The sequence below is a fragment of the Cinclus cinclus genome, chromosome Z, assembly GCF_963662255.1.
Source record: "Cinclus cinclus chromosome Z, bCinCin1.1, whole genome shotgun sequence".
Lineage (NCBI taxonomy): Eukaryota > Metazoa > Chordata > Aves > Passeriformes > Cinclidae > Cinclus > Cinclus cinclus.
In genome coordinates, this window is record NC_085084.1 from 69,126,616 (window position 1) to 69,270,794 (window position 144,179).

Consider the following 144,179-nt stretch of genomic DNA (forward strand, 5'->3'; position numbering starts at 1 on the left):
TCCACTGGATTCCAGAGGAAGAACTAGGTTTTTATCCACATCATCGCTGGACCCTTTGGAGGAAAACTGCACCAGCACCCTGACTGACAGGGTATCAGGTTGTATTCTGACTCTGTCAGTGGTTTTATTTTTATTATTGCATGTATTTTGTTTTTTTCTCTTTTATTTTTCCTCTTCCCTATTAAAAATTGTATTACTGACTTGAAGTCTCACTGGTTTTGCTGTTCAAACCAGTACATTTATTGGCGCCCAACGTGAGGCAAGAAGGTACTGAGAAAAAAGTCAGCATTACAATTTTGAATTGTGCCAGCCACCTATTCACCATGATTCTCAACATGCTTACATGGGTTTTATATCTTACTCTCTATATTTTTCCGCACATGGGGAACTATCTGCCAGTTGTAATGCTCCTGTGTAGACCAGGGTATGGTATAAAAATTGCTTTATTGGTCTATTATGTCTATTGCATGATAACCTCTGAGGCAATGAACATCATTCAGAATATATACTCAACTTTGTTTGTTTGTCCTAGTCTAGGCTGCTACATCTGGGGTCTCAACAATCGCACCCAGCCCCTGGGGGGAGGGGAAAAGGATGATTTTTTCCAATCTTTCAGGCATGGCACAGCAGTTTTTTGGAAATGTTGAGTTCTCTCTGGATGCCAAGGACAGCATAATATTGTTGTTAGTTCTGCTTTGTCTTCTCTGCACAGCCTTCACAGCCTGCAACATGCTTAGAAACAAAACACTACATGGTATAGTGCAGCGTATTCTTGAGGAAGAGGAAAAAAGAAACAAATCTACTGCGTCCATGCCTGCACAGACTGTCACAAAGAAGAAAAGAGCCAAAAGAAAAGCAACAGCATCCGTCTCTACACAGACTTTTATCCAGGAAGAAGGAACCAAAAGTTCCATCAGCATCTCCACACAAACTGTCACCGAACCAGAACAGCCCAGGCCAGTAGCAGTTGCCCCTGTTCAGAAGAAGAAATCAAAGAGCAAATCAGTTCGCATAGTTACTTATGAGGACGTGGCAGGACCTTCGCACCCAGCAGAAGAGACAGAGCCAGAAATCATCACTCGCTCTCTATCCCTGGGTGAGCTGCGTGACCTGCGGAGGGAATTCACCCACCAGGCAAACGAGTCCATCCTGACCTGGCTGCTCCGCATCTGGGACGCTGCAGCCAATGACACAGTTCTGGATGGAAGTGAGGCCAGGCAACTGGGATCTCTGTCCCGGGATGTGGTCATTGACCAGGGGATCGGGAAAACCCAAGAAACCCTCAGCCTCTGGCACCGACTGCTGACAAGTGTGAAGAACAGATACCTTTGTAAAGAAGATCTCCAGGTGCACCAAGGAAAATGGAGCACAATGGAACAAGGTATCCGATGCCTGAGGGAATTGGCTGTGCTGGAGATCATTTTCTCAGAAGATGAGAGATTTCCTAAGAGCCCAGACTGTGTCCGGTGCACGTTACAGATGTGGTTGAGATTTGCACGGCTTGGACCAGAGATATACTCCCGTTACCTGGCAACGCTGCAATGGAGGGAAGGTGAGGACATGGTAGGCGTCTTGGCCAATAAACTAAGAATTTATGAGGACACTGTCACTGCCCCATTTCGTACCCATGTCTCAACCGTGGAAACAAGGCTGGTTGAGCAAGTCCGGAGCTTGATTGAAGAGGGCCATCAGAAGCTTAAAAAAGAACTTAAGGCAGAAAACTACCAGATCTCACCAGAACCAACAAGAGTCTCTGCCATTAGGAGCCAGCGTTTCCCAGCCAGGGAGAAAGGACACACTCCACGAGGTAACCTCTGGTTTTTCCTTCAGGAGCATGGAGAAGACATGAGGAAGTGGGATAGAAAACCCCCCTCCTCCTTAGCAGCCCGGGTACGTGAACTGAAAAGAGGGACACTGAACACAAGAAGCTCATCTAGAGTCAACGCTGCTCAAGTCTCTCATGCACAGAACTCCAAACAGTATCAGAATGATGATATGACTGATCCTCTTGAAGGGACCTCAAGAACCTATTTACAGGAAGAGAGCAACATGTACCAAGACCAGGAATAGAGGAGCCCTGCCTCTAGGCAGGTAGAGGAGATGGACAATCGGATTTGCTGGACTGTGTGGATCCGATGGCCTGGCACATCCGACCCACAAAAACATAAGGCTTTGGTTGACACCGGCGCCCAATGTACCCTGATGCCATCAAGGTATGTAGGAGAAGAGTCAATCTCTATTTCTGGGGTAACAGGAGGATGCCAGCAGCTGACTGTAGTGGAGGCCGAAGTGAGTTTAACTGGGAAAGGGTGGCAGAAACACCCCATCGTGACTGGCCCAGAGGCCCCATGCATCCTCGGCATAGACTATCTTCGAAATGGGTATTTCAAAGACCCAAAGGGATATCGCTGGGCTTTTGGGATAGCTTCTGTAGAGACAGAAGACATCAGAAAACTGAATACCTTACCTAGTCTCTCAGATGACCCCTCTGCTGTGGGACTACTGAGAGTTGAAGAGCAACAGGTACCAGTCGCCACAACAACAGTACACCGTCGGCAATACCGTACCGACAGAGACTCTGTGACTCCATCCATGAGATGATTCGTAAACTGGAAAGCCAAGGGGTGGTCAGCAAAACCCACTCACCCTTCAACAGCCCCATCTGGCCCGTGCGCAAGTCTGATGGAGATTGGAGATTGACTGTGGACTATCGTGCATTGAATGAAGTGACTCCACCGCTGAGCGCTGCCGTGCCGGACATGCTGGAACTCCAGTACGAGCTGGAGTCCAAGGCAGCAAAGTGGTACACCACCATTGACATTGCCAATGCATTTTTCTCCATTCCTCTGGCAGCAGAGTGCAGGCCTCAGTTTGCTTTCACCTGGAGGGGCGTGCAGTATACCTGGAACCGACTGCCCCAGGGGTGGAAACACAGTCCCACCATCTGCCATGGACTGATCCAGGCTGCACTGGAAAAGGGTGAGGCTCCCGAACATCTACAGTATATCGATGACATCATTGTATGGGGGAGCACAGCAGGGGAAGTCTTCGAGAAAGGAGAGAAGATTATTGAGATTCTGCTGAAGGCTGGTTTTGCCATTAAGCGAAGTAAGGTCAAGGGACCAGCTCAGGAAATTCAGTTTCTAGGAGTCAAATGGCAAGATGGACGTCGTCAGATCCCAACAGAGGTAATTAACAAGATCACTGCTATGTCTCCACCAACCAACAAGAAGGAAACACAAGCTTTCATAGGTGCCACAGGCTTTTGGAGAATGCACATCCCTGAGTACAGCCAGATTGTGAGCCCTCTCTACCTGGTTACCTGCAAGAAGAATGATTTCCACTGGGGCCCTGAACAACAGCAAGCCTTCACCCAGATCAAGCAAGAGATCGCTCATGCGGTAGCCCTTAGTCCAGTCAGGACAGGACCAGAGGTAAAGAACGTGCTCTACTCTGCAGCTGGAAATCATGGTCTATCCTGGAGCCTTTGGCAGAAGGTACCTGGTGAGACTCGGGGTCGACCACTGGGATTCTGGAGCAGAAGCTACAAAGGGTCTGAAAACAACTACACTCCCACAGAGAAAGAAATTTTGGCTGCCTAAGAAGGAGTTCAAGCAGCCTCTGAAGTAATTGGCACTGAAACACAGCTGCTTCTGGCACCTCGATTACCGGTACTGGGCTGGATGTTCAAGGGAAAGGTTCCTTCCACACATCATGCCACTGACACTACATGGAGCAAATGGATTGCCCTCCTCACTCAGCGCGCCCGTATTGGAAATCCGAATCGCCCTGGGATTCTGGAAATAATTACAAACTGGCCTGAAGGTGAGACTTTTGGGTTATCTTCTGAAGAAGAGGAGCAAGTGGCACGTGCCGAGGAAGCCCCACCATACAATGAGCTACCGGAGACTGAAAGATGATATGCCCTCTTCACTGATGGTTCCTGCCGAGTTGTAGGCACTAACCGAAAATGGAAAGCTGCAGTATGGAGCCCCACACGACAAGTTGCGCAAGCTACCGAGAGACAAGGTGGATCGAGTCAGGTTGCAGAGTTAAAAGCCGTCCAGCTGGCTTTAGATATTGCCGAACGGGAGAAGTGGTCAAAGCTCTATCTCTACACTGACTCACGGATGGTAGCTAATTCTCTGTGGGGATGGTTGGATCGCTGGAAAAAGGCCAACTGGCAGCGCAGAGGGAAACCCATCTGGGCTGCTGAGATTTGGCAGGACATGCCACCCGAGTAAAGAAGCTAACCGTGAAGGTTCGACACGTGGATGTGCACGTACCTAAGAGTCGAGCTAATGAAGAGCATCACAACAACGAGCAGGTGGACCGAGCCGCCAAGGTAAAAATATCACAGGTGGATCTAGACTGGCAGCACAAGGGAGAATTATTCCTAGCTCGTTGGGCCCATGATGCCTCTGGTCATCAGGGGAGAGATGCAACATACCGATGGGCCCGTGACCGAGGGGTGGACCTTACTATGGACAGCATCTCACAGGTCATCCAGAACTGTGAGACCTGTGCCACAATCAAACAGGCCAAGCGGGTGAAGCATCTGTGGTACGGTGGACGATGGTCAAAGCACAGGTATGGGGAATCTGGCAAATTGACTACATCACCCTTCCCCAAACCCGCCAAGGCAAGCGCTACGTACTGACCATGGTGGAAGCAACCACAGGATGGTTGGAAACCTACCCTGTGCCTCATGCTACTGCCCGGAACACCATCTTGGGCCTAGAAAAACAAGTCCTTTGGAGGCATGGTACCCCTGAAAGAATTGAGTCAGACAACAGAACCCATTTCAAGAACAGCCTTATCAACACCTGGGCCAGAGAACATGGTATTGAATGGATATATCATATCCCTTACCACGCACCAGTTGCCGGGAAAGTTGAACGGTGCAATGGACTCCTTAAAACTACCCTGAAGGCACTCGGTGGGGGAACCTTCAGAAATTGGGAAATGAACTTGGCAAAAGCCACCTGGATGGTCAACACCCGAGGGTCCATCAATCGAGCCGGTCCTGCCCAATCTGAACCCCTGCACACAGTGGATGGAGACAAAATCCCTGTGGTACACATGGAAGGTATTTTAGGAAAGACTGTTTGGATCAATCCCACCACAGGCAAAGGCAAACCAATCAGTGGGATTATTTTTGCTCAAGGACCTGGTTACACTTGGTGGGTAATGCAGAAAGATGGGGAAACCTGCTGTGTACTGCAAGGAGACCTTATTTTAAGAGAGAACTGTGTGTAGCGTTTCATTCTGTATTATAGGTAAATATATATATATAGGGTATTGGTTTGGGTATAATGTAGATGGTAATAGAATAAGGGGTGGATTATGTCCTGGTTTACAATACAACATACATATTCTATTACCATCTGAGAAGGGTGATCATCCTTATCTCTGTGGGAAATGTCTTCTGTTGATGGGCCATAACTGATAAGGGTGATCATTCTTATCTCTGTGGGAAGTATCTTCTGTTAATGGGCCATTGAGTCCTACTGTATAACTGATAAGATTACATCATCCCATTGGGAGATGCTCCAGCCAGGAGGACGAGCCAAGCCTTTCCTACCTAGATAAAAACTGAGGTTTAGAACGCCAAAGGCAGCCTTTTTCCACTGGATTCCAGAGGAAGAACCAGGTTTTTATCCACATCATCACTGGACCCTTTGGAGGAAAACTGCACCAGCACCCTGACTGACAGGGTATCAGGTTGTATTCTGACTCTGTCAGTGGTTTTATTTTTATTATTGCATGTATTTTGTTTTTTTCTCTTTTTTTTCCTCTTCCCTATTAAAAATTGTATTACTGACTTGAAGTCTCACTGGTTTTGCTGTTCAAACCAGCACATAAGACTTCCAGAATAAAAAGGTATTTAGTGAGAATTTTGTTTTAGCCACTGATACTATAACTCATTTTAATTCCTGCTTTTGATTAAGACCTTTTAGCTATTTCTTAGCTGTTCTAGAACATAGTTAATAGAGCATAAGTCACAGATCACACTCTATTCCTCTGCTTTCTAGGCATATAATCTGCCTTTAACTAAATCATACAATGCAGAGCTGAAGACTGATCCATCCTTTGAAAAATATTCAAGAACTGATTTAGGTGACTTATTACTTGGAGTCAAAAATGAAAATCCAGAAATTCACTGCCAGTAACCCTACTCTACTTATTCCATAGTTGCCTTAACTCTAAATGTACAGACAAATCCTTCAAAGCTCACTGTTTTCTGGGCTGAGAGGCTAATTTTCTCTAGCTGAGGTCAGTACCCTCCTACTTCACTCTAACACCTATGGTACACCTTTTGCATGGGAAAAATGTGCCAGACACTTGCTAGCTACTCCCTGGGTCATAGCAGCATGTCAAAGTGATTTATTACATTTAAGATGCATAGATACAAAATTACTCAGCCCAGAGGGAAAATAAAGCAATTATTTTATTCACTTGACACATGCTGTGTTTAGGAGAGTTCAATTTGTAACACTAGTTAATAATTCACAAAAAAAAGAACACAGTTTTAAAAAGTAACTTATTTATTCCTCACAGCAGAAGATTAAGACACAATGTACTGGATAACTGGCGCAATACAATTGCTCTGCAGAAATGATTGTGTTTCTATCACACACTTTTTGGAGAACGTAATTACTTTAACTTTCATTGTGTTTGTAATGGTGAGGCAAGAATTATTACACAGAAAGGTCTGCTTCCTTTCTCAGTCATTTTTTTAGTTCTTCATTTGAGGGTTTTAATTTTGTTTGGGTTTTTTTGTTTGTTTGTTTGTTTTGTTTTTTGTTTGGTTGGGGTTTTTTTTGTTTGTTTGCTTTTAATTAACAGTATTGCATCCAGCAAGGATTGATGTTCTTGTCCAGAGAAGTGCAACAGAGCTGGTGATGTGCGTGGAGCACAAGCCCTGTGAGCAGCAGCTGAGGGAGTTGGGGATGCTAATCCTGGAGAAAAGGAGGCTCAGGAGTGACCTTATCACTCTCTACAACTGCCTGACAAGAGGCTGTAGCCAGGTGAGGGTCAGCGTCTTCCCCCAAGTAACAAACAACAGTGCAAGAGCAAATGGCCTTAAGTTGCACCAGGGGAGGTTCAGTTCGTATATAAGGAACAACTACTTCACTGAAAGGGTGATCAGGCATTGTAACAGGCTGCTTAGGAGAGTGGTGGAATCACTGGCCGTGGAAGGGTTCAAAAAATCTGCGGAGGTGGCACCCAGGGATATGATCTACTGGTTAACACAGTGAGGCTGGGGTAAGAACTGGACTCATTGATCTCAGAGGTCTTTTCCAACCTAAACAATTCAATGACCACCTGCCCAGACCACAATCCCTAACCATAAACTCTATGACACTGATGATAGGAGAAATGACTGTGCATGTCTTTGCAAACTACTAGATAACCTGAAAGAAACAATCAGGTTCTGGAAGAGTGGGTGTGGGGGTACATGTCAGAGGGGAGATATGTAGTATGTGGATCTGAAAATTGTATCTTCCAAGTAGCTCACCCAATGGGAAAAGTAGGAGGGTGTTTAGAATAAATGGAGGCTGTGCCTGTGAAAAACTGGAGAGACCAGTTATACCTACACTAGATAGGAGTGCCCCTGTGAGATCTCCCTGGTTTTGTGTAAAGGTGATTTTTGCAGGACTCCTCTGTCTGTCTGTGGTTTGTGGACAGTGGCCTTTGGCAGTGTGTTTTTTCTGCACACTGCTAACGACTGTGGACTTGCCCCTCGTTTGTTTGGAGGAGCTCCTCCATTACTATTGTGAGGTTACAAGTGCCACCAAGGCAACACTACAGAACTAAACCTGGCCACCCACAAGGAATAGTTTTGGCGCACAGTTATGCCATGTGGAACAACTGCTGTGGGTCTCTCGGCAGCAGTTTCCACATACCCCGTGTCACTCTGCCCTCCTCGGTGAGAGCCAGAGCTCTCCCACTCCGCGGTCCTTCCATGCTTAGTTGCTGTAGGCAGAGGTGAAACAGACCCTCATCCTGAAATCCTGTCTCAGCATTGAAATGGATCCGTGGCTTTTTCACGTCAACTTTACCAGTCCTGCGCATGTAGTAGATGTTTAACACGGGCAGGGCTGTAGACGCGTAACGTTTGCGAACATCTTGCAACCCCGATGTGCGCGGGGCTGCGAGTTCCTCTATCCGGCCCTGTTCACAAATCCGACTTGTAAAGCGCCGTCCCCAACACTGCACCCAGAGTTCTGGGGAAAAGCCGCGGCCTCCTCCACCTTCGCCACCACCCGTGCAGGGAAGGAACCGGCTCCGCCCGGCGCGGCAGCGGGATCGGAGCCGCGGTGTTCCCGGCCAGGCCGCAGGGGGCGGTCCGGGCCCGGCGCCTCTCGCCCGGGCGCAGGCGCCGCCGTGGGCCCGCGGTGGAGGGCGGCTCGCCCCGGGACGGCGGCTCCATGCTCTGCCCGGTAGGTGCGATCTGCCGGCAACTCTTGGGGCCGGTCCGGCCGGAGGCTCGGCCGGTGCCGGGCAGGGCGGCGGGGTTCCAGCCGCCCCTGGCCCCGGTGGGCGGCGGGAGCGGCCTGGGCGGCGGGCGTGGGTCCGCGGTCACTCACCGCTTCCCCCTTTCTCCGCTTTTCCCCCGCTGTCCCGACTACGGAGAAAGGAGACACGCGGCAGAGCCGATCGCCATCGAGAAAAGCTTGGGAAAGCTTTTCTTGTCGCTCTGGTTCCGGTTCCAATGGGCTGGTATTTTGGGAGCGGTTTTCTGGGCAGGCCGCGCACCCCTGAGCGCTGTTGGTTCCCCGGGCAGGTCTCGGTGCTGTATTTCGCCAGGAGCGCGGAGCTGGCGGGGCTGCGCTGTGAGACCCTCTCGGTGCCACGGGAGATCACCTCTCTGCAGCTCTGGGAGGAGATCGTCAAGGTCCACCCCAGGTATGCAGCAAGTTATGCTTGAGGTGCACAAACAAACTTTTTTTTTTTTTTCTTTTAAATACAAATTGCGTGGGTGTTTTGCATTAAATTGGAACACATGGCAGTACTCCCACGGCACAAAACCAATGGTATTACCTTCTTTTGGTTACCTGAACCAAGTGTTTTGCACAGCTAGAAGTGTTATAGCTTTATGTATACACAAGGAAAGCCCAGGTACAAGAGATATGCCCAAAACTGGGCCTGAGAGGTACATGTTGAGACCCATTGTCCAGGAGGGCTAACCTGTTCAGTGTGGTAACCTGAAAACTACCATGTTATTAGTCTGTGGAGAAGGTGAGATGTCGCAAGGATGGATCAAGCACAGCCAGGACAAAAAATAAGAAATAAATTATAATATGCAGGTGTTTCCAGTTGCTTAGGTTAGACATTAGGAAGAAATTCTTCATTGAAAGGATGCTTAGACATTGGAATGGGCTGTCCAGGGAGGTGGTAGAGTCACTGTCCAGGAAGTTTTTTAAGGAAACTCTGAACTTTGTGCCATGGTCAAGTTGACATGGTGATGTTCAGTCATAGTTTGAACTTGATGATCTCAGAGTACTTTTCAAACTTAATTGCTTCTGTAATTAATTGTACTGTAAGCCATCGGTCTGAGCCTATGGCACAGTATACAAGGCAGGTCAGGAAGGGAACTGAAGTCCTCACAGGTTTCCAGGCACTCAGCCCTGACACAGCAAATATGTTCAGCCACTTCAGGGCTCTGAAGAAGACCCAGACCACTGCTGGTTGCATTTCATAAAGAAACTGGTCCTGAGAAAGCACTGTGTGTGCTGTAAGGGTGCTGCAATTGGTGCTCTAGAGGGTGTCAACAGAAATGTCCCCTCTGTTTAAAGCTGAGGGAAGATGCTCAGTCCTGTCAAAAATGAGACTTATGGGCAAAGGTGCAACACCATTTTGGAGGGATAGAGGGGGGTAGATAAAAAATGAAGGTATAAGAGAGGTTGTGGTCCTCAGTGCTCTGAGCACTGAATTACCATAACTTTGGACTTAGGTGTCTAAGTCTTCCTCTAGGTACAATCTTTCTTTAGTAAAATACATTCAAACACTATGAAAAAAAATGAACTATTTAATATTGGTATCTGTTACCATGTGAGAAACTCTTTACAAAATGCTGGATCAGGGACCTTTTCCTCACAGAGTACTGAAATAGTGTGTTAGGGTGTGAGAGGCAGTAAGGAATGTATGTATTTTACTTTGCAGCCTTTTTGTCTATGTCAGAAGCAGCAGCAGCACCATTGGTCATTCTGCTGTAATTTGTCAATTTTGTCCTTTTATGAATGATGACTTGGGGCAGTACAATTTGCATTTGCAGTTACTTCACAGCAGCCTTCTTGAAAAATGCTTCTGTTCCTAGCTTTTCTGGAAAAACTCAATATAATTGTAGGGCATTGACCACAGACTTCTATTCACATTGCTAATGGATATTCAAATTGCAGCTTGAGCGTACTTGACAGTGCTTTTTTGTTCCACCCATTTTCCCCAACTAATTAGCTTGCAAGGGACTTTAATTAGAGCCCATCCTTCTAATGGGCACTTCAGTTTCGTGGTTGTGCACAGTTCTTTAGTGGCTTGCTTTGCTTTTATACAATTCCTCCCTTCAGTCTGTTCTCTGAATCAGTGCTACTGTGTTTTGCTCAGCCTGTGCTTTGACTACTTTTGTCTATGTGGCTGGTAGGAAACAAGGTGATTTTTACTCGTACTCTTTTGGTCTGCTTACTTGCTTCTAGGCAGTACAGCTGAGCTGGCTGTGCAAGATTTTGTCATCTCAAACAAGAACTGCTATCACACCTGCAACCATCTGAAGTAAAATGCAATTATTTTTTTCTGCTGTCTTAGTGCTATGGACGCTATGCTTGCTCTGTAATTGCACTTAGTCATGGAAATTATTCCCTGCCTCATGATATCCAATGCTGTGGACTCCCACAGCAATAAATAAATATGTATCACATAAAAAAATGTAGAAGATCTGCCAGAAGACACATCACATCTACTCTCTTAGTTCTGTTGTCACTCCTTATCAATAGCAGATTTTAGACCTGTAAGGACAAAAGACCCAAACCCTCATAAAGTCTGAGCACACACAGTAAGAGCAACTCTCTGACCGCTGAATCTTCATGAGATCTCATGAGCAGCATACCATAATGCTTCTTGGTGTGTAAGAAGATTGCTCCAGTCCAGTTAGACTGCATCAAGACAGTATTTCCTTCTAATCCCAAATTGGATGGTTGCTGCCTCTTGATTTACCCACTTTTTTGTTGTTTGCTTCTGAAGTGGGTCTGGTATGCATTGGCTTGTTCTGACATAGGTCTATGATAAATCAAATTCCTGATTTCTGAAAATTATACTGATCTTGTATCTTCTTAGCCTTTACAAGAAAATCCAAGATTAGGAGGTGGGTGTTTGTTGCATTTTTGACAGTGTCTTGGAAGCAAAGTTCTGCAAGTCTCAGTGGTTTTTACCTCAGCTGCCCTAGAATGTGCACCAGTTTGCTGTTTAATGAAATCTCATGGTTAAATACAAACATTGTTTGGAAACCTATTTGTGCTCTTGCCATTCCCCCTCAGGCTTGCTGTCATCCGGGATCAAGTGGTATTTGCTGTTCGGCAGGAATACGTGCTTCTTGGAGATCAGGTCTTAGTCCTGCAGCCTGGAGACGAGGTTGCCATCATCCCACCAATTAGTGGAGGTTGAACCTGCTCAGGTTCTGTTTGGTAGGTGTTGTTTATTGTCTAGTTTCCTGTGGAGTGTAATTCTGTGCTAAAATACCTCATGAATTCTGTGTCATGTTACAAGAACCTTTTCTTGTTTAGGTCTGAAGATGTGATTGCAATTCTCTCCTTCCACCCCAGTACTCTTTTGAGAGAACTCAACTTGTGTTTCCATCTGGAGAGTGCAGTTGTGCTGAGCAGAAAGCCAGTGCACCAGTAAATGATTAACACATATGCAGTAAATGGAAGACATTTGCCAGAGAGGTCAGGCATTGCTTTGAATCTGGGTTTTAGGTCTTGTAACTGTTTCCTGGTTGTTTCTTCCTACCAGTGGAAACTTGGCTTGCCCAAGTAAGTTAATAATGAAAAATTTCCTGCCACTTATTAACAGAAAAGATAATATAGTTAAAAATAATTGACTGCTGCTTAGAAATTTTGTTAGTTTGTTGCTGTTAAAAAGGTGTCCTTAGAATAGCTTCATTTCTTTGCCTGCTTTTTGGTGCTAGTCCATCTATTCACTGCAGCTTATTCCATTACTGCTGATCAAAATACTTCTCATTCTTAGGTGATATGATGATTGGTTTCTTCTCAGAAAAGTTAGAAGTGTCTCCTGTGTGTCTGTAGCTGATAGCATGTGGTCCTGAATGTCCTGGAGAGCATTCTCAACTCAACTTTAGGACTAAAACTCTAATCCATGTTTATCAGGAATCTCTATTTTAAACTGTTTGATTTGATAAGTAGGAAAGACTGACAATATCACCACAGATTTACCAGCACTACACAGTGCTGGTTGAGCGTACTGTTAAACTAGGGCCTTGGGCTAATTATAGCTTCATTCCACTGCACCAGACTTTCCTATCAGAAAGAAATATGTATGCAATAAAACCAAGTCATTACTTGTTACTTGCAGTTAATATTCTTTCAGTGAGGTTGCTGAGAAGTGAATTTCACATGTAGACTAATCTCTTCAGTAGATAGATAGTACCTTGTGTTATGCATAAATTGGGGCATCAGCACTGGATAAAAAGCAGTTGGCTTTTTTGTATCTCCTGGAACAGCAACAGAGTCTGTTTGGTTTCAGTTTTTCTAGTGCGATATGGAGGAAAGTGAAGATGTGCCAAAAGATTTTATCAAGCTCAAGTCTGAAAAGCTCTCCGTAGATGAAGTGTCAGAGCTGGTTGTTTCACCATCCTGTGGGGCAGTGTCTCTGTTCATTGGTGAGTTTAAAATTTGTGAACTAAGACTCTGGATATGTTAGTGGTCTAATAAATGGAACCTAGGTTGTCCGCATCCCAGACTTGTAGTTCTCAAATAAATAATTTCCTGGTCTGAGCACAGGGTGTTTAGGAAACAGGTTAGAGCAAGACCACAGCGTCTCTTAAATAGCTGCAGTGGGCTAAAGTGGCATGAAGCTTTCTTACTGTTAGGGCTCCTAGGACTGAGCAGAAGAGCACCTCTAGAGCACAGAACTGTCCGGGAGTTGTTCTCCTGTCCCCTGGGATACAAATTGTTCAGGGTGGGAAATGGAATATTGTGGCTGTGCCGACCACATGTCCACACCTGTATGTGCGATCCTGTAACTATGGTCTTAGTTGAAAGTGAAGTAGTATTCTACCAATGGGCTGGTGAAGGTCAGGCTGGTAGCTCTGTCCTGTGCTTAATGTACATGGTACACATATGAAACTGCTTTGTGCTTAAACCTTAGTGGTACTAGGCTCCTAAATACTGGACATTTAAAAATTACATGGGCAAATGTCATTATAGCACCCTAGCAGTTACCACAGGAGATGTTCCAGCCTTGGGCATTATGGGTTGCAGATGTGTGTAATGTGTAAACTGAATTATTCCTTTTGTAGTAAAGATTTGTCTTGTGCAAATAATCTCATTATGCAACCATGATTAGGGGAAGTTGTTTGCACAGTGCTGACCTTGACCATAACAAAAGATCCTGGGTTTTTACTCCATATTAATATAACATAAAGATATAATATGTATTCATTTATTCAGTGCTTTTAGTTGATAAATCATTTTTGTTTAGGTATTACAAGAAATAATTTTAAAGGAAGAAAAGTGATTCACTTAGAATATGAAGCATATTCTTCAATGGCAGAGACTGAAATAAAGAAAATCTGTAGAGATGTTAGACAGAAATGGCCTTCAGTCAAACATATTGCAGTGCACCATAGACTTGGGTATGTATGTCAAGACCCCATTCTTCTGCAACTGGAGTATGAATCCTTTTCTGGTGCAAAGCTGTGCTTATGTAGTTGCAGAACCTGCAGGAGTATTTAGAAACCGTAGTGCAGCAAAGCTGGCTATAGGATTAAGCTCTTGCTCTGGAGTTAAGTTTCAAAAACTTTGTTTTCAAAAATTTGATTATTGGTGGGGCTTGCTGGAGTCCACACTTAGCCTGGCGGGATCTTTGATGCTGATGTTTTGAAAGTGGGGAATTATTTCACTCCAGGGAAGGGGAGGCTGCTGGTTTATTTTGTTCTTTATTTTTAAAAGGTGTGAAGTTGGCAGCACTTCGTTTTTTCTTCTCTCTCCTGTTGAGGGGCTGCAGAATGTTCTTATTGTCAGACTTAAGTCTATTTATGCTACAAAAATCTGAAAGTTTAGGCTGTGGGGCATAGTAGTTGCCAGCCATGCTTGTGGAAGAACTTCCTCTTGTTCCTTGACTCTTGGATAAGCATTTTCCTTTTGATTCAAAACATGGAATACTAGTATCTGACATACTTTTGGGCCTTCCCAGTTCAGGGAAGATTTCTTGCTGAAACTAGCAGGATTTGCAGAAATCCTGAAGGAACTTGGGATATGATTGCAAGGGGTAAGTAAGATACAAGGCCTGAGGGGTAGTTTCCCTTGATTTCCTCTAGAGTCAACAGGGAGGGTGGCTGTCATGAGGTCAGTATTTAGGCTGAGATTTCTTCCTATGAACTGTGTGAAGGAGTCTTACTGTAGAGAGAGCATTGGAAGCAGGTTTTGGGAATGCTACAATTGCAAGGAGAAACACAGAACCTTGTGCTTTTGTTAAGTTTAACACAACACACCAAGTAGGAAACTTGAGAATCTAAAATGAGATTTCATAAAAAATTTGATTTCATTGTAGAATTTTAGTGTGAGGCACTTAATTTCTTCTTTCACAAATTCTTGTGCAAACTGAGATGATTTCTTAGGTTCTTAGATAAGAATTGGCTGTTCTAACTTGTTGTTGTTCATTATTAAGCCAGCTTCCAGTGAATTTCCTATGTATTGTTACAAGTTAACAATTTTCCCCTCTTAATTCCATAGGCTTATTTAAAATAAAGAAAGAAAGTAATAAAAAAGCCTATGTCTGGTGGGCTTATTTATCCTAAAGTGTGGAGCATCTGGTACTGATTTTGGTTGTGGTTTTCTTTCTTTAAAAAAGTATATAATCTTTTGGATGTGGTTTGACACTTGCTCAGTATGAATGAGTCAGGATAACATGTGGCCAGAATACTGACGTGACATGGCTACAGCTTTTGGGTGCTCTTGATGTCAAGTGTTAGCTAAAGCTGCTGTGGTTCCTCTTCTCTCCCTAGTGTGGTTCCAGTAACTGAAGCAAGTGTAATTGTTGCAGTCTCCTCTCCACACAGAGCGGAATCCCTTGAAGCTGTAACGTACTGCATCAATACCTTAAAAGCATCTGTCCCCATATGGAAAAAGGTATGTTTGGGGACAAAATCAAATTTATGCCTCTGCTAGTCTTAGATGTCTGGCCTGCCTTAGCAGCATTACAGGCAGCAGCTGCTCCTGATGGGTTGTCAGTGTCCAGCACCAGTGAGCTTCCTCTAGCCAGGCCCATATGTGGCAGGTAGAGCTTCTGGAAGGTTCTCCTGTACCTGTACCATCTAGCTCCTCTTTATTTTGAAGCCATCCTAGGGTGAAAGCAAAGGAGGCCTGAACTCTCTTGAGTAGCAAAACTCAGTTCTGCACAAGCTTGTGGAAGAATTTGAGTCAGCTTTGCTTTGGACAGCATTGCAGTTTGCAAGTAAAACAAGCATTTCTTGCTTTTCTCTTTTCCCCTCATTGCTGTGGCCATGAGAAAGCACGAAGCACTAAGCAAAAGCACACAGTGAAGGGATAGGCAGAAGTCCCAAAGCTAGTATAGGCACCCAACAGTGTGTGGAGAAGCCAGCCCAAGTCTAGAAGGAACCTCTTTGTTTAAACTCAGTGTTGCATGCAACTAATGAACATTACCTCTGCCTGGCAGAACTTGGCATGTGGTTAACAGTGATACTCTCTCCATTGCTCCACTTCTCCTCACCTCCTTAAGGAGACGGAAGTTCTCTCAGAATGAATAATCAGGGACTCAGAATTTGCTGCTTAGGACTGGACTGCAGCTGGGTAATCCAGTCTGTCCTTAAGATCTATTAGTAGTGTTTTTAGTGTATAAAGGTAATTTATACGTTAATATTGACATTTTGTTATGTCTAAATTCTCATCTCAAAATGGTAGTTAATGTAGCAGTATGAAAGCTGTGTACTCTACAGCTATTACATAATTTGTTCTAGATCTCTTTGTTGAATTGACTTCAGTACAGGTCGGCCCTTTTAAATTCAGTGGGGATCAGCCTGAGGTTCATCCAATTTGTATGTTCTAAGGGTGCTGCCCTCTTTTTTGCTTGCCAGCCAAGTGCTGTGCAGTCCTGTTGTGATCAGTAAATAATAGTGGGATGGCTATTGAGTTATTTGGCTGGTTCTTAGCTGTATGTAGCAGACTCACAATATTTCCCATTCTTTGTTTACATTACAGGAGATTTATAAGGATGAATATTCTTGGAAAGAAAACAAGGAATGCTTTTGGGCAAATTCAGAAAAATAATTGTACTCTTTTGAAAATAAAGTGTTACCCTTCCTAATGAGTGTTACTCTTCCTCTGAGTTTTTACAGAGAATCTCTGTTTATAATTAGTTCTAATAGATATTTCAATCTCAATTGGACTGAGTGAAATGAATGAAGATTAATTAGGGGTTTTAGGTGTTCTTGACTCTCCTTTGCAATTGGCTTTTCGTGCATTTTTACATGGAGTCAGTTTTTAAAAGAATCTTCCATAAAAATCTTTGTTGCAAGGTGGTTAGACTACTCTGTGATAAATACGGTTTTAATGCTTTTACCTTGGTAGTCTGTGTTCTCTGTCTGTATGAAAGATCACCACAGAACAGTTGCAGTTTTTTTTAATCTTAAAGTTCAGAGAGGTTTAATTTTATATGACTGCAGACTTAGTTTGCAAGCTTTATGCTATATTGACATTCTTGTAATATGAAAGTTATTTGAAGTAGATTAACTATTTTAGTACAGGCAGAGAAGAAAATACAAACTATACAAACTATATTATTAACTTTTTAGTAGTGCTTATGTTCCACTAACTCTGTCTCACAGAAAGATTTTTACTGTGCAGCTGATAGTACAAGTCCATTGCTTTAAAAAAATATGGATAGATATTGATTAGAAGTTAAAGCTAATACGCTCCCAACAAAAAAAAAAAAAAAAATTGCCTTAGCAATAACACACCAACCAGTAACTACTTAATGATGCCTAGACAAAATTTCAAAGGTGACTTTTTGGTTGTGTAGTTGTATGGTGCTGCAGGAAAGAGAACACAAACCAGCTATTATTACAAATACACAACTATAGTTTAATTAGTTTCAGTAATTGGATTTTATATGTGTAGGGATTAAAAGTCATCAAATGGAATAGTTTTTCAAAGAAAAGGGAGTTTATTGAATTTACTGCAATTCATACATGCATTTATATTCACATTTGAGATTTAATCTTAATACAGTTTTTCTCTTGTTACTGTTTTGAAAACTAGTTAAATGAATTGACAAAATATGCCTGGGATTCACTGGAAATAGTGGGTTATCTGCCCGAGTAAGGTCATTTTATTTGTTATTCTTCTGTGTCATGGTAGTATTGAGCTGCTAAGAGCTTGAAGTTCCATTGTGTACAGCATTTCTGCTAATGCTGAGAGGTAGTTTTATCTAGTCATCATTATCAGTGTAGACAAGGTAGATACAAGCAAAAGGAAATAAGGTAACGCAAAATTATTTGCTCAGTTGCTCATATGTATGTTCCTATATAATGTATAGTTACTTATAATCCAGGTGCAAAGTCATACTCCTGTGTCAGGACAATCCCAAACACAAGTACAAGCTGGAGGGCAAATGGATGAAGACTAGCCCTAGGGAAAAACACTTGAGGGTGTTTGTAAACAAAAAGATCAATATGAGCTGGCAATGTGCACTTGCAACCCAGAAAGCTGGCTCTGTCCTGGGCTGAATCAAAAGCAGTGGGGCCAGCAGGTCAAAGGATTTGATTCTGCTCCTCTGCTGTGTGCTCAGGAGACCCCCACTGCACTGCATCTGGTTCTGGAGCCCCCAAAGCAAGAAGGAGGTAGTTTTGTTGGAGTGAGTCCAAAGGAGGGCCACTAAGTTTATCAGAGGACTAGAACACCTCTCCTATGAAGACAGGTTGGGGGTTGTTCAGCTTGCAGAAGGCTCCAGGGAAACATTACATCACCTTTCGGTACCTAAAGGGGGCTTACAGGAAGTTTGGAGGTGGAATTTTCACAACATGTAGTGAGAGGACAAGGGGGAATGGCTTTAAGCTGAATGAGAGTAGGTTTAGATCTGATATTAGAAAGAAATTCTTTAGTGTGAGGGTGGTGAGGCACTGGCATCGCTGGCCAGAGAATTTGTGGATGCCCCATTCCTGGAAGTGTTCAAGGCCAGGCTGGATGGGGCTCTGAGCAACCTGGTCTAGTGGAAGGTGTCCCAGCCTTTAGCAGGATGGTTGCAACTAGATGATCTGTAAGGTCCCTTCCAACCCAAACCAGCCTTTGATTCTAGAATCATTATATCACACACTAGAGAAACCTGAGCTGTATATTCCATTTTGTTGTGTCTGCAGCAAAAATCTACTAGCAACTCTAGCTGCACATAGTAAAATGAGGAATGATGATCTTTTTTTCCCACAGGGATTTTAGTCACTTTAATACTTAGTTACTATATCTGAATTAAGCAATTTGTAAGGAAATATACAGCTTCAGGCAGAAATTTAGTTAAACTGTGCTTATTAACTTACTGATGCACTTTCCTCAGTAGAAGTCAGTCCTTCCTCTGCAGGACAGCAGCTCCTCCTTGCATGCTTGCAGATACACACTCTACAAACCATGTGAGTCCTATTATCTAGACAGAGCTGGTCAAGTACAAGACTGAGTTTTCCTTTGTTTTGGAGGTTGGAGAGAAGCCTTCTGCTGTTTGAATGTCATTTTTACTGGGAGTTGTACAGAATACTGAGCACAGTCACTCTGTGAAAGTATAATTTTTCACTTTAAAATAAAAAGAAATGCATGAACTTTTAAATATTTGGTGTTCATTTTTCTGTGTCCACGTTTGCTATTATCATGCAACTAATTAGTGCATTAATTTCAGAAAAGTGAATGTTTAGCTTGTTTTTCAGTGGATAGTTTATGAATGAAGTAAAGCTGATGGAGTGCTTCCATATTAGTACGGTGCTCTGATACAAAAAAACAGTGGCATTTAAGTCAGTTAAATTCTACTTTGGACCCCATGATCAAGGGCAATTCCTGAGTTGCAGTAGTGTCTCTAGTGCCTTTCTAGTGTTGCAGTCTCCTGGAAGATTTCTCCAGGGTGACCTTAAGTGCACCTTCCCCATCAGCAATGCAGCTGGGAAGGAGGGTGCAGAATAGAAGAGAGAATAATTGTGTACTTCCCCACAGTGACCAGGAACAATGAATGGAAGAGATGTTGTACTGAGTCACAGCTGAGTGTTACAATGTGTGTATGCTGCCATGGTAAAGACAATGAAATGTCATTTTTTTGTCCCTAGCTGTGCATGAGGCAAGTACTGCTTTGTTCTGGAACAATGATATATCAGTCTTGTGTAACTTTGGGTTCTTCAGCTGGCATGTAAAAGCGAAATGGAAATGTCTCTGGGAGGGATGGTGTGCTAATTAGAGGTAAAATGTATCTCACTGAAATTTAAGCCCATGCCCTGAACTCAGTGTTCTCTCTCCCTCTGTAGGGCTACCATCTCTGCTAGGGCAGTATTATGATAAAGGGGCAGATTACTGTGTTCTAAGAGAAATGCTTAAGCTGCGTCTGAAGTAACCCAGAATTGTTTCCAAATTGCCAGGCATTGCCAGGCCAGGGCAATCCCAGCTGTGTTTTACAATGTGTTAGGAAAAGATGTGCGATGTCCTGCTGTCCATGGTGAGGTCCATTGAGTGGGATGATAGACAGCTGCAGATCTGTCTATCTACAAGGAAGATGCAGCTTTCTGGAATGAGTCCAGCTGTTTCTCTTCCTTGTCCATAGGGAAGGGTAATCCCACCTCTCTATGAGACCAACTGTGTTGAGTTGGTGGCTTTGGTACAGAGAGATGTTCCGAGAAACAAATGCTGCAGACTCAGAGGGTCACCATGTGATTCCTGTAGAGATCTGCCAGATGAGGGCTGTCTGTGGAAGGGAAGTGCATGTCTTCAGAGTGATAATTTGTCCTTCTGAAAAGATGCCTTAGTCTTGGCTGGCAAAATTTGAATACGCTGATCCACCCCTTTGTCTGGCCGAACATCCATACACCAAGCACTAATTGATTTTAAGTTTCCTTTCCTGATTTTGAGCATTGTGCTCTCTTCTCAAGAGAAGCTCAGCCTGATGTGTACGATGAAAACAGTAACTGATGGATTGTCATGGAGTAACAGGGCAGGGGAGGAAGGGGTTTGTTTCATAAGGCGCCTATCCAGGAGATGGCAGCCGAGAGATGGCTGAGCAGGAGGAGCGGCTCCTGGCCCACTCAGGTGCTGGCCGTGCTGGGAAGTACAGGTCCTCACTTCGGCTGTTGCTCGTGAAAGTGCCGCTGCTGCACCCAGGAATGAAGCCTTTAGATTGTTCAACTTTCAACTAGGTTTTTGGCCTTTCTCTCTGCTCAGTTTATGCACAGCTATTCCAAGTAAGTTGTAGTTTTATAGAGTAGCAGATTCATGTGTTGCTTCAGAAGGATTAGAAGGAACTGCTAAATCTAATTATTAACAAATTGTATGTTAAAGCAGACAGTGCTGCCCTCTGCCTCTTAAAATGATGTGAGAAATAATCTTGAGCATTAAGTACCATTAGGTACAATTAAGTGTCCTGTGGTGGAGGTGATTGGAAAGAGTTCAGATTAGGCTGATGGCTATAAATTACCAGTTTCTTTGAGTAACTTACGCCTATTTTTTGAAAAACACCATAAAATTTGATCATATCAAGTGTTACAAAAATTAGCATCCTGATGTATCTTTATAGCAGTTCTTTTAATAAAAGTTCCATTTTGACTATTTTAAGAGGCAAGTACTTTAAAAATTGCTAGTATACTAAAGCCTGTGATTGCATACAAATAATTGACCAATCAACTGAGAACAGAAGGGTTCACTTAAAATATAGGATTCTTCTAAAGCTGTGAAAATGTACACTTAATTTACTTTCACAGGTAATAAAAAAATTGACAAGTTAGCTATAGATTTTGAGATGCATTTTCATGCCTTCACTTTTTTTAGTCTTTAATTTGCAAGCTTTTGCTGTAGATCAGTTTTGGATGTGCTTTAACCTCAGTCAGCAGGTCACTCTGCCACTCGTGGAAGGGGAGACAATAGGAGAAGTGAGAAGTCTTGTGGGTTGAGATGGAAGACAGTTTAATAGGGAAAGTAAAAACTGCTCATGCAAGCAAAGCAAAACATGGAATGCATTCACCAATTCCCATTGGCAGGCAGGTTGAGTCAACCCCAGGAAAGTAAAGCTCCACTGCATAGTGACAGTGACTTGGGAAGACAAACACCAAACACTCCGAATGCCTGTGGTCAGTATTGGGAAGTTGTCACAGCTCCATCCCCTCCCAGCTTCCTATGCACCCCCAGCCTCCTCGCTGATGAGGTGGGGTGAAGAGCAGAAAAGGCCTTGAACCTGTGAGCATTGCTTAGTGACAGATAAAACATCCCTGTCTTATCAACAGTTTCCAGCACAAATCCAAAACACAGCCATGTACTAGCTACTGTCAAGAAAGGTACCTCTGCCCCAGTCAAAACCAGCACATATATAAGTCAGTATGCAAGGCATCTGGCTTATAATTCTGTAAAACACAGACTTGGTGAAAGACAGAATTTTGTGCCTTAAGATTAGGCTCATCTGATATTGTATGATGGAAGTGTTAAAATTGGTAGCCTACCTGAATGTTTATGTACAACTGTTAAAAGTATGAACAAGTTGAAAACAGAAATAAAAAGGTCTATGGAAGTGTGTAGTTTTCAGGTGTTAGTTTCTGACAATACTGTCTTCCTGTCATCTTTCTATTCATAGCTAAGTTGCTCCCTCTCTTCTTTTAACACATTGTTCCTCCTGCAATGTTGAATTCAGCTACACCTGGTGGGGTGTAGCTAGAGCCAGTCATGACATTTTACTGCTGACCGGTTCTGTAAATAAAGTGCAGAGACTGGCGAAATGAGGTGTAATTTTAGATACCAGCAATGATAAACCCATGTTTATAGGAAGGCCTGGCCATGGAAATGTTTTAACACCATCTACTCAGCTAGAGCTTTCCAAATAGTTTGCATTAATGTGAACTGGGTTACAGTGCAGTACAGCTTAATGGTAATGTTACACTCCTGACTGCGATCCACAAGACTTCAAGTGCAGTGTCCTTGTCTACCTAGCAGAGTCATTCCCTCACTGTGTGCTACTAGGACAAACCCATATTTGGCCCCATTTTATGCAGTGCTTTTCAGTAGCATTGCTTCTTTTTAGGGTGCTGCTTAAAAATGAATGAGTCTGCATTCAGCAGTTGTCTTGGGTTTTATTGCAGTAATGCTGTTAGGCCCTCAGACAGGCCACCACAGTGATACAGTCCCTGCTCCCATAGAGCTTACATGCTAGATTTTAGAAGTCAACTTTATTATAAACTCTCTTGTATATCCTGAATTTATACATAGGCTCATATGAAACCAACTCAGATTTTGGACTTGATTCTAGTATTCAGGAAATCAGCAGCTAGATTTCAATACCAGAATCAGATATAACTTGAGTTTACTGAAGGTATTGCTCACTTTTCTTGATGCAAGCACAAACAGAAGTACATGCTGAAGCTCAAAATTTCAAAGTATTTAAAACATGCTGCTTTAAAAAAGTAAATTAAAAAAACAAAAAAAAAAAACAAACAACAACAAAAAAAAAACCACACACAAAAAAAAAAACCAAAAAAAAACCAAAAAACCCCAAACCCTTGCACACAATACAAAATATACATAATATTTCCAGTATTACTTATGGCTGTGCCAACTTAAAAGTGCAATAGACTCACCCATTACAAAAACTGAATTTAAGTATTAATTGTAAAGGAAAAATATACTAGTAACTTGGAGTAGTTAGGATACAAAAACCTTACCCATTGCTATGTCTCCCCTTTATTTTGGAAAAGCAGTATTGTGTCCAGGCTGGTAAGGAGAATCATGTTGTCCATGTCAAAATATAACCCAATGAAGACTAGTGAATTGAATCATTGCTGACTGATAACCTATTAAATCCCCAAAGAAGTTGCATATTGGATAATGACCTGTACCTCCCACTGAAAGTGGAAGAGGGAAATCTGGGTCAGTGCCTGAATTGCCCTTGTAGGCAGCACCAGAAACTGAAGATGCTACCATCCGATGTATTGTGAAATTCCCTCTCTTCTCTAGAGTGCATGACACTGATTATGTAGGAGCTTCCCACATACATGGCTGTAGGGGTTATTTTTTCTATACAAGTTTATATAAGAATTAAGGCAGACAAATTTTTTAGTTTTACTCTTAGAGCATTTGCCATCAAAGTTTATAATTACAAGTCAGGAGCTTATTCTTTAGATTTATGCAATTGCTATTTTTTCCCCCACTTTTAAAATATTTTTTTTTTGTCACAGACTCAGCTGATGGCAGAAATCTTGTTTGATAATTGATATAAGAATTGGAATTGTTTTTCAGAATGTTAAAAAAAACCCAACCAAATGTCCCAAAACATAACATTTCATAGATACAAAATAAATTCAAAACCCATATAAAACTACACTGAACATAATTCAGCTGTTGCTGAAAATGAAGCTGTTATTTGCCAAAGAGATGGTTGGCTTTTGACTGATTAGCTATTAAAAAAGACTGAGTAAAACTTTCAAACGTGCTTAAGTCTAGTCCTTCAGAAAATAATGGAAAAGTGCCTAAGCATAATTACAATACAGCTTTCGGGGGAAGAAACCATGACTTCGTGTTCTTAGTCAAGCACATTTGCATGTTTTACTCTTCAAGTAAATCACCTCAAGTTGGAAACAATCTCACTTGCATGGCAGCATACAGACAAAAAGCACACACATCTCTCACACTCAATTGTAACTGCTAGGCCTGAGAGAGAAAGGAAGCCAAAAGGCCAATTCCCCTGACTGTTACCAGTCTTACAGCGTGGGCCTTCATAAGACTGAGCTTTCATTATAGCCAGGCAGTGTAACAGCATGTGATGAACTTGAGGTGTGTAACTAACACAAAGTCACCCAAGTGTTGTGCTTAGAGCTCATTCTGGAGCACTATAGTACTTCACTGTATAAAACATAAGTTAACTTCATCAAGACATGAACAGGTGGGACCAAATAAAAAAAATGTGATGGGTAAGGAGGTTGTACTGAACTTTGGTCTCCTGGAGGGCACTGAGATGCTGAAGAAGTACAGTAAACATTTTACAGAGCTTAGATCTTTACTATCCCCTTTTGTAACGTGCATAATTCCTCAGCTATCCCCTTTAGTTCACTCTATGCTCTTAGTCTTGCAAAATCTTTCAGTACAGAATTAAGGCAAGACCTTGAATGTCTTTTCTATTTATGTCAAAAGCAAATCTGATATCAGAGGGACCGCGAGTGTAAAGGCCAGCATAACAGTAGTGGTAGTGCTTCTCAAGATGAAAATAAGTAATAACATTGCAGAGAACATGCTGTAACTGATTATGAAATTCATATTTTCTTCTCTGGGAGAAAGTATGCAGAAGACAGTTATACATACCATTTGGCAGTATTTCCCCAAAACAATATCCTTCAGTAATTTAGTTGTGACCTGAGTGCAAGAAATATGGTGAACTTTTAGAAGACTATGCCCAACCAGTTGTCCTGTAGCACCCAGATAGACATCTTCATACACAGTTCCCAGTTTATAGCAAAGGTTTGCTGGTGGAAATTATTTTTCTAAAACAATAAGGATGGAGCTAGTCAATGAAAAAAATTACTTTTCTTCTCCCAGTCTGGAAGCAGTATTCACCACACATTCATCATCAACTTAATAGAAAATGTCCTTTAACACATGTGGTACTTGTCAACTGAATTACCAACTGATGCTGTTCCATAATAATCTGGAATAAATTCTTCTGTTTCACTCTGCAGTAGATCAAGAGAAGGGCTGCTGGAACAGTATGTTAATGTATACTCCGGACCTGCCAGTTCTAGGGGTTAAGTTTGTTTGAAAGGCAAAACTTTACAGGAAAAGGCACTATAAATCACTTTTGAGAAAAACCAAACTGTCCTGCAGTTACTCTTAGAATAGAGTAGTATCTGTAAAATATTTTCTTCTATAAAGACACTTTCATTAAAAATGTTTAAATGTTACTAAGCTTTAAGGCACTCCAGCTGAAGAACTGACTGATCATAACTACTATTGGCGGCTCAGATCTCCTCTTTATCCACATAACTTCAGTCTTTGTCCTTTGTGAGTTCTGCAATTTCATCGACATCTTCTATATCCTGTGTCATTTTCTCATACTGTCTCTTGAAGAAGCCAAGCTGTGAGAAGTATTAAAATAACACCACATTGCAGACAGTCATTGATAATTCATTTCTAAGCAAAACTAAATTCTGAGATGGTAGAAATGCTCATGTGCATGTAGAGAATATAGAGTTTGATTTGTAGACAATTCTTGCCTCTACAATGAAAGGAGGTAGGTCCTAAATTCTAGAGCAGCAGTGCTGATGAGCCAGTTTTCTCCCTGCTGAGATATAGACATTTCCATGGTGCCTTGGTGTGCCAAGGAGCACTTCAAACACCAGTGCCCTGGCACATAGAAAAATCTTCCCCTTTTTCTAAGTAACCTTTGTAATTTACTTTTTGCACTTGCCCTTTCTTGTGTCTGCTCTTTTGTTTTTTCGATATATATATATCCTCTCCCATCTTGTTTGTAATCCCCAACCTTGTCCATTGGGAATATCATGAGTGCTCACAGCCCAGCTGGGATACTATGGAAGGAGGCAGACAATGTCAAAAGGAAAAAAGTAAATGCCACAGCCCTGTTTTGAATATTTGGTAGGTCATTTATCATCTTCATGTTATCAGTTTCTATGAGGACCCATTTGATAAACCCTTCTAAAATATGTCAAGGTTGTAATGCCAATGCAGTATTATTTATACCACCAAACTGCAGATGGGATTTTGTTTCACACTAAAGAAGAGAGATTCCAAATGAAATAGTGCAAATATATTTATCCCTTTCTGGTTTTAAAAGTATAAGCACCTACTTACTTTCCACAAAACAGCAACCAGTACCAACAGCAAAAGGAGTCCAGCCAATATGCTGCCAATTACAACACCTACTGGTACCTCAGCTTTCTCATCCGGTTTCATTATTGTAACTGGGATCTGAAAGCAGAAAGATGGTGTCTTAGGGGTTAATGTTAACTGCAAACAAAGTAGGATATGTAAAACAAGGATCAAGAATTCCTGGACTGTACATATTCCAGGATCAATGAATGGAACACACCAAGCAATTACAGCCCTTTCACTGGAGTCCATGGGAGCCTGGCTGCACTGTGGCACACAGCAATGCTGACTAAGGACTAGAGACCCTCACCACTCTTGGCCATGCATAACAGGCAGAGAGCCAATCCTCCTGCCAGCTGCCTCTCCATTAACAGGAGGCCTTTCAGAAGCTCCACACATCATCACTCTGTAAACCAGCCATATTTACATGAAGGTGGTGAATAGCCTGGTGTACAGCCCTGAAATCAGACTGCTGGAGAAGTACTACTTTTCACCAAGCATTGTCAGAGCCCATTACCTGTGCTGGGCAGCTGTAGGAGACAGTACTAATCACTGAGGTCAGACACCATCACATCTGCTGAAATTCCAATCCTACCCCTGGGCAGGTACTTCAGTCTCCTTTGCCTGCTGTTCCTACCTTCTATGAAACCACTAATGACTTGACAGATCTCATGGTGATCTATATTCTCCTGGGTCAACTGCATGAATTTGCTGCAAGATGTATGGGTGAAATAAGAGCACCTCTAGCACACCTACATTTCCTGAACCAAAAGCAATACCAGAGAGCTCCCAGAAAAGCATACAGTGTATGGAAGTTAGTTTTCAGGTGATATCCTATCTATCTCAATTAGGTATAACCAAATATATAATTACATATAACAGAGTTTCTCAGGGAGACATTGCTGTAATATTTATGAACTGTCAAATTTTTGGATTTAATCTTGGAATGACATACAGTTAGCTGAAAGTTTTTTCCTTCCTGAATCATGATAAAACAAGTCACACTGGTTTATTTTCTCAGAGTGGTGGTTCGGTGCATTTGTCTGGAGTAATTTAATCTTAAGATTTCTGGGAAACTTGCACTGGACTGACATTTCAGTGATTTAAGCAATTTCTGTTGGAGGGCTCCAGTGTTGTGCTAGGTGTGGTTATGTGTATTAATTTCACCAAGGCAGGATGGCTTTGTGTATTTTTTAACTGAATGGCCATAATGATGATTCTAGCAGGCTAACATTCTGGCCTCCAGCTGGCAGTCCTTTCCAATTTGGAAAAAATGTGAAATCTTTTACGTAAAAATACCTAAGCAGCTTCCCCACATAGCATCACAAGGCAATATTCATTTATTTGGCTAAAGAACAATGTTCATCCAATGTAAAAAGCCAATTTCATATATGCAGTTTGCCTAGTAATGCTTTCTGCATTAGATTAACAGTGAAGTGGCACTATTGGAAAGAAAAACTGATGCCTAAGAATCAATTATCTTTCCTGAAGTTAAACTGTGGTCAATAAGACACTGAGACTGGAATTTAACTAATCTGGTGTTATGTCTACAACATAGTTCCTAAAGGTCCCAAAGGAAGATAGGCTTTTTTAAGAGCCTAATTCACCTTAGTTATTTTCAGGATCATCTTTAGCATGAGATGAACTTCATTTCAGAAATACCTGTTCTTTCCAGGGACAAGGGTCTATAGGATGTGGATGACTAATGCAGATACTAAATTAGATGAATCCTACCACATCCATCTAAATTAACAGGGCTGGTAGGGAAATAAACTCTGTTTGCTTCTGCACTGTCCTGGTCCCAGGAAGTGTGAAGGGCAGACTGGGTATCCCTGTTGGCCTGACAAGGAGTAAGTGCAATGCTGGGTACTGACTCCAAGTGTGAAACTAACTGCTCTAGGGAGAATGTACCTCCACAACCTGGCACATTTACCGAGACTTTTCACAGGGCAATACGTCCTTGAGTAAAGATCAGGCTGCAAGCCACCAAAAGTCACTTTGTTTCCTAGGAACCCTGTGCATAACTTTCAGGGTCTGTTCAGCTACTGCCCTCAAAGGTGTAAAAGTCCCAGCCCCACACATGTTAATGGCTGGGGGAGGAATTAACTTGTATTTGTCAACTACCATTTGAATAATTAAATTCTAGTTCTCCTGAAATTGCCAACAGAACTTCTGGTAATGTAGATTTGGGAGTATGGGAGTGCCATGCTTCAAATGTGGAAAAATACTTATTAATACATGGTTTATGAGTTACCTAAAAAGTCTGTGCAATTACCTGGAATATTTGCATTGTAGAGTAATGAGTTTCATCTCCTAACAGAATAATAGAAATAATACCATGCCAAACTGAAACATTCAGAATATTTCAAATGCTGGCATGCAATTCTCTGAAAACACACTTTGTTCTTCAGGCTCTGGAGGCTTTCCTGATTACAAAATGGCTTGTTTAGAGGGTCTTCACAAGAAATAGAGTGATCCATTAGAAATCAATGATTAAAAATGGTATTGGATGACGATCCTATCACACAGTGAGAGAGATCAATCTGTAACTGCTTTTGTATACATTTAGTTGAATTCTCTAATGCCTGTGAATGGGCTGTGCTGCACATTCTTACAGATATTTGACTTATTTACTAATTTGCATTTTGCTCTTTAATGGCCTTGGTTATTTTATAGAAAACCAGGCTATTAAGTCCTGTAAAAATAAATCTGAAATCAGTATCACAAATGGAAGGGTGTTCCTCTCAAGGCTGACTAAGAAAATAAGGTGTCATCTTTTATTAAAACAGTATACCACAATGCTACTGTATTCTTTCAGTGTTTTTTATGTTTGTATATAGCAAATAGAAAGCTTGGAAGAAGAATTCTGTACTAATAAAGCAGTGGTATGAAGACTTCTCTTGAGATTAGCTGTGTCCACATTGTCCATATGACAGCTATTCCAAATGCTAAAAATATTCCACAATCCTTTACAAATGAGATTATCTTCTGGAGAGCTTTGCCAAACATTTGTGTAGAAACATCAAACCATACTCTTATAGAAGTAAGTATGACTATAAATCAGATTTGTGAACATTTTTCCCAGAGCTCATTTATCTATAACAATTAATTGCATTGGAGCAAGAAGTCCAAATTTTGATCTTTTCATGAACAGAAAGCTATCTGAATTTCAGAAGTTTCTAGCTGACTTTTTCTCAGAGTTCTACAATTTATTTCAAACCTACAGGTCTTAACTGTAGGTTATATGTCTGGTTTATATAGCAGTCGGCTGAAATGAAAACATTTTAATAACTTAAGGGAGTTGTATATAGTCAGGAGGATACATTAGTTTGACATAATCAAGTTGCTGTGTACTCCTAAAGGACACTGATAATTAAATACTATCACTTTAATACAGTCAAAGATAGAGAAGTTGAAAAAAATTACGTAACTATCACTTACAGTTAGAGTATTCTCTCCAATTATAAATAACTCAGGGTTATGTGTATCAATTTTTGCTTCTGCAGAGAGTTGTAACGTCTGGAAAATTAACTGAAAGAGAAGATTAAAACAACTGTGAAGTTGTTATAGGGCAAGTAATTTAAAATGTAGGTATCCTAAAATGATTCTATTGCCTTGAAATGAAGATTTTGCAGCCAGAAAAGAAAATCATAGTATTAAGAAAAATAAAATTATATCTTTCCCCAGCCAACATGTCAATCAAAGTAATAATATATCTCTTAGCAATCCTCTCTATATAATCCAATATATCACTTAGTAATAATCAACTTAGCAATGACACTGAGGAACTGGTTTTTCTTTTTCTTTAATGTACAGTTCTAGCAAAACAGAAAGAATTATTTATGTAACCCTTTTTAGAGTTATAACAAAACTGTCACTGCTACTAACAGGGAAGAGATGGGGGAAGATAGGAGTGAGAAAAGGAGACACAGCAACAAAAGACAGATGGGAATATATCTCTGGCATTTGAAAGAAATGGAAACTGGATGTTATTTTACTTCCCCCTGCCCTCACTTCTATCCAATGCTTCTGTTTTTCCCCATTTATTTTTTCTTTTCACTATGTGTTCCTCTCCATGTCTCAAATTCTGACATAGCTCTCTCAGCTTAAACAGACAAGATGACAAAAATCTTAAGCCAATTCCTGTTTGAAAAGGGACCTTGTGCCAGACCCCACTTCCCCTCTGTGGATGTACTGGGAAGAGAGGTGCATGGCTGTGCAGACATTGATGGTTCACTGCTGCTGTTCTACAGCACCACAAGGAATGGCCTCAGGTTCACGGGAGCACACGTCCACTCTGCAGCTGAACCAAAGGCAATGCCTACTCTGTCATTTTGCTTCCTCAGTCATTTCTCCATGGTATGGTCAGGTACCATGGGCAGCTGTGGGTCTGCAGTGGCCAACCCACCAAACTGACTGTCTCTGCAGTGAGAGTTATTGCATCCCTGCACTGTGGCCATCTGCCCAAGTGGTGTGTCCTGCACACCTAAAATTTTAGAAACACATCTGAACACTATTCAAAGCACCTCAATTCCTAAACACATATTTTCTTTGCTTAACAGGTACTGGCAAGTCCTTCTTGGACAATGGCAGATTGCCATTAAATAAAAAGGCTAATAATGTGCATTATTATTTGCACTGAATTTTGACAATAAAATAGAAAATTATAAAATGGGAGATGTGAGGAGAACTGTGCCATATGAACTTTCCTTCCTGTTGGCCAGTGATCATAAACAAACCATTCCCACTCACTTTTTTGAGAGGGTAGTAACCTTTTGTTCAGGTCTCCACCTTCTGCATACCTAAGAGCACTAACAAATGGTCTTAACCCAGCTGATTAGAAAAATATAAACTCTAAAGACAGACAGATGCTTTTTGTTGCACACTTCCATTACACATTTAACAATATCAACCTGACCTTTTCCTTTTAAGAGTCAGTGCTGGAGCTGACAACAGCCCTGCTGTTGAATGTCAGTACCTGCCACAAGAATCACCAGACACACTAGGGAGACTGCGTCATGTTCCTGACATGTTAGGCAAATCCAGGACTACAAGATCATTTGGTTGGTTGCCTAGCTAAGAAGCAAACATGGCCTAGCTTCAAAAGGCTGGTAACTCATGATGAGTTATACCCTGGAGGACACATGGCGATTGAAAATAGGCTGAGATATTGATGGATATTTTAAGCATCCTGCAGGACTCTAAGCAAGGACTGTTTATTTGACACCTACTCTAATAAACACAAAAAAAATCAATTAAAGACATTTTCTACACTTTCTATATCAAATAAAACTGGCAGCACTAACAGGGTTTTGGTATTTTGATGTGATTTAATGATGATCATGATGTAGGCTGTGGTGTTCAAAAGTTAAAAGCATGACTATTTTACAGGCTATGATGATACTGTGCTCTGCTGTCCTATGATGAGTTTTGTTGAAATTGTAGTTCCCCTAGAATGAATCTAACAGATGTAGGAAATGTTTTATTCAGCTGTGAAGGTTGAAGTATCACAGCATTTTCTTAGATTCTGAGCTGGACTGAAGTTTTATCAGCTCCATTATGAAGCCTCACTACTTCTAGGTTCAAGTTTTCAATCTGGAAAAACACAAACTGACATTAAAGTCTTTCTAGACTGTAAGGTCTCTGTACTGAACTTTGAAAAATATCAGGAGTTTGAAAATACGTGAGTGTGGGATCCTCCATAAAGATGCAGCTGATACTCACGGCAGCAAAGGTTCCATTCCAGATTTGGGTAGACACGTTCACAAAGTACTCTCCCTTCAGTGTAATGTCTTCCAGTTTGCATGTGATGGTATTGCACTTCACGTTCTTACAGTTCTTCCGGGAGAAACAGCAAGAAGAGGCAACAGCATGCATTAAAGATACACTTTCAAAAACGTTCTTGCAACATCCAGACTTTTTGCCCTTGCCTTTGCTGTTCTGTGTATACAAACTAAGTGCTTGGAGGCTGTGCTAAAGCAGATGCAGTGTCTGTGAGAACATCCATAGGTTGAGCTACTGCTCTGTAAATAAGGAATGACACCCCATCACAGCTCCCTCACAAGTACAGCAATAGGCTCAGAAGGTCAGCTCCGCTTCCTTTAGCTCAGAAGGTCCTGCTTACAGCAGCCCTGGGTTTTACTCACCAGTTCTTTGGAAGCTCTGAAGTTCTCTTTTGTGAAAGATGGAGAATAAGGTCTTTTCCCTATTTGCAGTGGATTTATCTGAGCATCACAAGTAACACCTCTGGTCTAGGAAAGATGGCAGGAATGAGACTGGATGACACTCTACTTGGGAGTTTATACTCATCATAATAAATATATATTTCTGGGTTTAGATGATGGCTCTTAAAAGCTAGAGTGTGAACACTCAATTCTTTAGGAAACTAAGAGTATGTGGTTTTGGTCAGAAGTAAATAATTCTTATGACAGTTCTTTTTTCTCCCCATATTGATCTGAAGGGTTTTTCCTGATCTAAAAATTTCATTTTTATGATAACTTCACCAGGAACTTGGAGAAAGACCTAATTGAAGAGATCCAAATACTCCACATCTGCCAAGTAATAGGCTAGTGTACTGCTGGCATTGTGGTAACCCCTTTATGAGGAAGGGACAAGGGGAAATAGCATAGATTCTCTTAAACTAAGCCGTAATACTGGGGAGCTAATTGATGTTTATAGTACTGATAAACCCCTGAAATACAGTTCAGTAGTTCTACACCTCATCTGTGGTGACTGCAGTTAGGTACATCAGTGGGTTGCCTTTGCTGGTCAGTTCTGGAAGACTGATTGTTACAGATGCCATCTTTACTGGAATACTTCCTGTTGTTACCTGCAAAGCAGAAAACTCAAGAGTTAATTCAGGTAGCTATGCATAAATGATATGATACAGCAAGAAAGTTAAAAATAATGGATGAGTATGGAAGAACTGGACTCCTTTTACATAATTTTTTTTATTAAGACACTGGGATAGCAATTTTGTGACTAGTAAAGCAGAAAGTATACTGTATAGCTCCAGGTTCCTGTCTGTTTTCTTAACAAAGCTCATATTAGCTGCATGAAATATATTTTGAAAAGCAAATATTCTGCCATGGCCAATAGACCTGTTTAGTCCTTTGGAGCAGCAGTTATAGGAATGGAAATGGAACATATTTAAGTTTCTTCCACGTTGCATATTTGGATCTAAGTTTTTTTCGGTGTTATGGATTTGTTTCTGTGATTTGGCTTGTTCTTGCATCAGGTTTGAGGCCTTAACCCTTGCAAATTTCAAGTTCCAAAGTCCAAGCCTGTAAAGACTTGCTTTTCTTTATCAAGCTGTCAGGAGACTCTGAAAAAAACAGTCTAAATTGACCTAAAGTTAAGCATTAACCATCTTTTAAATAAGTACACAGTGCAGGACCAATCCCTCCCCCATTTTACTTTTGCAAATGTCATCCTTAACCTTATTAGGACTCCAAGAACTTAACGCTATTTGCAAATTTTTTTTATTACTTGACCTATTCAAAAACCTCAAAATCAGACAATGAAAGGAGGAGTGGTTTTTTTAACTAGGTTTTGGGAGCAGGCTACAGAGGGAGCTACGGCAACTTCTTGAACCACAACAAAACAAACTTACTTACCTTAACTGAGAAGTTGAATGTGGGGCCAATATCTTCAAAATTATTCACAGTGGAAGGAATGTTATGACCAGAGTATACTTCATAAAAGTTGATGTTGGCAAGCCTGGTTAACAACCATGAAACCATACATTTCAATTTGGCAACTGCTTTGAAAACATATGTTACTATATATGCCTTTTTGAAACAGGTCAGAAGTACAGACAGAGAAATAGTTTTAACTAAAATAGTTAAATTTTACAAAGTTGGTTAAGAAAATGGTGTACTGGAGCCCAGAGCTGGAACAAACATGTGAAATTGAGACAAGAGAGTTGTGCAGAATACAGGCTCTCTCAGGCTTCTAGACCCTGCAATTTTTCAGGGCCATACTGCAAATTCCTTCTCTGTGCACAAACTGTCACATTCACCCTTGCATTCATCTTTTTCTTCAGAAAGGGCCTTCCTGCTGTCTTCCTAAGTGCACCTGTAACTGGTTTGGTGTAGAAACACAGACATCACCCTGTTTATGTACATGGTACATAGCACATAGCCCTCATAGTCATCTTTGTGTCACATTCTTTAATAATTATGGGTTTTAAAATCCAGAATTTCCAAAGTAACATAAGGGTGGCTTCAGCCCACTGCAGCATGGAATGGCAGGTGTGTGATGGAAGGACATGGTTCAAGGACCTCTGGGTTCTTAAGGAGTTCAGTTAGTCAGAACCACGCTCAAAGGCAAGGAAAATCTTGTGAAAAGTCAGTGCATCATACCCACTGCCTGCTACCTGTGAGCAGCTCCTCTGCTAAACCATCCCAAAACTGTGTCTGCTCTTCATCATTAACTTTCATTAGAAGTCTAATTTGAGTAGTTAAAAAGCAAGCTGGTAAGTGAGTTAACAAGAAATAGGGGCTATTACAACTCCTATATCAGCTCTTTCTATTACACAAGGAATCTATCATCTTTACTGCTCTCCCTGTTAAATTTGGGTAACATCTGTGCATAGAACCCCAATTTAATGTGTGTGCAGTCTTACAGATGTGCTTCCTGATCAGTTGTGGTCCTTCATACTGGACTGTGGATACTTTTTTGCTCCTCCATACTTTCTTCCATGAGTCCTTTCCTTGAAGGGCTTGCTAACAGTTACTCCAAGGAAAAGACACATGAAATATTTTCTGCTTCCTTATTGTTGAAGTCTTCAGTCCTTCCAAGATGCACAGTATCAGCTTCCTTGTCCTTTCAGAAGTGTCTGGTAAGACATATTGCTACATCTTCTCCTAGAAACTCAGGAAATTATCCCTAGAAAGACTTCACTTCAGAAAAACAGTACTTTTTTTCTCAACCCTTGTATTTTGAGGGATTACTTCTAGGCTGCATTACCTGCCTCAGGAAGGAACTAATTCTAGGTAAATACTTCCTAAGCCAAGTTATGCCATAGCTTAATATGCATTTCATTTAATTCTTTTAAATTTATCATCTCCAAGAACAACTAACCACTTTCTGGCAGTAGGTATTCCTTCATTCATTGATGTGCATATGAAATTGCATTTTCTCATATTCAAGAGTTGTAGCTGAATTCAACCCCTTGCCTTCCCTTGAATAACTTACATCTCTATAAATTATCCTCTCCTCACTTCTTCTGAAGCATTTAAGTTCATATTTCTCAGCTAATTAAACCTGCTGATTCAAGTTTGCACCATCTGAATTTCCTAAAAAATTCCCTCTGTATAGATGCTCCTGCAGTGTCTGCTGCTTCTGGCAGGTTTCATACAACTTTCTCGAGGAGCTGAAAGAACTTGAACTGCTGACTCAAATGCTTCTCTGCTCTTAAAACAATCTCAAAAATTCTTCATTACTCCAGGACTTGTGCACTTTTTCATGATGCAGGGCTTCCAATATTCTGAAACTGCTTATGCAAAGAAGGTTATATCATTAATCTTCTATACTGTGGCCCCTATTCCAGCTCATTCTACACAGCAGCCAACAGTTCTTGTAGCTAGGGTGATCTCTGAATATTAATTTCCTGGATCCATTTTTGCTGTGCATTTTGAAGCAGGTCCCTCTTTTTCAAATTTCTGCTATTCTCTGAATATCTACTGGTTTGGGTTTTTTTTATATCATTTGTATTTAGTAATTTTTGAACACTTTGGGATGCAAAAGCATTTTTTTTACCAAGAACTGGTGACCAAATGCATTAAGTGTAATTACATGTTGATCCTAGAAATTCAGTATTTGGGAAAGACAAAAAAATCTTTTCTTTGATGAAAATTCAAATATCCTACCTTGATTTGAGAGTGACAACAATCAATTTTTGTTTCAGTCGTAATCTAAGTTAAATAGTAACTGAAATAATTCTTGTTTGGAACAGTAACAGACTAATTATTGTTTGAGTGCATCCCAGATCATCAAAAGCACTTTCAGGGCTCAAGATAAGAACCTTCAAGAGCACTATATGAAGATAAAAGGTCTTAAAAGGGTTTTTGTTGTTTGCTCTCCCCCTGCCAGCTCAGCTGCCTCTTCTTACAAACCACCCTTCCCAGGGTAGAGGATTGCTCTTGCAGCAGCCCTGACTTGCCTTCTACATGGAGAAGAAAGGGCTGGCACCAGGCAAGGAGGTTAGGTTTGAGCCAGAATCTGGATGAATGCCTGGGAAAGCAAGGGAGAATCTGCCATCTGTACCTCAGGTTTTAGTTTAAATCATTATCTCTAACTGCTAAAAGGTTAATATTCTTGCTCCAGGTTCAGCAGATACATTCATAATTCTTTTTTTCTTTTTTTCCTTTCCGTCCTTTGCTGAGAGTTTGAGTGGGGTATATTTTTCCTTTTGATATTCTTTTGTTTTGTTTTCAACATTGTAACTCCAGATTTGATCCCATGTCATTATATTTGAGCCAAGAAACCCAATGTTATTATAACATATATACTATTGATGTTATCCAAACCACATGCACTGTTTGGTCTTCACATCACTTTCGTTCACAAGAGCATCTGTGACAACTGTTGAGAGGTAAGTACAGGTCCACAACTTTCATAAGTTTTTACATTTGAGTTTGCTTAAAAGGACAGACAAATGTGCTACTAGTGGTGAAGAGGTTATGACTTCCAAAACAAAAGCAATACAAGCTTCACTATATTTTAGTGCCCTTTCAAGACTGTTACTTCAAGTCACTTGGCAAAATGACTGTGTCTGTTTACAAAACTCAGCATACCTTGTGAAGTGAATTTCTGCATCATATCTCAAAGGAATTGATAAGGTGACCTGGTTGTCTGAGTCTTGCTGTTCCTTGCTTTCACTGTTCATCAAAATACATTTTAGTCAACTGTAATAATATTGTTTTATACAAATAAACTTTTAATACCTAATTTGCTTTCATATCATTATGTACTTTACCTCCACGCGTGAAAACTTAGAACTGCCACATTCTGAAGATTTTTAAGGTTAAAATCAAAGCTAATATCAAAGGATACCTACAGAAGAGACAAGGAACACATAGTAGATGATTTGGTACAACATCCAAGAGACTTCCCAAAAGGCATTATTCATGTGTGCAACAATCTAGAACCACCCTCTGTATCTGAATTCTCTACAGATTTCTGTGTAATATTTCAGCAATTTGTTAATACTTAGAATTGATTTGTTCTTACATTCCCCTACAAGCTGGCATTCTTACATAAACATGAGTTATTTGCATTTTAAAATTGTGTAGAACTAGCTACAAGCTGCAACAAAAGGTGTTCACAATTCCTTCATTTTAAACACTAGCATTGACACAAGCTTTGTATTCACTCTTCCATTTGTTCCAGCAGGTCCACTTTGAGTGATTCCATTAATACTGAGAACAAACTACTTAACCTTATATATATATATATATATATATAAAATTATAATTATTATTCTACATGTCCCACCACAGAACATCATATTTCTGTTCTTTCTAGCAAGTTTCTTATTGCTCTACTTGATTATGTTAGAGGCTAGAACCCTGTTTCTGCTCTGCCCTTGAGGAATAAGATATTCCATAAGACTGTGGATAACCTGAGGTTTATGGTAGATAAGAAAAAAAGATATACAATTCATTACAGGGCTGTGTGGGCCTCTAATCTTCTCCCAAAACCATACTGCTTTCTTGAAGAGATGAGATTCATGGAGAAGGTGAAGGACTGAAGGAGGTATTTGATGGGAATTGTGCTCAGTTCTTAGGAGCCTGCACATGATGCTCTATGTTTCTCTGCCCCAGCTTTCACTCTCCAAAAGTTACATAACTGTAGCAGCATTTGGAAGCTGTGGGTTGTGACAAATGAGCCTTGAGAGCCCTTTTTTCCTTTAATCTGGCAGGGAGTCACAAATTTTAAACCCTAGTTTGCTTCTTTTAATCCTCTATTGTAAAATCTAAGAAACCCTTATAAGTAAGAAATGCAGAGTTAGGGACAAACAGCAGAAAAGGTTTTGGTTATCGTTCAAGGTTATTTAAAAATGCTAGCTGTACCTGTTGTCCTGTTCTGAAAACAGGATAGCTTATTTGGCAAATGACTGTACTTTGTGCTGCTCCTGTTTGACATGAGACTTCAGTCCCATCACTCTGCAGAGAAAACAGACAGCAAAAAACATCTTAATATCAGGTTTTGATAAGGCAGAGCAGTGTGTACTGTAAACAGCATATGTATTGTACTAAGGAGGAGTGAAAATATGCAGCAAGTGTGTGGGGCATAGGCAGGACCAGGAGGAAGTCACAAGAAAGGTGACAAGTCACAAGGATCATTCCTACTCCATTTCTTGTGGGCTGTAATAATCTTTCTAGAACTTTGGGGTGAGCTTGAAAGAAGGAATACAGGTGAGAGAGTACAGGTCAGCTCTAGCACTAACTTCTACTATCCTTTTTTACAGAAGTTTTACAGAACTTTTGCAGACATATTTACATAATCTTAGAGCTGGTAAAGTACTTTCACTGTAGAATTTTGTGTGCGAAGGGGAATTCCTACAGAAATCAAACTTTCTGTAGGAAAATCTGCCATACATAGTAGCTTGTTTACTACTTTGGAGACTATGGGCTTGTCATCATCCTTGATCCAAAAAAAAATTCCCAGAACAGAGCCAGTTATCAACCCTTGGAGAAGAATTTATTAAAAAGTACTGTCTTTTGTAAAAAAACATTCCTAGTAGACATTTACCATTCATGAATTGTGCTACAAAAAAACCCTCAAAACAAACCCCCCAAAAAGACCCATACATACTCAGTTTATGTTTTTCTTCCTGCCTTGAAGCAGGCACATTTTTGGTCCAAACTTCACTTGCAGGCTGAAGTGCTTCTAAGCAAAAGGGCTTTTAAAGCAAAACAAAATTCTAGCTCCAGTGTGGTCTTTTGGCAGAAGAGAAATGAACAATCTTGCTGCACAACAGGATGGGGAGGTAGAGGCACCCCCAGCATTGTGTGCAATACTTTTGCCAATTCATTGTTCAGAATAATGCTGCTCTTGGGCAGGAATGAATGCTATCCCTCCTCTCCCTTAAGTAAACGGATTGCTCTGGATTTCACCCGCAGGATTATCACGCACCTCTCCAGCAGGAGCCTGACCATATAAGCCAAGCACCGAAATCTGCATTTCATCCTTCGTGAATTGGGAGCAACAATTTAAATTATAGGTATATTGCATTCCCCAAAATAGTATGCATAATTCCTCTTTTTCCCTACGATAAAATTTGTTGAAAGAAGAGCTTTTGGTATAGTGATCATGTCAACCTGATTAACTGTCTAGCTGGAACACATGGCCTTGGCAGTAACATTATTTCTAGATCCAAAGTTTATGCTTTAAGGATTCATCATAAATGCTGCATGTCTGATTTATCAAATACAAATTCCCTATGGCACAGCAACTTGCTTCAGGCATGTTGCTGAGAGTTAAGAAGAAGGTGTGGGTGCCAAGGCCTAAAGTGAGGAAAACATGTCTGAAGTGAGGTCAAACTCAACAAGTTGCAGCTTTTATGCTGAGCTGGAAATATCTCTCCTTGACCTAAATAAACTGATATGCTGGGGGAATAATTCTGGGGTCCAGGAAAACATATTATGAGAGTTTTGTGCAAACATTATTTTCTGGAATAGGCACTGCCAGAAAGGAAAAAAAAAACCAAAAAACTCCTGAGAATTCAAAATCAGGTGATGCAACAGAAACAGTCAAGTTGGGTATCACATACCGGTAAAGAAGACGAAGCAAAAAACAAGTTGTCTGAAAATGTAGTTTGGATTCTGGTGTTATATGCATTTTCCTTTTTATTTCTCAATTTCACATTGAATGTTAGCCTTCTGTTTTTGCTGCTGACAATAAACTGTTGTTTGCTGTTAGAAAATAAAGTCCATTGTTGTAAACAGAGGTACTAGAACAGCTGTGGATCAGGAAAATGTATTGCCTGAAGCCAACAACAAATAATAAGCACAGCAAGACATTTCCTACATTGTACACACTTAAACACTCTGCTTTCTAAACCCCTTGGCATAAGAAATTCTGTGATGGTGCTTCCTAAAACCAGATAGAATTATTGTATTCCAAAAGTACAGGACTTGATTATGTGTTGTTAAAGTGACTTTGCTGAATTTTCAAGGGGTCTACCCTGGTGGGAAGGTGGACAGAGTAGGCAGCACACAAGGGCAGCCTTATCTCTGTGATGTACACATATGCATATATCTGATGTGGACTTAAAATATGTGTTGGCCAAACAGGTGACCACAGCCTCCCATTGGCACGGAAGCTTCAGCATCCTTGCTGATCCCTGTAGGAGAAACGAAGACAATTGCTGCAGCTGCTGCTGCTCTCCCATTGTGCTACCTTTCCCAACAGCAGCCAGTCAGACACAAATTGTCCAAATACTATGTCTTCATCTCTAAGGTATCAAAACTTGGGTTGGTCTAAGCTGACAAGAGTTCTACTTCTATGTTTGTGCGCCTATTCCACCTCTTTGTCCTTTATTAAATTTAGATTAAAATGCCACTGGATTATCTCTGCTGTTTCTAAGTGTATGTTAAACTAGAAAGGCATTCTTGTCTAGAAATTCATCCGAAGCCCACAGACAAACCAAATGCTGAAAACACTGCACCCTAACAGTTCCACTGATTCAGCTCTTACCTGTCATCTGCCTTCCGCTGAACATTCAGAACAAGATCACAGATACAAAGTTCATCTTCACCACAGTCTTTAATAAAAGGAATCTAGGAAAAGGAAAAACATTTCCTGAATGACAGGGCTCAACCTTTAACATTACCTGAAAACACTAGAATGCAAACACCTTAAAGCTGAAGCACATTCTTGGTTTGCAGATAAGAAAAGTCCCACTGAAGACAATTAAAAATCTTCACAAGGGAATGAGTGAACTGAATAATGTGTTGCTAAGTGTCAACTGATCTAATAACAAACAGATAGGTTACTCTCCAATGACAACAAAGGTGATGTAGTCAAATCAGTTCCATCTCTCTTTTATGTACATTTTACTGCAGAATAAACTGAAAGAATTAATCTCTGCCATGGACTAGAAGTTCACATCAACAGTGACATGGCTGAACTAGCATTGCTTGTTATGCTACAGTGGCTGATGTATGTGTGTGTGAACAAACTCATGCAATACAGGCAAATGTATAAAACAAACCAGGGGACACCTCTCCATGTGACTTACATGGAACACCAGTTTCCCTTTACCTCTTTTGTGTTTGTGGGGGCCACACATTATGGATGTGTACAGCCATACCTATCTGAATAGTAAATCTGCATACTTACACTATAGGCTACAGATGCTGGAGAAGATATGTCCAGGACAGGGCTGGAGCCAGGATTTGCAAGGCCAATGTCAATGCGCAGACTAAGTGAATTCACTGCATCTGAAGGCTCCTGTAAAATACATGGTTCAAATGATGGCTGCCAGCACAGAAAATAGGGTAAAACTGGCCATTTCTATTGTGCATTGAGAATGCACAGTAAAAAAATACTAGCTCTAAAAAAGGAGAAGCAACACTTCAAAGCTTCATTTCTTAAAGAAAATAATTTTGTGAGATTGACTAGTATGGGCTCCTCTAGGTTAACAGTTTTCAGTGTGATTTCCATGATAAAATGGATTTTTCTAGAATTCCTGGAGACTGCACATCACAGTAACTACTAGGGCTAAGGAAAGGGAGATTGTCTGCAGCTGTAGGAACTGGTCCTCAAAGCCATCACCAGGTAGCTTTTATTCTCATCTAGCTGAAGAAGTCAAATTCCTGTTCCATGCTGCCTTACCATCATAAAGAGCATCTGGACCTGAGTGACACTAAAACACAGTAAATCCATGTTTTCTCTTTTTCTCAGTACTGGATGAATCACCTTCTAGCCCTGTGGTTCACCACTCCACATAGTACTAAATGTGATCAATAGGTCACTGCACACCAGAGCAGGGACAGAAGTCCTCCACCTGAGCCAGCATCATGCAACAGGGCTTAAGGCAAGCCTCAGGGCTGTGTTCAGTCTTTGCTTCTGGAGAAAAATGGAGAGTTTTTATTTAATTCCTTGGTGTGTACCAGGGGTTAGAATGCACCCAAAGTTTGCCTGAATGTTAGTTTGAAGAAAGCATTTGCATGTATGTCTTAGTTCTTACAGAAGAATCTGCTCAGAGGGAAATTAAAATCTATTTAAGCTATAGACCATGGGCTCTGTATTATACCAGAGATAAATAACACAATTAAGAACGCTCTTTCCTATCATAAAAATTTGTACTGAATGTGACAGTTATTAGTTTCTATGGAATCATAATCTTATTAAGTATTTTTTGCCTGGGGAGATTTGGAGAACATAAATAATTCAGTCCACCATGCATGAAATTCACATTACAGACAAAAAAATTAATCCATGTCTTCCTCTGGTCACTTTTGTTATGCAACACTACTAACAATTGCACTTACTTGTACACTGAAGACATCATGAACACAATTCTCTTCATGATGTACCACAAGATCCTTCTGCATGTACCTTTCATTATTTTCTTTGAAAAGTCCTCTGGAAGTCACTCTGGAGGATTGGAGATCTGCATCCAATGTTGCATTGTACTTTATAGCTACAAAAAAGAATAACAGTACATTTTTGACTGAGCATGGTTGCCTGACATCTCATTACTATGCTCAATATTGTAGGGACTAGACTTTCCAAACCACACTAAATATTTCATGTTCTTCATAGCTGAACACAGAGCAGTTTCAAAATGAAAGTATTTTCTCTTGTGTTCTCCCAAGCAGTCAGACAGGTTTAGGTCCTGATCTGCAAGGAGCACATTAAATGCCAATCAATCCAGCCTCCACTGCAGATGTCTGAGCCTGCAGCTCAGGCAAGAAGCCAGTCAGTAGTGCTAGGGTTACTCTAGATAAAGCGGCCTTGCAACAATATCACTGAACTCAGGGTGACTTTAAAGAATCTGCATCTTCTCTTCAATCACACAATTTCCACTTCGCTTTGTTTTATGACTAATATGTTGTGGAAGTTCATTGTCATTTTATAGCTTAAAATCATGAGTTCCTAAAGGCACTGAAGCAGTCCAACTGGTGTTATCTGTGAGACTGAACTGAAAAACTTCATGGGAACCCACTTCTGGTCACAGAAATATTCACGGTCCTCTGAAAAGAAGAGGTTCTTCCCACTAACAACTGTTCTGAGCTGCTGGAAAATATTTCATTTTCTTTTTCTGAAGGGAGAGGAAAAGTATGCAGTCTGTTGTTGAAACCAGAAGGTTGGAAAAACCCAGCTCCTCACTAATGACCTTTTTGGGGATTGTTGAACAACAAGGACACAGCTCTCTTCTATACTGTTAATTTCCCACTTTTCAAAGAGTATGGAGCCAGTGATAAATTAGGTCTTAAAAACACTTTCTCAAGCACTTATGTTTTATATTGATTTTGTGATTCTTGACATTCAATCTAATGCAACTTTAGACTTTACATTACTTATTTGAATAATGGATTTTTGAAGAAATTAATATAAGAAAAATAATTGAAATATTCTTACCCACTTGATTATTTTTCTTAGCAGGTCTAAATGTAGCCTGAAAACATATTTTGACAGTTATATCTGTATTCTTGTTCAGCAGACTGATTTTCTCAGGTTTAAATGAAGCAATAATGGACACATTTGCAATGCCTCTTGACCTGAAAAATATATTTTAAAAGTTACATGGTGTTTTGAAGAATTCTGGGTAACATAGAAGATGTTGTCTAATACTAACTGTAAATGTTAGTATTGTTTTTTTTTTTTTTTTGGTTCCCAATGTAAACTTATTTTAATGGCACTATTAAAATTATTTTTCCTTAGGTACACATGAATTTGTTGATATTGTTGCTTACAGCAGTAATAATATGTATGTTCATGTCAAATTAATGGCTCACTGATGTCTTTATTCTAATGCTCTAATCGATCCCTCAAGGCATCAGAGAATGAAGCCCTTGGCCTATTTTCCAAATAAGTAACCTTCTGCTCCTTTAGAGCTCTTCTGGGAAGGTGAGAATGGGCAATTCTTCATTTTATTTAATAACCTAATTTATCCGAAAAACAACTTTCATGTAATTAAGATTTTGAAGAACAGTTTCAAAGGAACCCTACATGTAAAAACAAACACTTTAATTAAAACAACATGCGTTAATCAGCCCAAATGTCAGAGCAAAGGAATAACAAGCATCTTCATTAATCAAATTTAAATAAATGCTGGTAGTTCAAGGTGCATAATTTTCTTTAATGAAATCCCCAGCAGCAGCAGTCAGAAGTCCAAACTGACCATTCATTTTTAATTATCTTGTTTCATTATGAAAGAATTAGCAATTCAGTGATATTTTTCTTACAATGGGGAGCCTCAGGCATGAAGGCAGTCAACAGATAGAAAAGGAAACAGCATTTGAGTTTAGCTCCTCAAGCAAGGAGTGGAAATCACAGCCTACTTAGGCAGGCAGATGATTTGGGTTCTGTGAAACTTTTTAATATTTTGTGAAAGTACTCTGACTTCTGTGGCAAAGGCAATGTGCCATTAAAAATGTGTTTCTGGCCAGCACTAGGTGTCAGCTCTCTATTGCTGCTCTCTGTCCTTACCCTGCAGGACAACACTCTCCCTATATCAGCCTATCAGCCAGTAAAGGTCGTGAAGGTTGTGGTTTCACCTGTCTCTGGCTCAGCTATCAAAATTATACTGTGGCTACTGAGGCACACAGCCTGCTGTTACAAACACTCTCCATTAAGCCCCATTCCCTACTGCTGTCCTTTTCCCTCTGTGTCTGCACAGCAGTAGCAGGCAGATGTCTCCTGATCTTCTCATTCCTGGCCAGGTCCCTCCCAGCAGGCTCTGCCACCTGACTTCCTCCCACATGCCCTGGCTCTGCCCTGTGTGCTGCTTTGGCTTTCAGTGGTTTAATGATAAATGCTTAACAGAGATTTAGTCCAATGCTCTTTTTTTAAGCTAGTTTTGATAGCAGTGATAAGGCAGCAAGTGTGTTAGTGCTGAACACAAGGAATGAAAGGGCTCTTTAATTTGCTTATTTTCCTGTTTAATTAACTACATGTTCAACTGCTGCATCTGAATCACTAACTGCTTCCTTTCTAAGAACGAGTATACCAACCATAGCACGACCACATTTCCATCAGCACCAACTGATATGTCAGCAATGCCATCGTCATCTAAGTCTCTATGGCCATCTACTGATCTTCCAAAGAATTGGAGCTTTTGTCCAAAAGCAGAATCCGATCCTACGATTTTCTGGGAAAGAGAGTTTGGTTACTGAGTTTGCCAAAGCATGCTTAAGTCTGTAAATAGTAGCCTAATTAATAGGTTTTCATTGATACTCCCTGTATATGCAATATATTGTTTAAACAAAATGCATTTGTGGGTCTTTTCTCAGATGCTTTTGTAGCACTTCTTTCTCTATTGCAGCAGACAAAGGACTAGATTTTTCTGTCTTGGAAACAGATCAGCTAACTGACTGCTGTATGCCAGATACAGCTGGAAACTTTTTCCATCTCACATTGAGCAACTCAAGGATATGAAGCTTAATAGGAATTCTAACAAATACTTGCTACAACCAGGAAATCTGCATGGAAGGTGATAATAAGATTACCATTATAGTATATATATGAAGACCAGTGAAAGATTTCCCCTTTAATACTATGCATTTGTAATTTGCAGAGCTGGGGTTTATCTAATCTTCATTGCTGTACATCAGCACTAGAAACCTGAAAAAATAGGTGTCAAACACTTTTAGGATATTAGCTGACTTCACACTCAGGCATCAAAAATGGTTCAGAATAAGCATCTTGGACATCCTTTTCCTCTATATGGTTCAGTTACAAGCACCACAACATCAGCCTGGATAAGCTGACAGCTGAAGAAGGAAGGAGAAGCACAAAATGTGAAATAAACCATGAGAATTACAGTACTACTTTAACAGGTTGAAACAGCAGCCAATTAAAACACAGAAAACCTTCAGCTTTCCTCTAGCAGATTTAAAGGCACCAAGTACAGCATTATGCAACACAGTTATTTACCTGAGAATATTTGGTATGTATAGTCTTTTGAAATCCATTATAAATGTAAATTGCTCCAGAGTTTTGGTTTTCTAGTGGTGCACCTATTACAACATCATTAAAGCCATCCAAGTCAATGTCTGCAAGTGCTGCAATTGCTGATCCAAAGCGTGCATTTTCTGACCCCTGTGGACCTTCCAAGAGTTCTTGTTGATCCAATATTCCCTTTAAAAATTGAAAAAATAAGAAAAAGCAGAAGCATAACTATCATTGCACCAGACTGGACATAGGAGCAGTATCTATGTGCATTTTTTTTTGTTTCTGTTTCCAGTACATTCCCCTCAGATAGCTCAACATTGAATTCCTTCCCCATTGTATTGCCCATTCAGTTTGCATTATGTCTCAAAGTCTTGGCAAGAATTACACAGCAAAATCAAAGCCTGCTATGAAAAGTACTAACAGCAAATATAACCATATGTATGAAGCTTAAATGCCCTCTCTGTCCTCATCTGACTGTTCTGAAGTTTCACAATACATTGAAAAATACAGTTTCCAGTTTTGGATTACTGGTTTTTATGCAGAGGGAATGGAAATTATGTAACTGGACATAATTCTTTGAAACAGAAATGGAATTTCCTTACTAAACTAATGCAAAAAACATGTGTCCAAGTGGTAAACTCCTGACCTTTCCAATGCCAATGAAGAAAGAAAGACTGGAGATCTTCATAGTTAAATAATCCCACTTACATTAGATTAAATGCAACTCTGGCAAATAGCATTCTCACCTTTAACCTCAGTTATAATACTGTTCTTAAAATTTTAGAAATAACAGCCAAATTATTTATTAAAAATTACTAGAAAACTATTACTTGCACAACAGGGGCAACTTGCACAAATCCAGATTATTTAAAAAAATATTAAAAATACCTTTGATTATTCATTCTTATTTAAAATTTAAGTAATTTTAAACTCAACATTTGACAACAACTAAACATTGTAAGATAGTTTTCCAATTTATTTGGTTTTCAGAAGCAAAGAAAAAAATACCCTTTCATTTTTCTTTTCTTTCTGATACCAGAGGCAAAAAAAAAAAAGAAAGACAGCTGCCAATTTTCAGCTCCTCCATCTATGTTGAAATTGATTTAGGATAGTTTCCTGTTGTGTCAGGATACTCTGACTAAGGTCCTGCTGAGGAGGGTGGTCCTTCCTCTCTTATTCATTTGATTGTACTTTACCTAGCAAAAAGACCGTTTTCTGTTTTCTCTGGTGGATGTCAGATATTAATTTACTTTGCAGACATCCAGTGAATGAAAGACTTTTCAAAAATGCCAGAAGGTTCAGAGGATGGTTAAAACATGTATTCTGAAAACACCTACTAAGGGTCTGAATAAAAAGTACTGTCAATGAAGAATCAGACAAATAATTAAGCTTTACTGAATAGAGGGGACAACAAGAGTTATGGTAACCATCCAGTGTTAGAGTCTACAGAACAATGCAGAAAGCTGGTAGAAGAACATTTCTTAGAACTGCTTTGGGAATACTGTCAGGCATTGAATACATTCACCAAAAACAAACGGCAAATTAATTAGCAATAGCCTTGAGCAAGGTTTTTCAGAGATATGGCCAACCCTTGCTATATTAGCATGAAGCCCATTGCCTGACACCATGACCAGGGAGACACTGAGAGCACCAGGCCCCTGACCACTAATAGTGCTTAGCTACTGCCTTGCTCACTGGCTCCATTTCGGTCTGATCCAGCTGCCTAATTCCCAGATTACATGCACAAGCAGATCTGGGGTGAGCTGGTAGCTGTTACTGAAAAGCAGAACATGCAATGCAGCATTGGAAAGGCCTCCACACACTGCCCTCTAACCAGGAAGCCTCGGTACCATTCATCCCTGCCCTTATGCCACATCCCAGGAAAAGCACTGTGCTCTGTTTCTTGTAAAAAAGGGAAAGTCACTTGAAATATTTCTAATACCTTGGAAAGATTCACTAAATAGTGACTTCAAGGATCTGGAGAGGCCAAGGGCCTTTTAGCATGCATGTGGTTAATCTGATTTGAAAGAAATTAGACCTAAGTAATGCTGGCTTGAGCCATTTTTACCTTTGTGATGGAAAACATGTATACTCTCCCTTCTTCCTTCTTCAGGTCATTCATATACATAGGTGCACCAACAAGCAGCACATCTGTCACAGAGTCTCTGTTGACATCCACTGAACACACCACACTGCCAAAGTAGGAGCCAATCTGAAAACAATAGCAAATGGGTTGTCGCTGTATATGGTTTTTGTAAGTCACGTTTTAGCACCTGATTCAGAAAACTTTCATCCAGTAATATTCCAGTACTACTGAACATTGATGAATTAAATTAAATCTGTAGGAACTCATCTTGCTGGAAGAATCATGTACATATACATATACATATACATATACATATACATATACATATATATACATATACACATACTTCACTGTTTCTGTCCCGTAGTTGCTGCTATGGCTTTACCACTCAGCAATAGAGATTACAACAGAAAGTAAGATATGAGAGAAATATATTTTTTATAACTGCATATGAAACTACCCAACCTCTGATCTACTCTCAGATTTGTCTTTCAGGTGACATCAAAACCAACTAAAATCATTCCTCTTTTCCAGAGAAAAAGAGATGAGCTTCCACATCTATCTTCTGATGTCATCTACTTCATAACTTCTCAGACAGAGCTGAGTTCACTGAGTCTCTCCCAATTTGAATTGTTGACAGAAGGATACATTAGTTAGATTTGTATATTATCTTTTACCAGTAATTGGATTACTTCCTAAAGTACTGTTCAAGAGTTACAGCTGACCACATTGAAATAGTCTAGGGGCAGAGAACAGTTCAAGTGGATTCTAAATGCTTTGAGACAAAGACGAATTTTCAAAACAAATTGCAATTTACTGCTGGGTCAATAAAAACAGATTCCTGAAAGTCTGTATTCATGATCAAAATATACTTGCCTGCTCGCCTCTCTGTGACTGTACAATTGCAATATTACCATCACTGTCCACATCATAAACCACCACTCTGCCAGTGTAGTTGGATCTTGGTGCACCAGCAACAAAATAGACAGAGCTCATAGTTGAGAGAACAGCAACAGAATAACCTGGGGATAGAAGCCAACATTTAACATATGTGAGAGAACATTAATTACAATTTATCTGTTGGTAATCCATAAAGGCACAGAGGATGAATCAATCTGGTATGTTAATTGCAGAGTGACAATTCCAGATGGGAAGTATGCTGTCACATATGCATAAAATTTGCAATATTCTCCTGGAGAAAACAATGACACACAGATCAAGTTGAAGCAGGTTTAAGGAATAACACAATAGCTTAGCCTATTCAGTAAAATGCAGACCACAAAAATGTCATGCTTGTGAAGGAGACATGAAAAAAACATGCAAAACGTATCCTTGGAAAGAAGAAATAAAGCGAAATATGAGATGAACATTTGAATCAGTCTTGGGAGGAACACCTAGCTTCTGCAAAGTTTGCAGTGCATTTTCCCACAGCTCACCAAACCATAGACCAGTGGTTTGTGTGAATAGAAGAGGCTACATTAACAGCTTATTAGCTGAAGGGTTGATTGAACTTCTTTGAACATTTTAATCCTCATTACCATTATTCTAGCATTTATTTGCTTTCAGGAAACATAATTTAATACCTGCAAAAATGTAAGCATGTATTAGCAGTAGAAATCTAGCATTAGTACATACTTTAGATTTCTGTGGTTTAGTTCCAGCAAATCTATTTTAAGCAAAGAAAACAGTCATCCTTTTTAAAGTCTATAGTTAATAACAAAATGCCAGTGATGGGACAGAAAATGCAGATCTTTAGCAAGCTGCAGAACAATATGAGGAGCACAGTCTAAAAGGGTTATGCCTTGCTCTTTACATCACACCAGCCTAATTCAGATTTTTTTTGTTTAGACATAGGGTGAGAACAACTTTTGTGACTGAAAGTTCAATGAACAACTAAACAAGATTTTATTCTGCAAGTACACACCTTCCTAATCAACACAGAATACAGTACAGAATACAATAATTTGAAGTGAGTGGCTGCAGTGCAGAACAAGGGCCAATTGATCAGGCTGTGATGTTCTAGCAGCTCTTTAACTTACACTCACTTCCCCAAGCTGGTGAGAGAGAGCTGGTATGGCGAGCTGCTACTGGAGGACAGAAAGTGGAAGGGAAATAAAGGGACAGAAAAGGCAACAACATTGTTTGATCCAGAAAGATTAAAGTAAATACACTAAAACTGCCTTGTAGAGAAAGGAAATTACCTGAGCTTTTTAAAATAATTAAGAAAATGAAGTAAGAGAAAGTCTGAAGAGGTCATACATTCCAAAGAGCTGCTGCTCATTTGGTTGGGTTTAGATTTATTCATTTTGTTGGATGAAAGTAATACTGAGCCATAGGGGGAAAAAAAGAGTACGTTTGTTGCAAAGAGAGCATATTATTAAATACCTTCAAGAATGAGAAAGTCAAAGATGTTTAATGTAGTAGAGTTATTCAGGGATGAAACAGCAGAGCAGGCATGTTGAAGGTTTACAGAAAACATTTCAATGAACTGAGAATACTGGCTTTATTGGGTCACAAAAACATGTCAAAAATACATATGGAGATTATAAATTAAATCTCTATTAATTGGTAACAATATTCAAAATCTACAAACTGAACTGGAAAAGGCCAAGGGAACAGCAAGCACATATGAAACAATAGAAAGTCAATCAGCTTCTCATCCACATTAAACTGGGGAAGAACACTCAAATATTGTAACAGAAGCAGCTCATAATGATCAGTATGATTCACTAAGCAGCCTTTTCAAATACTGTGATTTATTATGTCTCTGTGACTGTGCTGGTTTTGGCTGGAATACAGTTAATTTTCTTCACAGCAGCTGGTGTGGAGCTGTGATTTGGATTTATGATGGAAACAGTGTTGGTAAGACTGGGATGTTTTAGTTAGTGCTGAGCAGTGCTCACACGGTGTCAAGGCCCTTTCCTCTCCTCACCCCACCAGCGAGGAGGCTGGGAGGGGTCACAGGGAGCTGGGAGGGGACACAGCCAGGGCAGCTGCCCGCAAATGACTGCAGGGGTATCCCATCCCATCCCATCCCATCCCATCCCATCCCATCCCATCCCATCCCATCCCATCCCATCCCATCCCATCCCATCCCATCCCATCCCATTCCATATGGTGGCACGCTCAGCATGGAAGGAGGAGGAAGCAGGGAATGTTCAGAGTGATGGCGTTTGTCCTCCCCGGTCACAGCTCTGTGTGTTGGAGCCCTGCTGTCCTGGGCATGGCCTGCCCATGGGAAGGGGTGAATAAATCCCTTGTTTTGCTTCGCTTGCATGCATGACTTTCACTTTGTCTGCATCTCAACCCAGGAGTTCACTCACTTTGATTCTTCCAACTCTCCCCCATTCTCACTCCCATTAAGAAGAGAGACTGAGTGGCTGCTTAGCTGCCAACTGGGGTTAAACCACAGCTGTGACAAAGACCGATTGTTTTTCAGTTTACAACTTTGATATTAGTAGAATTTAAAAAAAGTCAAGTTTTTATTCAATGAACTGTTGACCAGTAAAAAAATAATTATTTTTTGACCAAAATTTCTTTCTACATTATCAAATAATTTCTTAACACAAATCTGGCTAAAGGAGAACTTTACAACTTTTTTAGTATCTTAATCAAGGTTTCATACATTTCCAGATTTTTATTTCAGCCCCTTACCTAGATATGAACTATGGTTTCTGTCCTGTAGAATCTTCTCAAACACATGGCCTGGAAAGGTGGTGGCTCTGTCTGAAGACTCCTGAACTACTGTTCCACTCCAGTCATAGGCCCCAACTGCACCCAGCAGCAGAACATCCTTTAAAAAATAAAAGTCAGTATTTTAGAACTACCTGATTCTGCAAAAGTGTAAGCAAAGCTGAAGGTCCCATGAATAATTTCCTACTTCACTGTGTTTAAGCCAGTGATGCAGACTAAAGCCTGCAGGCAGCTGACTGGAGCTGCTCATAGTTGCCACTTATGTGCAGGACTTTACTACCCTTTTAAGAGGGATTATCACCCTTCTACTGCAAGAGGGTAAGTGACTGCTTTAGTTCCTGTGGCACTGCAACTCATGATAAAATGGGTTTATTTAAGCACTGATCATTTCCTAGGTCTGTCCACGCTGGGGTTGGGCTTGCTAAGTCCATACTTTTATGCACCCATGATCCTCAGAAGACTGAGGGATCACACAAATGCAGCAGTACAAAAAAGTTAAAGCCCTTTTTCTCTACAACAAAGGTGCCAATAACAGCACACAAAAGCTGATGCGAATAGATACAGTTTAATTCTTTACGTAAGAAGATGTTCTTGAGAGAACAATTAAATCTAAAATCCAAATTAGCATGGCTTACTATACAGAATACTTCATACAGAAACACTTAATCTTATACTTGTACACAGAAAAAAACCATAGTTTAGTTTGCACGTTTTTAAAATTCTTCACTAAACTGAGATACTGCTACAGAAAACTACAATCAAACTGAATGTGTAATTTACCTGAAAAAATGCCCATATGTATCTCATTTTTTGCCATTTCTTAGCATTAACTGCTTCATAATTTAAAACTTCAATTTGTGCAAATACAGAGGACTTATAAAAAATTATTTCATTTATCTTAAGCACTATGAGAAAGAAACAGTCTTCTTGTATTTTCAGCTGAAAGCTTATTGAATCACATTTGGATTTTACAAGGATGGCTTATTTGATAAAGATGAGCTTAAAATTGATTAGCATTAAAATACACCTGCTTTTTTGGATCTAATTTTAAAGTGAAATATGCTTTAAACAATTAGTAATTTTATAATTTATAAATAAATTATTTTCAGACTTGATTTATTTACATTTTGGTCACTGCCTACCAGCTTTACAATATAGCTAGTCACAAACATGGAGGAATTAAATTTTTCCTGAACTCAGAAATCACTGAAATCATTGCATTAACACATCTCAAAATCAGTACAAGAACAAACCACAATACAACTACACTTATTAATATATATATTCAAACAACAAAAAATTAAAGGATAAGTTGATATTCTCCTGCTTGTAAAAAGTTCTTAAAATTGGACATTGTGGTTTTTTTTCTCTTTCCTTATACTCATGTGTACATAGGTACATCTATTTGTATAATTAAATAATTAAACTCACATACCTTTTTTGGTGAGTAATATGCACTGAAGCCCACCTGTGACATTTCCATTTGGAAAGTATCACCTTGATCAGTACCTAGTAAAACAGATATGCATATATGGTTATCTCTATATAATCACAAAAAAATCCAGCCTTGATGCCTCTGAGTTTAGCTACAGGGGCCATGTTTATCCACTAATTTGGCTAAAGCATTTACAAACAATGGAAATCAGAGCTGGTAAACTGTAGAAATTCTGGAGGATTTAATGGCAAATTGATAAGAAGGAGCCCAGAGCCATGCTATAAGTCTCTTCCAAAACGGGCAGAAGATGATGGTCAAGATGGTTTGGAACAGTTTGCAGTCTTGCCACTGGGACTGATCTCTTTTGTGTTTCCTAGGAAGCATTAACATCCTGAAATCAACAGCTTTAATGACTGTATATTCACAACTTTCAAATAGAATAGGAAATTTTATTTTCATATAGGACTTCTAAAAACTGTTGTAATTGTCATGAAGAATACTGTGACATCCATTTCCTAAGCCTGATGGATGGGAATTCAGTGGGAGTACTCAGTAAAAAGATGTATTTCCCTGCTCTGAGTAACAGCATGGGCCTGGCAAAGAATAAATGAGGGTGCAAGAGAAGGGAAGATTTCTCCCTGAGCACAGGAAAGTGGCAGACATAAACTTTTAGGGAGTTGAGAGCAGGTTACACATCTCTAAGGCAAGGTCTGAAATTAATTTATATTTAAAAGCTGGCTTTCAGGACAGCCAAAGTATCTCTGTGTCACCTCTGCAACACCTTCCTCTTCATAATACACAGGAGCGTGGGTGGTGCTAGGGAGGGGACCTGGTATGCACCACACAAATTGTATTTTCAGTTTTCAGTTCTGTAATCAGTAACATAATCTTCTGGGATTTTATTTTTTTTAAATTTTTAAAAAATTTATTTAAAGTGGCTTAGGATTCACACAGATGAAGCTCACAAGCATAAAGATACCTTTATTCTTCTGGTGGTAACAAATACATTTGGTTGCATATGGAAACCTGAAGCCCCTAACATGACAGAAGTTTTCATCAGCTGGGGAATGTTTTCCCCAAACTGCATAAATTAACTTAAAGCTCAGGCTAATGAGGGGTGGAGTAGCTGGGGGAACATCTGTGAAAACCAGGGCCCTCCTGGTGAACAGCCTGGAGCTCCAGCTACCCCTCATTTTCCCAACACTGCACTAAACTGAAGCTAAATAAAAGACTAACCTCATCAGCTCATCAGCTGGGAGAATCTGATTTTTCAAAGACATGGAGCATTACCTTCTATACTAAATATACGCTCTCCAAGAGTTCCTGCTTCTTCCAGTAGCGCAGCCTCAGATGACACGTTGAAGAAATATTTTTCTGTTGGGTGACTGGCAATTCCCTTGATTTCTTTAATTAGGTTTTTAGTATCAAGTTCATGCCTTATTAAGTATCCCAAAACCTTGTGTAAAGAAACAAACAAACAAACAACAAAATAAGTAGAGAGGGAGAAATCACGGTGCTGCTCTGTTTCCTCCTGTACTATTTTAGCAAGTATTCTACATACTAAAAAAAAGTTACCTCTATTCATATTACTGAATTGCTTATTAGAGTTGATGTCTATGCAAGGGACCATTCACACAGGAAAAGTACATAAAGCCTAGCAAAGGAGAAAATCACTGAAATTGCTCAGGCAATTCTAGTCTTGCTTTTTCAGACAGGAAAAAGACTAGTATTTCCACCAGTTCAGAGGATTAGTTTGACTTTGCTTCAGTCTCACCAGTGTAGCAGTGTGTGCATTACATACCACTTTAGTACAGAACATGCACTTTCATACATACGCAACAAAACAATCTTTCAATAATTTTAATATTACTTACAGCAATGCCAAATCTGGTTATATTGTCTTCGTTGCATTTACCTATCACCGTTTTCAAGTTGGAGCCATCATGTGATTCACCATCTGTCACAACAACCATTACTTTTGTGGCTGTTGGGCGTCCTCCTGATTCAGCTGAGAAGGCATACTGTCTGTTATAAAACATGGGGTTTATCACACATCAATCCATAATGGATGGAATACAGTACATATAATGAATATGTCCACCACTGAATTAGAACAAGTTGCTTTTGTAGTGCATAAGAAATGTAACCAAAGAAGCAGAAAAATATGTAGGACTGGAAGGACCAGATGGTGTTTCTGACAAAAATGTAAATTCCAGTGAGAACAATATTTTTTTTGTACACGTATTTCTAGATGAAAAGGGGATTTTATCAGAACTGTTGGCATCACCAAGCTCAGACAAAAATGGAACAGAATTAATAATAAGCTTCTTAATACTACTGCAAATATTGACTCCATTGAAGGCTGAATTTCTTCCTAAGCCAAATTCTCAAGTTCATTTGATTCAACATGACCTAGAGTTCTGTACTTGATTAAAGTTCAAAACAGCATCTTCTTGTTGAGAAATGGACCTGTTTTGTGTATGTGTTCAGAGCATAAAACATTGGTTTAAATTTTTCCTATTTTTTCACACTCATGGTGCTGCAGTGACAAACTGACAACAGACAAGAGGTTTTATTTTCTCTGCAATCAACCAAAGCCTGATGTGCAAACACAAATGTTACTGGGCCCACTGAATCCCCGGATAAACTTCTTTCAGTGGTTTTGTACCTTTCCTTAAACCTTGTCCACTCTGTTTGATGCACTGTCATGTTTAGCTATCTGTGACGTAACAAGCAATTCTGTTGGGTACCAAAATTCCTTTTTGAGTAGAGTTCAACCCAAAGGTTAATAATATGCTTTCCAACAATTCTAGTTTACATATTCCTGTACCAATCTGCATGGGACACTGTAAATGTACCTGATGAATTCTGCCTATTGCTGGGAGTAGATACTCTAGGTATATAGTAGGTACTAGTATCTTCTAGGTATCTAGTAGGTACTCTAGAGGCTCTGGGCACATGGTCTTCCAGTGGGAATGAAATTCAAGGTGTTCTCTTGCCAGGTAAGGTAAGTTGCAACAGTTGCACAGTAAATCATTGATGCATCTCACCTTGCATTGTCAATGGCTTTGAAAGTATTAGTGAGATCTCCTCCCTTCTGAGATGTCTTCTCCATTGCTTTAACAACCTCATCCTTTGTTTGATACGTATTCAAGTTGAAGACTACACGGGGATCATTAGCATACTGAATTAAACCCACCTATGCAATAAAAATAAAAAATTATGTTAGGTTATGATGCTTTACAATTAGTTATACAGAATCATGATGCTTACTTATGTAAGGGTCAGGTTGGTGTAAAAGATTGCAGATGCACAGTTCTCTTTCAATACATATAAAACAAATTAATATTAACATATTTGGAAAGCAAAGAAGGCTGAAATGCTCTTGCACATTATATCAATTGTTATGGACTACACTATGTTACTGTAAACAATCTAAAATAGTAGACATTAAATATTTTCTTGGTTACTTCTGGAAGGGCTGATGGATAGCAATAATATAAGGAGCTCTGGGAAATATGAGAAAATAGCAATAGCTCTACAAGCTGACAGCACCTCAGTCCGATCTGTTCTGAGGAAATCTGAAAGGTTAGTTACTTTACAGCACTGCAAACCCTACTTGTTTTTAATATAGGTGAAGCTAAAGACATATGATAAGATGTGCTTTTAAAACAAAAGGAAAAAAGAAAAGATGCTAGAGGTGAGGTTCAGAAAGAACTGAGCAGGAAGCCTAGCTTTTAAGCACCTCACTTCCAAAGTAGCCCAAGGAAGAAGGCAGCCTTTGGGAGAGAGATATCCAGTGCCCCAGTCTTTGTTCTCATAACTGTTTAGGAAAAATGGACAACTGTAAAGACAGAAGATGCTTAAAACAGAAAAATAAAGGCAATAAAATTTTCCTTACCATCATCAAATCAAAAGAAAAAAAAAAGTCAAAGAAGTGAGTAAAAGCTCTTGTTTTAAAGATGCAGTGGTTGGAAAGTAAGAGTTATGTGAAAAGCCCATTAAAAATCTGTTCTACTTTTATCACATCCCCAAAGGCTATTTTAAACTACTTTTACATCTAATGCATGAAAGAGATCAGACTCTCCTAGATACTACAGATTTCTATTTCAGTTATTTTATATTTTGGATCAAATTGCTAATCCCTTTTGAAATAGGATAACCATGTGATAAAATTCCCTGAATGTTATCTGAATAGGAAGCTGTGTAACCTGTGGCTTTGAGGAAGGTACTGTTGTTGCACAAAATCAGATTTGGTTCCCTTTAAAATTGGTTGGTTTAGGTTTTGTTTTGTTTTTTTTTTTTTACTTTTTCAAATATGTCTTTGACTTACCTGGGTCTTGTTAAGGCCTATGTCTAAGCCTTGTACAAATTTTTTCAAAAAAGCCTGCACTGCATCCCAGGGATAAATGCTGTTTGATTCATCACAAACCACCACAACATCTATAACAGAGGAGCACTCTAAAATAAAAACAGTAAGTTGACATTAAATGCACTTGCAGTCTCAATATACTCTTCAGCTAAATTCAGAAGCGCATATTTAGGTCTCACACAAGCAGCACTTCAGATCAGAAAGCTTTGCCAGAATGAGGACTCAGCAGGAGCATATATGCAGGTTTTAAGCCTGCAGTGGTGTAATGCCTCTTAATACAGAGGAGTAAGACCATATTTACATCAGCATCAAATCACAATTTGTCAGTCTTCACATATAAACCCCAGGTCTTTGCTTTTGGCACACACATTTTTTTAAGAAATCAAAATTAACAGTCCGCAACACAATATCTGTTGATTTTATTTGATATGTTTGTTTGTCTGTTTGTTTTTTAAATTTAATCCATTTTGCACAGGGTGCCTTACTTTGAATAGCAGGAGAAAAGCTTCTTAGGATCTCGAAACTTGGACTGACTTCAGAACAAACTCCTGTTGCATAGTATTGTCTTCCACACTGCTGCGCCCACAAGGGACCACAAGTCTTATAAAATAACAACAAAAAGAAACTATAAAAAGTAACAATTACTTGTCTCACCATATCTATATATATATATATATATATAAAATAACAACACGCAGGACGGGCATTTAAGATCAGCGAAGCTCTCGGGATATCGGACCGAATCCCTTCAGCCAGCTCGCTGGGACAGGAATTCCGGCCGGCGCTGTCCCCTCGCCCCGCGGGCCCCGCGCTGCAGCGCCAACAGCGCCCGCCAGGTGGCGGCAGCGACCCGCACACGGGGCCCGGGGAAGGGAGGGGGGCAGGGACCGGAGAGGGGGATGGAGGTGACCGGAGAGAGGGACGGAGGTGACCGGAGAGAGGGATGGAGGTGACCGGAGAGAGGGACGGAGGTGACCGGAGAGAGGGACGGAGGTGACAGGAGAGAGGGATGGAGGTGACCGGAGAGAGGGACGGAGGTGACCGGAGAGAGGGATGGAGGTGACAGGAGAGAGGGATGGAGGTGACCGGAGAGAGGGACGGAGGTGACCGGAGAGAGGGATGGAGGTGACAGGAGAGAGGGATGGAGGTGACCGGAGAGAGGGATGGAGGTGACCGGAGAGAGGGACGGAGGTGGCCGGAGAGAGGGATGGAGGTGACAGGAGAGAGGGATGGAGGTGACCGGAGAGAGGGACGGAGGTGACCGGAGAGAGGGATGGAGGTGACCGGAGAGAGGGATGGAGGTGACAGGAGAGAGGGATGGAGGTGACCGGAGAGAGGGACGGAGGTGGCCGGAGAAGGGGGACAGTAAGCGGGGCGGGGGCACCGACATCTCGGACCCCTCCGAAAGCCTTGTCCCGACAGGAAAGCACCTCGCATTTCCAGGGCAAACTGCACCATCTCCCGCCTTGCGGTGAGCACTGTCCCATTCGGCTGCACCAGCGGGGGAGGTCTGCCCTGGCCGCGCATCCCACCCCGGCTACGTGCTTGGGGGAAAATGACCCTGCTTCGCTGCTGAAAAAAAACCTCTCTAAAAAGAAGTATTTTCGGCTGGATCAACCAGCTATACTTCTTTATACATCTTTATACGTACTTACATCAACCGCATATTAAAACAGTATTTTGCCGTGAGAATATATGGGGGCTTTGTGTGTGTGTGTGGGTTGAGCTGGCGAGTCAGTGGGCGTATTTCCTTCTTAAAAGAAAACATTAGAAACTCGAGGAAATAAGTATAACCTCTATATAACCTCTCTCCAACTGTTCTGTGAGAAATACACATATAAATACACTCCAGTTTTACCCACCTCGATTTAGGAAAAGGGGGACTTTTACACTTTACTCAAGAATACTGGAGGGCAGAAAAAGGTAATTTAATTCAAAAGTAAATAAAAAATGAGCTAAATCACCCACTGGTTTCCGAGTGAGAGACAACATCAAACTATCCTAAGATATTTGACCAGATGGTGGATTTTCTAGATGAGAAAGGTAATGTACCCACATTGTCTGATTTTGAAATATGTGGGTTTTTTAGCTGCTACATGGGGCATGGCTAGTTCTTACTGAAAAAGACAGGTTTCTAGAGACGTGAAAAGTACAAAATAAATCATCTATATTAAGCTGGATGAGGGTTACTGGCCTTTAAAATTAATTTAAACCTTTTTAGATCAGTCTTACTTTCCCATTTTCTATCTTTTTTTCTGTCTTGGTGGTAGCTCAAAACTGTGATGGTAATCTTGGAGAAAAAAATCAAAAATGTTCTAAATCTTTGTTGATCTTCTGAGAAAAAAAAGGAAAAACTAATGTCTAGCATGGCTTAAGTCAGAAATTTAAGATGCATCATTACTGAAGGGGAGATCAGATCTCAAGGACAGATTGACTTCAAAGGTAGAATGTTATAAACAGATATAAACTTGCCCTTCAGGACTAACATGAAGAAATGTGGGCATAAACTGGAAGGTCATTGAATGGAAGGGAGAAAAGCAGGTGGATCAGGCACCAGATGACTGCAGGGTGTCTGCAAGCATGCAGACAGCATGTAAAGCAAATATGGATTAAAGATGTGTGATGAGAAGCTGTTGAGTTGGGGAAAGACCAAATACACTGTATAGTGCCTGGGAAAGACTCATGTGGAATTCAGCATAGACCTGGTCACTGATGTTTGAAAGAGGTTTATTTGTAAAAGAATATTTCAGCCAAAAACCTCTGTATTTGTTTAGCAAGGTAAAGGAGAAAGGTGTCTGTGGGCTGTCAAATAGAGAAGGGAGATTTTACAAGCAGGGAGATGAGAACTGCTTCTTTCAACTAAAGGCACAGCACTGCCCAATAAACAAACCGATAAAAATTAATGGGAAATCCAGAAAAAACTTGTTAACCGTCGGTGAAATTCTTCAGCACCTCTCCATCAGGACTCAGCATGCCTCAGAAGAATGTAATGAGTGTGTGGGAAATGACTGCCCAGCATTTACAATATGTGTGGGAAGCAATCCTCTGGCATCAAACAGCTGAAGCAGCAGGACTCAGGAGCTGCAGCACCAGTGTGCCAGCCTGAGACATGATCCCAAGCCAAAGCCCAGGGACTGAGCACACAGCACAGACTGGGGACAGGCAGATGGAGGCTGAGAGGGGCCACAGGAGGAAGAACAGTGAGCTGGGAGGAGGAAACCCTGGAATAACCCGAAGAGCTCATCAAGAGGCCAGCTGCCACAGAGTCTCAGAGCAAAGTCCCAGTGGGAAGCAGCTTGCAAATATGAGCAGGCAGTCCACCCATGGGGTGCAGTACCTGCCACAATTAAGTCATGGGGCTTTTGGTATTTGTAGAAGCCGAGTTACAGACAAGCACCTGTCTCCAGTACCTTGTTCTCCTTATGTCAAAAAAGAATTGTGATGAACTTGTGACTGTTTATGTCTTAGAATTCAACATGGCTTTTTACGTTCTTTTCTTTTTAAAATCCATGCTATTAAAGGAGAATCAATCAATAACATGCAGATCAGGAAATACTTTTTAACTGAGTGAAGTTCAAATATTATTAGAAAATACAAGTTTCCCTGCATGAGATATTTTAAAATCCTGCAGTAACTCATACTGATTAAAAGTGGGTATGCACAGGACATTAACAGTAATTGAAAGTATTATTCAAGAGAAAGAATAAGATTTTTTTCATCAAGGCCTTTTCAAGCCACAAAAAAATTACTGTTGCTGTATTTTGAAGTTAAAAACTTTACTAATTCCATGAGAACTGCTGGAAAGGTTGGAATTAGGCATACTTCTAAGTACTTCAGTTAACTGAGCTACATATTAATGAATATAATAAGTATTTGAATACTTTTGTGATTACTAGGAAGATACAACAAAAAAATATATAGCTTAAGGACAGCCTAGAGCTCTTTTCTCTGTAATTTATTGTTTTACTTACTGCACATGGCTACATGAAACTGAAATACACTTACAAACCAACAGTTTTCATTCTTATGGTTAGGATCATAAAAAAGCATATTTAACAGGCATTCACTTCCTTTTCAGTAAGAATTCTTATTTGCAGGCTCCAAGGACAGGTGTTTGTGGAATATACACTGAGAAAATGCATCCTCTTCCAAGTTCACTAACCAAATAAAACACATCACAAATCCAAGGGACTAGAAATACTCAGATATCTCAGGAGAACAGTGCCTGTGCAAGTGTGAATGATAGAGAGATTATATAAAGTCTTGTGAAAGCATAATCAGAACTATAAAAGACTGCCTTAAATAATTAATGGTAAAAATATTCTTGCCTGTATCATCTGACTTAAATTACTGAGGCATTAATTAGAATGTTTACGTAAATGTCAAAGGACAGACTTCACAATTTTCCTGCATTAATGACACATTTTGCAATTGATTTTGGACCTGAGGGAATTGCAGTGGAATGTACTAATTCATGCTGCATAAGAAGTACATTTAGCTTGGTTTTAGGAAAAACTGTGGAGAATTCTGGTTTCGTGATTCTCCTCAGAAGTTTCTGTATATACTGTATATGATCTTGATACATACCAAAAATCCTCCAGTTTTTGAGTTCTGTATCAGAGTCAAGCCAAGGTTCATGTCCTCTTTAATTTCAGTCACATTTGGAATATTTATTAAAGCTGAAATAAAAGTCGATTATGTAATGTCAAAATAATAAGATATAGAAGCAATTTACTAAGTCAGAATTCCTTTCAAAACCTTGATTTTTCAGAATCTAAGGCGCCCTTTCCAAATGGCTGCATACAATTCTGAGACAAAAGAAACAAAAGCCAATCTTTGGAGAAAGAATATTGCTAACCATTAAATATAGACATAAATAAGTATGGCCATTTAGAGTATCTGCCCTCAAGAGAGCTGAAGGCAAAAGAGAGGAAGAAACAATCTACCTCTTGCATATTTTTGGCTGGCTGAGTAGTTGGAGCTGAGTAGCTACTGTTACACTCCTCAGGACACCAGGATCCTGATCCAGGATGAGGCATTAGACAAAAACATGGAAGGAGCAGTGGAGGGCAGAAATGATCTGCACCACAAATAAACATAAAGGAGGCATCTCAGCACACTCTGCTGCCTTGTATTTTCACTGCATGCAAACTTGAAATCCATTTTATAGTTAGGTTGCAAACACAGACACACCCCCTACCCGGTTTAGGAATATCGGGACAGGCAACCCCCAGCCACCCACCCCTGGATGCCAGCACGGAGCCCTGTGCTTGCCAGCCACTGCTCTGGGACCCACAGTGCTCCTGCCCCTTGGCTGGAGGGTAAAGACCCCAAGTGCTCCAGTGGGTGACACTAAGACCCCAGTACCTCCAGCACCTGGCCAGAGCCCAGTGGCAGGCACCAATTCTTTGCTCAGACAGACACGTCTCATCAGCACTGAGGCCTTGCATCACACTCACACTTCCACAGAATCTAAGACTATGGAGACAGCTAGTTAAGAAAAGTCTTAATAAGGTAGATTGGCCTCGTACAACACAAGGGAAAACTGAACAAGTGCAGCAGGACATTTTTAGAACGTACCTTGTAAATTCAATTTTTTACACGTGTTTTTGGACACACCAACAGGACATGCGTATATATCTCCAGTTCTGTTGGCAGGATAGCCACTCCAGGGTGAACCAACCAACAACCTAAAGGAAAAGGAACATCATTAGGTCCTTAATGATACTGAAAAAGTTCAGCAGCAGCATTGCATGGCACACTATAGATAACAGGTAGAGAGGCTTTCATGAGATATGGCACCCAAGGCATTCAGGTGTAGAAGTCTTCTCCAGAACTGTTCAGAAGCTTTACTTGCATGTAAATAAACTGCACTGGATTCAGTAGGGGCAGCTCTGGAGGAGAAGAAAGCCTTTGGGGATTCAACTGCCTCAAACATGTACTATTTTTAATGTGATATTATGTCATATGTCAGAAGAAATAAAATGAAAGCACTAATACATTTAGATAAACAAGCAATTAGAAATATATATGTTGGGGATCGAGAGACATATTACTTATTATTCTACCAGTTAATAGTTAACTGATTCCTTTTAGATTATTCTTTTAACTGATAAGAAGCATTTTCTACAGGATCTGCTCAGCAACAATCAAACACTTATGTCTCAGTTTGAGCACTACCACACCTTGATCACACTGACTCAGAAAGAAAATACTGCAGGTGGTAACAATCTGTTGCATAAAGTCTGTAATCCTGAACAAGAAAGGTAATACTTTTGATAATTTTGCCTACAACACAAAGTGATTCATGTTCTCTGAGTCATTCCTTCATCTGCAATAAGGTTTCCCCTCAACATCTGCTCCTCGAGACTCTTTTAATTTTTATCTGAAAGCCTTCACAAAACTGTTTAGTTCACCTTCTGGGAATACTGCTTAACAACACCTATTTTGGTGTTTGGTTTCAGATTCTCTTTCTTGTGTGTCTGGATATTTTAAGAATGCCTAATTCCTTCTCAATTACCTTGCTGGAAAAGGGTGATCATGCAGGCAGCAGGAGCAGGACTCTGTGTACTTCTAGCATCTCTAAATATGCAACTTAGGTTCATACAAACAGCTCTCTCTAACGAAACAATGTACATTGCAGAAGCTGTGAGGAGGCTTCTGATTTTCCCGGTTTTTTATGAGTGTTTCTGAGCCTTTTCAGCACAGTGGAAACCAGAACTGCCACAGCTCAGGACCAAATAAACAGAGCTCATAAGGCACTACTGCACTGGTTATGTGCCAACAGATAATATAATCTGCAAATACTTGCAGTGACACAGAGGGCTGGAGCTGGTCAATAGTGGGAGGAAGAAAGAGGAAGAACAGGAGGAGGATGTGGTGTTACACTCTCTCACCATGATCGGTACTACCAAGTTAGGTACAGGTATAAAGTACTAACTGGGCTGATGGAAGAGAAGGGACATGGGTTTTTGTGGAAACAGGAAACCATTTTAAAATGGATGGCGACGCTGTGTGTGCAATATCTGAAACTGGAACAGCTTTCCAGCATTAACTGTCAAGCTGAACATTGCACTGTGTACGTTTATAAACACTTGTATTTTTTTCTAAGTTTCCCAGAAGGCAAACATATTTCAGAGTGCTTGCAGGATGACAGCTACTGTTCAGAAAATGGCCTTGTATCTTGGAAATACCCCCTGCAACCACTCCCATCTGAAACTCACTGTGAATCTCTGTGTTGTGCTGGCACCATGCTGGCTGCAGACACAGGTTTTCCTGAGAGCCCAGAGCACATAGTTTCACTCAATTTAAGAGTCAGTGAGAAGGAAAAGAGGAACAGAATCATGCTTGAGCACTAGCTGACCTCAAATCCAAGCCTAACTCCAAACTAAATCCAAACTCCATCCCTGCTACTGACATGAACTAGAGACAAACATCATCCCTGCTTTTGCGTTTGCTAAAAGCCATTCTCTCCTTCTCAACATGCATACTTTTGCTCATTCCATGGGCATTATTTGCCTCCCATTTTCCCTGCCCTCAAAATTAACTGCAATCCAGACGTCTGCTTACACTAAGGAACCATCACTTCTAAAACTTGATATTCACATGATAATCTTACTTTTGCTACCCCCGAAACTAACCTTGGAGCTGCTGCACGGTACCAACAGGAAAATGTAAGATGAAACAAGACAAACTTTTCTCATTTTAAATCCAAATTTAAATCTATGCCAAGTAAAGAAACTTAATTTTGTCTTTTATTGGTCTTGCACTCCTCAGTCTACAGTTTACTGGGACTTACTTTATTAACTTATTTTTCTGTATTAACTTATTTTTCAGTATTCCTTGTATATTCAATGTCATACCTGTGTTGCAGGCCAAAAAATGCCACTCTGTACACAGAATTCACATTTAGAACTGACAGTTACTGATGGTGACTTTCAGAAATGAACAGAGCTATTAAACCCATTATATTATTTGACTGAACTAGTCTAACCTGTTATCAATACATGCCTGAGAAAAAATTATTAACTGACTTATGCAAAGATTAGCCCTCTACTTTTAATTGCCTGCCATAACGGCTCCAGAAAATAACATAATTTTTATTTCTTTTGTATTCTTTGCCTTATTTATGTTTAATACCAGCCTTAATCTACATAAGAAATCAGAAAGCCCTACTTGCCTTTTAAAATTAGCATAAACCATTAGAATAGGGAGTGATACAACCCTGCTCTGGGAAAATGCATGTGTATCTGAAACATCAGAAGAAAAGACAGCAAGGGAATATCTGGCTAGCATCCTGCTAACTACAAAACTTTTTTTTTACTGTAATTAGACAAAGTGAAACCGTATATGACAGGAAAGAATGCAAGAAAGTAGTACTAAACTACTTGAGAATGCTCCTTTCCAAATAAACGGTATAAGGTATTAAATAAGGCTCTTTTCCAGCCATGAGTTAAATATTTATATTTACAAAACCTCTTTATGTGTCCTTGCAGACTGTCTTTACAAAGTACTATAGTGAGTATAATGTAGTGTTGCTACTGATGTTATTATTCATCTGCCTAATCATTCTCTAACACTGTATAAAAAGCAATGGCACAAGGAAGTCAAATGAAGTTCAGCAGCAATGCCTCATCACACAAGCTGCAGGAGTAACAGATGAAAGTGCAACAAGAATTATTTCTGGGAAATTACACTATGAAAAAGCTAGTAATCAGCAAACTGTGATGTAGCAGAAAGCAAAATCAGAATTCATACCAAAGGGCTGCATTCCCAGCTGTTGTCAGAGCATGCTTTGTATTTTCTGGTTTCTTTTTTTTCCCCCCCTCTCTTTTCATGTGTTTGCTTTGTATTGTGTTTTGTTTTGTTTTCTAGACATGAAGATGGCTAATAGGAAAATAAAAGTAGAAAGAAACTCTTAGATCATCTTGCCTTTTTCTGCTACAATTAGAAGAAGTGGTGAGTAGATATGAAGACCAGAAAACTCTTAATGCAGAGATGCTTCTCTGCTCACACTAAAACACTTCTCACCATCTATAATTTTTGATCCTTTCTACAAGAATCAAGAGTTCAAAAACTGCAGTGAGCTATGGCAAGAGAGTTCGAGTGACAAACTCAGAAGTCCTAGAAAAAAGCAGCCTAAGCTTCTCCAACAAAGAAAAGGGCAAACTGTGCTGCATGCAGTCAGGGAAAACAAAACTGGGTAAAGAACTCAGTGTTAGCAGTGGTTCTGGCACTGGAAAGACAGAGCTGCAACAATGGCAGCTTCTGTTAGAAAAAAAAAAAAAATTACCCTTCTCAAAAGAAATGGCTTTCCTCATTAAAATCAGAAAGCTTTGAAAATTTACTGATTTCAATAGAAGTTCATACAGAACTGTGTCTTTTTGGCAAAATATCTTATTGATCTGAAGAGGTGTCCAGAACATCAGCAGAAAAGCCACATATTTGGTGACCAGCGAGCAGTAGGCAATGATTTTTAAAACGAATTTTCTTTGTGCAGTAATTATTTGATACATCAGTAAGTGCACTGTATAAGGTGTCATTACTGATATGTGAGATGAGAAAAAATATTTTAAGACACAAAAATCCCACAATATAAGCCCAAAACCAAAATAATTTTTAAAATTGCAAATGCTATGCACACAGACACAACTGAGCATGTGTCTGAAGACACATTTGTGTAGGAAAAAGCATTCTAACATTGACAATTATTGCAATCTTCCTCAGGTTTTAAGCCTCAGACATACAAAACCAGCTCTCCGCATGGAGTAACTACTGTTATCTCTGAAGAATGTACTGTCAGCTGCTGTTCAGGGAATGCACATTCAAGACGAACTTGACAGGCTACAATCTGGCTTTCTAAAAGATTATGTTTCTAAAATAATATAAATTTTAGTCTCAATTTAAGATTCGAATGCAGATGACCTCTTGACAAGGCATAAACTGTTTCTGTGGTGGCTAATTACTCATGTGGTGAACTGCTTTTCTAATTGATGAGTTACACTGGTATTCACAATTTTCCTTGAGTTCATTAAAGAGCTCCTGTTTTAAAATTCCCACCAGACACTGTGAAAAGCTTGGGCTGTGCTTGACTTTGCAAGTTTGTCTTTATTTATGAGCATCACATGCCATCAAAGCTCATCAGAGCACAGCAGACCAGTGTCCAATTATCCTGGATTGTCTGTTAGAGACAGTTTTCTTTGAAAAAAGTCTTCCTTGTTGGTTTGTGTCACAGCATCACAACATGTACCAGACATCTCAATAGTCCTTCATTCCCTTTTGGACTGCCTTCCCTCTTCTCACTGAGCTCACCTCCAAGTAAAAATGAAAACAAGTACCAATTCTGCAAAAATTTTCTCTTTATAATTTCTCGAGTTCTTACTGTCTCAAGAGATGCACCTCCCAGAAATACTGCTGAATGACATAACTTGTATCTGCTGTATTTCTGTATCTCTCCTTTCTACTCTTTGAGGGAGTTCAAGAGGTTTTTTTAAGCTATATTTTATACAGCACCCTGTGAACTTATTAAGAAAAGTCCAGGAAGTGATAAAATTTCTGGTGGACCTCATATTCTGGATAACCTCTTTTGGGAAGAGATGGCACCCCAGCAGCACATGATGCTGTGAGCAGCCCCACTATCTGTGCCTGGACAGAATTTTCTAATACATCACAATCTTAGTGCATAGCGACAATTTCTTCACAAAAGCATAAGGTGATAAGTGCTCCCCTCAGACAGAAAAATCACCCTTATCTTATCTCCAACTGTTTATCTTCCCAGCTCAGCCATGTCAACAAGAACTCTGTGCATGGACTGCAGCCTATGCATTGTCCATAGGAGAAAACAACTCTACTGAACAAATTGAAAGAGACTGAGTTCTGTTTGGGGGTGGGGTGTCTGTTCGGTGGGGTTTTTTGTTTTTGGTTTTAGGGTTTTTTTTCCATTTTCATTTTGTTGTTGTTGTTTGTTTTTTTTAATAATCCATACAGAAAAAAAGCTCTATTGTCCCAAGAAAAAGAAATTTGCCTAGAAATTAAGAGAACAAGACAGTAGAACACGACTCACTTTTCCTTTAAGCTTGCCTAATGATTTTTTGAGCAGGAGACTGAAAAGGGCTTTTCTTCACTGAAGAGTCACTAACAAGTCCTAGTTACTTGAACAGGAGCTGATAAAATTTCACTGATTTTTGGAGATAGATCAGATACCATGCAGTGAAAGAACTAATGGTGAAGTGCCTACATACATAAAAGTTTACCAGATTCAAAATATTCATATACTTAGGAGAAGATTGAACTCCGTGTTCATAAAAATATTTTCAAACCTAAATGGTTCTATGATTCTGTAAGTTAGGAAAAGTCAAACCAAAGTTACTTTTTTCTCCCTTCTATCCAGCACATGTTATCCAAGAAGGTGGTAGAGGAGGAGTTTTTATATTAGAAGCAAAAATAAAAGAGGAAGGTATAAAACTTAAGTAGCTTGACTGGATCAGGCAGCTATTGCTTCTTTTGCAAGCTTACAGAAAAAACTCATAAGAAGTGTAAAACATAAGGCAATTTTTCCATGTATGAGGCAAAAATGTACAATTCACTACAGGCATACATTCTTGTTCTCCTTCAATGGCTTTACACAGAAGTTGTTTTTTGGGGGGCAGTTTTTTGGTGCATTTTTTTGTTGTTGTTATTTTTTTGTTTAAAGATATCTCTGATCTTTGGGTGACTAAATACGCAATTAAAGCAGGCAAAAGCATGGTGAGAAGCCCCACAGCATCAAATGAAGTGTGGGGGTAGGTTGGAAGCCTACCCAGCTGAGGGAGAGGAAGCACCAAGGTCTGAATTCAGAGGATACTGCTCTGCTCTCCTCTTGCTGTGTCTCCTGATCCCTGGAAGCAAATGCCACTGAGAAGCTGGGGGTTCTACATCTGCGTCTGTAGCCAAGGTGTCTCTGAGCAGCACAGTCACAAACATCTCAGCTGCCTCAGTAATTCTGTACCCGCTTTTCTAAACTCCAACAGCAAAATATGATTTCACGTGCATTTCCTTGGATTTCAGATTTCAACATCTTACTTTCTCTTTATTAAAAGAAGTGCAGTTACTGAGTCTGGTGTCACTTAAGCAGAACTGCCAGTTTGTGGCTATTTGGTTTCTGTCACAGTTCCCATCTGTGGAGGATGACAGGTCTGAAGTGTCTCAGCATACTGTAGTATGTATAATCTGGTGTGGCTTTCTAGACTTAAACCCATACATACAAAAACAATCACTTAGCAGTTCAGTAGTTCTCAACTATTTTCAAAGACTTACAGTCCTTACACACAAAGTCACCTTAAGATTTGTGCCTGCTGAAGTTGAAGAATAGGAAACAATGTGTCTTCAGCTAAATGTCCTTACTCCCAGTAATATTTTAAAGTTATTTTTGAAACCCATATTACTAGGAAAAATATTTTACTAATTGCTCATCAAGCCCAATGTTGTGGCAACAGTGGACTTCTGAACATATTTTGTGGCTGAAGAGATGTAGCAGACACAAGACTTTGCTATGATTTTGTTATGATATACATCCCAATATACCATCCCTTGTGAAGCAAAGAGTTAACACTGTATCAGACTCAAAATTATATCAATTCAATTTAATTTTAGTGTTAATAATTAGAACTCACCAGACCTAATAATTTGTTTTGACCTTAACAATGTTAAAATGGAAAAATATGTCACATACATGTCAAGTGTTACAAAGATGCTCTGGGTACACAAAGGAATGAAATGCAAGTTAAAATTCTAGAGAAATTGTAAGCCTTAGGAAATTAGTTTATTAGAGATGAAGTGTAAGATGACCATAAGAAAGACCTTGGGTCACATGGTGTTAAGGAAAAAAGCATGCATATGTTTTAGAATACCTCAACTTCTGGTTTAATAACATTAAGTATTTATTTGTAAAAGATAGCTCTAATATAAAAATAAATTAGCCAGAATCCCTTTAAATGAAATGTGGAAATTATAGAAGAAATATTAAGAGTTGCAACATTTTTTTACTTAACCTTTTAGCAGGACATAAACCAAGCCATTCAAACTGCTTACCATTTGCCTTGCTCATTTATAAACTGTTGAACTGCATATCCAAACTGCTCTCTTGGTGGACCAGAAAATATTTTTGCTTCCAGGAGCCCAACATTGTAGGCTTCACAGCAGTTATGAAGAATGCCTGTTAAGAGAAAGATTATGATTATCACAGAAGCAATTACAGAAGAATTTTGATCTCAGTGAAAAAGGCTCTTCATCTGCGACAGCTCCCCCAACAGAAGAAAATAAATACAGCCTTTGACACATACTTGAAAAAATAGTGCTTTTGCTACAGAACCCTGGCCATGTGGAATGCCTCTCTAGCACGCTTTATGCGTGTTGTATTACTGTGGGCAGAAATCAATGACTAATTCACTGTTTGCCTTAACAAAAATTGCAGCATTACTAATGGGAATGTTTTAGTTGAATAGAGGCAAAAAGTATGATTCAGAGGTCTGTTATCCTCCTTTACCTTCAGGCATAAATTAAGCTTACAACACAGCAAACACATCAACAGCCTGCTGAGGTACACTAGAATCACAGAATCTTTTAAGGTGAAAAAAACCTTACTCAACCATTGCCAAATCCACCAATAAATCATGTTCCCAAGAGCTACAACTACACATCTTTTAAAAACTTTCAGGGCTGGTGATTCCTGAACTTCCTTAGGCAGAGTGTTTCAATACTTGACAACCTTTTCCAGGAAGAAATTTTTCCTAATGTTGAATTTAAACCTTCCCTGTGCAACTTGAGCTCATTTCGTCTTGTGCTATTGCTTGTTTCATGGGAAAAAGACACTGACCCCCACCTGGGCACAGCCTCCTATGAGGGCAGTTGTACAGAGTGATAAGGTCACCCCTGATCCTCCTTTTCCCCAGGACAAACACCCCCAGCTCCCTCACCTGCTCCTCACAGCACTGGTGCTCCAGAGCCTGCCCCAGCTCCATTGGCCTTCTCTGGACTCACTCCAGCCCCTCAGTGTCTTTCTTGCACTGAGGGCCCAGAACTGGACACAGCACTCGAGCTGTGGCCTCAGCAGTGCCCAGCACAGGGGGACAATCCCTGCCCTGCTCCTGCTGCCCACACTATTGCTGATCCAGCCCAGGATGCCATTGGCCTTCTTGGCCACCTGGGCACAGCCTGGCTCCTCTTCAGCTGCTGTCACCAGCACCCCCAGGTCCTTTCCAGCCACTCTGTGCCAGCCTGTGGCACTGCCTGGGGTTGTTGTGACCCAAGGGCAGGACCCGGCACTGGGCCTTGTTGAACCTCACACCATTGGCCTCAGCCATGATCCAGCCTGTCCACATCCCTCTGCGGTGGATCTGCAGCAGATCAACACTCGAGCACCCACCTGAAATCTGACTGAGTGTGCACTCAATTGCCTCATCCAGGCAATGGAGATATCAAAGCAAAACTGAGCCCTGGAGAACACCACTTGTGGCTGTCACCAGCTGGGTGCAACTCCATTCACCTCAACTTTCCGTGCTCAAAAAAACTCTCCTGATTTCATCTGCTAATACTGTTTATATTTGAATTTATGGCACTGGAATAAAAATGAGATTATCTGATGTATCAGAAAACATAAATTTTTGAGTCATTCCATTATCATGCCAAATGCCTTTGTTTTCAGTCCAAACAGTCTGAACAGTTGTCCAAACAGGAAAGCTTAGAAATACAAACATGCAAGGTAGAACAGCATTAATAAATCATCACATTTTACACTGCAACTCCACTTAGCTGTGGTTTTGCTCTTAATTGCTTTTTCTTGGGCACTTATGTGCCTGGTAATAATGGTGTGCCATTCCATGCCGATTTGGAAGGAACAAGCAGTGTACTGGGGACAAAGTTGATTTTGTAAGACATGGGGGTCTGCTCCTCATCCATAAAGGGCCTGGTTTTCTTCTGATCAAGAACTGTAGGTGGATACCTAGGAGGATATCCACTGGGAAGGCTGGAGGAAAAAGGGCAGGCTCCCCTGAGGGACTCTGCTGTGAATAGGTAACTCCTTTCCCAGTATGGAGGTAGAAGGACTGAGGCAACAGTGGGATCCCAGGAACAAGCTACAGCCCAGCTGAAGAACACCTTAGAGCTCCTGAAAAGCCTCCAAAAATGGCAGTGATGGAAGAAATAATGACTTGTGGTTGCACTGTGCTGCTACTCTCTCAGAATCCCAGATGAGGCAGGTTCACTGAGCTGCTCACAGGTTAAACAACATCCCTCATGTTTCCCCTCCCTTCCTGTGTGACCAGACAGAATGAGTTTTATCTGCTTTACACATAAATACGCCCCACCACAGTTATTTAGTATGAGTCATTGTGTAGTAAAGAACCAACCTTTTCAATAATCCCTTATAATAAGGACACTTTAAGGAGAGATGGCATCTTAAAAATATAATCTCAGATTCTAACAATTACTTTAGTTTTGATGGGCAGAGATCTTACTGTTGGTATCACTTTCTCTCAGGTCCCAGGAGCAGCTTTGGAAGAGAGGTTAGCAGGGTTTATATCAACATAAAACAGCCCATCACAGTAGCTGAACTGTAATAGTAATAACAATGATAATAAAATAAAAGTGAAAATATTAAAACCACAACCAGAGGTTTGCAGTCAAAGTTCACAACCTCTAAAAAATGTCAATGCATATTGTACCCTTGCCCACAAAATTCAAAACAGAAACATCACTAACAGAAGACTAAATACAACTCTAAAATAGTAACTACTTTTTTACCACAAATCCAAAACAGGAAATCATATATTAGTTATCTCAAACAACCACTATTTACAGTAATCCTCTGCAAAGCAAGAAGTCACCCACTGCTAGAAATATAGTTTCTTGAGAAACATCCTTAGAGATAAATATATTTCCTGAATCAAGCTATTTAAGACTGGAGAAGAGAATGTGTACAGACTCATTACTCTGTGTTTTGCAAGCCTTTTGACACTAAACACAACCTCATATAATCACAGTTTATGTCTGGGTTTTGAGGGCAGGGAAAAGGTATTGAGATCGTAATCGACAACTGCCTGTAATTCCTTTGTGATCCAATATACTTGTATGTTATAAAAATATTTTCTTAATGACATATTCTGGGCGTGGGGGGGGGGGGGGGGGGGAGGAGAGGAGGAAATTGTGTCTGTTGTTAAATTGTATTACCCTCAGTCAGAAATCAAACATGATTCAGCAGTGTCCCATTCTCAAGAACCACAGGAGACTATACCACAGTGTCATCCTGCACATAAATACTGAAGAACTCGCCATGTTATATGTTGCACATGAAAAGAAACCCTGGCTTTCAAGCAAAGAGATGGATGGAAGCAATCTAGAATGACAAACAGTTCCAGTCTGACCCACAATCCAGTGACATTTAGCGTAAAACTTTTGACTGCCTGGACTGTTACACACTTACTAGCAAATCACACTGCAAGCTGAATGGTAACTCTGCTGAGTGAATTGGACAACTTTGGTGCAAATGCATGGAAGATGTTTCTAATTTATGTTCAAGGTGAGCATTTTGTCAAATGCTACAGGCAGGGTAAATATTTCCTCCAGAACTGGGCAGAAGTACAGGGAGTATGTGTGACAGCCAATAGCCTGAAGGAAAGTCCCCAGGGTTCAAATTCCCCTGGGGTGCTGAGACAAGTCAGATGGGGTCAACAGGATGTGTGCTAGGTTATGTGTTGCGGGTTCATCTCCTCCCTTGACCTCCCATTGATGTTCAGTATCCATCCCTGGACCTCCCAGGGCCACTCTCTGTGGTCTTATTTTCTGCAAGATGGGGGCTTATTCCAAGGAGCAAGGATACTGCCTGTCTCTGCACTGGGAAGTTTCAACTCCTTGTAGCTCCCCTGGGCTTCACCATTATCTTACAGAAGAAATGTCCTTTTTCTCTTCTCACAGCATGACCCATGCCTTCTCACTGAACCATTTCACCCATCCTTCCCATTCACCACTGGAGCATGATTTTATTCTTTTTTAATCATTTGCACGACTGCAGCATCAGAGCACTGCTCTTTAAGAGCAAAAAAAGTACAGCTAGAATAACAGAGAGGTGTCTGCCAGATCACAGGTCTCTTAAAAGCTGCCTCTATCAAGTTCACTTTCCAGACAGGCAGCCAGTAAAGGACAGTGAAAAGAGAAGAACAAAAAAAAGCAATCATAAAACCCAGCCATTGTTGTCTGCAATGTTCTTACAGATCAGCTTTGCCTCTCACTCACAACTGCTTTGCAAAAATCAGACTAGAAATACTGGCAAACATAAGCTGACTCAGCACAACCATTATCAAAAGAACCTAATTTCAGCATATTTCAGTTACCTTTGAAATTCCACATTTTTATAATCATCAGAAGAGTTTTTTGTGTGTGGAGATCTACTCCACACAAATCTTAGTTGGCTTGGTTCTAGCAAGTATATACTAGCAATAATATAGCAGGCATTTTTCCTGCCATTTTCCTCCATCTTATAATGGTGCTTACACTGTAAGAACATCTTTTATGCATTTTGTACGTTTATCTTAATATAGTATCCATAAAAAGAAACTCAACCATTTGCATCCAAAAAAAAGAGAAAATTCTAAGTTTCCTTTAAACCTATTTTAAGCCTGTGCAAAATAAGAGGGTCTCTTATGCATTAAAAGGGTGCCGATCATTGAAGTATCTAGGTTCAAAGTACTGTACATTCTTGGCTGGAACAACTCAGTATTTGTTTCTGCCTTCAGGCAAAGAACTTTGATAATTTAAGAATCTTGAAATAAAGAAAACTAATTCACTATCTGGATTTTAATAGCTTTTGGTGACAGACTTCTACTTTGTGACCTAACGATCATGATGAGAGATTGGTCGGGCAACTGAAAACTCACTTCCTAACTTCTGTCTGTAAATGGCACTTTATTTACAGTGAAGTAAACGGACTCTGTGGAACAAAGGAAGCCAGATACAAGCCTAAAGGTTCTGAAAGCCCTTCTGCACACTTCAAAAGAAGCAGTTCCTCTCCACTGGGAGGGGTGCTTGGGCAGTCCAGTTTAAAGAGAACACCTTCACTGAGTAGCCCTAACATCAAGCTTCAGACAGGCGCTTCAAGAAAAAAAAATCCTAATGGGAAAAAAGAAACTCTAAGCTTTCTAATAAACTCCAGTATTTCTTTGCACGGTATTTTTTTTCCCTGGGAATTCCCATATTTCAGCATTATTGCAGTTTGAGCCATGGGAGCTGCAGTGTAGTTATACAGCTGGTTTAAAACTTTAACACCAGAATTTTTTTTTTTCTTCTCACAGGATGAAAAATAATACATGTTATGACTGGGCACCTTTATGCCTCAACGTGTGGGAATTCTTCTGTAACTATAAATGACATGTCTAATGATAGCTCTAATGCCTTCTGTTTGCTTCATTCTGTTTGTACTACAAGCTGAAGCAAGTTTTAATGAAGTAAAAACTCATATTAGGTACAACAAATTCATAATTGTTTTGATTTTGCAAACAAAGCTTACAGTTTGAAGTGATCAAGCAAAAAATGTCTGTTTGATAATCAATTGTTTGATGTTAAGATTATAATAGTCATTTGATTGAAACCCCTTATTCAGATTAACAAGCATAAAAAATCAACAGAATAAAAAATTAAATCAGATTTTAATGTATCTGATTATTTCATTTGGTGAAATAAGTTTATAAGACTGTAACAGAATATACTGAACATCATTTTCTATCACAGGAATCATAATAAACATGTCATTTTGTTTTCACTCTAAATAGTAAAGATTGAATTTTCAACCACATTTTACTACATTGTAAAGGTGATGTGCCAATTTAAGATGGCAATTAATGACAAAATACCATAATTACACAGAGTCAAGTTATGCCAGGTCTCTCTTACCTCATATTAAAATCTCCAGTCAAACAGAGGCATTCTCTGCTGTTGTTATTTATAGCTCTCCAAAAACAGGTCTAGCAAAGACAGTCTTAAGAAAAAAAAGACAATGGACTTTGACCACCAAGTATGTAAGGATCCACCACACACTGAATTTTAAATTTATCTAATATTAACCTTGCCACTAGGAAAATTCACCTTTTTTTCCTTAATGTTATGATGTTCTCTTCTTTGAACAACTTCTAACTACAAACCAGAAACAGTTTGTTATATATCCCAGCTAAGCAACCTTTTGTCTTTGTGAGTGAGCATTTGTGTCAGTCATGATAGCAGGAAAGCATCCTTGGCAGCTCCCCTCTGCTTGGTAGCACAGCCACAGCTATGCTCTGTGCCACAACCACTGCCCCTTGTGCCAGCTCCAGCAGGGTAGCTGACCCCCAGAAACCCAAACTCAAGCTTAGCAGCATGCTGAAGGATTTGGGGGTGGAAGGGGTAAGCATGTAGTCACCAAAGAAAAGCAAGGCTGTGACCTGGCCTTATGCTAAAACCACGTACTATAGTTTTTAATATATAAATTGTTTCGGGTGGAAAAATGGATCAAAAATACCCCACTGGATTATTGGCTGCTTCCTGAATTAGTTTCTTAGATTGACAGCCACTAAGATATGTACTGCTGACATTGTTTTAATTGCACAGTCTGGCCTTTTCAAAAATATCTATTCATTCCAGAAGAGGGCTTTACTTTGCCCTTTGTGTTATACTGCTGCAAGAGAGACACTGAAAATTCCACGAAGAAAATTTTTCTCTTGGTCGCAAAGATTTCTACCTCCAAAGAACACACATCAGCAGGGCTTTGAAGCCTGTCAGACCCTGCTGAGGACAGAGAAAAGAAAGGGGTGGGAGGGATGAGAGAACTTGTAGCTGCTGTTTTCCACTGACTTCATCTCACAGTGGATGCACACTCTGGTTCAAGCTTTCCCCATGACTGAAATATTTCTAAGGGCTCTCTTTAGGAAGGATTTTCAGCTATTTTCTATTGTGCAAAGTCACACTGGATCTCCTTAGTTATCAGGGAACTTGAAAAATAACTTCTGTCTCAGTCTGATACCCAGATGGTTATTTTTTTCATCCCTCTGCAAAAGTTTGCTGAAGTTGTCTCACAGATTCCAAAACTATAGAGCACAGGCACCTACAGATCCCGTTCACATTATAATCACCTACTGTCCTTGCAATATTAGTCTGAAGGTGGAATGAAGGCAGGAAGGAGAAGCAATAAAGTTATGAAATAGGGTAGTATAGTAGTATTTGCTTTATATTAAATACATTTATTCTTACTTAACTGTTTTTTATTAAATGGAACAATATTTTGGTTTAAGAGTAATGTTACTCCCTTATTATTCAGAACGTATATTATCAGAGCAATAATCCAACTGGAATTAATCAAGTATTCTTACAGAAAGAACTACCCAGCTTTCATAACATGTTGTGTTTTGAATGCTTTATTGACTGTGAAAATGTAAAGAAAAAAGCCAACCAGCATACAGTTATTTTAGTCTATTAAACTGCAACATGGATATTCTTCATTGTGGCTTTCAGAAGCCACTGAACAATTCTCACTGCAGTGAGCAACATCTTCATAAAAACAGAAACTCTTTATTCCTTTTGTAATGCACTAGTCTTCAGTGTGATCCACTATACTCTGTTGGGATGTGCATTGTGTGCATGCACTGGTTAAGGATATTAAATCAAGTTCTTCTCATGTAAAAAGAGAAATTATATATTGGTTCCACTGTTTGTGACTTTCCTACAAATGAACGTAAATAAAACTTTTTTTTTTTTATCTCTCTTTAGAATACTCACAAATAGCTACAAGGAATCCAACTCAACATGTAAGGAAAACAAAGGACTCCTTATAAGTCAGTCAGGAAAAGTGCATTAACCTTTACCCAGTATGGTTAACATAACTGGAAAAAAAAATTGTCATTCGTTTTCTCCTTTGTATTTACTTTTCTACTTTCTGTAACAATATTTTCTTCAATATGCACACCCACAGCAGTAGATACAAGGGCATGTAGATCATATACTAAACCAGCAGTTTTTGTAATCAGATTTAATCTGGTTTTATTTAAAACTGAACAGATTTCTTATTGAGAACAAGGTCCTAAATAGAGACAACGTGAACCACCATAGGAACAAAAAAAGCATAAAGAAAATTACTGTCAAGAGACTGCATTTTATACCGGCAGTTGAAACAGTGCATAATCCTCACTTCAAGTTTCTTTGTTGCTATGTCTGTATGCTTACCGAAGCCTGAAAAAGGCAAGTCGTCATTTTACTACTTCAGGTAATTGTTTTACTTTCTCTTGTCTTGAGACCAACTTTTTCTTTACAACAGCTACGATATCTCAGACTATTTAATAATTAACAGAAATCATAACATTTAGAGTAGCAATTAACTATAGACAAAAAAGTCTCCCCCAAATCCACCACTCAGAAAAGAGAAACAATGCCTCATTTAGTAACAATCCTCCCACCCTTCTTCCACCCCTCCTTTCCAGCGAGTTTTCTTGGCCTCGTTAGCCGACTGCTCCTTCCTGGAAATAGGTCAGCTTCCAGCCTGAGAGCTTCAGCGCGTGCGAAAACCTGAGACACTGCCTTTTACTTCCAACCATTTGGAATGCATGGAGATGCACTGATGAGTAACCAACAACCTCTTATAAAAGCAGCCCAAACCTGATAGGACATGAATTGTGACTGAAAAGTTGGAGAGACTGCACTAACACAACTAGGAGCTGTCTATTCTGTTGTTCTGACACTGATGCAGAGCAAGAAACTTAATTAAATTTCTCCGCAACTTCATTAATTACGCTACAAGACTTGTCTTTCTCCTGGTAACTCTCTACTTGTGGCCCAGATATTGCCCTCGTTGGCTGCCCGAGCACACAAAAAAATACACCCTTTATTTGTAGTTAAGAAATCTAGACAACCTACTATACACACAAAGGCTGATTCCAAATAAATGTTTAGGAGCAGTACCTGCAGGACTGACAACTTCCTATAAGTTTTTAATAAAGACAGCAAGTATTCAAGCCTACTCAAACCTATTATCTTGACTTGTTTCCATCTATGTTTTCAGTGGGGAAAAGCGTTATTTTACAGAAAATTCACTTAAATTCCATTGTTTTGTTATGACATGCAGGTTTTTTTCCAGGATTACTAACAGAGTTGTTCAACTTTGTCCTTAGAGCATTACAATTTTTTCCCAACACCACAAAGAGATTAAAAGTATGTGATGGTAACAAGCTGTACACACATATATGCTATTTATGCAGTTGTCACTGGCCTTCACACATAATGATGATAAACACAAAAAAACCTTGCATGCTTCCCTATGATAAAACTGACTTTCCAAGTGACATTTCACTACAGCAGTTTCTCTCCTCTTCTGTCCACATTATCAGTGGTTGTGTTTTTCTCTTTTTGAAACCAGGAATATTCCCAAATATAGTCAGAGGAGCACAAGCCATATTACAACTGTAAGAGAGGAAATGCACGTCACCACATGGAAAGCAATGTGACTGCTATCTGTACACCCTATATGCCACAATTTGCTCATCTCAGTTGCTCTGAAAACACGATTTTACAAAGCAAAAGTTCAGGTTTTCACACAAATATCAGGAAGAAAAAGCAGACACAGGTATCTGTACTTCCTTACCCATATCACACTCTAGCCTATATGAAAATTACAGCGTATTATAACATAATGTTGTATGTTATATCATATTACATCACTGTTAAATGTGACCTGAAAGACTGGACTAGAAAACAGCTGAGGGACTTGCCAGCATCCCTCTGCCATCCATCGCTCTGCCACTCCAGTGTCACAGCCTAAAGCATGAGGACTTGCAGTGATCATTCCATCATACCAATTTTAGGACACACCTGTTTTAAGACCCTGTTCCTCCCTCACAGCTTCTGAAGCTAGCTGGTAGCTGAGCTCTGTGCACTGTACACAGACAGCCACAGAAATAAGAGCAGCCTCAGCTGTAAGAAGTTTGCTACATCAGCTTCCTGCAAAAAAGAAAACCTCCAAAGCACCACAGGATATATAATACAATACTTGGAAGAGCTATAATTATCAGAACATTTGTTCTCCTATGCCAGAAGTAATGACTACTTCTCTGATTTTAATGGGAGCTCATGGCTGGGCATGCTGAATGGTAGGCAGGTGGTCCCAATCACTAACCTGAAATTGCACCTTAATGCACCTTGAAATGATCAATTGTGGTACCAGATAGTGTCTAGGCAGAATCTGGGCACATTAAAATCAGGAAAACAATCCAGGAAGCCCAGACTTCAGCAGCTGGCTAACCCACAATGAACCTAAAATTACCTGTCACTTAGGTTTCATTACACAAAGTTGCACAGAAGTTTAGAATATGAATCAGGTGTAGAAGCAGCCCTGTCTAAGAGCAAAGTATTCTAACCTACTGTTAACCCACTCTGACATAGTAAGAGGCAATGAAGGATTTTCAACTTACTTATTTCTACTTGTAATAGTTTTTAATTATTTAACTAAATAGCTAAGTAACTTCTTTCTATGCATGACCAAATTGCCAAATGTGAATTGCATGGGTAGTTTGTCCAAAAGAGCCAACTCAGAACTCCTCCCAGCTAAGTGTCTGGACATTTGGCCACGGGCAAGATGTATCTTTGCCTGTCTGGAAACACGAATATACATCCTGGGATGAGTTGAAACCTTATTTCAATATATGGGGTAGACTGCTTGTCTGACTGCTTAATTGCCAGGCAGCAAAGATGCTTCTGGAAAACACTGAGAGATGAATCTACATCATGGTGAGTCTTGAGGGAGAATTAGACCTGTATTTCCAAGGTAACTATTGCCATTGCTTCTGAAGCTGCCATCTTTTAAAAAAAACGGCTGAACTGGACACCTGTTTCCCAAAATTCTTCCCCGTCATTGACCTAAGTAGAAGGCACCTCTTGCTGGTGCCTGAGAAGGATGGATTTCAAACACCCCTTAATCTACCTCTTAGCTGCAGAAGCCTTCCTTCTTTGCAATAAATTGTTTTTTCATGCATGTTAAAGTGCTGAGTCCAAGGCACGTAATCCTGCACTCTGGGGCAGGGGGACCATGTTTTAGGTGACGTGGGGCTGCAGCAGGCATTCTCCCAGCCCTCAGCCCACACACTACACTGCGTCTACCGAGATGCAAGTGCTCTGGTTGGTGGCAGGGTATCTGTAGTCAGAGTCGAGAAGGAAGTTATGTTTTTGTTTGTTTGGGTCTTTTTTTTGTGGGTTTTTTTTTTTTTTTGGTTGTTGTTTGTTTGTGGTTTTTTTTAATGCAGCCATTGTACATTTTGGGGCCAAAGAGAAGGGCCCATGTACATTTAAGATGAGTTTTTTCTGGTGCTAATACTTGGTTCCACAAAAGCAGAACATTTACTTTTTTGTCTTCACAGAACTAAAGTCTATTGTAGCTCTCAGCTTCTCAGAAGGACAACCCGAGAGACTCCAGTATTCTTCTACTGTTCAATATGATGGACTGGCTTTTGGCAGCTAGGACGGAAAAACAAAAATTGAAAAAAACCCAGTACCAGCCCCCCACTCCCTTTCCCCCCACTCCCTCCCCTCCAAAAAAAAAAAAAAGAAAAAAAAAAAAAAAAAAAAAAAAAAAAAAAAGAGAGACAGTGAAATGAAAGGATATTTGGCTACAGTTAAATGGATAACTATTATTAGCAGAGCTGAAGGACTACTATGTCAGTAGTGCTGCTGGATTTTTCCTCTTTTTATTGTTTTGCCCATCTTAGTAAGAGTTCCTTCTTAGTAATTTCTGCTATTTTATATTTGACCTACATATATTTCAGGCATGTTTAAATGGTAAGTTTATTTGGTGAGCATAGTTAAAGGAAGTGTTATGTCACTTAATATTTTTTCTATGCAGGAAAGGTTAGCTAAATTATCATTTGAGGAATTTCAGCTAAATCTCAGTTTAATACTATAAATTCAATCAGTTCTATGTGAATCTAAAGTACTGCATATAAAGACAACTGAATTTTATACCACACAGTAGGAATACTGGATAAAAAAAGTTTTAAAATTCATTATTATAGACTGCTGTCATTGTATTATTAGAATTTACTGTTTAGAAAATAGAATCACTGAAAAATTATTTAATAAAATGTTGTGTTATTCTTTAGCAATTAATATTCTCTTCAATCAGAAAATTCAAATAAGAACACAATCACAGAGCCATTCAAGTCACACACCTTCCTCTGCAGTGATATTTGGTAACTATCTAGGATGCAGTAGTTGCCTCAGGACATAATACTCCACTTGCTGCTGCTTTGGACAGGTGCTTCAAGGGGATTCTTCTGTGGTTTAATCTCCTTATTGTAGCATGTTGCTATAAAGAAACCAGGACACAAACTCTTGATACAGGTTGCTCTGATTTGACACCGCTGTAGACATCTACTCAACTAAGAGAATGCAACCAGCCAGAATAAATTTAGGCCTGAATGGCAGTAATTTTCTCTTTTGTTCTTTTAGCCAAATATATAATGAAGTAGAATTTCTTACCCCGTGTGTTTTCACAGCTGAAAGGAAACTTGAACACAATAGTCACAGAAACTGAGGAATTATGAGAAGTGCCTGCTGTGCATGTGAAAATTTAGACACACTGATAGCTAATTCCATGGGTGCACCTGCCTTACTTCAGCCAACACAGAGCACAGCACCCAGAAGGTGCTGGGTTGACAACTTCTGGTAACAGCATCCTTAGCTGCACTAAGCACGCAGACCTAGCACAAGGCAACTACTCCTCAGGTATGAACACTGGTCTTGCAGCTGACTGAGGTAGTTTACCAGGTAATCCAGTGGGTGAAGCAGCCTGGTCATCTGCAGTCTTATCATCACACACAGCTTTGCATCACAGTCTTAACACAGCATCAGCTGCTGCCAGCTTTTCTTGCTTAAGGTCACTTATGTTTGAGACAGATTGCTAGACAGGCAGATAGATCAGCTGTCATATAGACAAAAGGTAAAAACCTAGTTCAATCCTCCACATCCATCCACCCCCCACTCACATCTCCATTCTCAAAGTCAACTACTTTCTTGGGTATTTCTACCATGCAATATACTTCCCCCTGAAGTCTGCTGCTCACAGTGATTTATCTCAAGACTTCTTTATTGTCTGTCCTTTAGAAATAATTAACAATGTTATGCAAGGAGATCTGTGTGTGATTAAGAAAAAAAAAAAAAGGATAAAGGCATGCAACTGTTCAACTGTTCTTCCCTTCTATAATGGAAGAAGTTAGAAACTTGAAAAGAGGTTGCAAAGTGCAAAATAAATCAGGAATAAGGCAAGAGTTCCATCAGGGCTGTGCGTAACTTCCAAGCCCTTCACCCTGTCCAACAGCAATTTGAAAGGGACAAAAGAATCTGTGACATTCATCATGTGTGACATTCAACCATGCAGATGCCATTCAGCTGCACACAAAATGTCTTTGCTCATCCTCCATTCAAAGAGTCTGTGTTGATCCTACTTCTTTTCCTGCTCTTTTAAGTCCTGAATAATATGCAAGTCTTATTATATTTTTACAGCATGTGCATCTCCAGGAGAAAAAAATTTCTCCTCTGAAGATCTTGAAGTGTTACTCAGGGAATAATTCAAAATAACAATAACCAGCACTCAGAATACTGAGTTTATTTGGCAATTCAGAAATTGCAGCCTGATTTGGAAGTGATGGGAATACTTATGTTTACTCCACTAAATGCCTTTAGTATTCACCACCTCCAGAAAATTATTGCAGCATGAGCAGGAAGAAGATTATTGCATATTGCACCACGAAGATGCAAACACACACTTCAACGATATAGATAGAAGGTGTCATTTATCCTGTGCAACTCACACTCCCTTATTTTTATTATCCTTTTATCAGTGCTTTAAGAAGGGGTATGTTCCTATAACTACTTAGCACAGATATATGTCAGTCTTCCACCTAAGAGTTGGTTATAAATAAAAATCTTTCTGTGTTATCACTTTCAAGAGAAAAGAAAACTAAGGCTCAGACAGTTCTCTGATGTCCTTGAGTAATTTAAACTGGAACAGTAAGCCAAATTATTTACACAAAAAATAAGCTTATCAACTTGTTCTCTCTTGCTGCTCAGAGTCTGAAATCCCAACACTGTGCAGTATCACAGGGGCCAGAGATCACTATGTGAAAAAGAAGCTCTAGACATTAAAACTGCTAAAGGAAATGTCCTAAGCCAAGCAGATAACATGTGTTGGTATGCAAGTGCATGACTATGCCGATGAGAATCCAGCCTGTGTCCTGTCTGCATTTCAGCACGGTCACCATGGAAATGGGAACCAGCTTGCACAGACCCTAACAAAGGAAACCTTTAAATGAAAATAACAACACTGGATAGAGGCTTCACAAGATTTCTGCTGGGGAAAATGACTTGCTTTACTCATCTGGAGGTGCAGAAAACCCCCTTTTACCTGCATTAATCCTAAAGAAAAGTACCTTATTCACACTTAGCTGTTTTGACATTAAGCCGTTACACTGGTAGCTCCAGTTATTAACCCTCATGAAAATGCACCACATGAAGTACATACAAACCCTATTTTCATTCATTCAAAATTACAATAGTGAAGAAAGACCACAATGAATAATATTTATATAGTGGCTAGGAAACACAATGGAAAAAAACGACTAGCTGTACTTTTACTTCTTTAACTTCTTAAATTGAAGTTCTGTCACACCAACTCAGAAAAGCAAAGAACAATTCACATGCTGTTCCAGAGAGAGGCAGCACACAGTTAAAACTTGTTGGTAGGATCTCATGTTGACTTTGACCAAATTATGCACAAATAAATATTAACTGTTAATGTGTTTAGGTGTCTGATGGCAATGGCCTCTATGCTCTCTAAAATAAACATAATACAAAATACAAGTCCTGTAATGTAGTATGAATGAAGCCTTACTTCAATCTGAAATGCTGTGAGAGGCAAAACTCCAAAAATAATATGTAGTAGTGCTGCTACTACTTGCTACCTTAGGAAGAAGGAAAAATTAGAAACTAAAGGTTTACTTTAAGAATTCATATTTGGGTCCTGCTTTCAAGCCACCTCCAGATTATAGAATGATTTATAACATTAACATTACTCACAAATATGGTACCAAAACATCAAGGTATCAAAAGATGATCACAAAGAGGAAGAAAGGCAGAAACCAAAACAGGCTGCACAGATGTAAGTTGGTGTGCATGGATGCATATTAAAACCATTTTCATCCCTACTTTTAGCTTCATTTATTGCACCAAATGTTCAATTTCCTTTTGCTATTCAGTTATCAGTTTAGTCCATTCTGCTCTGCACATTGCTATGTACTTTTCATGTGTATGATTTTAACTTTAGTAGCTTCCTTGTTGATTATTGCCGACATATCTTGACCATAAACATTCAAGTATTTATACCTGACAGAGGATCTATTTTCCAATACTCAAGTGAAATGAGAGATCACCCTTAGCTTCATTAAAAAAAAAAAACAAAATAAAACAAACAAGCAAACAAAAAAAACAACAACAAAAAAAACACATTATAAAGAAAAACACAACAAACCAGTACTTACCACTTTTGGATATCTAGTGATACAGCTAAAACCTTACTTTTTCACATTTAAAATACAATTTCCATTGACTTCAGCCGCAGCTGTGAATACAAAGCAGTTTTGCACATCAAGATGCACTTGCACAACTAACTCAAGCCAGTGGAAGTGACAGCTACCAGTGAAAGAGACTTTTCCAGCTTTCCTCCCTCCTCTGGCCACAAGTTCTGACTGTCCTCTATGCCAGCACTAACAAATAAATTGCTCAAGTGAGCAGGATCAGTTTAGCTCATCTCCAAAACTAACCTGGCTCAAAAGGGGGGAAAAAATTATTGAAGCAAATGGGTCCCTGACCTGTTCCCCAGACTAAGCTATAGTGATAATGCAGAAAAAGTGTTGGAAACATGAAAATACGAGTGGATGAAATGTCCTTGCAGCGGCAGCTCCATATTCAGGTCAGCTTAACCAGATCGTGAAAACACAGCTTCAGTTTTGAGAACCCCTGGCTGAGCAAAGAGAAAGAGAAGAATACAAAAGCTCCAACCACATGTCAAAGATTTGGTTTAAATGACTCATTTGAAATTGTATTCAGCTTTTGCAGGAAAAAAAAAGGGAGGGGAGAGAGAGAGGAAGAGAGAGGGAGAGAGGAAGAGAGAGGGAGAGAGAGAGGAAGAGAGAGGGAGAGAGAGAGGAAGAGAGAAAGAGAGAGAGAGGAAGAGAGAAAGAGAGAGAGAGGAAGAGAGAAAGAGAGAGAGAGGAAGAGAGAAAGAGAGAGAGAGGAAGAGAGAAAGAGAGCGAGAGGAAGAGAGAAAGAGAGCGAGAGGAAGAGAGCGAGAGGAAGAGAGCGAGAGGAAGAGAGCGAGAGGAAGAGAGCGAGAGGAAGAGAGCGAGAGGAAGAGAGCGAGAGGAAGAGAGCGAGAGGAAGAGAGCGAGAGGAAGAGAGCGAGAGGAAGAGAGCGAGAGGAAGAGAGCGAGAGGAAGAGAGCGAGAGGAAGAGAGCGAGAGGAAGAGAGCGAGAGGAAGAGAGCGAGAGGAAGAGAGCGAGAGGAAGAGAGCGAGAGGAAGAGAGCGAGAGGAAGAGAGCGAGAGGAAGAGAGCGAGAGGAAGAGAGCGAGAGGAAGAGAGCGAGAGGAAGAGAGCGAGAGGAAGAGAGCGAGAGGAAGAGAGCGAGAGGAAGAGAGCGAGAGGAAGAGAGCGAGAGGAAGAGAGCGAGAGGAAGAATTCACTTTTGTAAGGAAAAAAAAGATAAATTTATTTCTCTTAATCCTATACTTTATCCTCATTCATTAGACCACTTTCTAATTTCAAAACTAAGCAAGGCAGGACTTCCAGATTTTTCTGGTAACGCCATCTTTCTCTGTTTATAGACGTTAGCAGCATGATGCACTGATGTGCAAAAGAGACAAATCCAGGTGGCTAACTTAACTCTGGGCACTTTCCAACTTTTGCATGTTAAATGCTATTATCACAGCTTCTATCCCAATTTAAACAAAGGCATACTGAAGATAAAGAGTTTGTAAGTAAGGTCTCCTATTCCTCTGTAGGGCCTTGCAGCCCAATGCTTACAAGGTCCCCATCACTGGAAATTCTCTATTCTACACACACACCCCAGTTTCAGATAGATCTGTTTTCTCCTTCAGTCTGCTTGAGTCCCACAGAGAGACTTAATAATCCATGTCACTCATGTGGTAGACCTGTAGCCCAAAAGGCATAACCCTTATGTTGCTGGCAAGCATTAATTTTGAAGAGTTCAAGGGATGAGGACTTCACAGAGTGGAGATTTTATGAATGTGCTAAGAGCTGTATCATTCACATCCTGGGTTGCTGGAGGAAGGTGCATGATATACTTCAATGTGAAGGCTTGCTGAGAGGGTATAAGTGAGGTCACCCCAAATTTTACTTCCTCCCCTAGGTATGGGTCTCCAACACAAACACTTGATAATTCATTCTGAAGTGAATTATTCCTATGAAAAGGAGAACAAGCTGATTCATCCGAATCATCAGGAAACAGTGAGGAGCATGCAGTACAGTCAGCAGACTATCATCCAGAAGCAAACTGGAAAGCAGAGTGACTTAAACAACAATGGATATTCCTGCAAAAATAACAAATAACATGAGCAATCAAGAGAGCAATTATTTGTATTTGGAGGTGTAGATTTAAGTTCTCACACAGAAACATCTGACTAAGGTGCACAACAAAGTGGACATAAATTAATTTAGAATCTACCTGACAAAAATGCACTTCTTTCCAGAGGAATACAGTTTTGCAAAGATTTGTTACCTGGCCAAATTTAGGTAGACAATGCAAATAGTGCCTTCCTGCCAAATTTCAAATATCTCCTCTGAGGCATGAGGGCACTAAAGCTTTCCAAAGAAAATGCCACCAGAATTGATCCCAGAAAAGCTACTGTATTTCCACTGGCTTCACTCTCAGAGAGAGCTGGGCTGTTTTGGCTCTGACTTTTAATAACAGGATAAGGAAAAAAAATATGCATGCATAAAATGTAAATTTAAAGAACTGTACATGGCAAATCTATCAGCAGCATGTAGCAACAGAAAAGCTTCTGGCTTTGTTGCATAGGTTGCCCTGTTAATGCATCATTTATTCCTCTTAACATAATCTACTTCTCTATTTCATATACTTTTTGGTCAACAACTAACAACATTGATAGCAAAGTCATGCTATCAAAATGATATCTTCTCATCTACAAAGTCCTAATGACTTTCCAGACACAAAAGTACACATCGGCAAAGAGTGTACCCACTACTTCAGTGCTGCACTATTTTTAGCTGAATTTAGAGACACAACAAAGCACCCCATGAGACCCATTTAATACAGCTGATAATTCAGAGGTTAATATCCTGATATAAAATCAAATCTGGAATAACTTGGAATTATTTTCCAGAAGTAATGACTAATTCAGCTAAGGTATCCCAATTCCATTTAAGAATATCACCTTTGAAAGTAAACCAGTTCACTAGAATTCAAGCAATTTGAAAATTATTGTGGGAGAGCTACAAGAGCACCATCATAGCAGAACTCTAAAAATACTTAAGGAAAACTCTCTGTCCTGAAAGGTTCTTTTAGTTGCTACTCCTGCAAGATCAAAAAGGCCTGAGTAAGTATTAACCCAGTAATTTCATCCACTAGCATCTAATGTGATGACACATTTGAAATCAAAATTATGACAGCTTTCAGATGTCTAAATTCAGATAACTCATGGATAGTGCCTGAACGAAGTAGACTTATCCCACTTCTGTCATTCACAATGCCAGGGGAATTTTCCTCTCATTATCAGTCCTTATCTTCTGCTTTCAGCAGTGCTCTACAACCTTTGCAAATCTTAAAACACCAGGAATTACAGGGAACGTTAATGGTCCCGGCTTTCAGTAGGTGCAACCAGGAGAATAAAGGATAGATTACACAAAAGTACAGGGTGTAATGTTTTGCCCATTGGTACCTCTCAGAATTTTTTTTTTAATTGACAGGCTGTGTGTGTGCTATATATCACATCACAGGTTAATATTTTTATATTTTATTTCATACCCTGCAGCCACACATTCCACTGCAGTGTTCACTACAGTTACTGATAGAACAAGTTAGAACAGCTCATCAGTGAAAACTCATTTTCATGCTGCCTCTTCGGTGACTTGCTAATTAAGGGTTTGTGAGAGTATACAGTAATATTAAAACTTTGAAACTGCCTGGGAATTTGCTCATGGCAAGTGAATATGATTGCTTATAGTTCCCAGGAAAATAGATGTAATGGTAATTAAGTTAGCCAAGAGAAGGAGGAGATGGTTCAAGTTTTCCTATCCTTTTCCAAGGAACGATATCTGCACAACAGTGTGGTAACAGACCTAGAGGGCTCTTGCAAACTGAAGCAGCATTCACAAAGAGAACATCATCTTCGCGCCTAAAAAGGTATAATCGCCACATAACCCTAAATTCATACATCAGAATGTCCTCGTTCCCTCCGCGCCAGCGCAGACACACTCAGTCCCTTTATTGGAAAGTGAAGTCCAGGAGTTTAACCCGCTTTAAAACCGCCGCGGATGCCTCGCACCGCACGCAGCCGCAGCCACCAGCTCCCGGCCGCGCACCCGCCGCGCGTCTCTGCCCGGCGCGGGAGGGGCCGCGCCCGAGGCCGGCCCCGCTCCTCACCTCTAGCCCGCGGGTGGACCTTCCCTCCCTCTCTCCCTCCCTCTCTCCCTCCTTTGCTCCTTTCCGTCTCCCCGATCAGACGTACCCAGTGCGAGGAGCAGGGGCGGCAGCGCCGCGCCCGCGGATCCCATGTCCGGCGCGGAGCGAGGTCGGGCCGCGGCCACTCCCGAGCCGACCGCTTCCCAGGGCGACAGTGAGCGCCACCTGCTCCGAGCCGCCCCCAAATACTCCTCCTCCTCCTTCTTTTCCTCCTCCTACGTCTACGCCCCCTGCAGCCCACGGTCGCGGAGGGGCTGGAGGCAGCTCCTCCCGCCTCCTGCCCCTCGGCCCCCGCCCGCTCCCGCACTCGCGGCGCTGCCGGCGGGGCTCTCCCCTGCAGGCTCCGCAGCCGGGCCGCTCCCCTCCGTTCTCCCCTGGATTTATTCCCCGAAGGAGACCCCGCGCTCGCCCTGCCTGGCGCTGCCCAAGGCTGCGTGCTCTAGGCTCATGGCTGTTCTGAAAGGAGCTCTCCGGGATCGGGACGCCCACCACCCCCGCCCTGGGTACCCTGGGCGACCCCTTTTTGGAGGGCTGGGGATGCCTCTTTTTCTTTGGTGCCTGAAACCTGTAAAGTCTTTAAACCTGTATTTGCTGGACAGTGTAGAGTGGCTATCTTCCTTGAGCATTAAATATCACATTTGATGACACTGAGTCTATATCTTCTTCTTTAAAAGAAATTCTTGCAGAATATGCCCCCAGCTATGCAGGAGTGAAACAGGATCCAGGAGCCTTGCCTCACAACTGAACTTGGCAATGATGGTGAGGATGAATTGCCTAGGCAAAATAGCTGCCTACGTTGCCTTAGATGTCAGGCCAATATCCAGGAAGACAAAGAGAATCTAAGCCAGTAAAAATAGGGAGGTGAGGAGTTTGGCTTCCTAAGAAATCAGGACTTCTTATGCAATGTGCTGTGCAGCTTTTAGTCTACATACCCTTGTCAGCACTGCTTGAATACTGTATGTGCAGAGTATTTGAGAAACATGCATTTTCTCCATCCCAGAGTTCCAGTAAATATCAAAATTTATGGCACTGTCTTTTCATATGGCATGTATTTCATTTTGTACAGTGACTTCTACTGAATAATTTGAACTTCTTGGCATTAACATTGTGTAATGAAAAAGACAGTTGACCTGGAAATTGAAATAAAAAAGCTTTCTTCTTTCACCTTTCTTGGCATCTAGGTCATGGCTCTTTAGGTGTGACACTGTAGCTATTATTTAAGGAGCACATATATTCTCTCAGCTTCTTATTGTTTTTAACATTTGAAAGCTGAGCTGTAAGTTAAAATGAAGAAATTTGTCAGCATTTGTAAGCAGGTGGAGTTATTCAGCAGGTTTTTCTGGACATGGGTTTTGCATGGACATTATGCAGTTAAAGAAATCTCCACCAGGATTTAAATCCACTTGATGGAAGTGCTGCAGAGACCTGTCTTTGTATAACTTACATTGAATTATTTTATGTATTTACTTTATAGGACACACAGGAGTGTTACCCATACTAATGCAAGAGCTTTTACATGGACTCACAGTGAGCACTTCCCAAGACACTCACTGCTGAACTCCAAAGCCCTTTCCAAACCCCTTGGTCTGTCATCACCAGGGACAACTCACAAGTCTCTGTGAACATTTTGTTTCCTTTGCATGGTGTCATAGAACACCTGCAGACACCTCATGCAGTATCAAAGTGAAGAGACTGAAGCAGTAACACCAGCTTCAGCCCCCAGACTGATCCTGTGACCAGTAGGAAAATTGTGATGGGAAGAGCAGCCGTGGGAGGTTTTTTTTCCATTTGCATTGAGTGTATACATGTATGTGTCACTCCAGCACAAGAAAGAAAATTTACACCTCCACAAGGAAGAAGAACATTAATTCATAAATACTAATGAAAGGACAATAGAAAACAACAAACAAAAAATCAAAGCATAGAAAAAAATGGTTTCTTAATAATGGAATAAACCTGGAATTGCCCTCTGCCCCACCCTAAAATAACCTTTGCTGACTAATGTCGCAGTTTCCTAAGAAACAATGTATTTGATTTAGTTACATCATTCTAATTATAAATATACCCTTAGGATATGAAACTTTCATTCTCATGCAAACACAATGTGGAAGACTAATTTCTCACACACAAAGGCTGTCTCCCAAGGTGTTTACAAAGAATAGGTTGTAAGAGAATAAACACTGTGAAAATTACTGTATTCTTTAAAAATACTCCCTTAGATTAATGCCTTTATTTTAAATTATTATGAGCCATTTCATAAAAAACTTCTCATATAATCTTGAGCTGTACTTTTTATATTATAGAAAACCAGAGTTTTTATATTTTGCAATATTTCACCTTTTTTTTACTCACTTCAGAAATTATATACATATATTGAACATATTCAGGGAAGTTATTATTTATTATTGCTCACCTACACTGATAATCAAATTACTCAGAGAACAGTTTGGATAGTGCTCCTTATCTCTGCACGGTAAAATGGGGTCTTATACACACCCTTTGCTGTACATGTGTTTGTTGTTTAATGATGTTTTATAGCAGCTTGCCATGTCTGCTTGTCATTGATCATAAGGACACTTGCCAAAATCATTGTATCTGCCTGAGCTGGCTGCAAAGCTTCAGACTTGGTTCTATGCAGATACGTTGTGATTACACATTAGAATAAATTATTTTGTTATCAAGGGCCAAAGAAACTTTCTTTTTCACAGTGAGGACTGTGTCAAGCAGATTGCTTGATCACTATGAAAAGATCACTACAATTTTTGCATTTTCAATAAAAAATAGAAGTTGCAAAATGAAGATAATGAAGAAATATTTGCTTTTAAAAGTTATTCTGGTGAACATAGCTTAATGATCAATTTTACAATTTATTCTATGTTATTCTAGCATTTTAATGTGAAAAGATGTACAAATTAATGACAATTTTCTCAGAGAAATATGCAGGTATGTACTGGTTTGAAAAGCAAAACCAGTGAGACTTCCAGTCAGTAATACAATTTTTAATAGGGAAAAGAAAAAGGAAAAATAAAATACATGCAAAAATACAAAATAAAACCACTCACAGAGTGAGAATACAACCTGATACCCTGTCAGTCAGGGTCTTGGTGCAGTCCAATTAAATCGTGGCTACAGTCCTGGATTACAGATGTGGTTCAGTTGAAGCAGTGGTATTGTAGAAGGTGCAGTTTTCCTCCAAAGGGTCCAGCGATGATGTGGATAAAAACCTGGTTCTTCCTCTGGAATCCAGTGGAAAAAGGCTGCCTTTGGTGTTCTAAACCTCAGTTTTTATCTAGGTAGGAAAGGCTTGGCTTGTCCTCCTAGCTGGAGCATCTCCCAATGGGATGATGTAATCTTATCAGTTATGCAGTAGGACTCAATGGCCCATTAACAGAAGATACTTCCCACAGAGATAAAGATGATCACCCTTCTCAGATGGTAATAGAATATATATCTTGTATTGTAAACCAGGACAAGGTATTTCAATTTTTTGTTGTTTGCAAGGGCTGAACTGCAGAATCATATTTTCTGTGGTATGCAAAACTTAGGAGTTCTCTGTTAATATATTTCTGTGAGGAAATCTTGGGAAAGTGACTAATTTACACACAGGAGGCCAAGATGCATGGTTCCAGGTCACTCTTTGATTTTCCTGAAGGTGCTGGAGGAAAGGGCTACAAATATTAGTTACTTTTTTAGCAGAAGCATGGTGTCTCCAACAAAATATTACATTAAGGGCTCCACTGAAGGAAAAAGAACAAGCTACTAAAACCCCCCAGATTAGAAAGGAAATGTTAAAATTAGCTGTGAGGATGTGGTTTAGACATTAGCAATAATTCCGTTTTGAAACAAAACTGGAAAAGGTCAAAAATATGCTAATGGCCATTTACGTATCACATAGGGAATGAGCAGAGGACAAAACAGCACTTTGCTATGCTACTGTGCAAACCATATGTTTTTAACACTTTTTGCAGCTTTGGTTCAATCATGTCAGAACTACACAGGAATTCTCTAGTCCGGGTCTTGATGCACAGTACTACTTCCTACCGACCCTGGATGTACGAGCACACATTTACTTGTTTCTTGCTGTTCTGATTGTACTATGCTCTATCCAGCACAGAATATATACACATATTTTTACCAAATCTTATTTCAGGTAAAGAAGACCTAAACCTGCCATGGGGAAATAATATAGATGGGATGCAGTGAAGCCAGTGAAGAAGTGTTCCATTCACCTGTGATTCCACAAGTAAGGTCCTGTAGCAGGGCCCACTAAGCCAAACTATGTAATTTCAGGGTGCCTGGACCTGCTGATGTGCTACTCCAATTACCAAAGTATTAACCTTGATAGAGCTCCAGTAACCGCATGAACTTTTAATAATAGTGAGTATCTTTAAATTATTTATCAGACAGGATTTAAAAGTACCCTATGAGAAAACGGGAGCCTCTATTTCCTTAGAATATGCCTTTGTTAATGTTTTTGACCATTTCTGTTTTGAAAACTTCATAATTGTTTTTATTTTTTTGGATTTAAGGTCTATAAGTTATTCTTTTTTATTTGCTTGCCATCAAAAGTTGCTCAAGAATTTGCTAGACATTTTTTAGCAAATCTGATTACCTTAAGAATTTCCACTGAATTGCACTGATTTTTTAACTAATTATGTGGGAAATATTTTAGACTTAATGCATTATTTGTGGCGGATTTGTTTTCCTTTTTCTTTCTTAGATTGTTTGCAATTTAAGTGTGTGAAGTTAATAAAAAGTAATAGTGAATATAAAAGAAACACCACCTTTTGGTATATCTATAACTGCTGAATTGGACTTATTCTCTCCTGGATATTTGCTACATTATGTAGGATTAGCTCCAAACATTGAGTAAAAGATGAAACATCAGAAAGATGGTGGATAAAATGTGGCAATGTGATCATGTGTTGTCCAGTTGACTGTAAAAAGGTGTTCACATTATCATAGAATCAATCAGACTGGAAAAGACTTCTGAGATCATCAAGCCCATTTCAATGTCTCATTACCCTTTCTGTGAAGAAATACCTCCTGATGTCCAACCTAAAGTGCACCTTGAACTTAAGTCATCTCATCCTGTTACTGCTTGAATGGCAGAAGAGATTGATCCCCCATCTGGTCATGACCTCCTTTCAAAGAGTGATAAGGTCACCCCTGATCCTCCTTTTCTCCAGGACAAACACCCCCAGCTCCCTCAGCTGCTCCTCACAGCACTGGTGCTCCAGAGCCTGCCCCAGCTCCATTGCCCTTCTCTGGACTCACTCCAGCCCCTCAGTGTCTTTCTTGCACTGAGGGCCCAGAACTGGACACAGCACTCGAGCTGTGGCCTCAGCAGTGCCCAGCACAGGGGGACAATCCCTGCCCTGCTCCTGCTGCCCACACTATTGCTGATCCAGCCCAGGATGCCATTGGCCTTCTTGGCCACCTGGGCACAGCCTGGCTCCTCTTCAGCTGCTGTCACCAGCACCCCCAGGTCCTTTCCAGCCACTCTGTGCCAGCCTGTGGCACTGCCTGGGGTTGTTGGGACCCAAGGGCAGGACCCGGCACTGGGCCTTGTTGAACCTCACACCATTGGCCTCAGCCATGATCCAGCCTGTCCACATCCCTCTGCAGAGCCTTCCTGACCTCCAGAAGATCAATAGTGCTGCTCAACTGGGTGTAGACTGTGGATTTAGTAAGGGTATACTCAATTTCCTCACCCAGATGTTTAAGATATTTAACAGATAATAAACCTATTGAACAGACCTGTGCCCAGTACTGAGCCTTGTGGAAGCCCATCAGTGACTGATCCCCAGCTGGACGCAGCACTGTTCACCACCACTCCGTGGGCCTGGCCTTCCAGACAGTTTTTAACCCAGCAAAGGCTCTTTTCCAAGCCATGGGCTGCCGGCATGGGCAGGGCTATGCCATGGGAAGTAGTGTAAAAGGCTCTACTGAATCCTGGTAGACAACACCAGCAGCCTTTCCCTCATCCATCAAATCACCAAAGGAGATCAGGTTGGTCAGGCGTTTCCTAAATCCGTGGTGGCTCGGTGTCATCCCTCTGATCCCTTACAGGCTGTCCTGTAAGTGCCATGTGATCACACCCAAGATTTTCTGTTCCATAACCTTCCCTGGGACCAAGGTCAGGCTGACCTACCTGGAGAGTCACAGATCTTCCTTCCAGCCCTTCCTGTACATGGGAATCACAATGACCAACCAGCCTTTTCCTCATCTTTTGTAACCATATTTCCCCTAATGTGTCCAATAAAGAATGGAGTTTTCCCTCCATCTTCCTTTTGTTACTAATGTTTTTATAATACATTCTTTACCATCTTGCAAAAACCTTATTCACCTTCTAAGAAAATTTGTCTTGGGGGGAACAAACAGGCAAGCCCTCAAAAACTGGAATAAAATCTGGAAGTTCTGTACATGAAGGGCTGGTGTGATGGTCATGAAACACGGGCCGTGTGATGACAGAGAGCATGCCCCCTCTGAGTGCTGGTTTCATGTGACTATAACTGTGTTATTAGGCCTGTGCAAAGGTATGCGTGTTGCACCTTTTGTCGATTTTACTTGGTCACTAGTGCTCTTCTCCCCAGGGGCCAGTTCTGCTTGATATCTCTATCAATGATCTTTGCAAGCAGTTTGGTGCACTTGGTCAGTTTTGCTTTGACACCAAGCTGTATGGAAGTGTTGATCTTCTGGAGGTCAGGAAGGCTCTGCAGAGGGATGTGGACAGGCTGGATCATGGCTGAGGCCAATGGTGTGAGGTTCAACAAGGCCCAGTGCCGGGTCCTGCCCTTGGGTCACAACAACCCCAGGCAGTGCCACAGGCTGGCACAGAGTGGCTGGAAAGGACCTGGGGGTGCTGGTGACAGCAGCTGAAGAGGAGCCAGGCTGTGCCCAGGTGGCCAAGAAGGCCAATGGCATCCTGGGCTGGATCAGCAATAGTGTGGGCAGCAGGAGCAGGGCAGGGATTGTCCCCCTGTGCTGGGCACTGCTGAGGCCACAGCTCGAGTGCTGTGTCCAGTTCTGGGCCCTCAGTGCAAGAAAGACACTGAGGGGCTGGAGTGAGTCCAGAGAAGGGCAGTGGAGCTGGGGCAGGCTCTGGAGCACCAGTGCTGTGAGGAGCAGCTGAGGGAGCTGGGGGTGTTTGTCCTGGAGAAAAGGAGGATCAGAGGTGACCTTATCACTTGTCACAGCTGCCTGGATGGATGGTGTGCCCAGGTGGGGGTTGGCCTCTGCTCCCAGGGAACCAGTGACAGGATCAGAAGACATAAATTCAAACTGCTCCAGGGGAGCTTTAGGCTGGAAATTAGGGAGAATTTTTTCACAGAACAGATGGTTAAGCATTGGAATGGCCAACCCAGGCAGATGGTAGAATCACTGGAGGTGTTCAGGAAATGACTGGATGTGGCACTTTGTGTGCTGTTGCTTGTTTGATATAGTGTTGTCAAAGTGTAGACTTGATAACTGTGGAGGTCTTTTCCAGCCTTAATGATTCTATGATTCTATGAACTATGTTGTAGCAGCATGTTATAAGGCATATATTACTTTCTAATATTTGTTGGCTGGGTGATATGGGTAATTTTCCAAATACTGGAATTCATTACATATAGGAGTCAGTACTCTGAGTTAATTTTGGCAGTTCCCCCAAATAAACAGCAAAAAGAAATTTAGTAGTTTGTGGGATTCCTGAGAGGTTCAAAACCTTCATCACCAGAACTCAGTTTTGTTCCCTGCTAACAGGGTCATTGGAAATTTTAGCTGAACCCTGAAAGTTTTGAGATGCAACAGTATCTATACTGGCACAGTGTAGGATGGCCGAGGCCAAAGTAATAGGCTTTTGTCAGTGAGACATCCAAGAAAGTTAGTTATTAATGGCAATTAATTTGGACTATGAGAAAAGAATACTGAGAACGATTTCTCTGTGTGTTTTCCAAAATGACAGAAAGTAATTTACTTTTCTCAGACTATGTCTACTGTCACAGAACTGTTAAATTTCAAACGCTCTTCAGGAAAAGCTGATGATATCCTCTGTTTCTCATCTTAATCATTTTGATGGAGTGAAAATGTGTTGTAATGGAAAACAGCATGAAGAAACTTTCACCAGAGGATCAGATTCTACTCCTTTACCCCAGGAAGAATAACAATACCTTGAATATGAATAAATCTAAGGACTCTAGGTAATACTGAACCAGATATGTGAAACTTTGCAATAAATATTGACTTCCAGTATCAAACCAAGCTGAACCATAACCAAGAAGTGCGATTTCACCACCACTGGAAATGAAAGAATGGGCGAAGTGGATGGACAAATTGTGCCAAGACAACTGCCCTGCTAGATCTGTAAATTCAATCTACTTTGAATGCTTCTGCTTCCTATCCTATTTATTTGAAAATCCCCAGGAGATGTGACATTCAGTGAGCCCTTGAGGAATGTCTGTCCTTTCTAAGAATGCTCAGAAACTGAGAAAAGAAGGTCAGAAGGGTAAGAGCATAAATAGGGAAAAGCAGTAGAGTAGCTCTATGCCCTACTGTGCTAGAGTCAGAATCAAAATCTGCCTTTCTGAGGTCATTCACTCACTTTTTAAAATTGCATGAATATCTGACATCTCTGAGGTGTCAGTGCTCAGTCTTTCTAACTAAAACATGATTTCACTTACGATAGCTCATTTTATCATTCACTTTTTAAAACACAATCCAGTTGTGCTGTCTAAACTGTGGTATCAGCTAGTTGTACTGAAAACTTCATCAACACTTTAATCTTTATGACTATTGTTACAGGGCCACCCACCCCATGAAATGGTATTATTTCTGAACTGTGGAGTGCTAGCCTGCTTCTGATAAACTCAGTTAATTATAATCCAGTTCAGTGAAAATCACACATCATGTTACACTTCGTGCAGTGAGAAAGTGATTATGGTTATTCATTAATTCCACTGAAAAGCAATTTAAACCAACCAAACAAAACTAAAAATGGATTCCAGCCCCCCCCCCCCCGATTTTCACTGAAATACTTCCATGTACACAATGTCCAGTAAACTCTTAATGATCAGATACATACAGAGTAGTTTATTTGATAAGCACTCCCCCATGACTAGGCAGGATGTTGCCATTAGAGAACTGTGATTCAGCATCAAAGTAGTCTCACATGAGAGAACAGTTATTACATATTTTGTAATGTTTTCTAAAAGTTAACGGGGATATAAAAGATATAAACTTTGTCTTCTAGGAATTTTGATACAAAAGTTTACTGGGTTTAAGGAAGTTCATGTGAATAATTTATAATTATGCAAGACCATAAACTACTTGGGTTACAGGAATAAGTTGTACAGAGGAATCGCTGGACAGGAAGAAGGGTTAGATAATGAATGAATGAATGAATGTGTCTTTCAACTTCTATTTAGTGTAATGGAAAAAACTCTGTGCCGGGAAGTTATATGGTCTTCTAAAAAGCTTTCAAACATTGGTATAAGCATGAAGTCCATAAATCTAATGACAATATATTTCTGACAGTTTGACCACATCAAGCTTCCCTGGATGGTATGCTGTTTCTAAAATGCCCTTCTACTGACAGGCAGATGAATATGTTTTTAGGTACTGAGATGACTTAGTATTATTCTTACATCAGTAACAAGCAAACAAACTACACAGGAGACTTGTTAGAGTCTTAGTTTCCTTTTTAATCAATAAAGCACATGGAATACTTTTACAGGAAAAATAAAATGTTGTGCAGAATGTTGTGGTTTTCTTAAAAAGTAAAAATGTAAATCCCCGTTTATTCCTGTTAAGTGGTATAGTTAAGAGCAGTACATTCTGATTATCTGCTTTTATTTTTTAATGGGTCATCATCTATACAACAGGTAATGAAAGGAATTAACCATTTAGATTATGTGGAATTTATTAGATGACTATGACCCTAACTCCAGCCTCTTGGTGCCAGGTGAGATGAAAACCCTTGGCTCCAGTTGAAGGTGGATTCCCCTGACTCAAGCTATGAAGAAGAGGAAAAAGGAGGAACACCATACTCAGAATTACTCAGCACAGGATATGTACTAAAGGGCTCAGGTAAGGGGTCAGGGTATGTGGGTGGTGTCTGTATTAATGGCTCATAGGAATGACTTAGAGTGAAACCAGAAAGCAAAGGAACTGCCCACAGAGCACAAGAGTTGCTCAAGAAGATTGCTCTAACAGAGCAATGCTGTTCCCTAAGCCTTCTAAAATCATGTATGGGATCAGTAATCTCTAGAACAACCTGATATTGAGGCAGGAGTGTGCGGAGAATCCCTGCTTTATAGAAAAGTAACTTGTCCATTCCCACTAAATTACCTACTTCAGTGCTGAAGTTAGGAACTGAGTTGGGTGGGCCAGAATCCTTTAGTTGCCTAATCTCTGGTTGCACACCCAATTTATTATTAATTTTTAAACACTTTTGTTTCAATAAAAATATGTATCTTCATAGTTATTAGAATCACATTACAACCCCAATGTGTATATTTTTGGAATAAAACTGGTTCCATGAAAATTAGGTTCTGGTATCTTTGGTGTCTGACAAATTTAAGTGAGATGTTACTGAGGTTTGCAATATTACTTTCAGTAGGTTTTTTCTGTTGTACATCATGAAAAGCAGTAAAATACTGCTCCTCCAGTGCTGTGTGGAAAGGCTACTATGGATAAAAATAACGAGCTTACTAATCACTAAGAATTGTGTAAGAATAATGTGCTATAGTGCTATCCCCTTGACATACTTATATGTATGTATACTTATCTTTTAAATAGATACTATAATTGAAAACATGATAATAGGAGAAATGTGAAAACAGAGAAAGCATCATGAAAGAGGAAAGTGATGTGGTTATATGAAGATTATTACTGCTTTTAGAGTGCAAAGAAAGTCTAAAATGAAACACTGATCTTAAACATACTCTACATTGATAAATACTATTGATTTATTTTTGCATAGTCTTCATCTAGGGAAATAAGACTGTTCTTTTGACATATATTTTTCAGTTAGGCAGATGCTTTAAAATAAAATATAAAATGTCACGGGAAAAATGAAAAGCTCTTGTTAACAGTTTATCATAACTAATTAGTGAAACACTTAAAAGTATGCTGCATAAGAATGATGCGTGTCTTACACAACTTGTAAGTAATTTTTTGAAGTAGCCTAATTGTTAACAAACTGAATGAATAATAATAAATACAAGTATTTCCTGTGCTACCACAGACTTCCTACGTGTGCATAGGTGAGTCACAATTCCTTCAAAACTCTGTTCCTTTACAAGCTCATTAGAGGTTAACAACACTGCTATGCTATTTTCAGAGATTCTGTGAGAAAAAAAAATACAATTCCAATGTGTTCAAATGCTATGGTGACAAGTGCTATTTACATCTTTCAAACAAATGCGAAAATTAATACATTTTCCTAAAGTAAAACCTGTGTCTTGCTTGGGGCTGAAATCTCCACTGTATTAATTTATCTTCACAGTTGAACAAATAGATTTTTGGCTTCTTTCACAATGAATGAAGCAGGGTTTCGACCCACAATTCCTCTACATCACTGTTTTGCTTCCTTTCCTGTGTTCTGTGCTCAGACCCACTTCAGGCAGGATGCCCTTCCAGCTGTCCAGATGAACACAGCAACCATGTCCCACAGCCTCAGCAGATCTCCCAGGCTCTGCAAAGCACAGCCACCCACAGTGTTCCCACGGAGGGCTCTGCCCTCTCCTCTGAGTCATACTGCTACCTTCAGCAGACTGCTGCTATGAAATAACCACCTTTCCCACAGACACAAGGAGAAATTGCCAACACTTTCAAACTCAGTCCTACTTGTTGCATTCATGTGAGTCAGCCTTTCCCAGTTCTACTGAACTATTTTCCCAGAACTACTTTCTCTAACTTAGGAACTGAATAAAAGGTACTGAAGAGTGACAGCATCTTTCAAGCAATGAAGCACCTTCTGGCACACTTTCAGAGTTTTACTTGTCAGCATGTTCAACATGTTTTATATTCTCTTCTTGAAAAATAAGTCTTTATAAAATTTATTATTTTTTTTTAAAGCTATCACTATACTGGCTTCCTCGGCAAAGCAAAGCTTTTCTGGCAAGTTTGTCTTACAGAACTTAGAACATCTCTTCAGCATTTCCTGATCTACTGGCAATCAATACTGAGTCATGCTGAGGCAGCATCACACTTTGCCAGCATGCATCCTTTTTCTCCTGTTAATTTCATGTAGCTCCAAGAAACACAGGAAGCTCTTAATTTCATGGCACAGCCATGAGCCCCAGGGAGAGATCCTCATGGGAGGAAGACAAGTGCATGAAAGAAAGAAAGAAACTGAATGACCTAAATAGAAAGAAAAAATTCTTAAAGAAACCTTTTGCTATCTACATTTCAGTGTATTCTCATATAAACTTTTAATCTTTGACACAAAATAAACATCATTTTAAGTGCTTATTTAGTATGCAAATGCTTTATCACTTCTTAAATTCCTAAGTAGTAAAGATGAGCTGTGACTTATAATATTAGAAGAAGCTTGCCAGTGCTGAATTTCCTATCTGTGCTCTTTTGATAATTTTCATTTTGTACACTCTAAATTAATTGGATTAAATAGCTACATGAGAAATTTACAGTGACAAGTTTATGAAAGCACCCTGCTGGCTACTCCAAGATATACAGCAAGAGTCAAACTTTCAGGGTGCCTCTAAACATTTTCTGCATAAATATGGACATTTCAGTTTGCAGATACAATTATGCCCCTGCTTATTTGAGTACAGTGTGCAATCAGATGGACTTGAATGATTTGCGCATTTTTAGGCCTCCCAAAAATATATTTCAAGTTCAAACACTTATGTGATTTAATGGATCAACCCTTTATGGTCCACTTGACCATAAACATCTCTTTCTTGGAGTATTCTTTGTTCAGCTGGACATGATAAAATGAACAGAAAGAGAAATCCAGGGTATTTCAATAATTTTCACCCAATATTCTGGAGGTTCTTCTGTCTTCTGAGTTTCCATTGCATCAGCTATCACAGAGTATTTGGCGCATTCTCAAAGTTTACATGTTCTGCCTTGTGACTTGACAATCTGCTTCCACAAAACTGACATTAGGAGGAAATTTTGAAAATGATGCATTTTCCTTTTGAAGATCATAAGGTGATAAAAAAGACTGGGATTGCTACATACAAGCAGACCTGTAGTGTAACTGGGATGAAAAATGATTCCACATACGTAGCTGTATAAAAATATGATTACAAACTTTCCGTATTCAAAAACTTTGAACTCAGCTACTCTTCAAAAATGAGTAACACTTAAAGGTATATTCTTGAAGATCAAAAAATGCTGCAAAATTGTTCTTTTTTTTTCATCATTCCTTTGCATATGTGCTCGATTTTCTTCTTTTTTTTTTTTTCCTGTTTCTTGGGTTTTTTTCTATGCACCAGCATTTATAAAGCATTGTAACCACTGCATCTAAGTTTATAATTTTACAGTAACATTTTGGAGGCAGACCTGAGCAAAAATTCTGCGATTTTTTTTTTCATTTCTCCATTTTCTTCTTTAATGGTCTTTTGAAAAATCCGGCCTGCAGAAAAGGAAAAAAAAAATTTCTAAATTTTCTAAAAGAAAAAAATGACTAAGAACTGCTCAAAGTATACAAACAATACTAGTTACATTCATAGTTCTTACTACTATTTTAATACTTGGATTGGTGTAAAAAGTTAATGAATATTTTATCATAACTGTTTTTCCTGGCATGGAAAAACTAAGTACAGTTAATATATAGTAGAGTGATTGCTGAATCATTGTTTTGCTCACATATTGTCAAGGGTTAAAGTGCTTAATAGTAATATTTGTTACTCAGTTGAATAAGTAATATTTTATTTTATAATGTCAACATTTTCAAGAGATTATGCATGTAGAAATTTATAAGCTGTAACCTTCTAATGTAATTATGAACAAAATATTTCACCTGGAGAAGAGTGCCCACTTGTGGCAAGACTTACATTACAGGGCCTAACATCTCTTGCACAACAGAGAAAACCTAGTACATAAAGGTTACAGCCAATGCTGACAGAAAAATTCCTTAGTAAATCTTTACTCATATATTTTCTTATTTTTCTTTCACTAACATAATGCCAATGCAGGTTTCAATCAGGTAGCACTGTTTGCTCCACATCAGAAAAATGCAGTATAATTAGTTATTTTGTAATTTCTTCAAGATTTCATATTGCTTATTAGATAAGATTATTGTCTGTGAGGTTCTAGTTATGAAAAAGAAATGACTGAGAATTTAAGCATATTCGTTTATGCTCCTGAAGACAAGGACACACAGCTTACCTTCCACAGAGCAAATATAAGCAGTGCAAGAATCAACAGTCCAGCGAAGATACTCAGGAGGATTACCCATAAGGGAACTGTACCTGGTGGGTGTTCTTTGGAAATCTTAATCATGGTCTGCAAAGAGTTCAGAACATAAGCAATAAATAATTTGTCCTTTTAAAATATCAAAACACAGCAGTAATTGATCAGTACGTGGTGATTTTCCAGGGTACCACCTCATTTTACCTACAGGAATTAGTAGGAAGGAATTAATCTCCATCATGAAAGGCTGTGTTTACACAATGCTTTTCCACTCCTACAAGTCACTAGTCATTGTTTTAAAGGACACAGAACCCAAAGCATCAGCAGTGGAGGAATAAGCTAAGGAGTTTCTGCAGTACATTCTTCCTCACTCAGTGCTGGCCTTCCTGAAAGATGGAGGTAAGCATAAGTGTAAAAGCCTGTGTAGATACTAATTTGGTTTTAAACATGGCATATCTGGTGTAAACTGAAGTAATATTAACTTTTGAATAGATGTGACCATTTAGGAGTTTGAATTAACTAAAGAATTTTTTAGAGACCAACTTTATAGTTAAATAGAGCACTGAAGAACAGAATAGTAAGCATAAAATTACACGCCTAAAAAGGGTTAATTTGAAATCCATGTCTCTCATTATCTGCATGACTCTCAGCCTTGTTTTCACTCCTGGACTGAATTTTAATCTATCACTTAAAAGAAATTTCTAGATACAAAACCAGCTAACAATGGACCTCTGATTTTGCATTTTCAAAAATATTTTGTACAAGATGTAGTTCACACTGAATATTGCTTTTCTAAATTTTGGAGTATTAACAGTTACAACTCATTATAAGACTTTTGCCTAAAGAAAAGGACATTGTAGTAAATAAGCTGCTCCATGTACAAGTTATCACAAAAGGCCAATGTTTAAACACTATAAATGCTTGGAAGTGAGAGTTTTAAAAGAATGAATAATACTGCTAACAAAATTTAAGACATTTCTCTTTCTATCTGACACCACTACTATGATGTTATTTATTTCCTTATCTAAGAAAATCATAGTGAACTTCTGCAAAATAAAAGATCCTGTTTCAAATATATACCTGGGTAACAAAGTGGAAATAAATAATAAGGAAATAGTAAAGAATATAAAGTACAATCAATTTTAATTGATGCAGGCAATTTTCAAACACTATTGATTCCTTAAAGAATTTTAATTATATTTTTAATTTACATAGCTGCAGGAAGTATTTATATTACAGCAAGCAGAAAAAATTCAGATAGTACTTATCCTTACCTAGGTACATTGGTGGGTACTGGGCTTTTGGTGTTATTTCCTGACTAATTCTGACATTTCTACTGTAATACGAAATCATTTCTGTTTAGAGTAGGATAATACATTACTAAAGGTAACAAACAATTCATTAGTAATGGATGAAAATGAATGATTCCACAGCACAACAAATTCTATGAAGAACAAATATATTGACTATCATGCTCTTACCTCCAGTTTTTGATGGTCATTTCTCAAAATCAGTGATGAGTTCTCACTCCTAAGCAATGCTTTCACAACAAGGGTTAAGCTGTGAATACTGGCCTGAAAGATGATAGTAGTTACTATGGTTCAGGTAGTTCTAGTAGAAAGCTTTGTAACGATGACAAGGGTGAAAGAAAATTTAATGCTTTGGGGGATGCTGAAAAGCATGCAAGTCAGTGAAACTGCTCATGTATGTCAACTTCAGCACACATATTACTGCTTGAAAGACAGCAATACTGCTTTGAAAGGGTAGATTATTGAGAATTCAAAGAAATATTAATTAATTCTGGAATACTGCTGTCTCTCCTGGCTTTTTTTTTAATAAAAAAATCCTTCCTAGAGTTGAGAAATCTTCATAAATTAAGACTTACTTAAAAAAAATATGTGTTCCTTCTTATATTTGCTGGGTTAGACTTTGTGGATGCATAAGTAGCCATTAAAAAAGGACCATCAATACAAAGTATGGGGTGTCTTCTTACCATGGTTTTAAACTACTGCTATATTATAAGTATTTACTTTAGGGTTAAGAAAGTGCATGTGACACAGTTTTTTGGAAATTTTAAAACAGCACAAAAAACTACTTCAAATACTAAAGGGGACACCTAAGAAAATGAAAGACACTATTTTAATAGACATTAGAAACATTGGCTTAAGTTTCTCAAATCTGAAAATATTCTGAATACAAATAGGATTTACTTACTTTTATGATGGTAGGTTTCCACACTCTCAATGAAACATTCACTTGATATATGTCAGATGGGACCAGGGCACAATTAATAGAGGCACAGCTGTATGTATCACAGTCCTGTTTAAAAGGGACAAGCATGAGGTAAATAGGAAGAGACTTTTCACATCATTAAACTACTATATATGTAGTTCACTATGTAAACTACTATGTATACAGATCACTTGCTATGACACCTACTAGTATTAATTGCCATAGCTTTTTATGTGAAAATGACGCTGCAGTATATACAACAGGTTGATATGTAAAAACTACACTGCAGTATATAAAAGAGGTTGAGATGTTAATGCTGTGGTAGAATAGACTCAGTTTTTGCAGGCTGGCAAGCCCTGAGGAATCTGTTGCTGCAGCTATGGAGCAAAAGTCATCACAGAACTCCTAAGGGAGGCACAGCTTGTAAAAGCATTTTTCTACCAACACAGTTATGGCTTCTCTGCAGTGTTTTTCAAATCTTGGGACATCTGAATCTCTCAAGCAGGGAAATATGTGTGGATGAAAATTCAAGTATCTTTACTTTGTAGTATCACTTTCTAGCTGTGAGTATCCCAGGATTATGTTGTAAAAAGTTAGAAACAGTCACTTAGGCTAAACCTTTGTCACCACTGTGAAAGATGATGATAAACATGGCAAAATACTCTTCCCATGACATCGTTTCATTTGCACCAGAAACTCCACTTGTACCTCTGTGCTGAGGACACCTTACCCCTGACTTGCTAACATAACTACAGCAGCAAAATCCCTTTGTAACTCTTTCATCTAAATGTGAACAGCTAGTCCTTTCCAAATGGGATCATCAATTACAGTTGCATGGAAAATCTGGCAGATCACATTTGAATGAATTTTCTACTGGATGTCTATAGAAGCTGAAAGGGAAATAAGAAGCATTGAAAATATTACTATTTATTAATTATAATGGAAACAAAGTAACAATTTATTCAGCTGTCAAATGTGCTATTGCTATTTGCATATTTTTAAACTAAACCCCAAACTATCTAAATTCAGTTCCACAGAGAGTTTTGCAGCCAAATAAAGACCAAACTCTAGTGGACAAAGAAAAATTTTCTAAGCTGTTAAAACAAAGTGACTTTCCAAATGATACAGTTTCAGAGCAGCTTTTATACATCTTTTTCAGAAGTACTCAGCTCCAAGATCTGGATTAATATCTGGGGTGAATATGTACTATGACTAGACTTACCATAATTGTATCCCTTGTAGGCTCTTTTATTTTTGACAACACAAATGGTTTCCCAGTACCAATCTTTAAGGGATCTACAGGGTAACTAGTATGGCAGATGGCATTCTGTAAGCAGAAATACAAATAATGTTCTTATTGTCTGGATATGTAATCTACTACAAAAAATTATCTGGAAACAGATCAACATTTGTAATATTAAATATAAAATTATATTAAATATTAAGTATTAAATGTTTAATAACAGTTATAATGTTTACTAACCACTAAAATAAAACAGTATATTGCAAAAGTGGAGAATAGGAAATTCAGACGTATATGTATTGAAGTATTATTATTCAAACAGCACATGAAATGTTCATGAGATTATTTAACCTACACTATGCTTAAACAACTGTGCAAGCAAACAAGACCTTTCTGCAAGATGACCATTATGTGAACCAGCAAGAGTTGACTATTAAATGAGATAAACAGCTTTTGCATGGGAAGCCACAGAGGTTCCGCCCTAGCAAGCAGACAAGCAGGTTAAGTGGAGGATCCAGAATCCTCACTTGCAATATCCAGGGAGGTGGAGCACATGCTGGGAGCACTGCTGGATCTCTGTGCCTGCTCCACAGGGAGCTAGGAAATCCTTTGGTGAGATTGCTAGCATGAAAAGGATTACAAATCCTCTGTAATGCACTTTGGCACACTGCTATCACTAGAGTGTAGCTAGCAGGTCATGAAATTTGTCTTAGAAAAAACAAGATTTACTGAGTTTATGTGCAAGCATCTCAAATGGGGTGACTGACTAGGAATGACAATAATGGGGAAAGGAAATCAAGAACAGACAAACCTTTGTTTATGTATTCTAAATATGGGGGTTTTTTTAGTTAATTTGATATTTGTTTTGTGTTAAAAATGAACCTTGAACATGCATTCATATATTCTGGTTTATTTTTCAGTTGGGCAACACCTCAAAATTAAGTGAAATTATAAGCAGGGTGGTGTACGTGTATATGTCTCTGAATGAAAGAAGAAAAAAGGTGGTTTAGGTCATCACTTAGTGATAGCTGGGTTTCTTTAGCCACATAGTTGTTGATATAGCTCTAGCTGTAAAATCTATAGATCTAGGATAATGGAATTTGTTGGAATTGTGATCTCTGTCAGTTGCACTGGAGGAGTGAAATGGAAAAAACTCAAATGAGGACTGCAGTGAAAAGCATTTGAAACACAAAACTACCATCCCCCTCAAGGTGTCTCAGTGCCCCAAAAAAGGAAGAAGCCAGAGGACTGCTAGTGCTGGAGAGCAGACATGCTCCAAAGGTAATTTCAGCACCCAGAAGAAGAGAAATGACAGGTTGGGCTCTAGATGTACACAGCAGGATTCGAACATTTGCAATAATCACAGCTGACAATGCAGAGAATATGAGGCTCATATCTGAGTCTGGATATCTCTACACTTACAATATAACAAACTAGCCTTGTCATAGTGCAGCTATTGTTCAACACCATTTTAAATCTGCTTGTTTCCTTTTATGAAAATTTGTTCTGTCTTCCTATGCACCTCTGCACGTACTCTTAAAACAATAGCATCTTGTTATTTAGACTAAAAGCAATGCATAATCCCGAATGTTTGCAATTTTCAGTTCCTTACAACAAAAATTTAGAATTAAAATTGATCATAAAAATAGAAATTCCTATCTTACCTGAGAATGTGACAATGCAGTAAGGTAGAGAAGAGTGTTTTTGGCAGCTGTTACATTGGGAAATAAGATCTGCAGTGTGAGGTTTGGCATTGGAAAGTGTTCACCTTTTTCAATCTATAAAAAAAGAAAAATATTTTGACTAGTACTTTCCTCATTTTGTTAGTATTTGATTGTGAGTTTTTTCCTTTCCTTTGTTTTTATTTTCTTTTGTTCGTATTTACATTTCCACAGTTAGTTATGCAAAAAGTGCTTTATATGGGAGAGAAGCCACTGTATCAGTGGTGGCTCCTGCTGGTTCCTCCTCATGTGTGCTGAGGTAATTGCTCTTGTGCTCATCTGTTCCTCTCTCCTGTTTTCTCTGAGAAGACAACTGGACATATCTGTAAGCAGCAGCTCTTTCTGGAAAGGTCTGCTGTAGTTGAGGATTGGGTAACTACCTAGGTGGAACTGCTGGCAGGGGAATTGGTGATATCATCTTTGAAGCGGACAACCTTAATAAATGTTCAATAATCCTTTAAACTTTTCCTCCTGGGTGAGTATTTGTGATTATCTGTTGGAAAAGAGGAGTTTCACTTTGTAAGATCGTAAATAGTATGCTCTGAAATCCAGCAGCTTTTTGACTTAGAAAACAATGATTGGCAAATTAGATTAATCATGCCTTAGACATTCACAGTAGACAAAAATAAAAGGTATCTGAGTAAAACACTGTAGTGGCCTAAAAGAATAGGAAAAACCCTTTTGTCATTGCTATTTAGTGAGAGCAAGAATTTTACCATATCCCATTTTTTACAGATGGAAGTTGATTTAGAGATGTTTATACTTTTACATAGGACCCTTGTTCAGTTTTGGATTTGACATTGGGAAGCAGGATGCTCTCAAGATAACTAAATTCAGTTTTGCTGCAACTTTAGGTTGGACTCTTAGTCACAGAATCATAGCATCATGGACTGATTTAGGCTGGAAAAGACCTTAAAGGTAATTTAAAGTTCTAAGCCCTTGCCATGGGTAGGGACACCTTCGTTCCACTAGAAGAGGTTGCTCAAACCTGGCCTTGATCAATTCCAGGGATAAGGCATCCTCAACTTCTCCACATAATATCCAATCTGAACCTACCCTTTCAGTCAAAAACCATTCCTCCTTGTCCTATAATTACACGTCCTTGTCAAAACTGTTTCTCCTGCTCTCTTGAATCCTCCCATTAGGTACTGGAAGGCCCCAACGAGGTCTCCACAGGGCCTTCTCTTCTACAGGCTGAATAGCCCTGACTGTTCCAGACTGTCCTCACAGGAGTGGTGCTCCAGCCCTGTGATCATCTTTAAGGCCCTCCTCTGGACCCACTTCAAAAGGTCCATGTCCTTATTTTGGGAGTTCTACAGCTTGATGTAGTGGTCCAGCAGGGAAATGACAGGAGCAGAGTCCATTAAATACCTTTCCCATGTGATTTTATTTTGCAGTATCCATTCAACTAGGAAGACCACATTCTTTGAGCATGGCATTTTGCCTATTATAAACCTGACTAGATTTTGGAAATGGCTGTTGTAACCTGCAACAGGGGTTCTCATTTACCAGGGCATACTCTCTTTCCCAGCTGAGGATAGAAGGTCAAAAACCCAGAACTACTCTGCAGGAGATGGACCATCTGAAACCTAACTCACTGTATTCCAAAGGAAGGAAGGGAAAAAAGGTTTTAAGCACAAAATATACATGTAGAGGGTTTAACATATTATATACCTGCTATTTCAGTAATTCAAACCAAATGGAAAAAAATAATAAACCAGTACATATGTCATACATTTTTAATTGCTTCTTACCCTATAATGTAGAGTAACTTCATCCCCGATCTGCTCTGTTGTGTTAATAGCAGTAGGGACAGTATCATTTGCTGCAATTATAACATGGTGCTCTTTGAAAACACTGTGGGTTAAAAAAACAGACAAAAAAGTAAGCACACAAACTTCATAAAAACTCCTAGGAGTTAATAATAGAGGTATTTTAATTATTTCATGGATTTCAGGATCAGTCTTGCAATTAAGAGTGCACTGCTGCATCCACTGAAGTTCAACTGCTCTATTCTCTGAACAGGCCCCATTTTTTCCCATGTACATTTAGAATTTTTTGTTTAAATATAACTACAAAAAAAAAAAAAGAAAATATTTTTCCCAAAATTTGGTCTGATTTTGCTGTCCATATTCTGATTGTGCAATCCCTTATCCTGGGCATTGACATGTGAAACAGGCAGGATCCTGTAAAAGACAGAGTCAAGCAAAAACGGAACACAGACAGCATGTTCTAAATTCAGCCTTATTCCCTATAGGACAAACAAGGGCTGGATGTGCACCATGAAATGCATCCAAAATAAATTTGGCTTAATTATTCACACCTGCACACCACAAAATATTGTTTACCATTAATAAACAGAATGCTTTTCAGGGATGGAATGTAACTGAATTCTGGCTGTTTCTGAAAATAAAATGTACTACAAGACCTGCATTAAAGTATAAGCCTGAACTTAAAAAACCAAAGATCCAAGAACCTAACTTTAGGGCTAATTTTTGAAGAAGGAAATCAAACACCACACAACATTATAGTGATACAGATCCATGGCCATCAGGAAGCTGGAAGTGCTTGCTTTCTTATGTACCCTGAAATGCCTTTAAATGAATATAGCGAAGCACAGGAGCCAAGAAAAAGCTGCTGTTGTACTTGCAAACTGCAGACCAAATTTAAAAAATAAAACGGAATTTCATCAAGTTAGGGGCAGTAACTGCTCCATTATTTCATGACTTATCTTTTCACTGAAACCTGTGCTCCCACTTTATGAGCCTGGAAGCTGTTGCCTGTAGATACTCTACACATTTCAAAAACAAAGCAATACTATATTCTTTGTACACCTGCAATTTACTGTGCTAGCAAGTAAAGTACAGAGAAGTGTCAATACCTTACGAATATTAATCCTACTTCATATTTTACTGGAATTGTAACATGTCCTCTGTTGTCACTCAGGGTCTCAGGTGGTTCTTCACTGTCACTGGAACAAAACAATGCATGTCACTCAAATCAGGCTGCTGCAGACACAACACAACTACTGAGTGGAACTTAGAAAATGAAATAACTGCAGCTCTGGGTGTGAAAGAATACTACTAATTTCCAGTTAAGTACTGTCTTCTAAAAATAAAATAAAAATATTATTTCCAATAACTAATGATTTGAATACTGCACCAGCCCCAGCTCAAGAACACATCTTTGTTAAAATTACAGATGACTGAGGTGACTGAGTGAAAACAGATCAATTAAAAGACACACCATCCCTGGATTATGCACAGACAGAAAACACTGAGGGCAAATTAATTCCTTTATCCTATCAGGGACAACTTCTGCAATACTCTTACTCTTTGAAGGCCAAGCTTTTTGTTAACTGTGATTCATGCTTAAGTATGCAGTAATTCTCCAGGAGAATAAACCTTTGCTGAAGGTAAAACAGCTGGAAATTATGACTCACTTGTAACTCTAAGGCTGTAGAGAGTATCAACTATTTAGTCCACTTAATCCACTGCTGGACTGAATACATCTGTAAGGGTGCCAGCTCTACAGAAAATTTAACTGTTTGTGAGTTCAGAAGTCACTTGTGTTTTACTATGAAACACAAAACCGTGAAGCTTTACTAAAAAAAATAAATCAGAAGACAAAGACTGCAACTAACCTTGTTGCATATACATGAATAGTAGCATTTTCCAGGAGATAGGATGCATTGAATTGGAATGATATTTTGAAGGAAATCTGTGTAGAGAAATAGATTACACATTTTGAAAGCAAAAAAATGCCCTCCCTAACAGGGATTGATATAAAACACAACAATACGTACAAACTTTTGCTTTTATCTAGGGTTAAAATTCATATTCATATTTTACCAGTTTTCTATGAATCTGAATGACTCCACTACTTGGAATTTGCCCCAACCAAGAAGGAAATACAATAGTTATCACTTATTAAACAGAAGCCTCAGTTTTTCACAAACCTCAAGAAAAAAAATGTAGTGTATTAGAAACACATGGCTAAATAGTTCTTAATTGAAGGCAATAGCTCTTAATTACAAGCAATTTATCAAAACCTCTTTTTTCCTTCTAATGAGGAGAGAAAAAAGCTTCCAAGCCTGGCTATTGCAGTGGAGATGAGTTGCCTGTAGAAGGCTGCTGGAATATCACTTAATATATAGTAGAAATCCTGGAATATCAAAAAGAAATGTCTACAATGTAAATAAAGGAGAGACTACTAGGTATGAAAAAAAACAATCTCACTGTTATTATAATCAGGGCAAATCTATCATAATTTGGAATTACACAAAATTTAAGAAAACTGTCCCAAATGCTCTTCCTCATATCCTAACACTTAAGGGTAATTTTATATGAAGCAAAAGTTTTCTTATTTGTTACTGTATGGAATTTTCAGCTCAAATTTTTATCTTTCCTGTCCTGTGTACAAATCTTCATTACAAAGTTGTCCACAGAAAGTTGTCCTAAATATTTATATTTAAAACAAAAAGCAGCTTTAGAAGGAATATATTAGGCATGCTTATAAGTGAATCAGATATTAATTGATTTCTGAATGCAAAGAAAAGTGTGAAATTTCTAAATTTAGGGCTTTATAGCTACAGACAAACTAACAAGCAAAGCATGAAAGGAAAATGTGAAAAATACAGTAACGTTGGGAATGGAACATTGTGGGCAGAGGCATTGGACAATACAATTATTTGGCTTCAAGAAGGTAACAGCTGATTTAATCCCTACAAGTCCAAGAGACAAACTGGAACGTTTGTGTGGGAAGCAGTGTAAGAAGAAATCTCTCGTGATCCTCCCAGTGCATGACAGAGGGACAAACAAGAAATTGCTAGGAAAGATTGTCTTATTTGCATGCAAATTGATATTTCCCAATTCAAAATCAAGATCTAAGTATGGCTTTTCAAAGCCTTAATTTAACTAAAGCTCCCTCTCCATTCCAACAAGAGATACAGACATCACTGGAACTGCTTAGGATGGAGTTTGATTTTAAGTGGACTACTTGCTGGAAAGGCCTCTTATTCCCCACTGAGCAGAGGTGAGGTCTTGATGCCTGACTTTGGCAGATCTGAATTAGCACCTCCACATAACACCTTATTCTATCTTCAACCAAGGGACTTTATATATAAAATAACTAAACTAGGCAAACTAAAATAGGCTTCAGGGTGTGGAAAGCCTTGAGACAGATACTTCTGGCCAGGTGAGCCACCTGTGTGTCCCTTGCCTTCTGACAATGTCAAGGATGGCAATATGCATCAATTACATCCTCATGTACCACATCTGACTGCCCAGGTACTGCATATCTGATGGTTTCCCATCTGGCCCTGTGCAGTTGATACCAAGGATAGCTTGGGAAACATGCATGGAGAGTTTTTAGGATCAACACAAGAGAAAAGAACTTCAGAGGTGATATGAACTGCCCTGCCTTTAGAAGATCATAGGCAAGATGAACTGGCATGCAGAGGGACCCGTTTACCTCTTCTGCAGGTTTTAGAAATGGATATCCCACTTTACAGGTGATGTTGTGATTAGATTCACAGCTATCTTTCTGTATATCCTGAAGGGAAAAAGGACAGTGAAAGCATGGCCTTGTGCAAATTCCTTTTAAATTCTGACTGAACAACACAGAACTGCTGAACACATGCACCACTGCCACTTTTCGCTGTCAATAAAATTGCAAGAGTCAAAGCTTTAGTTGAACTAGAACAAAAATATGAAGCCACAAATTCTGCAAGACAATTTCCATCTATGGACATTTATACAATTACTTGTCATTATGCCTTTCCAGTTACAGTGTTTGGAACATTCACAGCTATATGCCTACCTGATTTGGGTATCACACAAATTAGTCATGGGGTCTATCAAACCCTAATCAACACATCTGTAATTACACAGTTTTCAAATTTTGTAAATGTCTTCCTAATGTGGCAATAAAAGTCACAATCATACTCCATCAATTATTACAATAGGATCAGAGACAGTGCTATAGAACACTGACTCCTCCTAATGGGCAGCCTCAGGACTGCTGACAGAAAAGAAACAGCTCTAAATGTTTCCCTTCTGAATTGAGGTATATTCATATCATATCTGCTGAGGCAGGAAGGAAAATGGCCTCTTCTGGAAATGCTGTCTGAGGTAGTGTAGACACAAGCACTGATATATCCTGTCCTACCATGATCATGCTTTTTCTAGTCTTGTGCAAAAGGAAAATTCTATAGTCTAAGGAGTTCTACTGATAATGTACAAGGCTTTTCTGGCTCTACAGATGTACAGATGATTCATAATGCTGAAGTTTGTCTAAGAGGCAGGCACTTTTTCTGAGTGAAATTGTGAAATTTGCCACTGTGAAATTTGCATCTGTATTTTATGGACAGGGCTAGGCAAGAGTCCACTCCTGTCAAATTAAATACACTCCTTTAGAGGCATAAGCAAGAAGAGCAGCCCTGGGAAATCTCTTTCAAACAACTGAAATTATGCCTAAGCAGTCAAACTAAGGTTTAATAAAAAGGCTTCCTCATATGTCTCTAGCATTATATGTTATGATAACTGTGATAATATGAAAAAAAATCTTACCTCAATGCCAGCAAAAATAATATTTGGAGAATATTGAACCAAAACTCTGGTATTATAGGCACTGTCTTTTTTGTTCCTCACAGAGAGCTGGATGGTGAACTTATCATTGCGTGACTTTACAATGAATGGAGAAGAGCTGTAAAATAAAACAAGAATGTTGGACATCTTAACTATTGAATCTGTTTTTAACATTAAGAGAGAAACTTCTTTCAGCCTCCAGACTACCTTGTTTCTGAATTAGAAAGGAAGCCCTGGGAGAATTTATGATTTTGTAATTAGAAATATAATCTTAGATTATTATCTTATAATATAAACTTTTTACAGATACCAACCAATACATTAAAGCCAGTGTACTTACCTGTCTCCAGCTATGCTTGCTTTTACAATCAGAACAAGATCTGAAATGCACTTATTTTTGGCTCCACAATCTTTTGTAAAAGGAATCTGCAAAAATAATGTTTATTCCTAATTTTATTACATTATCAAATACTTGCATTTTAATTAATGCATTATTTAATTTTATGTAAGACCATCTGTTTAATAATAAAAGAAGTCTTCCCTAATATTAACCAGTTAAACATGCCAATATCTTGTAAAATGCACAGGTAAAACATAAGCTTTCTCATCACACCCTTCTAAATGATTCAGCTAGATTCTGAAAAGAGGCATTAATAGAAGTATGAATGATGGCAGCACCACCAAGGCAAATGGATAACACTCCTCTGCTCCATCTACCTAAAACCTGACAATAAAATTGTTGGTAACTCTCTTCTATCTTCAGACAGCTATGGACAGCACTGAAACCCCAGCATGGTTAACATACACACTGGATCAAGCTTTTCATTCCTGAATACTCATTTGGAGGAAACCATCACCTGGACAGGCTCAGTGACTCTCCATCTCTAGCCAGTCTGTGGCAATAGTTTCAGGTCTTGTGTGGGCCTTAAATACACTGGTTAGTGATACAGAATCTTTCTGACTTACATATTCTGCTATTGAATTTGGCAAGTTGCTATCAAGAACAGGTCCACTCTCTGGATCAGAAAAATTGAATTCCAGCAAAACCTTTATGGAATCCTGAAAATCAGGTTTATCCTAGAAAATAAGGAAAACAAAACTGCTGTTATTGAAATTCACTTTGGTATCTAAGGAGGTTAAAAAGACCCAAAAAGTGCTGAGGTAAAATATATTTCTGTCACACTGTTGCCATTCTTGCTAGAGAAGCAACTGAATGCTTGCAGTTGATGATGAAACATTCAATGTGCCAGGCATTCTTTATAAATTTTTACTAAGGTTTTGTGTATCTTTTCACAAAATTTCACATAGCCTGAGTGTGTCCCACAGAGTTCCATTAAAGAACATCTCAATTGTTGACTCAAAGACTTTTCTCTTCTAGTTGTGCTCAAAGGATCAGTAATCTTACTGCATCAGCAGTATCACCTTTTGTGAAGTCAAACTTAGGCCCGCTGTTTGGTGAGAAAATTCTGGGTATCATTTACCATTAGTTTTGCATTAAGATACAACTGTGAAGTCACTAAACATTTTAAATGTGGGCAGCTTATAGTACACAGCTCCATTCACTCCACACATTAGCTACAATCTGGGCAAATTAATACTCACAGTTGCTAATCGTGCTTCTGTTTTGCAGTGAATAAATACTCTCTATTCCAAACCTAAAAGTTTATTTACTGTATTTTATTAGGAGGAATTGCACCAATATGCAAACTGATACTCTCTCACATGCTCCTGCTGAGTTTTGAGTACACCTAACTGTTAACCATGAGAGCTGCTTGGTTCCACCAAGTGAGGAAGGCTCTTCCTTAAGACAGACACAGAGACGTAGCAAAAAAGACTGTACATTTAAGTAAATCATTAATACATGTATAAATAAATAAGTTTTAAACAAATTTTATGTAGACTTCTTAAGATTAATTATGAACACAGATTTTTTTGTTCAATTTGCAATTAATGGAATACATACTTGTGCTACTCTAGTGCCAACATGAGAAAAATACTTTAAATGATTTACTTGCCAACATGTAGAAGTTGTGTTTTGTACATTCTGACCCTCTGATAGTTATATTTTTTTGCATTTTCCTCTCATGGCTTTCTGTGAACAAGCTTCGAGATATCTGTCTTTGTGCATCAAGGGTAATCCAATACTGCAGACCTGCAAAGGAGGTTGAGATCAATATTATGAAGCATAGCACGAAGCACTTTGCCTCTACATGTTCCTTTTTCCCAAAATATTTTAGATGCACTTTGAATACTGAATTTAGAAAAGCTGTATTCCATTTTTAAACTAATAAATGCATGCAAGCATGAGTTTTATGGCTTAAAGCTTCCATAGCTTAGTGCTTATCTACTTACTGGATTCAAATATATCTTCTTTTGACTTTAGTCTGGTCTTAAAACAAATTGTGGCATCTATGCATATTGTTTTTCTTATATTTATCTGACAATTCTGTTGTTGAATATTGATGCTTTTAGGTACAAATTGCATGGAAACATTTACTTCAGCCACATCACGAGACCTTAAAAAAACACAAAGAAAGTGCTTGGAAATAAGAGCAGCAATTTTTTCAAACTTAAGAATGAACTTATAAAATACGCACAATTCAGCATTCAGATACAGACACAGAATCACAGAATCATGGAATTGTGTAGGTTGGGAAAGATTTTAAGATCATTTGAGTCCAACTGTCAGAAAGCTTACAGCTAAAAAGAATAATTTCCTTGATGTTCTTTGGAAAATAACAGAAACATAAAATCCACAATTGCAGTGAGATTCCTGTGGCATGTGTTGATGGCACCATACTGCAGTACAGTAGCAGACACAGTGTTGGCCATGCTGTGCCAATTAAGAGGACATGTATTTTTTAATGTTTTCTGTCTTGGCTGTGTGATGCTATTAAAACAACTGGCAGTTGCAATGCACTTCTCTAGCATATTTTCAGTCTGCATTTGCCTTTCTCCATTTAGGGAGATTACAGCATGCCTGTTGACTGCCATCACAGAGAGAACTCATCATACAGAAAACCAAAAAGTGAGCAACAAAAAGAGGAGGCAAAGAAATGTCCTCAGCAGCCAAAACCTATAAAGCACTAGATAATTTGTTAAAGCTCAACTACCACTCAGGAGGGAAAGCCTCTGAAGAACTGGGGACAAGAGCAACATAATGGTTTAGAAGAGTAATTAACTATATATCCTGTACCTAGTACCAGTAAAAGAGGAATTACTGAGGAAACAGTCACAGATTTCTCCACAGTGCTGCACTAGTTCAGAAAAGATACTAGTTGAAATATTTTCAAAACCATTTAAGCAACTCTTCAGAGTCAGAACCATTTTAAAAGAGACGGAAGGCCCAGATCTCTAACTGAAAGTATCACAGATAAACATAATATTACACATAAGGTGGAGAATAGCAAGCCATCTCTTAGGTTGTGAGAATACAAACAGGCCAAATATTTGACAATATTAGACAAATATTTGCCCCTAGTTTGTTTCACTTTAAATGTCCTTTGCCCCTGCAATGCATCCCTGTCTCATCCCTTGGTCTGATTCAGTTCCCTTCTGGCCATGACATGCAGCATGTCAGTGTACTAAACCAGTGAAAAATTTAGCCGGCAAAGTAACTTTCTTCAAAAGTTACTTTTGTTGTGGTCTCAACAATGCAGAGAAGGATATCACACTATGTTTACACATGGAACATTTAGAAAGAAACTACTACGTGAAGTTTAGATGAAGCAGGGACCTTGAGGATGGTAGCAAGCCTTGACAAACTTGATTACCTACCAGGTGAGTTAGGTGAAACAGGAGGACAGGGAAAGCAAGGAGCTGGGTTAGCAATTTCCTTACCAGAGACAGAAATAGTTTCAGTTGTGCTTTAGAAAAGAGGGATTTAATATCACATTGTTCATTTTTCTTTTCTTTCTATTGCTCATTACTAGATCTGAATCATACCCTTAGGAAAAAAAAAAAAAGAACTGACTGTTAAGCAGAAGGCTTAGTTTAATTTTACAGATTTTCTGTAGGGAATCAAACTGCAGTTTTCCTATTAAGAAATAAAACCTGTTTTTTCAGTGGCCCCTTTAAATTTGAACCTGTTCTTGATACGGTTAATAAAATAATATGCAATATACTGTGAAAAAGAGAGAAATTCAGGGTTTTTTTCCTATTCTACTTAGTGCCACAAGTGGAATCAGTTTCTCTTTTGATGGTGGTCTAGGAGGACAAATTCTTCATTCTAGGCTAGCAAGATTTCTAAGATTTATAAAGGTATACAGTAAGTTTTATGCTCATTCCTCTAGAGAGATGTGAAAAGTTGAATATTTGCAGTCAGTGTCAAAATACGAGATGAAACCACAACATTACGAAGTCTAAAGAGTCATGCATGCAGGTCACACTGCTATAATGGACAAGCAAAAGTTATTTTGTCCTGAGAGTTGCTGTGAGTCTCCGTACCAGAAGAGGGCAGCCCCACCAAGGCCTCCGATGGTAACATCAATCAGCCCATCATCGTTTAAATCCATTTCTCCGTGCACAGACTGGCCAAAAAATTTCACTTTTTCCCCATCTCCACCTGATGCAATACGCTGTGAAATGTGTAAAGAGGTTAATGCAGTGCTCTTTGAAGGGTTTTATAAGAGTCAAGATGTATTTGACGCAGTGAGATAAGGTGTAGGCTCTTCAACTACCTTAAATTTTCATTACAATACTCCTAAAACAGTTACCATGGTGATGAACACAGTATAAATTTTCGGATTGCAAAAATATCTGCTTTTCTGGCTGTTCAGAGCATGTCAGAAGGTTTCTAATAAAAGCATGCAAGTATATTCTTTAACAATATTTAGACTCAGATTCAGTTAAATCAGGATGAATTTTAAAGTATAGAGCAATTTAAAAAAGAAGCTATTACAACTGGTCAAGTCACAGTCTCATCCTATGCTGGGAAGACAGGTTTATAAACATTACATACATTAGAGCAGCTGGCAACCTGCAGAGTTATACTTCATACCTGTGAATATTTTTTACTGATTGCTTTGCCACGGCCATGATAAATATAAACAGCTCCCCGATGGTCATCCTCTAAGGGAGAGCCTATCACAATGTCATTGTATCCATCCAGGTTGAGGTCCTTCACTGCAGCAATCGCAGTCCCGAAGCGTGCACCGCAAGGCTCGTTCTTAAGAACTTTGCAGGTGTCCTGTTTTAATGCTGAGCAGCATGTTTGCTTTATGGGTTCCAGACTCATCTGATATTCAAACTTCGTCTGTGGAAGAACAGATTTAGAGTTTGTGAATTTCCACCAACATTTCAGCAATGCAGACTTTTAAGAGCTCCTGTCCAGAAGACAAATGGATGAATTAAACAGAACAATTACAAACTATTCCAAGTGATTACATGCACTGTAGAAACTGTGATTCTACAACTATAATTCAAGTGTTCTTTCTGAGCAGCATGTGGCAATAACATTCTTTCTCCTTCTCTTTCTGCCTCTAGATGCTTCTGCATATTTCTCAAAATTAGAGGTTCACAGGAAAGCACAGTATCATAACACTATTTGGATGCTATTGTAAGTAAATCACTCCATTCTTTAGGCATTGTAAAGAATTCTTCTAAAGGCATTCTCTTAATCTGAGAAGTTAGCCAAGTTTCTAATGAAACACAGATGGCAATATTGTTATTCCAGAACAAAAGATAGCATTTCTTTTACACAGACTGAATTTTGCCCCCAGTAGACACATACACTGTGGCCTAACATACATATTCTGATTCAGTGTGTATCCTGGACCAAAAACACACAGACACTAGGGCATGTAATCAATCTTTCCCATGAATTCCATGTTATAAATAATCAGTAGAAAACAGTTACTGCATCTCCCTTATTTGGAGCTGGATAACAGTACACACAGGAAAAAAAACAGATCTCCCCACGCTACTGGAGGACATGGAATTACTGTTTTCTCACCAATCCTATTCACCAGCAATTTATTGTTGGCAACATGCATGTAGAGATTTTAAAAACTACTTTTCAAAAATATTTAGTCTCTCCAAGTCCTTTTCTTGAAATAGGATTTTAGGAAGTCATCATTGCTAAGATATTTTGTAATTGTTATAACAGAACATGATGATAGGGAGGGGAAGTTCTGGGAAGGGAAGTTCTGGGAAGGGAAGTTCTGGGAAGGGAAATGGGAAGGGAAATGGGAAGGGAAATGGGAAGGGAAGTTCTGGGAAGGGAAATGGGAAGGGAAATGAGAAGGGAAATGGGAAGGGAAATGGGAAGGGAAGGGAAGGGAAGGGAAGGGAAGGGAAGGGAAGGGAAGGGAAGGGAAGGGAAGGGAAGGGAAGGGAAGGGAAGGGAAGGGAAGGGAAGGGAAGGGAAGGGAAGGGAAGGGAAGGGAAGGGAAGGGAAGGGAAGGGAAGGGAAGGGAAGGGAAGGGAAGGGAAGGGAAGGGAAGGGAAGGGAAGGGAAGGGAAGGGGTATGCACAGACATTGGAATAATAATAAAGTGAGTTTATCTCACTTTATTATACCTTCACTCAAGGTATAATCCTTGATCTAGTCAGACATTTAAAAGCTGTTGGATGTACAGGGTTTAACTGTAGGTTGCTAAGCAAATCACAAGGATTCTGGAGATCACACTTTTAGGATGGATGAGCCTTATCATTCCCTAATCCATTAAAGAAAAAAAAGTAGTAGAAAAGTAATCCTACAAATTTATATCTGTGCCAAACTTCAGTTTATAGGATATATTACTTATCTACATAATACACTCCATTCTCAAACAAGAGTTTGAGAATGAAGTTTAAAATTAATTTGCATTATAATCTCAGTTATCAAAACCATTTTCCCTTATCTTCAACAGGTCATCTTTGAAATACAGTTCAAATTACTGTATTTCTTTTAAATAAGGATAAGAAGGCAGTAAAGAGCATGTTCTATTCCTGTTCAATAAAAATCATTGCTTTACCTTGTTCAGACTATAAACATATACCTTCCCCTGCTCCTCTTTCTCAGTTCCCATATACATAGGAGCTCCAACAAGAAGAAGGTCTGTAAATGAGTCTCTGTCGATGTCAACTGTGGTAATAACACCCCCAAAGTATGATCCAATCTGTAGGAAAACATAAAGTATACATCAGAGTCAGCAGCATCATGCTGCATTTCCTTTTCAGAGACCAACTTCTTGCTTGCAACAATGACAAATATTAACCACTAGGCAGAAATTTTCTCTACCAGCTAGATTTTTTTGGTCTGTTTTTGGAGCTTGTTTTCAGTTTTAGCAATTGTTTTCTGATTTTTTTTTAAATTAAGAACTGGGTCATTCCATTTTCAACTCTTCTGAGTCTAAAATTATAAATGGGTGCTTTCTACATGCTATAGGGAGTAGGACCTCTTAAGACAGTACTGGAATAAGAGTATCTTGAGGAAGATAGTTTTCTCTTCAAAAAACAGGTAAAAAAGCTTGGACAAAAGCTCTGAGAAAGCCCAGTGCAGACAGTTACCAAAATTCTTAAGTTATTATTGTCAGATTAACAAAATTTACATGAAGAAATGGATACATTAATAGATCAGATACAAGATATAGGATTTATCTCATTACATTCACTTCACAGATAAGCAAGATACCCTGTATTTCCTTTATACTTAACAGGAGGAGCAGCCTCTTCTAATCCAAGATACATCTCCTCTCACAGAGATGCTTCAAGTAGTCCAGATGTCTCAAACCTTAAAAATCACAGAATCACAGAATGGGTCAGGCTGGAAGGGCCCACAGTGGGTCATCTGGTCCAACCTTCCTGCTCAAGCAGGGTCATCCTGAAGTACACGGCACAGGATTGTGTCCAGATGGTCCTGGAATATCTCCAGGGAGGAAGACTCAAAAACCTCTCTGGACAATCCTTTCCAGTCTATGGTTCACCCACACACAGTAAAGCATTTCTTCCCCATGTTCAGATGGAATTTCCTGTGCATCACTTTCTGCCCCTTGTCTCTTGTCCTGTTGCTCAGCGCCACCAAGCAGAGCCTGGCCCATGCTCTGACCTCTCCCTGCAGACACTGACAGACACTGATGGGGTGTCCTCTATCATCTCTTCTCAGAGGTGAACTTACCCAGCTCCGTAATACCTACTTTAGCTCATTGACTCCAAAATGTTTGTTTGATTGACTGATTGATTAGCTGAGTTGCAGACATCAGCTATAGATTAAAATTAGGTAACCTGAATGCTGCTGAGAGAAGCTGATACTGCAGCCTGGGGAGATAAGAATAGGCAGGTTTCTCAATTCTCATAAGCAAAGTATTATCTTAGTAATACCACCTTTAATTATGCAGTTATGTGGGGATTTTTCCCTGTACAGCAATAGCTCTCAGTGAGCTGCTACTCAGTGTAACAAGCTGCTACTCAGTGTAACTATTCAATACCTCAGTCTATCCCAGAAGACGCTCTTGCATAGAACCCTGCTTGTCAAAACTCTTACCTGCTAGTGACATGCCCTTCCACTCTGCAGACAGAAAAAATTGCACATATAGAGGTGGCAACAACCACTTTGACTCTGGTGAAGATTTAACCCTCAAACACAAAATTTCCAACAATCTACTGTACAGTCCACTTTGCACTGCTAATTACACAAGAGGATCTGCCTAACTCCTCCTTCTGAACTTGCTTACAACTCCCATTTTCATGTGGTCTTTGAATGAGCTCTCTTTTGAAATATTTATTATTTTTTCTGCTATATTCCTTTTGTATGTTAATTGTTGAATGCATACTTACTTGTTCTCCATTTAACCTCTGAATCACTTGCACCTCTTTTCCTTCCATCTTATAAATGATAACTTGGCCAGTGTGATTGTATCGTGGCTGCCCTGCTACGTACAGCACACCTCCAGGTGTCAGTGCTGAATTCACAGTATATCCTAAGAAGCAGAAAGAAATCAAAATTCAATGCACACAGAATGCATCAGAAATACTTGCTGTGATACAGAGCCTTTGTAAAGTTTATTCCACTACTAGATGTCTAGCCCTAATTATGGTACAGAGCAACAGCAGTTAATTAAAAGGCCATTATTTTTTGTCTGCAATCTCAGAGTGAGGAGCACCACTTGGTTATTAAATCTGTTCACATGCTGGTGAGCCATATTCACTTTGCCATTCTCACATAATGTAAGAAATAACTCATGAATAGCTGGTTGAAAAGCTCTTTCAAAGACCACCAGCCTTCGTCACCAGCCCACTGTCAAACTCACAGTCTTCAAAAAGTGATTCTGGGGGCATTTTGAACCTACCTCTGTTCTGCTTAATATTACCATTACTTTAACAGCTTTAGTGAAGGAAGACTTAAAAAATTTGCATTGAAATAAAAACTGTGAAAGAGTTGCAAGTATTATGGGACTATACAATCTTAATTTGAAAATTACTTTACCAAATAGGACAGGTAATAAAAGCTAAATGTATTTGGCAATTAAGAAAGTGTACTTAGAGAAAAACATTAAAATATTCTAGCACTGATTTTTTGTCAATGGAAGTATGACTTAAATGAGAAAACAGAGCAGACAGAACAATGAAGTATAGAAAGCAAGCCCTGTAGGAGAGAGCAAGGACACTAAAGCTTTTTGGTAGAAAAACGGCCTGCCAGTATGCAGAGCATTATTATAGAAAAAGATGTTGGTCTTGTTGGTTTTTTCCAGTGAATGACATAAAACAGCCTAATTTTAAACAAGTATTTGGGCTTAATATTTTAAGACTGTTTCACTACCAAGGAATAGAAAAACTTGATAAGAGTACTAAAGGAATCTGTGAAATCTTCTTTGAACAGATTAAACACCTCTGTTGGGAAATTCTAGATGTACTTTGATCTATGTTTGGACTAGTTTTCTAGTTGTAGGAGTTGTTATTTATTTTAAAAAAACCCATGAAAATGAGAGAGTAGACTTGCTCCCAGGCTCCTGGAAAATAAAATATTCTGTAAGATGCTCCTTTTGAATGAGCTTTGAGAGAGGTCTTGTATCATTGTTGAAAAGTGTTGTAAGGTGGGCTATTTCTCTTACCTAGGTAGGCTGCAAGAGGTTCATTTCTTTCGGAATGCCTGTCACGAAAGGTGTCATTAGCTGGCATTGAAATACCACTGTCTTTCACCATGAGCACTGTGCCATTCCAGTCATATGCTCCAACTGCTCCAAGCATGATCCAGTCCTTAAGGAGAGTAAAACAAAAAGCCCGTTTTCTACATGAATCATCTTTTCTCTATGTGAATCATTTTTAGACATTCATGGTTCAGGATGCTGACATTGGGTAATACTTCCTGCATACTTAGATAGTCAGCCTTGCTATTCCTATTATGGTACAGATCCTTCAATCATGGGGTCATAGAAAGGCTTGAGTAGAAACATCCTGAATCATCCAGTTCCAACTCTCATTGCCATGGGTAGGGATGCCACTAAATAGACTAGTTTGTTCAGAGCCCCATTCAACCTGGTTTTGAACACCTCCAGGGGTGGAGCATCCACAGCTTCTCTGGACAATCTGTTCCAATGCCTTACTTTGCTCCACTGAAATAGTTTCTTCCTAATATCCAATCTAAACCTCTGCTCCTTTAGCTTAAAACTGTTCCCCCTTGTCCTATTGCTAGCTACCCATGTAAAAAGTCATTCTCCCTCCTTTTTATAAACTCCTTTTAAATACTAGAAGGCTGCTTTAGGGTGTCCCTGAAGCCTCCTCTTCCCCAAGCTAAATAACCCCATCTCTCAGCCTGTCTTCATAGGATAGGTGCATTGGCCCTCTGGTCATTTCTGTGGCCCTGCTCTGGAACTGTCTTTCAAGTTAAAACATTGCCCCTTGTTCTCTCACTAAAGGGTCTGGCAAAAAGCTTTTCTCAGTCTTTCTTAACATACTTTTAGCCTACTTTCCTGATAGAAAGTGCTATGGGAACCTTAAGTTTAGAGTACACGTGAAGCTCTCTCAAGTTTTGTTGCTCACAAATGTTCTTTATGTACATTTTACAAAAAATGTAACTGGATTACAGGACACTCCAAAACTTACAACAGCAAACAGGACTATACAAAGAAATCTGAAACACTAATTCCAAATTCACAGAACCACCAGCAAAAATCTACTTTGTAAAATAACTTCTAATTTCAAACAGCTTGTTTACCTGAGAATAATGAGCACTGAAACCAGCTTGAGACATTTCCATTTCAAAAGAGGAGGCCTGTTGATCTGTTGTTGCTATTAAGAAGAGAAAAAAATAAGTTTCAAAAATAAATTTGTTCCAATCTGAAAAAGTAACTGAAGAATGCTGTGGAAATGATCATATAATAGCAAAGGATAGTGTAATTAACTACTATATTAAGTGAATATAGCTCACAATGGATTTTTATAAATAACACAGAAATTATATTTTTATAATAAACACAGAAATAAAGACCCGCGTTGAATGCTCCTTTTAAGTACGGGAATTTCCATTTTAAGATCATGTCTCAGAACTTGTCCAACAAAGCTTCTGGGCTAAAACTGACCAGATTTGAACTCGAGCTGATGGTAAGTATGTTTGGAATGTTTGATTAATATGGTTAAGCCATTTTCCACTTGAGCTAAGTGAACAATAAAACACCAGCCATGTAACCCTGGCCTTGTATTCAAGCAACTGAAGTTTTGTAGGCAGCTGGAGGAACTTTAAATGAAAAACACTTGATGTTTGTATGAACCTTTGCAAAAACAACATAGGAAAATCTCTGCTGTCCAAAATTCATAACCCTCAGCAAAGTGCTTGGGAATGGTAATCCTGCCCAGACAACTACATGAAGATCTGATTCTCCTAAATGACTTTGTTTAAAAAAAGTACCGGGTTATTTTGTACTAGGTTCAGTATCTTTTCAGGTAGTCATATGCTAGTTATTAAACTTTGATGGGTAAACTTGAAATATGATCAGGGAAGAAAAAGTTCTGCCTTTTCCTCAACTTAAAAGAAAGATAAGCAGCCCTTAATAGTCAAGGACTATTTTGCCACTCTAAGTGGCCAAGTAAGGGACCTGTACTCTGCATGTTGATTCTTCTTTGAAAGCAAGATATGCTAACAGGCAGTAGAAGCAAGCTATGAAATCTGCTCTGATGCTGGTTCAGGAAGAGTTCACAATTTGCTACCAGCTGAGTGCTGCATCAAACCTTCAACTATGTGAATGAAACTGAGCCATAGCAAGCCATGATTGCATGAATTTCAGGCATCTGGACTATTAAATAATACTGAACTTTTGATACTCAGCAAGTAAACCCTAGTGGTTGCTCCCTGGCACATGATGGCTTTCCTAACTGTTAGAAGTTACAGCCACTCATAGGAAGGAGACTTGATCTCAAAGATGGTGTTCAACATATAAACAAAGACTATCATGTTTCACAAGATGTAGCTGCTTTGCTATGTCTGAAAAAGTAATTTTTAGATATAAAACTCTTAAACTGCACATCTGCTGATAAACAATATTTTCATGCAGTAAACGATGCTCCTTAATGAGCTGAGAAAGACAGGATTCTCACAGACTGAGGCAGAGGACAAAGCTGGTACTGTTGGCATCTGCAGCTCAAAATGCTACTTAGATAATGGCCCTTAGCCTAACTTTCCATTCAGTTTTAAACTGCCAAGCATCTTACAAAGGATATTTTGTAAAAAAAAAAAAAAATTGTGCCTGCCTACGGGTTGGATGAAACATAAAATTGCTGTTAAAAACAATGTCCATGCCATGACACATGGAGGCACATGAAAAAGATTATGTGTAAAAATCCACTGGCTGTCAAGCAGGAGTTTTTGTTGGATTTGATTTTTCAAATATTTCTCAATTTTCTTTGAATTTTTAAAAGAACCAAAATGAAAATAAGAAATCCAAGAAGAAAAATCAAATGTACTACTACACTAGGAAGAAGCAATTTAGACTGAGAATCTGAACAGATTCAGATATTAAATTTCAACAATCAAGGTTCTTGTGATGCACAGAAGCTACTATATACGTAATTGATTAATCTCCAATTAAACACATACAATAAACTGCATTTTCAACTGGCTTGAAAGCTGCATGGTACAGAATTAATCTGCTTGCTTCTACCACCAGAAAAATGCATTCATGGACACAGCTATCAATCACAGCTGAAAGGTTTTGGTTTAAGACAGGAAACTATGCTTGAAGTATCAGAATAAATTGATTTAGTCAGCACTATCTAGCTCCAACTCACTGGAGTAGCTTGACCTTGCTATGTTTTGACAAAAAAGCTAAAATCCCATATTAATTTCCATTCTGATTCTCTTGTAGAAAGATTACATGATTTCTGAGACTTTGGTGAAGGAGGAGACATTTCATGTATCATATTTCATGTCTCAGGTTTCTTGTACAGAAATCTTAGCGCATCTCTGAGTTCCTAAGGAAAATCTGCAAACCAAGAAGCCTTTTGGCAATAATGAAATTAATTAGATTACCAGAAACTCAGTCATGTTAAGTCTTACATCCTTCACTTATTGTCACAATAATTAACTTCTTACTCTATATTCATTAGAGCTAACATATGTAGCTAACATTTTATTCTGACAGTGAAATGCAAATATTTTTCTCACTTTTTTAAAAGTATAAAGGGCAAATTGAAGACCAAGTGTTCAAGTTCTGTTTCAACCACTATAGTCCCACTGAAAGTGTATTCTTCCTAGTACACATTGACTTAAGAAAAGAGCACGCTATTCAATAAATTTTGAAGTACTCAATGACACTAAGTAGGCTAAACTTTGAGCTTTGGAGAAATTAGTCCCCTCAAATTACTTTGTTGCAAAGCTGAGGAAACCAAATCATCCAGAAAGTAAAAAAAGAGAACATAATAAATTATATTTTAATAAACTGTTTATTGCTGAAAATTTTAGTAATTGCTGAAAACATTAATATTTGATCAAACTAAATGATGCACTAAAAAAAACCCTCCAATCTAAATATGCCTGACAAATACAACTCCAATGCAAAAAACTTGAAAATACTCTCTCAATTTTGTACATTCAAGTCAATATTTTCTTTTGTTCCAGCTATAAACTACACTATTCTAGCTAGTTGGGAAGTTAAACTGTTGAGAAAAACAGTCCAAATAGATGGATGTTTTCTTTGTATTACATTAATCCCTTCAGAGCTGGCCAGTATAATTTATAACCAATAAACTCTGTCTCCTGTTACCAGTAGTGCACTTGAAACAAACAGTGGTTTGGACACTGTTGCCTCGTTTGGATGGAGAATGTAAGCAGACATTATGAGAGAATGACTTTTCTGTGCTACAATCTGAATACTGTGAACCTTCCCAAAGGAAAATTATATCTTGTTAACTCTATACAGAAAGTCCATGCTAACTTGTATTGTAAAGTAATATACTGCAATTAGTAAATAACCAAAAAGAGACCCTAAACATTTAGGCAGAAAAACAGATGATCATGAGGTAATTGGGGTATGATCTGGCAATGTGTTTTACCTAAAAGAGGGCAACTTCCCATTCATTGCATTAAAACAGTTTTGGTTACTTACCCTTTTAGGCTGTTGTCTGCACAGGCTCTAACTCCTATGAATGTAGTCACATCTGTATCTACTATTTTGATGTCTATTATAAAATATTTTTATAACCAGCATGGAAGAAATAATTGCATAATAAATTTTACGCAGCACAATGCATTTCAAAGGAAGGCAAAAACAGGTGTTCTATTTGTTTCAGCTGTAATGCAGGCATAAATTAAAATTTAAAATAATGCCATACCTTCCAGGGCAAATATTCTTTCTCCAAGTGCTTCAACAATGGTTAAAAGAGCTAATTCATCTGAGACATTGAAAAAATGCTTTTCAGTAGGCTTACTGGCAATTGATTTTATTTCCTCTACAAATTTCTCAGTACTTAAATTTCCTCTGCTGTAGCTGCCAAGAATCTAAAGAGAATAAAAAAAAAAAAAACAAAAAAACCAAAACAGAAGTCAGGCATACATTTCATAAACTGTTTAAAAATATATCATTGAGGTAGGTTGTCAGAGAATGGTGGAAAATCGTATCTAACTTTCTGTTAAAACCTCAGTCAAATTGATTTGAAACCATCTTTTTCTCAAGAAGAACAGAAATGTATGACAGCTCAGTTTTTTTTTTTTTTGAAAATACCATTTGACAGGAAACAAAGCAACAGTACTGTGTGATGTCTGCTATCCTCAACTTCACTTTTCACTGCTCCTTCACAAAATTCTAATAATTTATTCTCTGATTTATTGAAGAAGGCCACAGTTTAGGAAAAAAACCAACAAAACACGTCCCAACCCAGAGTACAATTACACTGGCTTCTGCATAACCACCAGTTCTTATCATAACATGCTATACGTGCAATTAATGGCAAATTGATTAGGCATAGACTAGTTCATCATTATGTGAAGAACTGCCGTATAAATACACAAAAGAACAACACTTGCATTTGGAGTTAACTTCAACACCATACAAGAATTTAGATTTAGTTTGCAGTTTTAACAATACTGCTGTAATTCAGGATACCTCAGAAAAAAAAAAACACCATCTCACTTCTGTAATTCCCAGACAACAATATATTTTTCATATGAAAAAGGGTTCTGTAGACCGAACTTGACTTGAGAGGGAGACAAAAACCAAATTCCTATGCTTTAGCATTTCAGCCCACTGGAGCATTTCAAATTTGGTTCTAAACAGGGATTTTACTGCCAAAAATTTTTGCAGTCAAGGACAACTTTTTCTTAAGTTATCTCTAATTTTATGAAGAAAACCACTGCAAATCTATGTGCTGCTGGACTCGACTTTTGTTTTATATCTTTGTTTAAATTAAGTATGACATCTTTCTTAAAGCTTTATGGTTTCACACCACCTTATTTTACCAAACAATAAGCTAGCAAAACAAAGAAAAGGTATCAGTGGCGAGGCAACAAACCAATGTCCCTTGAAAAGTAACAGCAGAAGATAGAAGATTTCTGCATAAAATACACAAATATAGTGGAGTATTAACACCAAATCCGTGACTAATACTTTCATATTTCTTGATATGCGTTAATCTCTATTCTCATTCAGCTACTGTTTGCTTAACATGAAAATGACAGCTTTAAAATGCAAGCATATAATACAGACATAATGAATATGTATTTTTTGATGTTTACATTTGTTGTTTTGCTTAAATAGGTAGTGTTTCTGTAGAAGTTGCTTAGAATGGTATTAGTCCACTTTGCTCGGTGTTGCTTTTAACAAAAACGATTTAATTTAAAACTATCCCTGAAACTCCTCCTCCTTTTTCCTCACACAGACATATAACTGTCATCACCCAGAAGACAGATGAATTGCTTTTGTTATATGCTATAAAATCAGAAAGCAAATTTTAAATGGTTTTTTCAGCTTTTTTCTCTCTGAAATAATTATATTTCCATAAAGATTCTATGAAATGAACTTCTAAAACTGAAATTGCATCTAGAAGATGAAACATGCTTTTAAGATTCTGAATTTTGCCATTAAATTTCACTTACAGCAATAGCAAATCTCTGAATGTTTTCATCTTCACAATCATCAATCACTTCTTGTAATCTGTAGTTGTCATGTGATTCCCCATCAGTCACAATAACCATTACTTTTTGTACTCCTCTTCGTGCACCATGAGCCTCAGTAAAAGCTTCTTCCCTAAAGGGACCATAAAGCGTTTTGAAGAAAGGCAATGTCAGCATTTAGCACATGCATCGTATTTGCATAGCCAACCATAAACTAAAAGATTTTGTATTAACCAGGAAGGAGGAAATGGAGATTAATGTTAACCATGAACAAATACAGACAACTGCATGGAACTTACATGACAGTTCACAGCCAAAGTTACACAAGTATTCATTCATCATTCACTCACTTGAGAGCAATAGTAGAAAATATCAATCTGGATAGTGAAAAAATTTTCCCATCTACAAATAAACTTCTGGCACTTTACAACAGCTTTTGGCATCTTAAAAAAAAATCCAGCCAACACCTTCCCTTTCCAAAAACCCGTGTAGAAAGCCCTCACCTACTTCCACCTTACAGCATATCTCTGTACACCTATGTTAATGAACACTGGGTGTTGGGGATGTGGCAGAAAGGTTGCAGGTAAGTGGAGGCAGGTCGGGGCACCCACTTGAATTCTACAGCTGCAGATGTACAAATAGGCTCTGAGGTTTTGGGCAGCTGTTCACCCAGACTCTGGACCTGACAAGGCAAGGGGGAGGAGAAGGAAGGAAGCAAGCAGGGCTTCCTCTTTTCAGAAAAATACCACGGAATTCTAGGACTGGCCACATGAGTGAAAGCTGAAATTTACCACCAAAAATGGCCAAAGGGGGATGACTGTGAGAACAGAGGAAGCTTTTGCTGACAGTTTCTCTATATACAAGCCTGCAGTAGCTTGTGGTACATGGGGGCTTTCTGAATTAGATGTGGTTTCTGAATACTTGGCAATTCTCAACTGGCTCTGCTTTCATGAACTTGTTCAGACTCCTCAAGCTTCTACTTCTATCTCAGGAAAACCTTAATATATAAGAATTCAATTGTACACTAGATCAACAAAACTTTAGTCAGATAATCAAACTGTTCATCAGAAGGATGCTGCATATTTCAGTAAATGGCTGTTTGTAAAGAGTGAATGCAATCTTTTGCGGAATAAAAGCAGGCTTTTGTGATTGAAAAATCAACCCAGAAAAGAAAACGATACCAGGACAACTTTGTACCGCCTGAAATTTTCTGGGAGATTTTACATTTACTGTCTGATCTATGAAACTCATATTTCTTTTTTCTCACAAAAAAAAGCATTTCTAAATATTGCTATTGCTAGGTCTTTAAACAGGTCTTTATAAACAGGTCTTTAATCTCCCAGTGAATGAGAAGCTTCAAAGACTTCGGATATAAAATTTTTAGGCTTTCTGACAAATGTGGGCTCAAACATTGTAACATTCAGCTTCAGAATGAAAACTAATTAACATTAAAATTTCTATTTTTTGTTTTACCCTTGAAAAACTTGATTTTCTTTATGCCTCTATATACACAGCTCCTACTTGCTCTATGTGGACATCAGATATTGTCAGCCCTTTGCTTAGGCCTACAATCTTCCTTCATATCTATCATATTTTCCTAATTCTTCCATTCAGATGATAGCTGCCTTTCATATGCAATTGCTCTAGGTGCTGGATAGAGTCTGCTTATCCACCTTCCTCATAAGTGATGCTTAGCTACAATGAAGTAAGATGTTAGCCACATCATGTTTTTAACACATAAAATCAGAATCAACCCCCTGCCTGTGCTTGTTTCTCTCCACATGCAGCATCTTGTGCGCATACCTGGCTGTGTCTATTCCCAAGGCTGTCATGGTCTGTGTGCCACCCCGCTGCCGAATTCTCAAGGCTGCAGCCATCACATCTTCTGTTGTTGAGTATGTATTCAGGAAAAATTCATGTACTACAGTCTGTCCATACTGAACAATTCCAACCTGAAACACACAGCTCTCATTTAAAATCAACTGCCGTTAAAGAAAATACCCCTGCCTCCTACGGCAGCGCCGTAAATGAGAGAAGGAGAAGGAGAACAATTGAACACTTTGTGTTTCCCTCAGCATGAAACACCTATATGAGTTTGAACAAGACTAGCTAGATGACGGTCTCATGAAACATTTTGAAGTTTCTAAATTGCTTTTGTTAGAAAACAGAATAAAGCCAAAAGCTGTCTCAAGTCCTTGGTTTTCCTGGTTTGAGGCAATCTGGATGGGAGCTCTGCTCTACTCTAGGCCAACCAGACCAACCCCCAACTCCTCAAAAATGTTTTCCTTACAAAGCCTACGAAGTCATGGCTCACTCATAACTCTCTTCATTCCACTCAAACATATATTCCTACATCCAGTAGTTTATTTACCCTAAATTGAGCCTGGAAACAGGAAGACCCAATTACTCCTATCTTGATGGAGACAGCAGGGACAGCTGTGACATGCACATTCTCCCAGCAGGAGATAAGTCAAAGTTTTGCCTGACAAGTACCAGAGGGTAAAACATGAAGGAAATGGTGGCTTTGGGATGGGGGAGGGTAAAGTAAAGCCTATAGATGACCTTAGGAGGATAAGTCTTTGTGCAAAATATCAACACATGGGATTGTGCAATAACCACAAAATGCCTGAAGAAACCTGCTGCAAAACCAAGAGTGGCATAAAAAGACGAGCAATATTCTTAAATCTTAATTAATTTCTCCCATTCGTCTCTGTCAGTTTTAATATTTTGGCAGTTTTCTGACGTCTTTTACAGGGAAGAAGCCACACAATGTTCCATTAGCATATTTCAATTTTATGTTACACATGGTAATTTATAGGTGTTATTTAGGATAATGCAGTATTATGTGGCATTTATGTCTCACTCATCTATTATTAAAAGCACTCTAGCATTAAGGTATTGAAGATCAATAAGACCTCCGGGATGCTTTTCCATCATATTACTTTAGAAGTGGCTTAGTATGTATTTTACAATTGCTTTACAGGTGTTTTTTTTTTAAGGGATTTTCATAGCCTCTCAGATGCTGCACAATACTTGTTTGCTTCTAGCAGAAGGGTTAGAATTGGATAAATATTTCACAGTAAACATCAATAAAATGATCATTATGAAATGCTAGTTACATATGATTATGGGACTATAATTATAATGGCATGTGATAGCAAAATCTATCCCACTGAATTTCTGTATCTTTTTGAAAAGACAGTCAAATCTGGAAGAACTGATGTAGGCTCAAAGTTTTGGCAAGTTGCTGCCTTTGTGATATTTGTTTCCCTCTTCCACCTGCAGCAGAGAGAATGCAGAGGCTGCAATGTTCCCGTGAGCAGTGGGTTATTAACCCTGTGCAGTCTTTACAGCCAACCAGGGCACACTCTATCATCACTCAGAGCACTCATGTGGCACTGAATAAATCAGAAGGTGAAGATGGAATTTTTAACCTATTCCCTCCAAGGCAACTACTATGTGGGGTGCATCTAAAGTGACATACTGCATTATCTGAATAGGATGCTGTTAGTCTTTTAAAAAAACTGCTCTGAACTGATGATGAACAAGAGATTTGCATCATGCATCATTTTCTGGAGGAGGAGTAATGGCTTAAGAATTCCAGTGCCATGCACCAATTGTAGCCAGAGACTATAGTATGCTGGGAAGCTGTTTTGTGTGGATTCATGGGTCCTTCTCTGCAGCTTTTGAGGTACCAATAATGAAATCATCCATTGACTGCTGCCAGTGAAAAGCATCTACCAGTGTTTCATGATTCTAGAGACCCATGTTGGTGTTGTCATTTTCCTAAAAAAAAGACTGCAGGCTGACATTGAGTTGTATAATTTCCTGTTTGAAAGGAAACGTCCATGATCACAGCAAGTATGTATTTTGAGCATTTCCTTCTCAGGAAGTGAATGGGAAGAACATCTGAGTCTGAAAACTGCACTGTGCAGCACAGCTTATAAATCAGGAAGGAAGGGGGGCATGTGGTTATCTTATGGGATACAATTGTCATGTGCAACCCTCCCTTAGCACTAGCTTTGAAAACACTGATCTTCATGTTCTACATATTCCATGGCATCAAAGAACCATTCCTCAATAAAAGGTAACAAAAAGCCTCTGAGAAAATGCTACCAGGCTTAATGTTCCAGTCTCTTACAGGATCACTGAATGATCACCTTGTAAAATTAGTTATATTCTATTAGACAGCAATGAAGGTTTGAACTTTTGTAGCCTTTTCATTTTATGAAAAACTAAAAGTGGTACATCTACATAATGCAAATGTGCCTTTATGGGACTTCAGCAAGCCCCTAAGAATAATGCTTACAGGCATCATATGTTTTGATTTGCTTGTTTAATTTATATCTGGAAAATGCAACTACACTGAAGGACATAATTCTGCTCGGCTCCAGAGAACCTATTATTTTTCCCAGCATTACTGACCATAATCTATTGAACATTCTTGTGATTCTTAAGTTTATGTTCCCTTCCCTAGCATTCCATAGCTTTTACATTACACAAGGGAACAATTCTTTAATTGTCCCCAGTTCCTGTGAAAAGTGTTGTACAAGAGAACAGGCAAGTGATGGACTGTTCTACTTTGAACAAAGCAGTTCTCAGGGCTACAATTTATTGTCCTGTCAATGAATACAAACCCTTATTTGGAAAGAACATTCTGACTTTCCCAATAAATTATTAAGCTAATCAATTTGGTAAAACCCAACAATTAAATGACAAAATGAAAGGAAAGCCATTTGTTACATGAAGTCATGTTAAGGTTTTCAGCATTGGGATGTGGAGAGAAATCAGATATATATTTGGATGTACTGATACTTAATGTAAAAGAAAAGCAGAGGTGCCTTGGGAAGCATTAATGGATAGTATGTCTTTTCATAAGGAGATCTTTTTGAAGACATCTGAAACAAAAAAAAAATTCTCTCACATTTCGTTTACTTCAAGTCACAAGTTATTTGTGAAGTCTTGCAAAAACCTTTCTTCATTCTTAATCTTTGTAATACCTCTTAAGTACACATCTATTCTTCTGAAGAAAAACTAATTGTAAGATATGACATGGCATGAATTATTAGTGTACTGATACTGTCCCTTTGGAGACACAGTAAGGTATAGGCCAAATATCTGTAACTGTCATGTATTACTGACATACTATGTCATGTATTAGTGTAAAAACAGAAACAGTTAAAATACTTCTGAAGGCCTTTCCAGCATAGTGTTAAAGCTAGAACTGAACTTATTCAAGTATCCTGAATTTATTCAAGATTTCTCATTTGAGAGAAATCCACAGAAAGTTACTTGTATGTGAATGATTAAATAACTACCCCTCCATATTAAAAAGATAATTATCTCCACAACAGTTAAAAATGAGGTAAAAAAAGGCCAAGAGAAGTATTTTGATTTTATTCCTAGTCTTTACCATACCTACATAATTCCTTTTTCTTTTTCATTTTTCTATCATCACTTTTCATTTACTTCCTTTATCCTGAAACTCAAGATATGCAGTTTAACCATCAATATCATGTTGTAGATTATCTGGAGAAGGGAAAGATGAAGAAAAGGAAAAAAGATACCATAAACTTTGACTTTCTGCATCTGAAACTTCAGGGTTTCATCTTCAAATCTGCCAAACATGGGACACTGAGCAATTTCTCTGGACTTGCTACAAATCTAATGATCATTGTTCATGGAGGAGGTAAGGGGGAGAAAAAAAATCTCAAAAGCCTCTAATCAAAACACAGTTTTGAACAAGTCACACCCAATCTGCTAAGGAGTTATTCTGTAATCACCTCATTCCTTTCCTGTGCAAAACAATCTTAAGTCAGTGAAAGTCCACTGATTTCCACATGCTCAGTAATAAAAAACAAACTGGAAAAATCAATGTAAACAGACAAAAAGTAAGTTATTGTTCCTATGCATCTCTTCTGGGCTCCCAGAGGTGAGGGGATAAATAAACCTGCTCTGTTGTTTCTCTTCTTCCCTATTGTATAGTCATTTAAACATTTTTTTCTGAGAAAGGAGACAGTGTGGGTGGGGGGAAAAGTATAAACTCATTACTAACTTCAGATGCACCAGGGTTCCCAAGCAGGGGGCTCAGAGGAGAGGAGAAAGATGAGATGTGTTCTGTGGAAGGAGGAAGGTAAGAAGGACTGAGAAAATTCCAGCAAGCTTTTGTCATCCATTTCCAGTTTTTCAGCCTCTCTCCTCCTTACCCCATTCTTATCTCCCTCTTAAATGTTTCTGTTCTATAGCAACCAGATGCCAAAGCTGACGTCCTCAAGTGAATATGTGTACGTGTGAGAAGAGGGGTAGCTATGCCAAACTGTGGGCACAAGGGATTTTGTAGGTGGAGATGGGAAGCTGCTGGAGTGCAGTCCAGAGAGGGACCTTTTGTGCACAAGCTAAGCCACACAGACGAGGCAGTATTCCAAAAGTGAATATAACAGAGGTGTGGCATTGTAAAAATTTAGGAGTTGCTGGGTGAAGAAGAGGAGTAAGGGTGCAGTAGAGTTGATTCCCCTGCGTACCACTCCCATGAAGACCTTTGGGCAGAAGACAGTGATGATTTCCATGCAGTCAATGCCCCATACTGGGAAGTTCAGATTCAAGTATTTTTAAATGGTAGATGTTTGAGTAATCATCTGTTTAAGAGAACACAAGGAATTTTTTCCTTTCTCCTGAATTTGACGAAGTGTTTTTCCTTCTTCCTCACAACATCTGAAGAAAAGTGTGCTTAAAATAACAGGATATGATTGTGAAGTTGACAGTTTATAGTTATTTTATCAGCCAGCGTTCAGTATAAAAAAGAGAGGACCTGGGTGGTAACTTGAAAACCCCAATTAACATGGAAAATTATGGGGCAATGCTCTCTGCAGACAGAGGTATCCTTTACATCTTCTCACAGTGTCTTTTGTGAAGGCAGGAACTGACTGTTAGCAGCTAACCCAAAGTTGCAAAACTGCCTGCAGCATATAATTTATTACAGGAGGTTCTGGAAAATCCTTGATTTTGGGAGGATACTTTGGGAGGATTAGGGGAGAAAATAGAGAAAGGCAAGGAAGAAACAGTTTTTTCTCTTGCTGTTAATAAAGCTTTTTGTGTTAATATGTATCCCAGAGTCAGTGTTTCCCCCTTCCCAGTGTTCTTTTAGAACTGATATTTACATAATCTGTTCAGCAGCCTGTGGGACATATGCCAGATCCTCAGGGGGGTAATTGGTCCTAGCTCCATTAATTCTGATGGAACTGCACTGATTTATAGCAGCTGGGAATTTGGCCCTCTCCACTTATTATATAAATGCAGCTTCTGCCATTAATAACATGCAGCTAAACAGCCACTCGTTAATTAGGATCTCAAGGTTTAAAGGCTGCATGCCCAATGTTCCACAGTACTAAGAACACTTCTCCAACAAGCTTACAGCCAGAGGCTGCCCAAACCACGCATGTGTGCTTCAGAGGAGCAGAAATGACCTTTGTGCAAAGAAGTACAAAGGAAGACAAGAAGGGGCTGTGGAGAGGAAGGAAGTGGGAAAGGACAGTGTTCAAGTAGCCTCACTTAATGCACTTAACTTTTGTCTCTAGGTTAGAAAGCTGGTTTCACCAGACTGCCTGAGCAGTGGGGGGAGGGATAGTTTTCCTGACATTGCTGCTTGATGACTGGGTACTGACTTAGTTGTGGTTTCAGCTATTTTGCTTTAGTATCCTGCTGTTCTAAGTTCTTGGAATTGAAGATGTCCATAGATGACACTGTTATACTATTTCCTGTAAATTGTTCTTTCCTCTCAAATTAAAATCCATAAAATATCTGCCATGTTACCTGTGTTTGCTGAGGGCCTATAGCCATGTTTCTTAGGAGGCTGTTCAGAAAGTCTGTGACACTCTCCCATGGATAAATGCTGTTGGACCCATCAAGGACAATGACGATGTCCAACTGGGTTTTACACTCTGCAACACAAATTACCACACAAGAATTGACAGTAACAAGGATCAGACTTATCTCACAGCTCCAGCTACTTTTGTCACTAGTAACAAATGCATATCCTTCTGCAGTGGGGCTGAACTGACATGCTTGATGCCAACTATCATTCTTCAACTTTTGCATTGTATTTCACATGGCTTGTGTTCCCTTTATCAGGAAGGGGGTTTCTTGTGAGCAGAAATTTAAGAAGTTAACATAACTGGAGTATTTATTGGTGGTCCCCTACCTTCTTCAGTGTCAGTCTATTCTGCAACTTTTTCAAAGGACCAGGTTTTTAAGATTTGTATGTATATTACTAAGCTGGGTTTGTATTAGGTCTCAATATACTGTCATTATTTAAAAGGAGTCTTTTGGCCATAAGTTAAAAACATAAGCAACTATTTTTAGTAATTGTGTTTGGATGTTACATAGCACTGTAATGATTGTTTACACTGAGATAAATTCCAAAAGTAGGACGAATTTAGGTTATATACGGACAATGAAAACATTTACTTAACTTGGTAATGCTAGTAGCTAAGTTAAGCAGTTCATTTTTCAGTATGCCTATGTGTATACATTTGTCTTGTTTGGCACTCTATTTTTGGACACACAGGAAAATTCCTGCAGCATGCATACCTTGCACAGATGGAGCAATGGCCTCAACAGTTTCAAAAGTGGAGCTGACATTAGAACAAACTCCAGTTGTGTAATGCAAACGTCCACATTTATAAGCATAAAGTGGTCCACATGCCTTTAAGAAATGAAAAAGGGTAAAATGTTTTTGTTATGATACCCGAGGAAAAAAACCAGACTTTTAAACTTAGCAAAAAGTCCTTTCTTACCAGAAAACCTCCTTTTGGGTTAGTCACTAAGGTTGTTCCAAGAGTCATGTTTTCTTTTACTTCCATGACATTAGGAACTGAAGTAGAAGCTATAAATAGATTAAAATGTTAAGTATTTGGGAACATGAAAACAAATTGTTAAATTATATATCCCCTAGTACGGAGCTTCCAGCTTCTAAAATAAAACCCAGACTGACACTGGTTTCATCAAGTATTTTAGCACCCTTCCCCCTCCTTCTTCAATTGCAACAATCAAGAAAAATTTCTGAGACTGGCATTTATCCCAGAAAATTTGTCTGGGTTGCTGTCTCAAATAGTTTTCTTGAACCGCAAAAAAAGAAAAAAAAAGTAAAAATAACACCACAATGAAAACAAGATATTACTACACACAGAGTTTTGTTAATTAGGAAAAAAAAATATTTTTTGCCTTGTCTTGCTATGACTGACTTAATAGCTTTTCTATTTGTTACTATTATGTTACATTAGTGATATTTAGGCTTTCATAGAACACAAGGAGATAAAAAAATCTTGCAACAGGTATATTCAGTGAAGTTCATATTAAGCAGAAATTTTGTTCCAGTCTACCTCAGGTATCTCTTGACTTGACCAAGAAAATTATTAGTATTTACCTTTGGCATATTAAGCTGCATCAGCCTAGTTACATTTTTATCAAAAGCTTACTGATGGCATTATGAAGGCTCTTGGCTTCAGAGAGCTTTGGAAAAGTAATCCATGAAAACTATGATCCAAGACCTTCCAACCACAGTCAACTAATGCCAGTCATAATAAAGTTTTGATAACACAGCCACATACCCATTCTAAAATTATGAGCACGTTTTCCACAGGATAGTGAGAAGCCTTAAAATAAAATTATTTTTAATGTTACAAACACAACTTCCTTCACTTTTAGCTCTGGAGCCCCACGTAAATTTTCACTAGAAAAATAATTCTAATGCGCACTTACTAGCGAAAAATCTCCTAAGATCTGACCTCTATTAGTGCTCCATGTGACACAGCTTTACCTGCTTTCTTACCTGGTAAGTTCAGTTTTACGCAGGGTGATGGGCTGTCCCTTCCTACAGGGCATTTGTAGACATCGCCTGTTCTTTTCGCAGGTTGGCCAACTAGTGGTGAACCAATAAGTACCCTGCAAGTTAAATAAGTTACCTGAAGTGTCTTCTTTCTAACAAGGCACAGAAGCTCAGCAAATAAAACAGAGAGAGCATAGTTGCAGCAAGCTCCACACTAGCAGTATAGGATGAAGAAAAAGAAAAGTATCTATTGTACCAGTTCAGATGCAAGAGAAATATTAAGGACATGAAAAGGAAATATGCCTATATACCCAATTACAGAATAGAATAACATTTTTAAAAATTCCAGAGGAAAATATGGGCAGGTAGATGACAAGTCTTAGAAGTAATGCAGAAGGAAAGATATGCTTTATTTAATATGTCCTTGATCTTTACAAGATCTTAGATTAAAACTTGTTTTTGATGCTGTGAGACCAAATGCCAAAGGAGAGGCTCACAAGCACTCAGAAGAAGAATTTAGTCTTAAATAAGGTGCAGCAGCACTGTAAAAGACATGTTCATCTCTCTAATTAATAATAAAAAAGGTTATTAAAAGAAATTTCAAACTTGTATAATGCAGAGAAGCTGAGTGTGTCTGACATCCCCTGGGTGGTTATCAAGGGTCATTGGGTTCAACCTCTGTGCTGTTCCTTTCTCAGAAAGAAAGAGCCCCCATGAAGAGTGTTATGTGGTCTGAAAGGCTATTTTATTTTATCTTTTTGCATGAGGAAATCCCTGGGTTACTGAAGCTGCAGTCAGGTTCAGAGACCATTTGTTGCTGGAAAGTTCTATTGGTGCCCTACAGGTAGAATTACAGCAGTAGAAAAATCCTCTCAAAGCTGTTTTGTGTATTTTGAACTATCAGCTTACACATTTTCTGCTTTAAATACTGACAT

At 39.2% G+C, this 144,179-nt stretch overlaps 4 protein-coding genes and 1 long non-coding RNA gene across 8 annotated transcripts in view; 2 read left to right on the plus strand and 3 right to left on the minus strand.

Annotated features, from left to right (window-relative positions):
- The first annotated feature begins 8,404 nt into the window (after nucleotides 1-8,404).
- On the plus strand, nucleotides 8,405-15,356 carry LOC134056615 (molybdopterin synthase sulfur carrier subunit-like). 4 transcript variants are annotated; one of them, XM_062513453.1, is made up of 4 exons: nucleotides 8,405-8,447; nucleotides 8,792-8,913; nucleotides 11,535-11,681; nucleotides 12,760-12,895. In XM_062513453.1, exons 1-3 carry the CDS (start codon nucleotides 8,436-8,438, stop codon nucleotides 11,659-11,661), a joined length of 261 nt encoding a protein of 86 aa, XP_062369437.1. In that variant the 5' UTR covers nucleotides 8,405-8,435; the 3' UTR covers nucleotides 11,662-11,681; nucleotides 12,760-12,895. The 4 variants fall into 4 exon arrangements, with proteins under 4 accessions (XP_062369437.1, XP_062369436.1, XP_062369434.1 ...); XM_062513452.1 differs by lacking the exons at nucleotides 8,405-8,447; nucleotides 12,760-12,895 and adding an exon at nucleotides 15,242-15,356 and having other exon boundaries at nucleotides 8,644-8,913; XM_062513450.1 differs by lacking the exon at nucleotides 8,405-8,447 and having other exon boundaries at nucleotides 8,644-8,913.
- On the plus strand, nucleotides 12,775-16,549 carry LOC134056614 (molybdopterin synthase catalytic subunit). Its single transcript, XM_062513449.1, has 4 exons — nucleotides 12,775-12,895; nucleotides 13,717-13,870; nucleotides 15,242-15,365; nucleotides 16,455-16,549. The coding sequence occupies exons 1-4, from the start codon at nucleotides 12,775-12,777 to the stop codon at nucleotides 16,521-16,523; spliced, it is 468 nt and encodes a 155-aa protein (XP_062369433.1). The 3' UTR covers nucleotides 16,524-16,549.
- Nucleotides 16,550-21,896: 5,347 nt separating this feature from the next.
- On the minus strand, nucleotides 21,897-90,888 carry ITGA2 (integrin subunit alpha 2). The gene is made up of 30 exons (XM_062513448.1): nucleotides 90,802-90,888; nucleotides 71,076-71,199; nucleotides 63,588-63,697; nucleotides 62,595-62,686; nucleotides 58,493-58,607; nucleotides 57,969-58,096; nucleotides 56,686-56,834; nucleotides 55,510-55,660; nucleotides 54,926-55,091; nucleotides 53,636-53,709; nucleotides 52,162-52,300; nucleotides 49,384-49,529; nucleotides 48,490-48,633; nucleotides 46,404-46,607; nucleotides 45,482-45,618; nucleotides 43,887-44,026; nucleotides 42,794-42,945; nucleotides 41,640-41,750; nucleotides 40,995-41,077; nucleotides 40,069-40,210; nucleotides 38,366-38,458; nucleotides 37,270-37,346; nucleotides 37,088-37,171; nucleotides 33,905-34,007; nucleotides 33,007-33,117; nucleotides 32,435-32,539; nucleotides 32,013-32,126; nucleotides 29,730-29,819; nucleotides 26,271-26,387; nucleotides 21,897-25,537 (listed from the first exon to the last, which is right to left on the minus strand). Exons 1-30 carry the CDS (start codon nucleotides 90,845-90,847, stop codon nucleotides 25,448-25,450), a joined length of 3,537 nt encoding a protein of 1,178 aa, XP_062369432.1. The 5' UTR covers nucleotides 90,848-90,888; the 3' UTR covers nucleotides 21,897-25,447.
- On the minus strand, nucleotides 79,445-87,126 carry LOC134056617 (uncharacterized). Its single transcript, XR_009934165.1, has 3 exons — nucleotides 86,576-87,126; nucleotides 83,210-83,346; nucleotides 79,445-82,499 (listed from the first exon to the last, which is right to left on the minus strand). It is a non-coding gene; the product is annotated as an uncharacterized LOC134056617 (long non-coding RNA).
- Nucleotides 90,889-104,295: 13,407 nt separating the features above from the next.
- The window catches only part of ITGA1 (integrin subunit alpha 1), a 46,732-nt gene continuing 6,848 nt past the window's right edge, over nucleotides 104,296-144,179 (minus strand). Inside the window, exons 3-30 of the mRNA XM_062513965.1 lie at nucleotides 143,248-143,360; nucleotides 142,214-142,302; nucleotides 142,008-142,122; nucleotides 141,231-141,358; nucleotides 135,225-135,373; nucleotides 133,404-133,554; nucleotides 131,645-131,810; nucleotides 128,037-128,110; nucleotides 126,934-127,078; nucleotides 125,660-125,802; nucleotides 123,859-124,002; nucleotides 121,902-122,156; nucleotides 121,349-121,479; nucleotides 119,255-119,418; nucleotides 118,918-119,054; nucleotides 117,869-117,979; nucleotides 117,243-117,328; nucleotides 116,885-117,020; nucleotides 115,788-115,868; nucleotides 113,959-114,035; nucleotides 113,197-113,286; nucleotides 112,070-112,172; nucleotides 110,259-110,372; nucleotides 108,574-108,678; nucleotides 107,334-107,438; nucleotides 106,601-106,693; nucleotides 105,096-105,212; nucleotides 104,296-104,340 (exon numbers count right to left, since the gene is read on the minus strand). Coding sequence (XP_062369949.1) covers nucleotides 104,296-104,340; nucleotides 105,096-105,212; nucleotides 106,601-106,693; nucleotides 107,334-107,438; nucleotides 108,574-108,678; nucleotides 110,259-110,372; nucleotides 112,070-112,172; nucleotides 113,197-113,286; nucleotides 113,959-114,035; nucleotides 115,788-115,868; nucleotides 116,885-117,020; nucleotides 117,243-117,328; nucleotides 117,869-117,979; nucleotides 118,918-119,054; nucleotides 119,255-119,418; nucleotides 121,349-121,479; nucleotides 121,902-122,156; nucleotides 123,859-124,002; nucleotides 125,660-125,802; nucleotides 126,934-127,078; nucleotides 128,037-128,110; nucleotides 131,645-131,810; nucleotides 133,404-133,554; nucleotides 135,225-135,373; nucleotides 141,231-141,358; nucleotides 142,008-142,122; nucleotides 142,214-142,302; nucleotides 143,248-143,360 — 3,367 coding nt within the window. The remainder of the gene's footprint in view (nucleotides 104,341-105,095; nucleotides 105,213-106,600; nucleotides 106,694-107,333; nucleotides 107,439-108,573; nucleotides 108,679-110,258; nucleotides 110,373-112,069; nucleotides 112,173-113,196; nucleotides 113,287-113,958; nucleotides 114,036-115,787; nucleotides 115,869-116,884; nucleotides 117,021-117,242; nucleotides 117,329-117,868; nucleotides 117,980-118,917; nucleotides 119,055-119,254; nucleotides 119,419-121,348; nucleotides 121,480-121,901; nucleotides 122,157-123,858; nucleotides 124,003-125,659; nucleotides 125,803-126,933; nucleotides 127,079-128,036; nucleotides 128,111-131,644; nucleotides 131,811-133,403; nucleotides 133,555-135,224; nucleotides 135,374-141,230; nucleotides 141,359-142,007; nucleotides 142,123-142,213; nucleotides 142,303-143,247; nucleotides 143,361-144,179) is intronic.

Coding starts and splice junctions, on each gene's coding strand:
- LOC134056614 (XM_062513449.1), top strand. CDS start 12,775: ATGGAGGAAAGTGAAGATGTGCCAAAAGATTTTATCAAGCTCAAGTCT. Junction 12,896..13,716: donor GGCAGTGTCTCTGTTCATTG/GTGAGTTTAAAA, acceptor ATTTTTGTTTAG/GTATTACAAGAAATAATTTT. Junction 15,366..16,454: donor CTGTCCCCATATGGAAAAAG/GTATGTTTGGGG, acceptor TTTACATTACAG/GAGATTTATAAGGATGAATA.
- LOC134056615 (XM_062513452.1), top strand. CDS start 8,720: ATGGGCTGGTATTTTGGGAGCGGTTTTCTGGGCAGGCCGCGCACCCCT. Junction 8,914..11,534: donor ATCGTCAAGGTCCACCCCAG/GTATGCAGCAAG, acceptor ATTCCCCCTCAG/GCTTGCTGTCATCCGGGATC.
- ITGA2 (XM_062513448.1), bottom strand. CDS start 90,847: ATGGGATCCGCGGGCGCGGCGCTGCCGCCCCTGCTCCTCGCACTGG. Junction 49,530..52,161: donor AAACCATAGTTCATATCTAG/GTAAGGGGCTGA, acceptor TTCTATCCCCAG/GTTATTCTGTTGCTGTTCTC. Junction 45,619..46,403: donor TACATACCAAATATTCTCAG/GTAAATAACTGT, acceptor TCTCTTTCCCAG/AAAATCGTAGGATCGGATTC.